At 36.7% G+C, this 121896-nt stretch overlaps 1 protein-coding gene across 1 annotated transcript; it reads right to left on the bottom strand.

The window, feature by feature from the left end:
- Positions 1-8734: 8734 nt before the first annotated feature.
- LOC106623219 (uncharacterized) lies at positions 8735-121260 on the bottom strand. The gene is made up of 14 exons (XM_014243039.3): positions 120502-121260; positions 69258-72367; positions 48078-48385; positions 39818-39992; positions 21435-21567; positions 21030-21173; positions 20375-20575; positions 19237-19305; positions 18183-18292; positions 17821-18035; positions 15529-15667; positions 14915-15020; positions 14432-14594; positions 8735-12163 (listed from the first exon to the last, which is right to left on the bottom strand). The coding sequence occupies exons 2-14, from the start codon at positions 71750-71752 to the stop codon at positions 10479-10481; spliced, it is 5943 nt and encodes a 1980-aa protein (XP_014098514.3). The 5' UTR covers positions 71753-72367; positions 120502-121260; the 3' UTR covers positions 8735-10478.
- Positions 121261-121896: the final 636 nt, after the last annotated feature.

A 121896-nucleotide genomic window follows, 5' to 3' on the forward strand; every position in this document is an offset into this window, starting at 1 on the left:
GTGACCACCAAGGCTGCGTGTGGCGGTGCAGCCGAGGAAGGGGAAGTGTGCCGAGTGCAATTGTCGCCATCTGCGCTTGCTAGACTTTTATGTTGTTGCGAAAATTTCAGCTGAAAATGACAAGCAGTTGCAATAAAAGTAACAAAGAGCCAACTGTGGAAATAATGGCAACAATAAAAAGTAAAAAATAAAAATAAAAAAATCAAGGAACTGTGGCAACGACAGTGACAGCGATGATATCCGCATTTACACAGTGTGTACAATAATAAACGCCACAACGTCTGTCGCCGCAGCAACAACATGTGCTTACAACAACCACATGTCCTGTTGTATATATGTCGATAAGCGTATAAGTATATATTTATATATATTACATCAGCGCGAGTGTTGCGAGTCTCTATTCTTCTGCGGCCTGTTACAATTCATCTGCTCACTTCAATTCGGCTTTCCCGCCTGTTCCTCAATCTCGCGTTAGGTTGCGCTTTAGTTCGCCTATTTTGTAGACAATGCCAGACGATTCGCCTTCACCTCTGGTAGCGTTGCAGTTATTTAACAGTTATAACGGCACAACGAGGTTCTTGGTTGGTGTGGAGGTTGCTTACAGCACATACACACATACATACGTCCATTTCATGTTTTTTTCGTTCATTCAATTTTACGATTTTATTCGCACGGATGGCAAGCATAGAGTTATGGGGCGCGACGTGGGGGTTGTCTGGTGGTAGGCGTTCCGGATAGGTGTGAGATGACTTGGCTTTATCGCTCGTTTCTCAAGTCATTGCCGTTAGCATCGATACTTTGGCTGCTTGCCGCACCCAAGCACTCACTTCTAACTAATATTGCTTTGTTTATTCACGATTTGTTTGCTTAGAATGGCAGTAAGCTATAGCGTTGAACAACGGTGTGTACCGCTATTATATGATGTGGCATGTGTGTGGAATCTGTTTGCCTATATCTTACTGCAAATCATCGTTTTCTGTGGAAGTTAATTTTTATAGCATTCGTCATTGCCGTGTTTTCTTTATTGCCAATTCTTTGTTTCTCCTATGTTTTTATTTGTTATTGTTCCCAAATGTACAAGTATACAACTGTAATTATCTCCTTTGTATTTCCAAAATCATTTTTTATTATGGTTGTGGCATGAAAGAGCTTTAAGAAAGCTTAAAATTTAGTGTAAACGCATTCAATTCATTTGACTTCAACCACTTACTCGATCTTGTGGTGCAACTTAGCTGGAAATGTAAAACTTGTGGTCGTATGAATAGCTAGTCTCGCTGACACTGCAGTAAAAAAGGTGTCCCTACCTTTGTGAAGATCTTAAAACAAATCTTGGCCTACTTTATATTTTATACGAGTAGTTACATCGTAAGACTTTTTTTCTGACTACAAGCTACGAGAGAGTTGTGCGGATGTTTTATTCATGATGCTGTTGGCGGAAACTTTAAAGTTCAGTGAGAAAAGGCAAGTCAAACTTCTCTAAAGAAGCTCAGGTAATCGATATCGAAGTTATAGGTAAGAGGAAAGTTAAAAGTAAGAAAAAAATAATACCCTTCCCAGATGCATTTCTTATACAATAAAATAATAAGAAATCTATATGATATAGTGATACTATCTGAATAATATGTTCGCTGTCTATAACATTGCCTTAAAATTAATCTAGAATATATCTTATCACATAAAAAAAATTTCCAGAGAAGAACTTCATATTGAGCGATCAGTTTCTATGACAGCTATATGCTGTAGTTGTCTGATATCGGCGATTTCAAGAAATGAACAGCTTTTTGAAACGAAAAGAACGTAAGCAAAATTTCAGATCGATATCTCAAAAACTGAGGGACCAGTTCGCGTACTCGTATATACAGACAGACAGACATGGTTAAATCGACTCCGCACGTCATGCTGGGGTATACCAATTATAAGTGATCGACAAATTTTTAATTTCAATTTATTTGAGAGTAGTGTCACCATAGCACCGTAAAAATTGTTGCACTTACTTAAAATCATGAAAACTCTCGACGATATTCATTTCGCTTAAAACTGTATTGCTTGGGAATTATTTTTGCCCGGAGCCACGCTTTATAAAGCGTTGTTCCCCTTACCAACATATTTATGTATACACCGAACAACCACTGGCTGTTCATTTCATGTTCATGTTTGTTTCAGTGATGGCGCTGCATGGCTTGTTCAAAGCAAACAACACTTCACACTTCTGCCACAAGTGCCCTGTCTAGTTGCCATTGTCGTATTTAATTGGTCCACACAATGAGGCGGGAAATGAAGTGCAGTGGACTCGATGTGCTCCATTGAAGGCCGTTAAAATTGCTTTCAAGTCGTTATCACACTGTTTAATAAATACTTGATGTTGTGTAACGATTGCCTTGGAATTTATGGCCGCAATTACAACAGCAACTCATGAGTGATGTCGTCGCTCGTTACGCATCGCAATCCCAGCAGACAGAGTTTCACAACACCTGCTACCAACAAATGCAGACGTTCATTCGCATATTGACACCCACGCACTTGCCTCACTAACACCCAGCCTACATTTACTTATTCACCAATGTGAAATGAATACTCCACCCCAACTCCGATATATGGTTGGCGCGCCACAAGCGACTCTCTTGTCGTTTCGGCAATTACCCGGAAAGCTGCGACGCCAAATTCGCCGCCTTCACATTGCCGGGACATCGCTGTTCGCAGTTTGGTGTCTTTTATGGCTTTGTCTAATGCAATTTTGATGGATTTAATTGTTGTTGGCTGTTTTTGTGCGCGTTTGCAGTTGTAAATCGGTAGGCGCTGTCGTAAAGCACCATTGCGTATACGTAACATATTTTCCACGCCAGGCCACGCCTATCGTAAGCGCGGTTGTGCCGTTAGCTATCTTGTGTGTTGACTTCTGCTTTGTTTGGGTATTGGATTTGCTCCTCAACGGCTCCGAGACTCCTTGGCGCAATTGTGTGCTGCTTCATAACTTTTCGATTAGGTTAATAGACTTGCCGGAAAGTGTTCGTCGGTCGGTGAATTATTGCATTACAAATGTACTCGTACATACATACATATGCGAGGTATGTACATTAAATTCTGACATGAATTCGAAGAACTAATTTAGTAAGGAATGAAGAAGATTTTGTGAGTGCTGTGACACTTTTATATTTATTTTGAAAGATCAGAAATATATCAAATTTGTTAACATTTTGAGTTTTATGTATATAAGGAAAGCGTGTAAAACTATTCTCGAATCGTTGAATTTTTTTTTATTGAGGCTTGTGCATTTGTTTTATAAAAGAAATTATTCGAGTTTCAAACGCTATGTGAAGATTTGTGCCACAAAAGCTTTACTCTGATCCTCTTTCTTCGCCGGTCTAGTGAAAATATCGGAAGTGGAAATGATATATACGAGTGTATAGACAAATAGATAATGGCCGGAACAAGCAGGTTCATCTTGCGGGCTTGTAAAGTATATTATTTAACGTTATTTAAACGTTAGTTGAAAGAGTGCTAAATTTGGTTAGTTTTGTGTAGGATATAGACTATTTCAGAATCATTTAAATCTCTGCTTCGTATATATATATCATACATTTTTTATAAGTCTCAACTGCTATGACCTTCAGTGCCTTCATCGAATTTTGGTTTTTCCAGTTTCGGTTCAGTTTCGAATCGGCATTCGCTAGATTATAAAACCACGTCTCATATGCGTTTGATGAATGTAGGGTTGTCAGGTCTTTTAGTACGCATCTACCATTCACACGCTGCATACCCAAACCATTAACCAAAGTAGTTGAGTCTACCATGTCCATGTGACAAACACATACTAACTTACCTAGAAAAAAATTTTTAGCGATTCGTTTTGCCGCATAGTTTAAATGGATTAGCCCGAATCAAATTTGCTCGGATGGTACTGCCCCCTAACATTATTACAAATTGACAAAAGTTCTTACAGCCTCTGCCAATAACTTTCCAGCTTGAGATAGTTAATATTCTTGCAAGTGCATAGAATGTACCGTTGTTTACCCAACTGAAGTAATTTATGTCGTACCGTCAACTACCACCATGTAAGTCATATTTCTGAATTAATTTGACAAGAATGCATCATTTTTTATTTCTCTCAAACGAGATAGATCATGATATTTCGCAAACTATTTTCTACTCGATTTGAAGCGTTCTTTTTGTTTGTGAAGACAATTTCGCCTTACGGACTTGTGTGAAAACGGCTTCCATTTCTTTATGCATTTTTCACGAGTGTGAATGCAAACATAAACTCAAAGCTCCGTTGGGTTTGAGGGCAGTTGCATTTTTGCAGTTTTGTTGTTGCTTGCCGAGCTCAGTTTCAAAACTGTTGATGTATTAAATTCGAGCAGTAAAGAATGTGAAAGTTCATAAAATGTAGGTTGCCTCGTGCTGGCGCACACACACACTTACGTTCGTATGTGTATGTTAGTGTGTGTTTAGGTTGTGTGCGCATATATTGTATGGCAAATTTGCACATCGCTCACAACCACTCATGCACTCCATCCATCTGTGTCAGTTAACACATTTAGCTCGTTTAGAGCTTTGTTTGTTCGTTATTCATAAATTCACAAACCGTCTGGCAGACAAGGATATCTCCGTGCACTTTACGTGACACCGAAGCTTCCAACTGCAATTGTGCATACTGCGAGAGCGTTCCCGGCACGTGTATGTGTGTGTGGCTTTGCTTAGCGCACTGAGTTTGGTTAACAAGACGATCTTGAGAAGTGAGAGTGGGTGTGTATGTGAGCGTGTGGCATAGTGTCTACAAAATATAGTGCAAACTGGCACTACAACTACAAAAAACCGTTTCACACACCTTTGTATGGGTGTTTGCGCGTTCGGAGGCAGGGCAAGTGCATGCATGAGGCTGGCTGTGCGCCGCTGTTAAATTATCGCACAATGCAACATTTATTTTAGTGTCACTACCATCCAACTGGGCAAAGTTAAGTACAAAAAGCGACAGCGGCGACACAGTCAGGAGGTCTAGTCAAAGGACACTTTATTTTGAGGGCACACAACTTTGCTCACGACAAAAAGTCGTACACAACCACCAGCAATTCGCAAATATTTATTTTAATGCTCATTACTCTAATACCTATCTATTCTTAATCCATTTTATATAACCTTTATGAAATAAGGTCTTGTTTAAGTTATTGTGTACTACTGAATGACCCTGTGATTTATTTTATGATGATTATCCTGGCATCGTCAATATTGCCTTCCCCTCCAGAGAGGAGTGGGAAAGGGACGTAGTGGACAACGAAGCAGGAATAAGCTTCTATACGGATGGTTCCAAACTGGATAACCGAGTAGGCGGCGGTGTCTTCTCGGCTAAACTAGACACCAAAATCGGCTTCCGGTTACCAGACCACTCCAGTGTCTTCCAAGCGGAGGTCACTGCAATTAAAGAAAGCCTTCTTGTACTAACAAAAAGTGTAATCACAACAAGAAGTGTATTTATATATACAGACAGCCAGGCGGCTTTGAAAATTCAAGAGGAATGATATAAGAACTCTCGTAGGAGTACTAACAGGCCACTGTCTAATAGGCAGACATGCAAGTAGACTTGGCACGCTATATAACGACTATTGTAGAAGCTGTCAGGAAGTAGAAGAGGAGGAGACCATTAAACATCTTCTATGCGATTGCGCAGCACTATGTAGGAAAAGAATCGCAACCATCGGTCGTGGGTTTCTTGACGACGTCTCGGAGGTTGCACAGATAAAACTTGTCTCACTGATGAAGTTCAGAGAGGAGCCAATAGAGTGAGGGGATCACAGTCCCAGTGGTATCACAATGGGACTTCTAAAGGCCTAAGTGTGTCGAATGACAGCCACTTTACCTACCTACCTACCTATCCTGGCATATTCCAGTATTTTTGACATATAGCACTCACTTTTCAGCAGACTACGAAGCATATAATTACATATTTTACAATCTTCTGGTCGTTAGCCAAAATTTTATTTTTGATCTGTTTGGCAACAATTTAGAGAGTGTAACTAAAAACTAATTGGTATATGGATTTAAAATTTTAGAATGTCAATTTCGAGAGTATATCTTAACGAAAAATGAAATAAAAACAAACATCCACACTTAATTATTAAGTAAAACTATTAAAAAATTAAAATTATTAAGCAAAACTTTTTTTTTCATTTTCGGATAGATCGATGTGCCACAGCAGTGGTATTATCATCTCTATGTTAAAGTTACACATTTCTATCAGTTATATTGAAAGTCGAATTTCTTCTATAAATGATCAATTGAGTTCACACAAATGGCCTTTAGCAATGGACGGAATATCTAGTTTAATTTATGCACATACTTGATTATATAATTCACAGATGTGTAAGAAGCCAATACAGTTTTTAAATTACTCGGTCTAGTAACGCGCACGTAATTTAGTTATGTTGCTTCATTAGTAAAAAATAATTTGGATCGTTGCATATCCAGCTGCATGTGCACTATTCAAATAACAATCGTGCATGCTTAGAAACGTAATCTTCGAAATCATACGCACGCATATTTGTATGGGTGTATTCGTAACAAATTTATGAATGTATGGGTGTTTGTGCAGATAAATTAAACGGGTACACATGTTTCAATAAATTCTCCAATTCATTCAAATCAGCATGCCTTGCAAGCACGGCAGGCGCTTGAGCTTACGTTGCTATTATACTACAGTGCGTATGCGTAACCTTGTATTGCACATGGGTGTAAGTACTAAATACATAAGTAAGTGGCATATCAATGTGCGAATGCAATATGAATTATGACCGAATAATTTGTTTACCTTCGATGCCTAATTGAGGGTTAGCCTAATTTACATTATTTTACTCATAAATACATAGTTTACATTCTATAAGGCGATGGACAATGTAACACAGCTGGTAGGAGCAACGTACAGAGCTATAAGTAAATGCGAGGATGGTTGTACGAAACATGTTGAGTATTTATTACTTACTTACGTTCAACGCAAATAATAGCATAGCTAAAACTGGTAACCATAATGTGGGAAACGAAAAAAGCTAACAAAGAAAATTTAAGTTCGGGCACTTTTGTAACATATTAGATACTTTCGCAATTTGTGTGAGATAATAGCCTGTAAATTTTGAAATATTGTTTGTAAATGTATCGAAAGAAATATTGCCACAACTCACTAAATGACTAAAAATTACTGTAGGACTGGCTGGTAAAATTATATATATACTATCAATGAAGTTATCATAATAAAACTGTGCGCAAAATGTGCCTTTAAAGTATTCCTCGCGTCTAAAAATTCGAAATCTAAAAATAAGTCCTCGATACTGAATCTGTGTATTTCGGTGCTTAGTTTGTACCGAAAATATCTCTCGATCTGTGAATCTGAAATTCAGAAAGAAATTTTGTATTTAGCTCTGTGTTAAAAATGGGGAAAATCGAGTATATAAAACTATATGGTATATACGCAAGATAAAAAATTCGGAAGATCCGTTAGCATTACACCGTGTATATATTGAACTCACCTAACGGTTGTTTGTAGCACCTTAAACTAATCGAAATATATTATAAATAGGGTTATATATATATATAAATGATCAGGATGACGAGACGAGTTAAAATCCGGCTGACTGTCTGTCCGTCTGTCCGTGCAAGCAGTAATTTCAGTAAAAATTAAAATATTTTGATGAAACTTGGTACACATGTTCCTTGGTAAAATAGTAAGGCCGAGTTCGTAGATGGGCATAATCGAGATGATGATGATGATTACCGCACCCAATCCCCATATAACAGTACCGACATAAATTTTACATCCGACATGGTACGGGAGGACTTTATAGGAGCCGGAGTCAAAATTAGACGACCGGCCTCGCACCGCCTACATTTAGATGGAAACCCATATCTCAGTATCCACGAGATTTCAGTATTTTAAAACATCCGGTTGACTTTATTCCGCATACATTTCTGATGGTATGTGAAGTACCTTAGTGAAACTCAGAGATCTTCTATTTCTGTGGTAATGGCAAAAATGGATAAAAACGGTTTAATACTTTCCCCATCTCTCATATACCAAATATAAGATTTTCAAACTTCTGATTGATTTTATACCGTATATATCGCTCAATATGTTATATAAGATATCTTAACAAAATTAACTGACCGAATATTGGACAGACTATATGTATTTGAATGCCGAAAATATGTGATATTGGTCTACGAATTACCCAAACTCTCATATACCACATAAAACGATTTTCGTTATTCTAACATACCCAATGCTCAATATGTCGGTCAGTGTATAATTTATATATTTATAAAATTTATAAATTGAAGAAATTTTCCTGGATTTGATCCTTGCAAGTTGCAAAAGTATGAAATGTTGGGTTACACTCGAACTTAGCCCTTCTTTTTTTGTTCGTAGTTCACTTTATTTTATTTGTTATAAATAAAAAAAATATTTTGTAATTCTTGGAATTTTCGTTAAAAAGGTAAGAACTTAATTGGCAAGAGGCTGTTTATTACGTAAGCCGAGTGTGTAAAAGATTTTGTTTTCTGATTTATTAAATTTCTTTCCAAAGTACTTTTGATTGCTGTTGCCAGCTTATTAAAAGTGCCAACGTTAAAGCCAAAAGGAGTGAGTAAATGCAGCGGCAGAGGGAGAATGTTTCCTTTGCATGTTGTTGTAGTTGCAGCAGTACAAATACTTACCTAATTACCTTTTGCCAAGTTGAGTACCACAAAGTAAACATTTGTGCGAATGCGCTTTACATAAGGATTTATTTGTCTATATACAGTTAGTTTTAATGACCAACAAACTTGCTTTACATAATAAATACTTAAGGTCTATATTTATGAATTATGTATGATAATTACAAATTTTAATAATACTTTTCATTACTTTTGCTATTTTATCGTAACTTCTTTGGCAGAGATATGTGAATTTTTAATAATTAAGAGTAAAAAATATTTCTTCTATATTTTCAGTAATTGTAAACACACTTCCTTTGTACATGTGTACGTTTTTAGGAAAAAATTACGGTTGTAAATTATTTACAAACAGCTAAAAGTCATTTCATTAGTTGACTTGTTTGCGATAGTTTAGCGCTAAGAGTATCTCAATTGTGAATGATACTAACTAAGTTACTAGAAACACTGTAATTCCAATGGATTCCACAACTGTGCGCTTAGCATTAATGCATGGCAAAATGATTGTGCAACTCAGGGCTCATTTCAGTTGCAGAATCAGTTGCCATAGTTAGGGGCCGGCAGAGCGAGAGAATCTCTTTGAGAGTGAGTGTTTCAAGCTAGATATTTACATGCACTTACGATGAAAGCAAGAGAACGATGAATAAAATATACAATTTCTATTCAAAAATATTTATATAGTGACTTCAAAGTGATAAAAGGCTTATTATATGAAGTAATGAAGGGCAGAAAGAGAGAGTAACCATTATAGAAAGAAAAAATATCTATATATTATTTGTTTTTGCTTTAAAACTACCTAAACTTTTTAGCTATCTTAAAATTACTAGTTTTATACACAAATCACAGTGCTCTAAGAGCCTTGAGTTCATTGAAGAGCTTCTTCATAAACGCATACAACGGCTGACGGCCTATATCGAAAAAGGAACTTAGATGCCAGGTTAATGACACTGCAGTTATTGAAGGACAAGAGAAATGAAGAGCGTTTTCAAATGGCTGTTACTTATATTCTGAAAAGCTTCTTACAACCAGGTATCAACTTTCAAGAATAATCCGTTTTGTTTTTTTCTTGGTATTTAAGGAAAAATGTATTAAAGATCAACTACGCTTGGTCTTTTACAGACACAAATGACACGAAACTAAAGTGTCAAAGTCTATAAGATGACCAAACAGGACATATTGATGTTTATGGTATAAAGGGTAATTGTTAATCCATCAAACTAGTTCTTCAATTTACCACAAGGTCTTACATTAAAACAGCTTTTTCATGAATTCATTGACCGTCACAAGAGCGAACTTTGCTACGTGTAAATGATGAAGCTCAGCTGATAACAACTTAAGGTTTAAGCATCGTACTTACCTTTAAGTAGTCCCTAATTAGTAAATATAAATAATCTCACTACAATATCACCTATGAGTTAGTAATATTTTAGAAATTAACAAACCTTATAATATACTGCAAATAGAGCCATCAAATGGCCGACAATATAGGTACACATTCCTACTTAGTCGCATAACCTAACTTATATTTAGTTAGTCTACTGAGTATTCATCATGCTTTCTCTTTAGCAGCACGTCGTTATTATAGATATAGTTGCTCTTTTCAAATCCTCAGAGTGCATATGAATTTATGCAGGCCCATTTCAAGTTTTTATTTCCACTAAGTTCCTTAGTAAAATTTTAACTTACTACTTTTTAATATACCTATGTATGTACATACAAAACCTGACTTGCTAAACGCTCTCTAAAGTAATTTACATGAGAGTACCTACATTGCTAACGAAAATAACCTAAACAGAAACCTCTTTAGTGTACTTGGAGCGATCATTCAGATCAAGTATCAGTTTGTCGGGCCGCTTTGCGCGTCCAGCACCATTAGATGGCGCGCTGTTGTCTTCACCAACTGCAGAGCTTGGCTTGGGTTCTTCATTTGTGGCAGTGCCTTTTGAATTATGCGACACATCACCCGACGATTGAACATTGTTAGCGACTTCTCCACTCGTAGCTCCAATATTTGCCGCTGCCGCGATACACGCTGCCGCCATAGAGTCTTCTGAAGTTGCAACAGTGTCTTTGTGTAATGCACCACAATCGCCGCTTACGGTGCTAAGTGCAGACGTCGACTGAAAAGTCAGTTCGCGCTGTCGACTACGCAGCCGAATACACGCGCCCTCGCAATCTGAAGTATCATCACTGTTGGTGCTGCTCTCATCGGTGGTTGTGTAGAAGATGATGTCGTCCGTGGAGTGTGTCTTTTGTCTGTGGCTCGCGAACGCTTGGGTACTGGTTAGGTCAGTCGCAGGTTGCCGGTCAAGCAGGTCATTGCTACGCGTCTGAGTTACGCCAGTTCGTGCTGCTAAACTGTTCTTTTGCGCTAGGCGTTCATCGCCGGCTCTTATTATTGTAGCTGCTGCAGTTGTTGCGGACGACAGTTGTCGTAAATTTCGTTCATTCGTGATACTCTTTCGGAACTTTCTACCACCACACCTATTGCTATTACGATACTTATTTTTACAATTATCACATATACGATAGCTGATGTTTGCTCCTAAGCTCTCACTGCCGATATCCTGCAAGCTGGGGCTGCACGTTTTCGTACGGCCACTTCGTCGCTTGCTGCTGCCTCTCGTGGAAGGTGGTGTATTGGTAGCAGCGCTGCGTACATTGATGCGTCTCCTCAATGACACATCCGCCTCTGCATCGATGTCCAAGTCAGGCTGCGAGCACATACATTCCAGTTTTATATTCGCAAAGCTGATGCTGCCTTCCGGCTGTGGCGAACCGAGCTGTTGACAAGTGGCACCACTATATATACAAAGATCACTATTGCCACCACATTGTCTTTTTCCACTGCCATCATCTCGAACCGCTAAGCCATGTGGCGGGGTAAACGGCCGGCAGCTGAAATAGTGTTCTTTGGAAATAACCAAACAGCGCGTGCAAATGATGTGCCCCTGCGCACAGCCCAGTGCTTGTTGATGGAAATCCTCGCTCCGCGTTAAGTCAGTATTAATGGCGCGGTCTTCACGCAGCGCCAATAGAGACTCTTCGATTGTGGTTGTGCTGGTCTCCACCTCCAGCATTAGTGTTTTCGGTTGCGTCGGCTTAGCAGCATTGCCCGCAGGAGCAGCCGTGACATTGTTGTTGTGAGTCGTCTGCATCTGTTGATTGTACTTCTCCATTTCGGTATTGAGTGAGAGCAATGGCAAAGCACCACCGCCGGCACTGCTTACAGATACGCCACCAGCACCGCCAGGCGTATATGGGCGTACAGTTAGTTGGTTGTTCGATGTGGCTGCCTGAGATGCCGCGGCGGCGACCATTATCATACCTCCTGGCGTTTTAAGTCCGTCTAAGAGACTGGAGATTGTCATAACGGCAACACCTTTCGGTGGCGCCATCTCTTGAATGCGCTGTAGCTGCACACTTAGTTGTCGGATTTCTTCAAGTGCTTCCTGGTCCGAAAGTTTGGTGTCTGCGGAGAAAGAGAAAAGTTTACCACTGTTTATTTTTTATTGGGGCTCAGTTTGGTCTATGTTAATAAGATGTGAAAATAATTGCTAATCGAATCATTAAATGTTTTGAATAAGTAAATAGTGAATAAGTCTAGATTAATTAATCAAATTGTACAGTGCTCAGTCGAAAGCCTAATAATCATACTAAAATTTTACGTTATCGAAATGTGACAGAGACTTGAAGCAATTTTGAAATCACATATCAGATTTCTACACTGGGTGTAGCCACAGATTTGCTGTCTGCTCAGTGTGTTCCCTGTCGCAGCCAATACTAATGATGACAAATGAGCCACAATGACACCACTCAGCAAAAAGTTTTTATTTACTCCTAACGGCCTGCGGCTGATAACAGAGAATTATAACGCCATTCTGATATTTTATTTATAAATAATGGCTGTAAAATCGAAAATGTAGCTGTTTTAAATGCAATAAGAAACGAATGTGTTCGCCTACCCTGTAGGGAAACGAAAACTGGTCAGATAAAGTTCTAGTTCAGAACTGAACAGAATAGAATTCGACATTATGCTACTACGAGGATTTTGTAAACGAATAAATTACTAAAGTTTTTTTTAAAAATATTTATAAAACTAAGAGATTGTAGCAGTTTTATATCTTAAATAAAGTTGGAGCCGCTTTCGGGCATATAGGGTCAGCTATATGAGTTAGTTTATTGTATTTTTGGTGAAATAAGTCGAGTGAGCTAGCCACTCTTATAAGCTGGTTCTTAAGGACAAAAAATTATTCAATTTTTGCGCGTTATCTAAATGAAATAGAGCAAGAACGTAAACAACTAATGATACCAAGTGCACTAGATTCTGAACTAGTGCTGTTTCCTACAGGGTATGTAGATATAAACGTCTGTGTGCGTGATTGAGTTCAATAAAATACATTGCCTTTTGAGTTATAACCACAAACAACAAAGTGTGGTCAGACTAAGCACACACATACATTCATTTATCTTTTCACGCAACTATAAAATTAATTGTATTGGTTGACAAAGCGGGAAATTTTTGATAGTTGTGCTGGCAATTTTCGTAAAAAAATATTTACTCCCACAAAAAGGAAATATTTGAATTACTTTATAAGTCAGAGTACTGTATAAAGATGTATCAAAGTATTTCATTTAACGACTTGTCGTCAAATTTGTCGACTACAAAGTAAGTGACATGAAGCGTCCCAGTTATAGAGCAAATGTGAAAGATTCAAGCAAAAATTACTGAACATTAATGACGAAACGAGTCTTCTCTGTCAATGGAAAGTGGAAATTCGAGCAGCGGCGGCGGAGAGCCAAGTGCCACGATGAGAGTGCTTCGTGCTCGAGCACTTTGACAAATGATGCAATTCGCCTGACATGACAGTGCCAAAGCATTGATAACTGTCAGTGCCAAAGTATAGCAGATAGTGACATTACGAACTTATTTGAGTAATGGCGAAGGATGGCAGGTAAGCAGTTAAGCAGTTAAGCAACGGAGTAGCGGAACTATTTGAAGCAAAGCCTTTAATGGATATTTCAAGTGCATTAGATGCTGGTCGATTTGATAGGAGCTGATAAAAAACTGTGTACAAAGATAGTAATTTTTTATTATCTTTGTGTTTCTAATGATTTTACAGATTGTAATTGTTGAAATTATTTAAGCAATAAGCGAATTTCGAAAGAACGCTGCAATTCTATTAAAATTTCATTTTAGTTGTTTGTGAAGTTAATTGTTGTTTTGAAAACTTATTTGAGGTTTATTTACAAAAAAGTGGTTCAAGTATTGTAACGCTCTTTAATTTAGGAGATATTTCCACTTGCTTCGCGAACACTAAAATTAATTACCTAACCCTTTTTTGCAATTATAGAACTAACTAGAATTAAAAAAAATCAATTGATGGACTTCCGTATTCATTTTATTCATTTATAAACAGAGTTATAAAAATCGTATATTCTCAATAGTCCCTGGACATTTTATGTGTCACATAATTCCAAATCATGACGTGATGAACGTTTTTGTGAAGGCCCTCATTCAAGAGATTATTGCGGCTCGTTAACACTTAATTAGAATGAGAACTTATTGTTTTTTTTTTGATTATATCGAATCTCTAAAATGCCCAACTACAAAGACACAATGCTCGAGTAAATAACTTCGAGTATGCATGCTGAGTAGATAAGCGAAATCCCTTTCAAACTGAGGAAAAGCCAAACGATTAGTGATAAAGTTCATGAGGCATGTGAATTTGCAACTTACCGCCTGAAGTAGTGCCCGCCACGGGAACGGTGGAGGTGGTAACCGAACTGGGATTAGCAAAGGTGCGCACCTGTGGACGAAAATTGAATTTGGCGCCAGAGGATTTGGCGCCCATGCCAATGGTCTCCTGATGCGATTTACCGCTGCGCAACACAATATAAACCTGTTGAGTCATAAAAATATAAAATAAGCAACAATAGCAACAAAAGCAACAATAACAAAGTCGTATAAGTAGCCATAATGAAATAGGCGAAAACGAATTGTCATTTAGGAATTTGAATGTAATCGAGGATTAAAAAATAATATTACCACAAATGGAATTTATATACGCTCGAGTGAATAATAGGCATTCGCCTAAGTTTAGCATTCGCGTTAACTTCTATTTTTTTCAGTTTTTTTCATATTTTCTTGTCAACATAAGTTTATAAATGTCCGGATGAAACACAATGGGAGTCGATGGAGTGGGAGAGCTGCGACACTTACCTTGCTACCGAATATTAAACACAATAAAAGTGTCACCGTCAATTGTGTGTGACAGAAGAAAATGATGTAGAGCAGGTCAGGATTAGCCGGCGATTGCAGGAAGAGCCTACAAGAATTGAAGAAGCGTAAAGTGAAAAGAAATGCAAAATAAGTAGGATTTCGTTTGTGTTTTCTACAGTCACTATGCTCTATTGTATTGTTTTTTGTTTGTTTCTGTTTTTGCTGAGTTAACTCTAAATTTTTGTGTTCCAGTTAGCAGACGTCATAGTGTAATATTCCGTTGTAGAGCTCGTCTCTACCAGAGAATCAATATAATTTGAAATTTATCTGTTGGTTTTTTACTCCTTCATTTCAATCGTGTTTTATTTTAATGTAATTACTAGTTTTATTTAAGGGTTTAGAACGAGTTAATTTAAAATTTAGATAAGATCTCACGTCGATTAATCAGCGCACCTCAATTGCTAGTTCTATTTCACTGCCCACCAACTGTATTTATGATCATAAAATCGTGTAAATACTTCTAAGTATTTCTTTTATTTGTGTGTGTTAGTGTGTTGATGCTTTTCAATAATTTATTTTAAGACATTTACTTAACCTGTGAGCACATTACTTACATCGAAACGTTGAGGAAGCAAGTCAGCAGGAATTCATTGTAGATGGCCATGGAGATGAAGCGACTCTCATTGAATTCGGAAGGCGCCTTACGCACCATAATACAAAGGCGCACACCCCAGGCGAGAAATAGCACCTCCACTATGGAATTGTGGAAGAAAACGTAAAAATATAGTGAAAATTTAAAGTAAATATTATTTCAGCAAAAATCTAAAAGCAGAAATAGTAATTTTATCAGTCTATTTTTCCATTTTACTTCTGAGCTTTTATAATACTTCCGACGCTTTGGACTTTTGCAATTACATAATATTTCGTAATGCTCTTAAATGATTTGTATGCATGCCGCATTTGTGAATTATGTAATTTCTATTTTCTTCAAAATCACGAAATTTTTTAAGCTACTTTAAAATTTATGCGAATATTGATTTGATGACGTTTAAATGACACACATACTTGCACACGCAAGTGAGCGAACGCAAGCGAAGTTGAGAAGAGAAAAAACGTTCTTTAAAAATTTGTAAGTTTTCTGCATTATTCATGGCGCAGCACAACAATTTTTCACGCTCGAGTGCTATGCTTTCTGCACCAGCACTAACAACGACAACAGCAACAGCAACGGCATACAGCTTTCACTTTGCAACAGCCTTTGCTATGATTTGCTTCACCTTTTTTTTTTGCTTTTTTTTTTTGCTTTTCTGTGCGCTCCCTTTGGTTTCGGTAATTTTGTAATCTTTTTCTCGGAATTTCGCCTGTCGCACTTGTGTTTCGCATATTTGATGAAGTGGTTCCCTTCAAATCTTTTTTGTTTGTATAATTTAATGTGACACACATTTCATGCTAACATAACTTCCTGCTTGTGAATAAGTGACTTCATACGGTTAAGCACTATTGGCTTATGTGTGTGTGGGTATATTTAAGGCCATGTACGTGCACTCACTCTCACTTGCGGAAATTGCCCTCTATTTGGAGGCAAGCGAGTGTGGAGAGGAAAAACTTTAATTCGTTTATAGTTCTGTTTGCGGGAACTAACAGATTTAGGTACAATTTAGCAGCTTAGTTGGCTTTGTGCACTTACTTCAAGTTCCTTATTTGAATGCTTAAAGTAATTTTATATTTAATTTAATGCAATACATCATCTTGGCTTGGATTCTGCCAACTGCGTGGTATGAGGAGAGTAAACGTCGATGTTGGATGAGCAGCGCTTGATAAAAGCTGAATCATTCCTGTCTACCTATTGATATCACTAACAACTGGCTTAAGTCGAAACAGCGATATTAAGACAGTAACCTTTTGAAAGACAACTTTATTATTTGCCCCATAATTTATTTTTTTGTAAGAAAGATGCCTTTTGAAATTAGCAAAAGTAATATATGCCAACGTTATCATTCGGTTTTCATTGTTAAGGTCTGTTGTCTAGTATCTATCTTTTTCGTTTCACTGTATTCATAGCCTAAACTTTTCATAGAAAATGTTATACCGCTATTTGCTCTCACATATGAAGAATTATTTCTAGCTTAATTTTTATAATATTATTTCGGCATTACTTTCTAATTATTAATTCTCTAAAGCTTGCTTAGTTGCTTTGCAGAGGATCCTTAAATGAGTGCAGCTTAAATTCTGAAATTTTCTCCCTTTAAGTAGTCGACGTCGTTGGCATTAAGGAACATCGTATTCCGCAAATATGCAAATAGCTTTTTATGTATATAAGTATGCCCCTTAGTTCGACCGTATGTCCGTATGGATGTAAACAGCCGAGTGAGTTTAATATCCACCTACGAGAGCAGTGGGTGTGCGGGCATGCTCCACGAAACCGGCTATCGTGTGTGCCAAACAGTGCTGGGTCAGCGTATTTGCGGTACCAAAAGTGTGACTGCATGCTCAAGCAATACTTTAAGTTTACACATCATGTCGTTAGCCATGGACCTTGGCATGCTTGGCGTACATACGTGTAAATCGCATATGAACTCGAAGCACGAGTACGTGTCTGTCTATGTGTGTGTAGCAAGCGCACGTGTATGACATTTTTATCCCTTTATTTAAAGCAAAACTATTACGGCGTCGAGGAATGCAAAAGCTGTTAAGCCACTTAAGTCGGCGATGCCTAAGTGTTCGACACAAACTTATTTCTAGCCTGAGCTCTCTTGTAAGTCGTAGATCTAATCAATAATATTTATAAAAAAAACAATATGCTTTCCACTACAAACAGTATGAGAATATGTGCTTGTGTATGTATATAGTTTTTGCATTATTTTTCGGACGACTTCAGCTCCTTTGTATTGCGAACGAGTACTTACTCGATGTGAAAGTGTAATCCCAGTAATCCGTTTTGCATAAAAATGCTTTCAGATCATCAGCAGTGCGGCCAACCACAACATCGGGCGGTGCAACCAATGTACGCACCAGCAGGCACGTTCCAATGACACCGCAAATAATGCCGAGCCGCTTCAGTAGTGCTGCGTCTGTGATTTTCACCGCTTTTGCTGAGCGAACACGAAATATCACCGAAATGCTGCATTTTTAGGGGAAGAGAGAGCCAAAGAGACGAAGGTGTCAGTCGAGCATACATACTGTTATAAATGTTCATATGAGTATGTGTTGCATGTGATTAAAGTGCTGAGAATTTAAGTTCCATTTTGCAATTAGAAACTTGACTCACCGCCACGTTTTAAGCATCAAAGCTCCATATGTTAGTGAAAATCCAATTTCGCGTAGCCATATTCGCGCCGTGCAGGTGTACAGATTCGGATTGGGATACATCACAATGTTCTGTAAAAACAGTAAAAAGAACGGTACTTGCATTTTGTATAGTTTTCTGAATGCATTAGCAATTCATTCATTGCATTGATACAAAAAAAAAATTAAACAAAGAATATATATTTACTTCAGCCCCGACAAATGAGCAGGTTTTTGGCGAGAACAGGAGGTGTGCAAATTAGCAGATCAATATCTCAAAATCTGATTAGTTTGTGTATATACAGACAGACAGACATGCTAAATGTACTCAGCTCGTCACGGCAATCGTTTATATCTACACTTTATTGGCTCTCCAACGTTTTCTTCTGGATGTTACAATGCAAACTCCATAACAAACTTAGCATACCCTGTTCAGGGTGTAGAAATTAGGGTTAATTCATAGTCCAAAAAAGGTGTTTTAGGGTTAATGCAATAGTTTGTGCGAGAAATAAAATTTACGACTGATTTATATTAAGCATTACTTTTAACCGGATTTGAATGAAAACAACTTTTATGCGAATATTATTGCATCGATTCTTAAACTGACCGATTTGACCTTGTTAATATCGAAGTATAATATTTGATGTCACTATATAATTGTAACTGCGTTATAAAAGTCGTCGTAATTGTTGGGAAAACTAATGCCATTTTAGAACTACTAGGCGGGAACTTAAACTTTCCTAAATTTTTAAGAATTTATGTGCCTTTAAGGGGTGTTTGTCAGCAATAATCTTTTTCTCTTGTGCAATTCCTTAAAGATATCCAGTTTTTATTAATTGAATTGACATCATGACTCATGTGCTCATGCATCATGGAATTTGACATAATGGAAGCCCTGCCTAAGTTTGTAAGTCTATTTATTATTTAAGTTATATATAATATTTATCAGTATCGCATCTGTATGGTCCTAAAAATTTGTAGAAGTATAAAGCTGTCCAATAGAAATTGTTTTTAAGAATTGGGCAGCATTTACTTACTGTGCAGTAGATGAAGAAAGCGCCCAGGGCAATGACGCGCAACAGAGCCGGGCTGGCGGCACGAACAACCTGTAAATAAAAAGGAGAATATGACATTCGACGTGTTGTGTGGATATTGGCATACGTTACAATTCAATAAAAATAAATAAATCATATTTGTGAAAGCACATTGGTAAGCTTGCCACACTCCAAAAACTACGCGGCGTATATTTATGTATGTGACACTTCAGTAATGATATTTTTAACAACCTCGACTGTTGCTGGTCAGCCGGAAATCTATAAAGTTTTATGTTATTTGGTTTACGATCGTGTCTGGCGTATCCATCCGCTCCAACAGCGACTCATCGAACATGCACGAATACAAAGTGAAAATACGCGAACCTGACGCTGGTCTTACATAAAAATTCACTATGGCAGTGTTGCTGCAACATTCGTTCGACGCATTTAGATGAAAACAAACCACAACGCCTTAGCGTCGCCAGCGCCGTTGGAGATACGCAAAAAATTAGCACTGAAAACATACTTGTATAGTAAAAGCTAGACTTGGTTTTGGAAACGGCAGCATGTTTCATTTTTGTGTCTGAGCGCGCACTTAATGACGTAATAAAGAACAAAGCGAGGGGATTGGTTAATGCAATAACACATATGCCGCAGGGCGATGTGCACCCACATTCTAGCCGTAAAACTAAGTGCAGGAGTTGCTATAAACTCGGAGTTTTAGAGGGCCCAGCCACCGCGGCAAATGACGCCACGTTTTCCGCCACAGACACCACATGTCAACAGCAAACATGGAAAAGTAATAAAAATTGTTAAATTTTATTATGACGTCGCAACTGTCGCGCCACACACTCGCTCTTTTCTGGTCAGTCTTTACAGGTCGCACCGACCGAAGTCCGGGTCGTCAAGGTTAATGCGTTCAATGTTAACCTGCCGGCATAAGTGCCTTTGTGGTTGGCGGCGGACAGCCAAGTTGGCGACTGGGCTCTGCTGTCGCGCTGCGTGTGGCCGGACAATATGTGTACCGTTACTGTTTTATGTTGGCGGAGCAAAGAAATTTACTTTTTTACGTGCAAATAATGCTTTTGCTATTGCCGTTGTTCTACACATGGCATGCAAGTGTATAGTGCGAGGTACTTACCTTCACTTGTTGATAGCGGAATGTGAACCATGCGGCCGGCGGTAGTAAACCGATAACGGTGCAAGCCAGAACCAAAATACTCGTTCGCATCGGCCAATTAAGCGCTGCAATACAAGGCGAGCCGTCCTCGCAGTAATCGCAGCCCTCGGCGCACGGCAGGCACTCGTACTCATTGATTATATTGTATGTGGAGTTTCTGCCCTGAAAAGTATGTATGTGTGAAACTCTCATAAATGAATTGAAATTTTATGTTTTAGTATTAATTTGTACATATGAAAATTTCTAATCACTTTGTGGTTAAGGAGTCTAATTACTATAGGTTAAGCGTTAGAAACCTTTGTGAATCTGTAAATGGAAGTCACTCAACAACTTAACACTGAACACTCCAATCAGCTTAGACAAATATTTATCGCTCTGCGACGAAGCTTTTCCGTTTCCTTTTGTTTCATATATTTGGAATTTTTTGAGTGATTTGTTTAAACGTCCATCATCGATTAATGCATGTCATTTGACTACAGTTAAATCACATCAGCAAGTAGGAGTTTTCTATATTTCGGGCTGATCACATTATGTAATCCGATATTTTTTTTAGGGGTTAAGGCGATTTTTTCGGATTAAATTATTTCCATGAAAATTTCATAATTGTTGCACTTACCAGCATTAGCTTCTCGTACTCTTCCTCCAACAGGCTGCCATTGAAGAACTTTTGCGAAGACATGGTGTCTGGAAAGTAGTAGCCCTTGCGGCAAACACATTTATAAGAGCCACGGCGAAAGCCCAATCCTTTTAACGCCTCACACTGAAAATTTAAAAAATTTGAATAAGAATTGGAAAACTTTTCAACGTCTGTTGAGAAAACAGTTTTCGAACAAAAAAAGCAATATAGGGGATGTAGTGATTATGTGGAAAATTTGTGATCTAAAAGCGAAACCCAGAATTAGATGATTTCTACCTTACTGTATGCTGCGTAATTTCGCTTGCTCTCGTTTCTATTTATTTACAGATTTTCGGCAACGAAAGTAAAATTCAACTGTCAGTAATTGTTTATGTATGTACATACCATTGTTGTGCGTTGTTTGCACTTGTCGGTGCCGGCGAATATGTTCAGTGGTTGTGTGCTGCCCGGCGAGTTTCGCTGCGGACATTGATCGATATCCACACGCCTCAAGTCGATGTCGATGCCTGAAGTTCCTCTAGAGATTTTGCAGTTGTTTTACAAAAGTTGTTAATATTTCATTTGTTTTCATTTTAGTGGTTTGTGTATTCCAGTTTGCCAATCGTGGTTTGTGTTTGCAGTTTCGAATTTCAAATTTGCATGGTTTTTGTAGTTTAGTATTTTGTTTCGTTTGTGAGTTTATATATTGACATAGTTTATTTGTTTTATTTTTCCAAAAGTTTTGAACATATTGACCATTTTGTTGTGGCAGAAGGAGACATGAAAAAATAGAATGAGTAAAGTACACTTGATTAGCTTTTAATGAAGATTTATTTAAATTCAATTTTGTATCCAAATTTAAAGAAAAGTTTTAAATATTTTAAACTTCTCTCACTGAGTGATCTTGTTGAAATGAAGCACAGTTTTTGAAAATATTTTTTGTATTTATTATCACATTTGTCATGGAACTAGAGCTGGCGAAGAGCGGACATGTCTTAAAAAGACGGTACTATATCCAGGAGTATAGAAGTTGAGACTGACACTTCAGCTCTCCGAGATTTCAGTACCGGATGTAATGTTAAAGAAGCAGAAATTTTGACAAGGCGTGCAGCGGATGAAGCTTTTCGTGAGGGTGTGCTTCACATTCACTATCAACAAGTCGTAAGGTCAGACACTTTTGCTCACCTTTGGTAGAAATTATTAAAAATTTTGCGATACCAAGAGAAGAAAACCACGAGTCCAAAAATTTACTATAGGTTTATAAAAATAGAATATGGTACACAGTTTTAAGTGAAGAGTTAAGTCTGTCTGTAAATACGCGAACTTCTCCTTCAGTTTTCGAGACATCAACCTGAATTTTTGGCACATGTTTTTTTTTCGCAAAAAACTTCTCATTCATCGGAACCGCGGATATCGGATAACTATGGTCTATAACTGCTATCCAACTGGCCGAATAAACTCTGGTTCTTCTATGGCAAAATTAACACTTTCTTGTCTTAAATCAATGTAATGAACTCCACTGACGTTGGCATACAACCAAACAACTATCAAGCCATCATCATCAGGACCGCTCGTCTTACGAAATGATGACGTGATAAGTAACTCTGTAACTCCCCTTTATTTTAGCAAACGTAGAAATAAACTTTAACGACTCATTACTTAAATGCTCTCGTAAATCCTTTATGGGCGTGTAATGCTATAAAAAATACAGTAATCCAATCGCCACATCCAAATAAGATCACTCCAACAAGGTCAGCGCTTTGATTTTCACTCTCGCATAATTTCCAAGTTCGTTAAGCAAATCCTTCGTACATTAATTCCGGTCTGCAATTTTGGCGAATTAACTACATATCCTCTGCCTCGACGCTGATCCTTACTTAGCATACTATTGCTTTTACTCAAATGGGGCAGCACAATGAGGAAATAAATCAATAAAAGGAACTCAACGTCAGCCACAAGGCACAAATGCACTTTGTTTATATATGTTGGTGTGTGTATGTTGGCATTAGCATAAAGCCGTGTGAGGCCTGACGCGCTGAAACAGAGCAAATCTAAAAGAGATATTTCATGTTCGACAGGCCAGTGAAAGGCCAAAAGGAAATAAAAGCCTACAATAAAACAAAATATCATAGTGTCAACAAAGCGAAGGCAGCGCCAAAACAAAGATGGCGAAGAATCGAAGCGGTGAAAAGGTTCGACGGAGAAAGAAAATAAATAAAGCTATGAATTCCGATAGCAAAGCCTCCAAAATAAAAAAGAAAAGAAGATACTGCAAATAAACAAACCATATATTGTACGTATATTAAATAAATAAATAAAAATAAGGGGAAATAATATCCATGAAAATATAAGAATGAATCAAGGAATGCAAACAAAGGAAAACAACAATATTAACAACAACGCTAAGGGTAAATAAGTCAATAGACTTGCCAATTTCACACGCTCTCAGCACATACTCGCACACAATCTCACACACATACATTTATTTACGCTAATGGTGGCACATATGAGTATTATCATCGCACAAATAACGGTGGGTGTGGCAGTGAGACGCTCAGCCGTACATTCGCTCGAGGTTTTGTGTCTGTCAGCCATTTGTGATTACACTACGGTTACGTATACGTCACGTATGACACTATGTAAAGAAACAAGCGCCACAAATGCCATGACAAAAATGCCGTCGCTCATGCCACACTATTAGTGACAGCTGCGAATGGATGAACGGCATTGTTCGTACACTTTTGTTACACACTGTCGGCAGAGCATAGCTCTGTGCCGAAATTGCGAACTTCATTGCTTGCATATATCTGTATATATCAGCCGAAACTGTTTTGATTGAGTCATGCAAATGTTCACACATATTTACTGTGTGTTTTTTGTATACATATATTTGCTTTACTTTTATATATTATATATAATACGTACGAATATTGTCATGGCTGACAGTGAATACTGCTGTATCAGTTATTTTTTGGTTTCACTCGAATATGTTGGATCATTTACTGATAACGAATCAGCAGTATATGTAATATATGTATAAATATTGGCTGCACAACAACGGTAGGCATATGAGTAAGCCAATCTGCATACTTTATAATATTGTATAGTACACCATACTAGTAACTCACATAAGGCGCATCCTTTGCTGGTACAAAAATTTTGAATAATTCCAATTAAATCGACAATAGTTTAGACTTAAAAAAAAATTTCTAAAACTTAAGTCAATAAAAAAGTTTAGCGAACATTACCCTTCTTATTTCTATGCCTAAGCACATACATCATGAACTTCAAAGATTTTGCTGATCTTTCGCATTACGGCTGGTATGCTTAAGTTATATGGAGATCTTTAAAACAGTAATTCCGTGGTTTTGATTTTAAGAAGGCGTCTAACCCTTTTCAATGTGTCGAATGTGAATGCATCCGATTAATTCTTAGAGCAACCCACCTACTGTGAAATTTTAAAAAAAATCTATTTTCAAATTCCATATTCCTCCTCAAAAATTTTACCACATTATATCATATAACTTTAAAAAGTTTAAAACAATTGATATAGAATTTTTTTTTAATTTTTGTCGCACCAAGTGTGTCCTTCGAATAAAAAAAAAATATACATGTAGCACTCGAGGACTGCCGGGGTAAAGCTATTGCATAGCATTTTTATCAACTTGTGCAATTATAACTATTCATTTATTTTTTATGCAGTATTTTTAATTTTCTCACAATACATGTAGGTTATTCAGGAATTTCCATCATTGAAACCAAAGATTTATGGTAACTGAAATAAGAAACATAAGTTTGAGACTTGATGTCCTCTAAATATCTTGAAAATACCGCGTCAATGGTGGTGCCATATTTTGTTGTGGATTCTTGTGGATGATTATTTATTTTCAAATTAAATTTTTCCGAAAGAAAATACGCTAAAATTCAACCGTTCCTCTTTTATCAGCGAAGTTGATGTTGAAATCGCCAGCCAAGATAATTGGAAATGTATTACCATTGATAATCCGAATGAAATACCTAATTTTAATTGTATTGTTCAATTTAAACGAGAAACTGTTCCAAAAGGTGAGATAGCTATTTACTACTAAAATAATTATAAAGTCTCTAATATTATGATTCCGAATATTAAATCATTTATTTTTTATTAAATATATTTTTATTAAATTTCATATTTTAATTTTCCATTAAAAAAAATTGTATCGTAAATCTTATTATTTTTGAATCACACTGCTGTGTGGCGTCAATTGATTTGTTCTGCTTGAGATATGCGAAAACAGGCCTTAAAGTATGCAAACATTTTACGCATACTTTGTGATCTTTAGGTTTATTTCCGTTACGGTATTTCTTGATTAAGTCCCCGCGCTCAAAGCCCTCGATAGAAGCTATGCAATAGCTTAAAAAAGTTTTTTGGGACTTACGGTGTCTTAACGTCACCTCACCCTTTAAATTTCTTTAAGTCTATTCTTTTAAACCTCTTTAAGTCCATACCTAAAGCAATTTAAGTAAAACTTATTTGTTTGTTTAGTTTAAATGCAAATTGCGATTTTTAGCCGCATGAAATCCCACATAGATATGATAAGTTAGTAAGTTGAGGTTTTTCACCGATTCAACGAATTTCGCCAAGCCAACTCAACTAATTCTGCAAACTGTGGAAAATCCCTACCAACAGCCGCGATGCTTATTTAGTGAATTTGTTGCCAGGCATTTTATTTGTTTCCCTCCGGCATTAGCTCATACTTCTGCTTTTGCTGCTAATTTTTGTTTATTTATTTTCCTGCTCGAAATAAGCCGCGCAGTCGACAACAAGCCAACCACTGCCACGTTTATAATTCGCTGGAAAGACCTGTAACTGCCTACTGGCACATGTTAGAGGCCGTAAGGGTGTGCATGTGTGTGTAGGTAAAATAGTGTTTTTGAATGGAAAACGAAATATAAATTCACCTATGTGGGCACATCGGTGGCACCATTTGCACACGTATACCCACACAAACGTATTTAAATCCCGCACAAAATTCACTCAATCCTATTTTCAGCAGGAGAGCGTATTATGTGTTGCTGTGTAGGTAGGCGGTAGGTGACATGTAACTCCATGCGATCGCAGAATGGTATTTTACAATATTACAAGTATTTATTTTTTGTAAATTCTTAGCCATACGCTAAGGATTTTAAATGCCACGAGGCAAAGTCTAATTCGAGCGCAAGCCGTTAGCGACTGTTGTCATATTCCGGTACGTGCTGTATTTAATTGTAATATTGCTTGAGTGAATATAATTTTAGGCGAATCTGCTCGCTGGCGCAGTGTGAACTTCAATATTTGCTTCTCATCGAATATGAGACAAAGCAGACTACAAATACAATTGCTGGTAACAATTTGAGATTAGCGCCATCTAGTGGAACTAATTTACTTAACTCTCGGACTTTTGCAAAGAGTTGTCTTAAAAATTGCAGCAAAATCGATTGAGTGTTTTCTCTGTCTTTAAAAGATTTGTATCTGTGACTGTTTGTACTCATCCCATGTGTATAGCTCTACCTTCGAACAGCTATTTCAATTCCTGATTTCTCAGTTTTACAGTATGGTACAGTCATAGCCTTCAAAGCTCTCTTATTGACAAGGGAATTTGGATAAGTAGGTACATATTTATATATATACTTGTATAACAATTATATGTATGAAAGCACTATATGATTTGTACATGCCTACTATTTGAATGGTTTTCTAAAGATGACAGTTATATTTGTCCAGTTTTCTTTATCTCGTTAATGTCAATGATTCGGTTAAATGAACGAATGCTTCCACGTAAATTAAATAAATATTAGATGCTGTAATACTTGTACAGAGACTATACGTATATAGTAAATTTATGCACATAAACTTGATTAAATGCACAAGACTTTGTTACCTCCTCATGCATATCAATCTCTTCTTAATGTTCTTATTGCTTAGTTATGTCCGTTCGAAAAGTCTCTTGAATAACTCATAGCAGCACTAGGATAAATAATTAAATATAAATATTGCATAACATTTGTTGAGAATGCCAGCAATGGGCGGTGTCATAATATGTCAAAGTAATGTCGCAATGTTTGCAAGTATTTATGTATGTATATATGTATGTAATTGAATTGAATATTCCAGTTAGTAGATAAATAAGGATTGTGTTTGTGTTCTATTAGTGTCTCAGGGATTCTGCTTTTTTCATTAAGACAATGGGCGAATTTAATATTGTGTTGTCCTGGAAAGTGTATCTCTCTGAAAACCCATCTACAAAATAATGTTATGTTGAGACGTAAGTCTAAATGGCTAATAAAAGACTCTGTAAATAATATTATGTAATATTATCATGGCACGGTAGTCCGGATGGATTTTTTATTGCCTTAGATAAAACAAGTGCCGAAGAGGTCCTTAATAAATTTTATGATTCCATGGACACTTAGTCAGTAAACATATAAGCATAAATTTTTATATTAAGAAGGAGTTGATATACAAATACAAGAGGGGAATTATACATACATTTGGAATCTTAATGTACACAAATATACTGTAATTTTCCTGAGTAAGGAAAACCAGCATTTTTGATGAATGCTTAGGATGTAATAATATGGATATCAAACAGAAAGAAATAAAGTTGCCACATTACGAAAAATCTCACACTATTATGAGTTTTCGAATTGGATTTGTCACCTATTGAATAAAAATAATTGGATTACAGCAAAATATAAATATAAAATTAAGAATGAAGAGTTATTTTTGAACTGTATACCAAAGGGTTTAAAAATTAAAAAAAAAAAAATTTATGAAATTATTACAAAGTGTGTCCGAACCGACCTGTGGCGATCGACACAACATTAACTGCTTACATAAGAGATATATAATTAAATACTTATTACCATCTAAGAAAGGCTATCCCAGTATGAGCCCTTAAATGTAATGAGCATGTCCTCCGCCTTACAGTTATTTTTTTTTTCTTATTATCAGATAAAAACTTTATAACTCACTTCCAACTACTTGAACACAAAATGGTCTCTTACGGGTTTTCGTAAACCTAACCGTTTAAAAGATATTAACGGTTAAAGTTTGATTATTTTAAGACAAATTTGTTTTCATACTCTTGCAACAGTTGCTGCAATACAATACTTGTATAATAGTTTTTTACATCTTACGGTTGTTTGTATCCCCTAAAACTAATCGAGGTAGATATCGAGTAATATACATATAAATGATCACGACGACGAGACGAGTTGAAATCCGGGTGAATTTTTGGTTCTTTTAAATTTTATAGCTCAATGATAAAAAATCATTATAAATCGAAAGCTTAAAGTTTTGAAAGAAATTTGCTGCACTTCTACAAAATGGTATCGTTTTTTCGTAATTTTTTGATTGAGTTAAGCATTTACGAGATATTCATTATCAACAGTAAGTCTTGTAGAGTCATCCGTAAACAACTGTTGAGTAGCCACTGTATTTTATTTGCAGTCAAGTTAGGTACTCCTACATCATTGGTGCTTTGAAGTAAGGGTTTGTCGCCTGGTAACAATGAAAAGGATTTATTCAAGCTTAAGCCCTATTATTGCCACGTGCTAGTAATTGTCTTTACATACACACGCATCTGTAACAAATATATGCTTTATAGAAATAAATAGCATGTACTCCATATTTTATGTACCGCAGCGAACGCTCATACCTTAAGCTGCTGCTCGCAATACCTATTAAGTGGCAGCACAATGAGAAAGTGTGTACCAGTTGGTGTGTTAGCACGTTCTGGAACCTTAGGTAGTTATGTAAGTACAACGAATTCTAAATAATGATAAGAATCAAGTAAAGTTATAAGATACTAACAAGAAGTCTCAATTGCTGTTAGCCGGTGTGGCCTTCGCATTTAATAAGTTAGCAGAAAATTTATTGGTTGCTTATAAAGCCTACAATCTTATTTATTTAAAAAAAACTCACTCTTTATATGATTAAACTTAAATCACTTCTAATTTGTAACTCTTGTATTATACCCTAATCACTTAAATGTGAAAATGCAGTTTCTAGTTATTTGTAATCGCATAATTCCAACCCGTTGAACAGAGAAAATTCCGTTTTATTTGGCACATATACAAGTACAGGTATGTGACATTAACACATTTTAATCTCCAAACAACTGCTACTAGCTAGCCAAATTTCTGCTTGAAAACCGTTTCCTAAACCAAAGTACTAACTAGCAGAAGAAAACACATGTTTAGAGCGCAAGATGCCAGTGAGGATCCCCATTAGTTCTCTATTATTTGAACTGATCCCTTATTTCTTTGAACATATGAATTTTCTGCCATTTGGCAGCATTTATTTGCAACGAATGTAAGCTAAATACTTCTTAAAAGTTGGATATGTCAGCACCAACGATAAGATGAGACTGCCGTAAGCAAATCCTCTGAAGTGAATAGTTTAGAATTGACAATTTTCAAAAAATATACTGCAATGCTCAGTAAGACAATTCCTATACTTGACTCCATTCATAATTGTCTGCTGTGTAACTGATTATTAAAATTTATTACAGTTTGGCTTATTAGCTGACCTTGACGACTATCAAAATACAACCCTGCGACATAAAAACTGTCAAATGAAAGATCATATTATATAAAATTTGTTTTAAAATGTATGTAATCGCAGAATTGAATACTAGGTCTTGTCTAAATGGCGGGTCTCAACTATCAGAAACATGCCTTGCGCGTATATGTGAATGTCTCTGTTTCTTAGATAATTCTCAAATGCCTACATTATTGCTGTATGTGCGGAGTGCGGTGTGTTTCCTAGCAGAAAGCAACTTAAACTGCTAATGAGCTCGAACTGATTTTCATTAACACAAATGGCCTGCAACTTCATCTTAATCAATACAAATCCCGAGCCAAATAACAATCAGCACTGCAAAAAAAAGTAAAACAAAACAACAGCAGATTTTCCAATTTGCGAGACAATAAAAAAGAACAATTGCACAACAATACAAACAGACAGAACGCAATCAGCTTGTCAAGCTGTGATCAGCCTGCGAGCAACAGCAATTGATTCTGCCGCGACGTGAGTCCCCGAAAGCGCCGCTGCAGTTCAGGCGAGCGCCCTCTACTGTAGCCTTCGCTTGTGCGCTGATGTGAGTGCAGCGGGAAGTGGGAAAGTGAAACAACGTGATCAGTGGAAAATCAGTGCGTTTTATTGCATTAATGTAAGTAGTCGCTAAATCTCATTTATTTATTATGCTCTGCTGCTGGGGAGCCACTGTGCGCTGGGCGCCCGCCTCATAGAAGAAAACTGCCTGTCAATAAACAAACAATACGCCAAAGGAGGGCGAGAAACGTAGCGAAAAGAAAGCGACAGAATTGGAAGGAGGGCGACGAAATGCAATGAGACATTCTTCTGAATGGAAATTGCGAAATCCGTGCGAAAGTTTACACAAATACGTGCGACAACACACACAGGCACACACGCACATACGAGGCCACGTTCATGGGCAGGCTTAACATTTGATAAAGTATGCATGTATGTACATAGGGATGTAATGGCATGCTTATTGTGAAAATTAAATTTCGCAGAAGTAAACGCAACATATTGGATTCACAATGTGAACACATAGCAGTACGTTTTTACACATACATATGCAAATGAGGCATAAACTGTTGCAAAGAAGTTGGTGATTGAAAGTAAAGTCGAATACGTAAGCAACATGGATATGAAATCCACAACACAAATTTGGAAAAATATCGGAAAAGCGGCCAAACCGATTGACTCGGCGAATGTCGCTGTGACGCAGTAAATTTCTCTGCATGAGGTGTGTGAGGCGACGACAACTGTGCGAATTTTAGCAAATGAGGCAATAAGCAGGACATTGCATAACGCCGCCACAACCCACATGCCATGTCGCGTGTGTGAACTGATATAATTTCATTGCATTAAAACCGAATAACGTTTTTTTCGTACGTATATGAGTAGGACAAAATAAAAAAGCACAAAAATGCAAGGAACACGTTTTTCAACTTGCGTAATTTACACAAAATAACACAGACACACACACAGCACGAGGAGTGAAAATATTCTATTTAGTCTATTTATATTTACTTAGTCTCTGGCAATTTGACAGCCAATAACATCGTCCTGGCGCAATACGCAAATTGTGATTCTGATTCAAATTTACAGACCTGAACTACCGTTAAATGCTGCTGAATATTCGAATTGATTGTAAAAGCTCGCAATTGTCTGTCACCACTAAATACGGAGAACTTAAAAATTCCACAGATACTAATTGTGCATTCGTTATGAATGAATTAATATGAGTGAAAAATTATTTGGAAAGCCTTTAGATTTGAAAATAGAAAGATAGAAATAGTTTTATAAATTTACAGACAAGAATGACCTAATTACTGGCCTAGCCGAGAGCCTGGTGAGTATTCTGGAGTCATTATTAGTGGCAAGGCAAATCACATTCTTGCTTCTTTAAATCATATCATCTTTCAGCTCAGCTATCCATAAGTTCTATCCATTTATATAAAGGAAACGAGAAAAAAGTTAGCTTTGGCTGCATCGAAGCTATAATACGTAACCGGCCAATGGTTTCCATCTAACCGAAAATTATATAAACAACCTGCAAGTGGTATTAAGTTTACTTAATAAGAAGAAAAGATATCATGCAAATCTGTATGTTGATTTTGATTGGTCAGCATTGCAGCTATATGCTATAGTCGTCCGTTGTGAAGTATTTATTCAAAGATCATAGCGTTGTCTTGGACAGTTATATTTAAGTGTGGTCCGATATCGGTAAAAGGCGTTTGCAAAATTTCAGATCGGTATCTCAAAAACTTAAATCCAAATAAGTTAAGACGTGGTTGTTGCCTGATTTGCTGATTTTGATTGCACAGCTGCAATATTTTTTGAAGTTTGTACCGTTAACCGTTTATAAGTTTAGACTATAGCAATTTTGCCACATATATACCACCTCCCTTACAAAACGTTTTGCATTTGTATTGTCAAATAATAATGGTTTGATTTCACAAAACATCGGTATCGTTTTGAAAAAATTATAATGAACAAGAAGGAAGGTCAAATCGACGGCTGTGGGCCAACGGATTGAGGAACGGAGGTATGAATTGAAGAGGATGGCCGATTGGAAGTAGAAACGATAGCACGGCCAGATGATAAGAGGGACGGATGGATGAAAGCACGGCCAAATGGTTGCAAGGTTGAGCATTCATCCGGAAATCAATTCATCTCTTCATCCCGATTACTTTATGGTGTACAAATAACCTTTGCGCGATATATAGAACTTATCTAACGTTGTGCAGGTTGCCAGACAACCACAAAACATTTAGAAAAACTAAATTAGTTTGCTAATTAAAAGCTAAAATAGCTGAGCATAAACCAAATTAAGCAAAAAGTTAAATTGCATGTGCACACGAAATCCATTACGCAATAGAAAGCGACAAATTCAGTAGTAAATATTGACCTTGCTACCGCCTTTATATAACTGCTAATTGAAGCAACTACTAAAAGCGCATTTAGCTTGCGCTTTTATTTCTACTAATACAAGTACCTTATGTCACTCCACGGTAAACTGAACCATTATTTAGGTGTTTGCTTGACTTCCGTTGGCAGTGGAAAACAAACTCAGTTGCCGTGAAAAGCAACTCTGCTGGAAAATGAAAGTACAAACAAAATTTAATGCCAACTGCGCACTTAGTAGCGCGTTAAGGATGTGGCGTATTGAGAGTTGTAATGCTTTAACGCGCCACTACTGCACGAATTCGGGATTAAGACAACGGGATTCCAATATTGTATCTATAGCAAATTTGGTGGCATTTGCTCTTGAGTGTTTAATATAAAGAAAATATTTTCTGCGTCTGTAAGTGGTACATGAAAAACTAAAAAAAAAAAAAACACAATTTTTCAAAGAGAAGCAGTCGAGTCATTATCTGTTATAAACCCGAAAATCGGTAATCTCAATTTTTATAAAAATTGAGTGCTCTAATGCGCCTAAGCATGTACATGCTGTGTACATTTACTTTGCTAAAGTTAGCAGTAGTCAATAACAACGCAGACCGGCGGATAGTTAGTAGCAGTACATACAAGCACAGCAACTTATGGACGCAGTTAAACAGCTCAAAAGCTGAACAGTCCCCTAAACTGACGGACATCCAGGTGGACAGGCAGACTAATTAAGTTAGGTTAGTGTGGTGAGCGTTTCGCTTCTTTGAGTAGCGCTTTTTCTCCCCGGTATTTATGCTTTAGCTTGTGCACTTGTCACAGGAGCCAGTCTCATCGCCGCAACTCGCTGTTGTTATTGACATTTGTATCATGTACTTCTCGCATGACAGCGCTGCGAGCTTTAGATTCCTAAGCGCATTAGCTGTGTCTTACACTTTTTTTGCTTCAGTACATATACTTGCGTGATTGTATACACACATACTTACTGGCAGCTGGCAGTCGCCGCATGGTTGGCATGACATCAAATTCTTTACTCGCTGTAAGTTTACAGAGTTTTCTTCAACCCTTGCAGTTGGCGGAAAATGAAATTAATGCTGGACATTATTTGCTTAGTGAGCTTACACTTGCGATACACATACAAACAGAATAAAACGTGCACCTGTAGGCTAAAGTCACAGACATACATAGGTATATACAAGTATATAAATTTTCATGTATTTTCAGGAAAAAGAAAAAGGTGTTCAATTCAATTAATTTGGCGCCAGCGCTGCGGTTTAACTTGCCAACTTGTTTTTCTAAGCACTCACACGTGCTTGAGGGAATGTTTATTTACGGTATTATTTTTTGAGCGCTCAGCAGCTGCCTATTTCGAACCATTGTGACTGTTTATTTGAGAGTAACTGTTTCTGCTGAGAAGAGTTTAATTTTGAATTTAATTAGTTTAAACTCTTTTAATCTTGACTATTTTCCTCCGTTTTATTAAAAGTATTGGCTTCAATTAAAAAAGTTGCGTAATAACTGAATGGTTCGCTCTAGAATATACACAAAAAAGAAAAGAGCAAAAAAATAAAATATCTGACTAATTGCACCCATTTTTGTAGGAGTTCTCAGTCAAGGCGAGAAACAACTATTTATAAGCAAGTTTTGAATAGAGTAATAAGTTATCACGATTCTAGATACGAGTACAATAAAATGTCGAGGAATATGAACTATTAGTAATTAGGTAGATAGCTATGGAACTAAATTGATGGTATAATGGAAAACAGTAAATGGTATGAAATATCAAGCTTCTTCGTTTATTTATCAGCTAGAGAGATCATAAGCCCTTTTTAACAGCCATTTAACATATTATAGATAATAATATGAGCTTAAAAAAACAGTCTACCATTTGATTAAATTTGAGCTGGACTGACAAAAATACTATCCATAACAGATCCTCTGCTATCTCTATAATGCCAACACGATGATTTTTAAGCACAGCTTTTCGTGTCGTAAACTGACAGCTGCCAAACGCGCACTAACCCTTCCAACCATTTGTTGTCGAGCAAAGTTTTTTTAATTTTTCATTACCAGTTTTAAGGTCATAATGTCTCCGCACCATAATTATCGAATAGCAATACTCGATATACGAGTATGTGGGTTGGAGAAGAAATATTTCCAATTTAAAAATGTGTATATTCTAAAAGTTTGTCTGAAAGGAATTTAATTTAATCTAGTACCAGTCGCATACATAACGCACAAATGCCAATAATATTGCAGTATTCCCAGGACGCTTGAGCAGCAATCTTGCTACTTGCTAACCCACCACTGCTACCAGGGCGTATGAGTAATGTAACTATGCGCACGCAACCGTTCGCCTTTTCCTTTAGTAATTAATTGGAATTTGCTTTCGTACCGAAGCACCAGCATATGTACAATTAGAGTTACAAAGCCGTGTATGTGTATGTGTGTGTATGCTTGGCTTACCTTCTGGCAAGGATATGTCGTTGTTGCGTACACTCACGCGACAATCATGCTCTCTAGCTTTTATAATTGCTTTTATCGCAACATTATTTTGTACGAAAGTCGTAATTTTTTGTGCAGCATGTCTTCACTAAATTAAAATCAGTTTATACAGTTAATATTATGCTTTAATTAAAATTCAAAATTGAAGAAAGAGAGCAAACGAGACGAGAACCGAAAACGGCTTATAGCGCAGAGCTCCGGCTCATTAAAGCCTAGTGCACGACGCTACTACATGCTTCTATTCCAGCACGACAACAACAACAATTGTAAACGTTTACAAATATTTACTTGCTTTGTAGCTGAAAACATATTGAATTGCACACAGCAACACAACAACAGATGCAACAACAAGCGTTGACAATCGTAAAACCCCATTCCCTCTTTTGATGTTCCCTGCCGCTTGCCGCTTGCCTCTCGCTGAAATTAAGTTTCGCGTGTTGCGCATAAATGCGCTCCTGTGCCGCGTGACGCTGATACAGCGACGCCAACAAATGAAATTATGCACAGCTGGAGCTTGTGAAATTCACGTACCGTTGCTGTTGCTTCTGCGGACCAACAACAAAGAAGGTTACAAAAGATATCGGTAATGGAAACCAATGCAAAGCACAAATAAAGGTGCGCACACAGGCCTACACATAAACACACACACGCACACATGCGGTCTGAGTGAACTGAAAATCGCGGCGTTCGTTTATTTTTTCCAAACGATTGGTGTGTACACAGTTATTGTACACACTCTTTATTCATATGTACAAAACAGTAAATGGTTGTAGGTGTGTGCGTTCTTATGAACGCTCATTGCTTAACGCACACGCAACCTGCTAATGCAATACTAAACATGAAAGCACACACCAGTGACAATTAAATATTCCACTTTGTCTCGTTTGTGAAACCAGGAAGCTCCAATATTTCTCTTATTATTTGCTTAATGAGCTTGCACGCTAATGGCTGCAGTTTTTGCTTATTTCTGCATCAGTTCTCTTTGACGTAATCAGTATGTACTATGGATAATTAATGACATCGAAGGCTAACTGCTTGGTAACCATGTTAAGGTGCCTCAAATGCTTTATGGGAGCCTTCAAGCACTGATTTGTTGGTTTGTGCTTTCACTGTTCCAAGCTTGAGTTTAAAAACTAAAATTTACCTAAAGAAAAGCTTTTATGTGTTGGGCAAAACCCTGTTTTTTCAGTAAGGTATCCACAACTCACAGCTAATTAACTGAATATTGGTTCCATTTCTATGAGTGCCAGGTAGTGGTTGCCGTACTGAGAAATCTAAAGAAATTTCAATTCGAAATGTTCATAAATGAGTAAAAGTAAATTGTTTCTTCATTGCCCTTTTTATGCAGATCAGTGTAGTGTAATGCCTCTGAAAAATGGAGATATAAGCATTTTAGGCATTTATCTATGTACAGCTAACTTTTAGAGAAACGCTCAACTTTTATGAATACGCAAAGCTTGGTATTTAATTGGTGTTAATTCGCCAGTTGGCTCTTCTCTCCCTCACTCTTTGCAATAACATTTCCAGCAAAGTCATATTACTGCCTTATTATTAAAAAATTTTACCGCAGACAAATGAACTTTGTGATATGCCACATAACGGAATAATTACGACAAACAGCTGGATAAAGTTGAATGAGTATCACACCACTGACAGAAGGTGAGGGAAAATCAAGTAAATGTCTTTTAAATTCACATTCATCGAAAGTTGCGCTTGATTATATAGAGAGAGATTACATTTTTTAATATTAATTAACGTGAAAGTTTTTAGAAAATTAAATTCCAGACATCAATTTGTGAAAGTATGTTAACTTTATCATTTCAACATTTGCTCATCAACGTGGTCAGCCACTGTTTAAAACCCCTTAACCAAACTAAATTTGACAATTTTCGTTCTTTAAAATATATAATATTTATTGGATTTTAGTATGCAAAACAACAACAGTGAAATAATCAAAACTTCTTCGTATGAAATTTGATCACATAGAGTAGCCCATATACGAGTAGTAACCAAATATATTATACACCATTGGAGAAAGAAAAAAAGGAGGAAAACGTAGATGATGCACATCCTTTTCATTTATTACTAATAACTACTTATTATATTTAATAACAATAAAAAACCGAGAAATTACTTTTTTTTACTTATGACTCAAAAAAATAGTTTTTGCTGTTGATATATGGTAGTCTTATTGATGTCGGTGCTGAAGCTTTCTATCATTAATTAAACGTTGCCGATTAGCTTTCCGAAGAAAATATATACAATGAGGCGACTAACGTTAAATTTACGTGGAATTTGCATTTGTTTCTGCATCGAAAAATTCAGGTTCAGCGGAGTTATTCAAGGTCTGCTATTAAATTGAATACTTGGAATACTGTCTTCGACACTATCACGAGCAACTATAATAACATTTGTATAAGTATGTATAAATATAATACATATGGTAAGCCTACACACACTGAAAATGAATTTCTAGTAAAACCAATTCAATGCGCCAGTTCCGACTCGACACTATCGTATGCATAGGAGTTAGCACACACAGTGTGGCAAGTTCCTAGAATCTGCGGCGAAAAATATAATTTATTAGTGGAAAGGTTTGTCTGTTTTCTTTCTACGACAAAACTAACATATAAGCTAAGTTTCATTAAATTCACTACTTCACACCCCCCTGCCGGACATAAAATTAAACGCTAAACTAAAAGATTTTGTAGTGAATTTTTTAACACGATGTTAAATTGGTCAGAAATTTCTTAAGATCTTCTCTGACAATCGAACATAATTGTACTTCTATCATCGCTTTCCAACAATCGGGTCTATGTAATTGATACAGACCCAGAATATCCAGCTAAGAGCGGAATATCCGTTCCCACGACAGTCGGCACCATTTCTCGAAATTATTTCAGAAATGTTTTCAGCCGCTACAACAACAACATCCAGCGAAAATCTCTCAGCTCGCAAAAAGTTCACACATAACAACAACATGTTCTGCTTGCAGTTTAGCATCAATTATTTTTAATACAGGTCTCCTATTGATGTGGTGGTAAATTCTTGTTCTTTTAATAAATTTGTGAGTGAACACCAGAGCTTCTTCGAATAGACTATTCGTTAGTGAGGCAGCCTATTCCAGCAAATCATTCATAGATGGCTTCTGATGTCTTATGAGAACATTTTAAAATTTCGTTCCCTTTAAACTAAGTTTTTTCCGGTCTTGCAACACTGTACGGCGGCTGAACCTTTTGCATTACTGTGTTCCTGCGGGATCCGACAAATATACTGATGTGCTAGATAAATGAACAAGGCAGCCAGAGAGCGTGAAACACTGAGATGGAACACAGCATCAGTAAGATGGAATACGCAGGGGGGGCTGCACACAACACCGTCAGCAACATGGCAACTTTCAGCAAAATGCCAAACTGTTGCGGCAACCGCAGCAGTGGCAAGCCGACGACAGACGATGGATGAAGAAGGAGCATATGCAACAGAGGAGCGGTCATAAGCAGATGGCAAGGGAAAATTGCAGCAATAATCATTAAGAGAACAAGGGAGTTCAGCGTAGTCAAGTGTCATCGTCAGTTGCAGCAGCAAGTACAATATAACTAGAGAAATACTTTTAATAAGCAATAAATGCAGCCAGCGTTTTCAAGGGGCGCCAAGCAGCAACACTAAACAAGTTTATGTCAATCTAAACAAATGTGAATAATATAGCAGACAAAGTGGAAACGGCAGCGAGATCGGTGCAATGGAAGCGGTCCACTCAGCGAGATATCATTTCGAAGCGCAGCGGGTTTGGGTGGCTTAGACAAATGCGAATATAGGGCATATCCACTTTGTGGCATTGCCAATGCTGGTACGAGTCGGAACTTGCGCTGAGAGGCTTTTCAAACAGACAGCAACGGGGCGCAAAGCGTGACGGGTGGCAGTTGGCAGTGCCGTTGACAGTTGCGCGCGGCGCGACGGATTGCACGTTTGCCTGCCTGCCGGCGAGGACGAGCTGACGCGTACTACAAATGGGTGAAAGTTTCCACTTTCCAACATTTTTCATTTTTGTTTCAGCTTTCGCCATTTGATTTGTGATTATGTTGTTGCTTCGGAATTCTATGCCATTTTCCCTCTCTTTTGATATCATTTGCTGCTTGCTGTTCCTGGACCTGGTAGTAGTTCTGCCAGTTAGTTTGTTTCGGATGAGTTTTATTGTGGATGATAGCACATTTGGTATGCGCACAGCGAGCGACTGGTGACCCACAATGACAGCAGCCGGTCTAAACTTGGTCATTGTAGCACGACCCACACACACAGACACACTACTCATAAATCAACTCAAATGCGAGTATGCTGGCGGAATGAAATGCATTTTATTTGCCTTCGTGTAAGTGGTGCATGATTGGTTGCTTGCTTAGCGCAATTGCAACAACAATTTGCTAAGTCCATGAAACAGTGTTCCAACGAAACGGATTGTTGTGCACGGAATTTATTAAAAAAAAAACATATTCGCAATCAACCGCAACGCAACCGAAACACCATAACAGCTAAGTTAGCTTAATTAAAATTAATAAGAGGAATGGAATTTGCGAAAGTTCGCTGCTAGCTGATGCAAAACACAAACTAAATTAACGCCTTTTAGACGACTCTGGCAGGTGGGATCAACTGAGATTTGCGTGAGAATTGAACAATGCTTCTGCATTGTTGAGTCAAATGATGTTGATAAAAGATTTGTGTGTGGAAGTAATATTTGATTACAGTTATTTATACACTTTCTGCTACATTTGGATTTTCTAGGATTCAGAAATCTTTTTTTAATGGTTAACCATATTGAGACGTTGAATTTGATTCAGATACTCACTTAAAATGATATGTTCCATTTTCGTAGCCGAAAAACGGTACCGTATACGTCAGCATCCAAATGTTGCCACCACCGCAGTCATAGTAAGGTTTGGACCAGCGCCCGTCCTCGTATTTTACAGCCAGCGTGTCGTCCTCAACGCGCTCTTCGGTTTTGTTAGAGTAAAGATGGAAAGCTTAAAGAAACAAAGAGTAAAACATAGAGGAGTTTAGTATAAAAGAGAGATAGAGAGAGAGAGCAAATGCCAAGATCAGTTAAAAAGGCTTTTTTTGATTTTGAAAAAAATTCTGTGTTAAAGAATAGGCTGGGTAAAATTGCCAAGCGCAAGCTCATAATAATTAAAAGTCACTCTCGTATTGTCTTACATTAAAATAATAAGTGAGTTGAGGTAAATAATCCTAGTCCGCAATGGAAAAGTATTCGAAATAGAAAATTACTAGTTTAAACGCCTTTAGTTCCTAGTGAACCGGGCGTGTGCTACAGTTACGTCACATAAAAGGAAAGTTTGTTCCGTTCAAAATTGCCTCATCGTGGTTAAAGATGAAACTTCAAAAACATCTTGGGCTATGTTTAGCCGTAGTTTAACTCTACTTATTTTTGTGTGTTATGCCCTGTAAGAGCTTTCCTCGAAGCTTTCCTAAGCGCCGATAGGCTTTTACAACGAGGAATGCTTACCAATAAACTCACTTTGATCTCTTGCCCCACATTGTTCGAATAATTTAATATTCATTACAACAATTTTCTTACGCCTTTAAGCTTTTATGAAATGCGTAAGATTTCCGGCAATCAACTACGTCAATGTGGTGCGTAAAAGCGGCGCTGTTATATTCACCACAAGAGCATGTGCGTACGAACCGCTGGAAATAAATGAAAATATTTACTTTGTCCGTTCGGCTAAGTCATTGCGTAGAAGTAATATTTTTGTTGTGTCCGTATGTGGTATATCCATTAGAACGCGCGTAATGCGATTAGTCGCGCATCGGTGTCTCCCCTCTGATATCTGTATGTGTGTGTATGTGTACATTAAAGTCTTGTCCTTTTGTATTTTACAAATAAAGAGCCAAAGTTCAACTGAAAGTTCAGTCCAATTTGTCAACAACTTTAGGCAAAACTTTAACTTGAATTCTGAAATAAATTTTTGAGTTCCCTTCACACTCGCCGCTCCATTAACGCACCTACATACAATCTCAGAGACAATTTCTCTTCTCATAGAAAGAGCACACGCTCTCACCAGCCTCAGTTCAGTTACCATGGGCTATTGGCAGTAAGTCAATGTCGGTGTTGCCGTCTGCTGTCACTGTAAGTTGTTTGCGAGTTTGTTCGGCTCTCTGTGCCCCACAGCTCTCTTTTGCTGCTGCTATTGTTGTGTTGATGACATTTTTCATTACGAGATTTCAAGTTGTTGCTCTTTGATGTCAATAAATGACAACAGTCATTGCCATAACTCAAACTTAGCACACACGAACACACGATGCGTAACTTTTTCAGAGGGAAAAAGGGGAAAGGAAAACACTTGTGACTGCACACATGTCTGCAATTGGGGGGTATGTGGGGGTGCAATGGTACTTATCAACCCAGTCCTCAGCGTTTGCATTCATACACACACACACATACGCGCATGAAGACGCGTACTCAGTTCAATGGTGGACGGCTGACGGGAAAACTTTTATCATTTTCTGCACACTTTCTTCGATTTTGCAAACAACAACAAATATTGATTGCTCGAACTGGGCGACTTTTGAGGTATTGCAATGTATGTGAGCGCGTCTCAACGTTTATGTTGACTCTCACGTATAAATATTTGTGACTGTTAATTCAAAGGGATGTGCACGCAGTTTGGTCTGGCATGAAATTTAGCTGGCAATAGTTTAACATTAGCTGGGTGGAGTTTAATAGTTGCTCTTCTCGACACAAAAAGTTATCGAAATGCTGTTTCTAAACGCTTTTCGAATCGAAAAGGAGGTAGCCCTTAACATTTAACGACGGCTTCTTTGACGTCATGAAAGCCAAAATGCCTAGTGATGTCTAGGAAGTCTTATTTCAGTTGCCTCACACTCGCGAGTATTTGTTTACTATTTCGAGTGCTATGAAAGCGTATTTACTTTTGCCCTGATTTTTAAACACATTTGTTGTTGTTTGCCAAAACTTATTTTGCTTCCGCTTTTCGCAACAATTTTGTCTCTCTTTGCCTTTCTTTCCATGTAATTTACCGATATAACTCAGATCTATTCGCTGGGGAATATTAGTTTTAGTTAAAGTTTCATAGCAAACTTTTGCAAAACATTAGCTATGTATTTGCATGTATGTTCGTGGAAATGTGGACAACAAGGCGAAATTTTTACAACTTCAGTGGCATCACTTGTCACGCGATTTTTGCTTTCACCATCGTAATTTACACGTGTACTCGTCTAACATGTTTATCTATTGTTCACGTCGACCATTTTTATTAATTAAGAGAATATTAAAGAAGTTTTCTAAATAACGTTATTTGCTATGAACTTAAATTTCAAACGTGCGTTTCATTTTAAGGTACATTTACTTTTATTTTGAAGATAAAGGTAAATCGAATGAAGAATACTGCAATATAACTACTGCACAGTGGGAAGATGTTCTCGCCAAACGCAAACGGAACCGACCAAAGCAAACCCTTTAAGAGCTTATATCCACGAGCAAGTCAGAAAAAACGTGTTTTTGTGATTTTTTTTTTGTTGTTAAATAGGTAAATAGGCATTTCATTTAATAAATATTGTAAATAAAAATTAAGTACATTTACAAATTCTAATTACTCCGCTAAAAGATGTCTGGCAGAGAGGAAAATACTTTATTATCTCAAATTAAAGTTAATGATATAAAAACTAGGTAAAATATAAATTTTTGACAAAATAGGAACTTCCCAAAAAAAGTTGTTTTTTGCGAAAAACATTGCACTTCAAAGCGACTTAGCAAATCCAAATTATTCTTAAAAATCTTATTTATTCGATCATTATCGATTCTGCAATTATTTACAAATATATGAACATTCGATATCTATGCAAAAATAATCAATTTTTTAAGTTCACTAGTGCATATAACCTTTTAATCGAACCCAGCAGCAGTTGTCAACATTAACATCCTAAAATTCAGCTAGGAAATGAAACAGTGAGTATAAAAACATATCAAAGATCCATAACTAAACGGGTGACCACTTACCTTTGCAGCAAACTTTTATATTTTATAAATTTAACTATATAACCTTTAGAAACTTCAACGCAAGAAAAAACAAGTACTTAAAATGCTTAATTTTTTATAAAAATTTTACATGAAAAACTCAAACGCTTTTTCGAGCAAATTGTAATTATGTACGAGTACATGCACACACAAGGGTATACAATGTTAACTAAAGTAATTCCAGCGGACGCTAATTAGTCAAAATATAATCACTTGCATTTTTGGCGAGGCTTACAGTTGTTGTTTCGCTCGCTTCACCATGGAAGCCAATCGAATGTTCGCGCAAAAAAAATGTATTTGTATTCATTTGTATTTTTGTTTGAATCTGTTAGACATACTAATTAAAAGAGGCGGCTTTTCAAAGCAAAAACGTTGCGATGTATATTAGGGTGCGCCAAAAAAAAATTCGAGTTTTTTACCTTAGATACCGTGAAAGTATCGTCCGAAATGGAGAAAAACAAGAAAACAAGTCGGCATGAGCAGACTGGCTCGTGTATATGGTATACATACCTTATTTCGGGTATAAAAATTCTGAGAAAGTTTGAGTTGAGGCATTATGATTTTTGATTTCCCGTATAAATAATATTTTTAACTGTTAAATGAAAATTAAAGCCTATTCTTGTAGGGTATTTAACGGTCTACAAAAAATATCTGAAATTATTTCAAAGACAAAATCTAACTTTAATCGTAAAAGATAATTTTTACAATTTTTTATGTTCTTTCAAAACATCACGCCTCGAAATCATAAAATCTTACTCGTAGATCTTTGCATTCCCTACAAAAAGGTTTGCATTTTCATTGTACAATAATTTGTTCAAATGCATTAAACATCCAAACAAAATAAGATTCCTGTGTTGTTATATTTATATGGGAAATCGAACATCACAAATTTAATATTAAAATCTCAAACTTTATTTTGTTTCGTATGTTCAGACGATGTTTTCATGGTGTATAAGAAAAAAGACTAACAGTTTTTTGGCCCACCTTAATGTAGCAAACAAATGATATTGACTTTCATAGAATATTTAATAATTGCAACTGACTGAATACCTGCAATAGACAAATCTACATTTAAACTCAACTGCGTTACTATTTTTGTCTGACATGAATAATACAAATCTCCTAAAGATAACAATTTCATTTAATTAAAAACTACAATTAATTTATTGCATCTCATGTCCTTTGTGAGCTTTGTGATTCGGCAATGTAATTAACCAGCAATTAATTAATGCCTTTAAAACAGTTATATATTTAATGAACTAATTTTTAACAAGTAAGGAAGTACTAAGTTCGGGTGTAACCGAACATTTTATACTCTCGCAGCTTGCAAGGATCAAAGTCCGGTAAAGTACTTCAGGTGTTGGCAAAATTTCATATTAAAGGAAGTATTGATCCGATTCAACCCATTTTTGACACAAAAACATACTATTATCGAGAGTTAAATTTAATTATTTTATTATATGAATTCTAATTATTTATCTTACACATTGACCGATATTTTCGGTAAAAAATCAACTATAGACACTGGGGTCCATATATAATTAGTATTTAGGGGCTTGAACAGTTTTGGTACAATTCGACAATTTTTGGTCACAAGATGGCACACTTTAAACGCATTATTCACGCAAAGAACCCCCGAAACAATCATTGTTGCTTAATTTGTGGAAAGTGGAGGAATAAAATGGAATTTAAAATGGTGTTATATGGGAAATAGGCGTGGTTGTAATTCGATTTCGCCCATTTTCGCACTATAACATAGATATATAAGAATAATGTTATATACCGATTATATATGGTTGAAATCGGTTAAGCAGATCCCAAGATATGGGGTTTCACCTAAAAGTGGGCGGTGCCACGCCCACTGTCTAATTTTGAACGCGGTTCCTACAAAGTCGCTCTCAGTAGTTTTTAACAGTACCGTTATATGAGGAGTGGGTGGAGTTGCCACCCGATTTCGTCCATTTTCACACTGTCGATAGAGGTGCTAAAAATACTTGTTCTCAGTCAATTTTGTTATTATAGATTTAGCGGTTTAGGAGATATGCACATTAAACCCCCCACTTTTTTAAAAATTTTAAACTACAGATACTTGAAAACTATTATATTCTGTAGCAACATGATACTCTGTAGCGAGAGTATAAAAATGCAGTATATTAATAAATAATTAATATAATTAACCCCTGGATAATATTGGATAATTTCGTACTAGTTCATATCTAAGGAAAAGGTATGCAGTATCACCAATCGCCAGCTGTTCTTCTAAAACTGAACTTGAACGCATACTAGTAATCAAACTAGTTCTGAACTAGTCCAATATAATAAAGAATTGTTGAGCTCTCTTCTTAAGACGGACGCGGCAAAGCACATAAGTCGCCTCTAAATGTAAAACATACAGACAGAAAATAGTTGAACAAATGCTCTTAATGCCGTTATGTAGGCGCAAGTATTCGGTGGAAGCTCAAAACGAATATCCATGTATAACATATGTATACAGTTATGCAGGGTTATAACCGCAAACTCTGTTTCTCTTGTTTGTGCAGCAAATTGTTTGCGGTTTTGAGGATAGAAATGCTCTTCATGCAATAGTTTGCTGTCGAATTCACCAGTGTTACTGCATTGTTGTGGTCAATATCTTCATTAAAATGCGAGTTCATGGAATAGATAAATGTGAGAACATATACAAACTTTTACCCAAATATCATTTTAGCAGTATATAAATATTTACCGACTAAAGTCAAATTTAGTGATTTCTTCGGAAAAAGGAAAACTTAGGGGTATGAGTACTTGTATGGTACAATATTTAATTTGAAATTTTTGATGTATATTTAACAAGTTTAAGAGTGGAAGAAAAATCACCACAGAAACCATATAATCAGGATCTCATTCTACAAAACATAACTCTGAAAAACTGAGAGTGCAGTTAATTTTTTATTTTTATTCAATATTTTTAGGCGGTACTAGAATTTCAGAGATATATTTTGTTCCCCGTCCATTTCATCTCTTAGTAACCATTCTATATTCGAGGGCATAAACCGAATAAAAAGAAGTCTCCAATTTAAGAAATTTCCAGACTCTTGCCGAAGTACTAAAAATGGTCATCATTTTTTTGATTTAAAAAAAACGGGATGTTTCCGCGACCCTAGCACTTTCTAGTAGATAGTTAGAAACTACGCATTTTAGACTTTGGTACGGGTTAGTTACCTCCCCTCGATCAAGAGTTGCTTCCATGCCTGAATGTAAGCGAAGATTATTCCTCATATCAATTCGTAGTACTACAACTCTGTTAATATATTTATATAAATGTTACTTAAGCTCCTCCCTGCCTGTATATTGGCTCTAATAAAAGTATAAAAATATAGTTCTGCACACCGAAGTCGAGTAGAAGTTTTTAAAAATTTTGATATTCAAAGTTCTGTAATTGAAAGTTTTTTTTAATAATTTTCGTGCACATGCACATTGTATTCGCACACGTTGCTCTGATGTTTGCTGTTGGAAGTTTACACGATGCACAGACATTTTTAAATAATCTTAAGGGCCAGTTTACTTCGTGTATGCACATGAGAAAACTTTCGAGTTTTAATAAAGCGCTATTGAAAAGATTTTTAATCAAACAACGTACAACCGCCGTAACTTCTGTGAGCGAAATGTCCAGAAAATAGCAAAACATATCCCTTTAAAATACATAAGTAACTTGTGGAAGCAACGTCTTCATACGTACCAGCCGGAACTTGGCAATTGCTGCTGCTCGTTTGGTTGTAAGACTTGCAAGAGCCAATTTATCGAGGTTAGGTTCAATGGCTTATTCTCAAGATGGGGAACTTGCACTACTACGTATAGTCCTTTGTGAATCCATAAAATAGAATTTGTGTAATCATATCTTATAAGTCTAAAAAGCGCTTTGAGGCCAATACAAATTCTGCTTAGCCATTTTATTTCTATTCCCACTAGCTCAAAGAGATGTCTGAAAGTGTATGGTACACTCCCAAGCGTTAAGTCGTAGGAAGTATTAAGATGTTTCTACTTTCGAATAGCTTCCACAACTGGCTTTCGGGAAGATTATCAACCTTACCGCATGCACAGCGATAGAGCAATGACCAGTAAGAAAGCCTACAGCTAGGGTCCAAAAGGATCTTGCAACAGCGTAGATCTACCGTAACCTTAATGACAGCAACCACCAATCTTTTCCCAAAGTTTTGTCCCATCCCACTCACATTTCCCTCGCAGGCAGCATATGGGCAGTGAAAATACTACCCACATTTTAGTGTGCGTGGATTCCTGAGTGTTTAGGCACACATTCAATTAGAAAACCCACCTTTTGTTTAACATCCACTAACTGCATACTTAACAGCAGTTTGGCACTCCCCAAGATATTTTATTCCCACAGGCAACACACGTGCCCCCAACAAACTTGTAAGTGCAAATCTTCTCCGCTTACACGTGGTTCTTGTACACCTTTAATCTGTTCGCATCTGTAAGCAGTTGCATGAATTTTTAAATTAAATATCGTTCTCCGCTCTACACTTTTCGCTTACGCTCTGTGTGTCTCTTTATATTTATTTTATTTTTGGTTTTTTTTTTTATTTTCAGTTTACCTTTTCCTTCGCTTTATTTACTTTGTGCATGGACAGTGCTGTCCATGCTATTGCTGCGGCTTGTTGTTGCTGTTGGTCACGGTTTTTGCTAGCGAGCACAAAGTGGCTCAAGTGTTATGCATGTATGCACATAAACGCTGAAAAAGCGGCAGGGAAGCCTTTCGTAAAATTTTTTACCCGTAAGCAGTAGTTTTTTCCAATTGGCCTTACCAATTTTTGGGTTTTTAATTGTCAGTCAGGGCAGAGTTTCTGGAAATCTTGGTTATTCAATTAATAGCTTTTTCTACGGCGTAAATATAATGAACTAGTGGACAAACGGATAACGTCTGATTGGGGCATAATAGCAAAATAAACCGTTTTTTTGCCTTTTCTAGCTGAAAGATATCTCTGATAGTGGGATTGCTCTGCCATAAAGACAGCACATTTTGTGCAAGTCACAAATCACATTTTGTTTTACTTACATTTTAGATATTGTTCGTTGCGAATAATCACTTTTTCGGCGTTTTTGCGCGCTTGAAAGAACCATTCGGACGTGTTGCCGAGATAATGATATTCCATGGAGAGGTCCTTGGCCAGGATTGCGCCGAGGTGTGGGGCTGGCAGACGATAGGCGAATGGGCAGAAAAGTCCCAACTGCGAAGGATGTTCATTCCAATCGAAGCAATTTCCAGCGGCAAAGATGTCGTCGTCAAATTCAACCATCGAAAGTACGGAAGCATGCAGCAGATTAACGTCGGCCTGCGCGGCCGGTGCAGTCATCTTGAAAATTCTGCAAAAATGCAAATAGAATAAATAAATTACTAAGCGAAATTTCGCCAAATATATATCATATGTGCATCATCTACATATGCATTAGTATGTGTATATAATAGAAATAATTTATGTTACGTATACGCCCCTGCAAACAGAGAAAGCTGGCTATCTAGCTAGGAGGCGCGGTATCCAATTCGCCTTATTCGAATCATGCGAAAATTGCGACATTTACAAGATTTTACCGTTATACAACTTTCGACGTAAACGGAAGCAACGCATACGTAACTGGCATAGCAATGAAATAGTAGGAAATACATATACTCAATGAAAAAGCAGAATATTTATGAAAACAAATTGACAATTTGCCACGCAATGTGGCAGATGAGAAACAATTCCGTTATAAGAAGCAGAGCAACTGTGCTTATTTACATTTAATTATGCTAATTTGCAATACTCATAAGTTATGAACGAGCTGCAACACTCGTCGCGTCGGAAGCTGTAAACAAATGCAAGAGAAAAAAAAAATTAACCAAAAACGCAAGTGAAGCCAAGTATAAAAATGGAAAGGAAAAAATTTAACACTAAAAACCGCCAGCATAATGAAAAGTAAACCGCGACATAACCCCGACAATCAAGCAATCGAGAACAATAATTCGAAAGCAATGCGAACGAATTCACAAGTAAAAGGGAGGGGATGAAAGTCATTACAATTAATGCAGATTAAAAATAAACTGTGTCGCTGGACAGAAGCAATTAGATTGATTGAAATGCAAGTAAAGCCTGCGCTAACGTACCAGTGTAATGGAGGCTCTCAACTGCCAGACCTGAGGAAATTGTTACCATGAAAGAAATATGTAGGTGTATGGATTATTTACTTAGAAGGTAGGTTGCGGTGCTTGCATTCAATATAAATACCTTCACTGAGCTCACCGGCTGATTATCGTGCTACACGCCAGTGTTGTTACTATTTACTTGCGGAATTAATGTTTGCGAAAGATGTAAACATATATAATTTGCACCGCTTCTCATTCTCACAGTAAAATTCAGTGCTCAAACCACATTGTTGCATTCAATTTTGTTTTATTTTTTATTGGTTCAGAATCAAATAAATAAGAATTCATATTTATGTACATACAATGATCTCCGAGCAACTGACTCGGCCGTCATCGGGGACATCTCGACCGACTTGAGAATGTCAGCCCTTAACACAAAAAGTTATTCAAATTCCGAGTTAATTCACATTCCGTTATGTGCGATGCTAATTAGCAGCATTCATTTATAACAAAAAAAATGTTCGGCACTCAAGCTATAATACCCTTCACAAGTGCATTTTGTTCATGTCTGCAATGGTTGTATGTTCAAAGCAAGCAATTATTCTAAAAATAATCGAAATCTTTGTCTCCACTTGGTTAGATATTACTTGTACATAAATCTTTTCTCAGTTTCTCCAACCACAGTGCAAAGCCATCAACATAAATATTAGTCCGCACATAATTAAATGAATTTAACGCGTATTTACAGCTACCGCAAAAGCCAGTGAAATATGGAAGCTTATCCTTCTACAACGCGTGCCGATTCTATGCCAAAAGTTCACACAATTTACTCAGATATTTCATGCAATTATTATGCGGAAATAAAATAAAATTAATGGTTTCAGCTCAACGGGAAAATGTTGGCAGTTCACAAGAAATTAAAAGTTCTACGAGCGTACAGCGTACGTATGTGTATGTAATCTGTAACAGAAGTTTTTTGTCTCCGCGCCATACGTCATAAATCTGCCGGAGCTGTAAATTATACGTTTTTTGTTGTGGACGCCGGTTAAATAAGCGTTGCAAAGGAGGAAAGCAATATTTCACACGCTCCACACTATGGGCCCTCGCCTTCAATGCTTTTTACCCGTGCACTACTTGTCTTGTTAATGCTTTCTTTTTGTTTGGTATTTGTTGCTGCTTAAATTATGATAATTAACTGCGCTTGCCAGCAACATAATTTTAAAATGAAAGCGAACTCTTCCTTTGTCGAGTTACTTGTAGTTACCATCGGTTAACCGCATGTAACCGCCGGGGGTATTTTTTTTATTGCTTTTTTTGTAAAACTAATTTTTATGCCTGCAGTGTCTTCGCTGATCAATTTTATACAGTTTTTAGTTAGTTCGGGGAAAAAATTTAATGAAGTTGGCAACAATTGAAAACCTTCTCGCTGCGAAAGATGCGCTGCAACTGACAGCTGGCTGTGCTGTTTCTGGTAATTGACTATTAGAGCACACCATTTAACGTTACAATTCAGTGAATTGAATTTAAAGCACATACAGCAGCTGAAGTTCTACGCCAAGTGCTGGCAAACACTCTTTAAGACACTCTTGCCTTCGACATTAACACTTAAGCCCACCCCGGGAAGCTGCTCGGAAGCGTGCATTTGTGCGCAATTGAGCTTTTCTGAAACAAAACCTCGAGTGACGTTACTAAGACACTTCACTTGCAGTCACTTCAGCGTACTTGCCAAGAAAAAACAAACTGGAAAAAGATTAAAGCTGCGAAACAAGAAAGGAAATGGCGCGTGGGCGTTTGACTGGCTTGCACGTTCGCAGTTGCAAGTGTAGAGTCTGTCGCTCTGGTCCGTGATTCTACTTTAGATTGATGCAAATGCGCACCGTTATTTGCGAAGAACTCACATCAAAGCAGGTGTGTAAAGGCACCTACTAGGAAAACTTTGGTTTACTTTACCAAAGGCAAACATTTTAATTAATTTTTTATTAACAGTTAGTATTTGAAATTAAAACATCAAATCAGTTAAATAAAGTGTCTACTGATTTTGTTATTACCATTTGATACCGAAACGATATCAAAAGCATACAAATTTATTTTTGTACTGAACATGTACGCAAATGATCAGCGCCTCGAGCAGTAAACTAGTGACAAACTGGTTACCAACTAGTTTCAAAGCTTATATAAATTCGTTCAGTTGTGCGTACCTAAAATATGACAGCAAAAAACAACAGATATGCTACAAATAGTTGCAGAAGCTAGACAGAACTTTCTCTTCTGGGTTCATAGACGTGGTACATATTATACATGAGTATTCGCTATACATATAATATAATATATCAACTTTCGCGTAAACAATATACATATTTATAGCATTGTATTAAGCGTCTACATAGTCAATAGCTGCATGAGAAGCTCTTAGGAAAACAAAGTAACTGTTTTGCAATTCGCAGGCACACTTTAATCCTCTTTAAGCGATTTAACTGCAAATAGAGGGAAATTAAGCTATTTAGGATTCAGGTACTTCTTACCGGAAAAAAATGTGTTCGTTATGCATGCAATCTGAATTGTATAACGCATTTGGTCAGTGAGGTTCAGCAATGCAAAAACATGACATATACTATACTTATGTTTTAAGGGATTTAAACAATTTCAGAGTTCGCTGAAACTGATAAAATTTAAACTGCATCGATGAACATTGTTTTCTAGATTTCTACAACCACGAAAACTTTGTCTGGCGATTTTTGCCATGGTAAAAAATTTAACAACGATTTTACTTGACACTTTTGGTTTACAATGAAATCACGGCTGCAGAATCGTTGAAAATGTTGCAGACACAGTTTGCGGAATCTACTTTAACACTCACGAGCACAGGTATTTGAGTGGCAGAAAGCATTCAGTGAAGGTCATGAAAACTTGCATCATGCGAGTCGTCCTTTGTTCATGACGATAACGTTGAAAAAGTTAAATAAGCAGTATTTTAAAATCGTTGCGTTGGCATCAAATTGATAAAAGATGAACTCAGCTTTGGGAGAGATTTTAAAACAAAGTAATCCATATGACGATATAGTGATGGTATTATGGCCTGGATTTGAAGATATGATTTTAAACTCTCTACGCGCTCAGCTAGATGAAACGATTTGCCGCAAGTGTTTTTATTTTTGGACTCCAGACGAGTGGACGTACAAGAGGCCACCAAGCTCTTAAATTAATGTGCTGACTGAAGCAACAACCAATGAGTTAATCAAATAAATTATTCATTGTTGAAAAAAAATATAAATTTCCTTTAACTTTTTGGAATGTTGGATAACACACTGCGCTATGGACCACCCTGTGTGTACTTTAAAAAAATTCTACTATGAATTTGTCGTAAATACTAGAGTGCTTCTTATATGCAGCAGAAGGGCGACAACAGGCGAAAAATACACAAATTTGTAAGGAGAAAGAGCTAACAACAGCAAATTTAAATATCTGCGAATATAACAAGTTTTGAGATTCGCGCCCACACACATCCACACACAACCACACATAAACACGCTGTTAACTCGCACAAGCTAAATGCAATTACTTCTTGGCAATTGCGATGATGCCCGACACAAACGCGCACGCACACGCATACTAACGCGCTCAAGCGTATTTCGGCATATGTCTGTGTCGTTAAGCATGGCTGGTGCTGTGTGTGTGTGTGGGTGTGTGAGTGCGCTCACATAAAGTTGCACGCAATTTCCAACGCCATAAGCTGTCGTCTGTCTTTCTGTTGCAGCAGCTGTCACTGCAGTTGCCCTCTGCTCTCTGCCCCCGGCCAGCCACGATCCGCACAAACACCTGACCGTGGTGTAGGTGCCGCAGCAACATGCAAGTACATCTACCACACATAAATTCGTGGCGCCACATTGTGGCAAATGGCAAGTACATGGCTGCAGCAGCTATTGTTGTTGTTGTGTTGTTTTAATCTCATGCCAGCGTTAGTGTGTAAAGCCACTATTATCTAACATCAAGTTGGATTATATTCTTGGCAAGGCACTCAGCAAAGCTATTCGCGCTGACTGCAGCTGGAAACAGGCTTGCGGCACGGGGCTGAGGCTTCAGCTGCAGTCGTGGCGCGTGGCGGAAAGGTGTCGCCTTCGTGAAATGTTGAGGCACATTCATGGCAGGTGCTTCCATTATATGTGCTTACATACATATATGCTTCCATCTGTTGTTGCTCGCTAGTTTGTGTGTAATTCAACAGCGCATCTTATATATATTGTATATATTTTGTATATATTATATACCTATTATACAAGTATAAGCGGTCACAAAAACATAGACAGATGCGCTGTTGAATTACACAAAACAGATGGAAGTATATATGTATGGAGATGGAAATATATATATATACTATATTACTAGCGGACCCGACATTTACGGATTTTACGCAAAAACCTCTTTAATTGAGATGTGTTCCAGCTAATAACGTTTTCAAAGGCTCTAGTGGCGGATTTAGTGATGGCAATGAAATTTAACCGGCCGATTCACCATTGTATTTGAAAGCATAACAATATTGACATTTTTTGTCCATACTACCAATCGTTATTAGCGAATGTGATGAATAGTCTAATTCAGGGTCACATTCAAACGCAAAGCGATTAAACGATACTCGTGCGATACTCGATGATTTGCACCCGCTTTCGTTCATTTACTCTGTGAGCATCGGTCACTCGTTGACGCGCCTCTCGTTGCCTTAATGCATTAGCACGAAGATGTTGATTGCGTTAGTCTGAATTCTAATTTGCAAAAAATTCATTGTTAAAACATTATCTAGTTGAACGAATTGTGAATGTAAACCTTCTCAAGGCCCATTGAATACAGACATACAAAAAATTTCATCAGAATCGGTCCAGTCGTTTATTAGGAATTCAATTACAAACACACGTACAGAAGATTTATATATATAACGAATACTTGTATACCACCTATGTATGCTTGTACGTGTACAGTATATACCCATGATAAGCGACAGAACCGTGGAAATGACAGCAATTCTAATTGCGTGCTTTATATTGACGTAATCCGACGCTTTCTGACAGGTGTCTGCTTACTGTCATTATTATCAAAGCCGCAACTGTTGCGAAGCAACGTTGAACAGAGTCTGGCTTTGTATTGAATACTTTCATAAAAAAATACGTTCTAAAATTATGAAGAAATGAGGAATTGCTTATTGCATTCAGAGTGCAATAAAACTACAAATCAAATTCCATCTAAACGGTTATGCGGCAGTTGCAATGCCTTACACACGGAAGAGTACTAAATCTCTAAATCGTCATGTAATCCGCTTAGAAAATATTTCGATCACTTCTTCTACTTTTTTCCATTGCTTGCATCGATTCAGTGCACTGAGGAGCTTGCGAAATTATATAGAATTCTAAAATTGACTGATAAGTCACTTCATACATTAACTATTTCGAAAGTTAATCACATCAATACAAAACTTAATTCACTTCTTCAGTTACCTAAAGTACACCGTAATTTCAAAGATTTTCTTGAAAACCAAACATAATAATATACCGAGTCGCTCATTTCAGTTCAAGTGATTTATTTATTCGACAATAGCAACTAAGCAATTCACGTAAATGGCCCAAGTACATTTATTGGTTAGTTGGCCACCCTTGGAAATAAAGTCAGATGAGTTCCCTTGTATGTATGTATTTAAGTACAAACAGATCTTCAATAAATAATGGCATATACGGCGTGTAGACTTTCCCCTTTTTGCATATGTAGAATCTTATGCCAACATACCTCACTCGTAACCGCATACATACAGTATCTTTATATGTATGTATGGGTATCTTATTACTGTTTTTGCGAATCATATATTTTAAGTAAATTTTAGTTATACTTGCAACCCCTTTACACAGCAGCTTTGCTCCTTTACTTGTTGCAACAACCTGATTTTTTCCTATTCTTCCCCTCATCGGTTTGCTCTATGCGTATGTTTGTAAATTATGCAAATTTGAGTACACATTTTGCATAATTCAATGGAAAATGACTTGTCGCTTATCTCGACGCCGCACAATTCCCGTAATGCGGGAGGGAGGATAAGTTTTTCATCGAAGTTTACTTTTTTCATTACTTATGTGTACATAAATTTGAATTTTAAATAATTTACTTTATGTAAGTGAATAAAAGAACTGCTCAAGTACACTAGTAAAGGCCGTAAGTAAATGAAAAGGGCGCGGCTTAAAATGACAAGGGTTCTACATCGGCCTTTAAAAGTGCATGGGCCTTATATACAAAAGTATGCGTTGGTGCAAGAAATTGCGATGTGAGTTCAGACTGTTACACATATGAGCAATGAAATTAAAGTTCGCGAAATTATTGAACTATACTTGATATTTGATTGTAAAATTATATCGGAAATCAAAATGACTGTATATTTCTTACTTATAGGCGAGTCTTGAGGTAAATAATGAACTGTCGTTGACTGCCTTTTTGGCTTTTAGCACTGGATTTCAATTTGTCTTAATTTAGGAAAAGTTTTGTTGTGGATTGGCTATGAAAAGCAGAGAGGTCTTCATAAAAAGCATCTTAACTCTGCTTCATGCTGCTTTGTTTTCAACAACTCGCAGAAACTCTCACCAAATGTTGAAAGATGCGAAAATATTGTTAATTGTAATTTCATTCCTTCTGTACCTAAAATAAAATTAAATTAAAAAAGTTCCAATATTAAAAAATATATTTCGATGACCTCGACTTGATTTTAAATTCATCAAAAATCCATTGACCTCTTTGAACGATGCTTGTGCTCGCAAGTAGACCCGCAGACGTACCTTTAAGATAAATTTTGCTTATACGCACCGTAAGCCACAACGAAAATCCATCTAAATGCAGAAAAAGAACATTCACGTAAATATATTATTGCGCCACGCCTACTATTCTTTGTGTTTGCTTTCTGCTCGCCTTTTTTCAAATAAAATTATCGGATTATATTTGTATTGAAAGGTGCGAATATGATTCCCAATTTCGGCATTTGCGCATTTGATGATCCCAACCGTCCTGCAAACCTCTGCAGCCTAACCCATTTACACAAAGCGTAAGTACGCCTTTTTTCACTTAATTCAATGCCTTAATTTCGAATTTTACAATTTCTAAATTGTTTATGCCCGAATCGACGACGTTAAAGCAAACCGAATCGAGTGCGGTTTCAAGAAATGTGCAGCAGCAGACGACCATGCTTCCAGCCGGTGGCTCGCTTTAATTATTCACGCTACGCCTCCCCACAGTGTTGGCTCTTTGCTTTTTCACTACCGTTTCATCTGCGTTTTGTATAGCTTTCGCTTTTCTCTACTTTGCATCGAGTGAAAGGATTTACCGACAAGCTACTGCTGGTGGCTGCGCTGCAGACAGCCTCGCTTTATTCGCATGCCTTACAGCCTTCGCAATGCCGCACAAAAAGCGTCTGGAATCGTTTGGTAGAGATAGGCGAGTGGAGGCCGAGGAGAGCGCGGCGGGCGGTGTCAGTGTGGTAACATAGTTGCAGATAGTCCGTGCTCAAGAGCCGCCGCCGGCGAAGGGTCGCTTGCCGGCTGAGTTTTCAGCTATCTCGCATTATTGCTGTTGTTGTTCCGTAGGTGTTAGAACTCAAGTGCTCCCAGGCGCCGTCACTCATTCTGCATTCTACGACGATTATACGATGCTTTAGCAATACTTATGCATGTGTGTGTGTGCGAGTTTTGGTCTCAAAATACAGATATTTGACGCATTTGTTGTTGGGGTTTCGCTGTTGCGTTGCAAACAAAGGCGTGCAGCTGGAAACCTTTCAGCCGTGAGTTGAACCAATAAATCTCTGTTTGAAAAGATTCGCATACACTAAGATTTGGAGTGACAATCAAAGAAATATTGCCTTTTTCAAACTTCAATTCTAACACTTACACATCCGTTGAAAAGTGGTTTTTATTGAGGATGTTAAGAGGCATTTAATTCATTCGGAAAAGTTTGGGTATATTCTAACAGAAAATTTGAGAAACGACGTTTTTATGCCAGTGACTTAAGTGCTTGGGATCAACTCGACTAAATATAAATATTTTGTAGCTGTGAACCTGCTGTTATGTCATTAGTTTGAAATTCTTTTTTAGAATTCTCAAACTTGTAAATTTTTTCTTTCGGACTTAGAGAACAGTTAGCAACCCTCTAACTTTCCTTAAATATTAATATAAGTATTACACTTGAAGTCGGTACAGCCTTTGTTATTATACGTAGTAGGCTACGTAGTTTCCTTGCCGTCGATAGCTTGTATTTAATAAACTATTTTATATATGTTTGCATATTATAGAGAATTATAGGTAGACACGATCTGAAGCTTTTTTCCACCAGGTTTAGCTTTTTCGCCTTTGGCTTTGCAATTACTGTTTGTGTTCTGTATGCTTGTCGATATGTTGTGAGCTGTTAACGATACGATGATGCCACGAAGACGAAGAGTTTCGTTCGCAGTTAAGTATAGAACAACATCTTTCGAGAAAGAACACTTTAGTATAAAGGCAGCCACTTTCTTTTTTAATCATAGCAGATCTAAATTTTTCTTCAATCCTCGAAAATGCTGCTATAGTCATTATATTATTCAGTGAAATATCGAATTCCATCTACTTTCTACCTTTGAATATTTATTTCATATTTATATTTTTCTGCAATTTTAAGTTACCCAATTTATTTTTACGATTTACAACTCATAACAAGCATACTCAAATCTGTACTAAGTGCAGCCTTTAGATAGTTAAGTTAAAATAAGTTGCTGTATCTGGCGCAGCTTTCCCCACCATATTCTTCAGTAGACACGCTCGAGCACTTTAATATCGACTGCTTGCAGCAATTGAGGTTGCAATTATTTTGAGATCAGCAGCGAGAGATCCACTCGCACATAAGCAGACGTCCGTGAGGTCAAATCAAATCGAAGCACATTGGAGTATCTGTCTTAGCTGCGAAAGCGTTTGCTTGAATCATTGCATTCCAAACAGATTCCTTTGCTTGTCTACTTTTACGTACCGTTAGAGAAGTTACGAGATAGTTTCTGCGGCCGCATAGCTTTGCTGTTGTTATATTTGTTGTGGCTTTCCACAACGGCGCGAAGTTGGCCAAGTTGTGCGTCTGAATTACAATCTCAAGCAGTACCGTTACAGCGAACGTTGTCAGTGTCGCTAACGCTGTTCTTGTGGCGTTGTAATCCGAAAGTATTTACAGTATTTTCATTTTGGCTTCGGTCACAGCGGTTGCGTGGGTGCCAGTCAAGACAGTAATGCCCGTGCGGTGCCATTGGTGTGGTTGGCGGCAATGGAAGCCAAAATGATGGCGGTGACCGCGTAGCGTGTGCGAGTATTTATAAATTCCTGCACACAAACAATCGCACGCCGGCACACACAAACGCAGATAAACAGGCGGGCTAACAACGAGCGTTTTTGTTTTCGAATCTTCATTTGCTGAAATTCAATTACACTTCTCCGGCGCTAATGCCAAGTGCAACAAATGAATGGCGTTTATTGTTACTCGTGCTCGATACTTTTTCATTTCGTTTGCACAATAGTTTGCACGGCACCGCCTTCGATTTCCCCAACAGATATTTCTACAAATTTTCCATTTCGCTTTCGGTTCTTTTATTTTTCGTTCGCTTGCGATTATTTTTCTTGCGTCACTCGAATGCACTTTTGTAATTGAACACTGAACTCACATCCTCCCGCGCCGGGAGCGCATAAGCGTAGTAGAAACGGAAATCGATGTGCAATCGCAGTTTGTAAAACTGTTATGATAAAAGGGTTTATACTCGGATGGACCAATGAAAATAAACCGAATGGCCACTCAATATATGCGCTTTCATATTAAGTGCTCTGCAAGGACACGTCTTCTGTAGCCGTGCCTTAATTAATTGCTTTTTGTCGGCGAAAGCATTCTAACGGTTATTATTCTATGGTAGTTTTAAGATAAGTGAACTAGAAGTTGTATTTTTCTATTTAGATGGAATTTTTTACCAATAGCTTATCTCGCATAATTTGGCTCCCAAAGCTGCAAACAGCTGTCTCACCAGATATTCGCAAAGTCAAGAAATATATTAGTATACCCTGAACAGGGAATATTAAGTAACGTCAATATATCTATTTCCATCTGCCCGTCTCTCCGTATATAAGTGAACTAGTCCTTCAGTTTTAGAAATATCGGTCTGAAATTGAGCCTCTCAAGAAGCTGCCTATTTGTCGAAACCGCTTTTATCGGACCACTATAGCAAATACATAGCTGCTATACAAACTGATCGGTTAAACTCAAGATAAAGATATTTGTGTACTCTTTTATGTTATAAGAAATTCATTTGTGGAGGGTATTATAAAGGTTTTTCTTGTTATACCCTGAACAGGGTGTATTAAGTTCGCCACCAAGTTTGTAACACCCAGAAGGACACATCGGAGGCCGTAAAAAATATATACATAAATGATCGGCATGATGAGCAAAGTTGATTTAGACCTGTGTGTCTGTCTGTTTATATACGAACTAGTCCTGAGAATTTACTTAATGGCATAAGGAAGTGAAAGAAGCACTCACATCGCATTTCTACTCACTGACGTTAACTACATACAATAACAGTTTTTATAGATATAAAATATTGCATCTGATCATCATTCCGCATGTCTTCTCCAAAATTGGTGGACATATGCTTCCACTTTATTGATATCTCATAAATAAATGTCACAGCCAAACTCAGTAGAAACGTTGTCTACATTAGGTGAACAGAGCTTTGTGGCATAGAAATTAACAAAATTGCTTCACAATCAGTAACTAATAGATAAGTGGATATATCAAACAAATGTATACAAATGCAATACTAATTGAGATCTTAGTGTAAAGTTGCTTAATTATTTGCACTTCTCAATACAACAATTGCTACCAAAAATAATTGGAAAATATTCTTTATAGCGAAAAAGAAAGGTCGGTAAATGAGTAAGTGAGGGCTCTTAGCTCTGGGCCAATTTAGTGTACAAAAAACTTCACTGAGGAAACTGGTGGTCATACCGACTCGATACATACGTGGAGAATAATAAATGCGATTGTCGTGTCGTACATATTCCATTTTGTTTGCTACACTCACAATAAAATTCGATTGTTAGAAGAGTATTTAAATTGATATTTAATTTAAATAAGAAGCTTAGCGGAAAATATAATTTTAAAATGTGGAAAAAATAAGTCGCACTTTCCTTGCGTTTCAAGCCACAATTTAGCATATTAAACTTACGTTTTAAGTTTGCACATTTTTTATTCAATATCTTCCCTGAATTTATTCCCCTAATATTGTAGGTCTGGGAGGCAGCGGCACTTCCCCATTGATTTAGCAAATTGGCCCGCTCCGTCTTTTTCATGTCTTCCACTTTATCGCCTCTTAAAATGACATTTTCTTTTAATGAAAGAAAATGTAAGTTAATGCAAATGTATGGGGAAAGCTATGGAACAAAATTCAGCGACCGTAAAGAATGTGCTAAAAGAAACTGGCGAATTGACAAAATTGGCAAATTGAAAAAATTAGCAGAAATTTGAAAAATGATCAAAGACTGACTCCGCGAAAAGTTGGCCAAATTGCGCATTTGTATCGTTTTATGCGCAACATGCAGACATACCAACATATGTATGTATGGAGAACGCAGCCAGACTTGTGCTCCGCAAGTCTTTGCCAGACCACACACCACTCAGAACTCTGCTGAGGCAAGAAGAAGCACGAATGAAAAGCGAAAAGTGTCGCAGTGACAGCGACCGTCGGCGTGTGTCAGTGTGTCACTGTTGCTTGTTGAAGTCGCTTTGTTGTCTTGTGGTTTTTGCCGCTGCCACCGCGCTAATAATTTCCTTTCGCCGGAAACACTCGAGTTGCACCATCTGCTCCGGCCACCTTAAAGGCAACGCGCTGTCGATTTGGCTCCTGCAAACCGTCCTCAAAAAATATCATACAATTTTTACTTGTGGTTCTATTTGCAATCGCCTTGTCTGCATCTGAAGTCCTGAAGTCGCGGAGCCCCAGCCAAATATATATATAAATATAGCTGCATATATTCAATTTCTGAATTTGCTAAAGTTGTTGTAATAATGTTTTTCAAGACGTGACTTGACATGCACCGGTCCTCTGACTGCATTCAAACTTTCTTGCTGAAAGACAAAATCGAATGTCATGTTGCAAATAAGACAAGATAGAACGCATTTCAACCGAAAGAAGTCAATTCAAAGGCTTGCAGCTGCTTTCAAAGCAAGTTTAAGGAATCAGACAGTAAAATTGTCGTCAAACTTCACGAGAAACTGAAAGTGAGTGCTATTGGGTATATCGGAAAAATAATGTCAATACTCTGTCTGAATAATGACTTATGATAATGATGACACGCCTTATAGGAAAGATGAAATTATCATTCAATTCAGTTTTTTTTCCATGACTGCGGAATCCAACGATTCAAGAAAGAATCAGCATGCAAGCCAAGTAAACAGTAATGACGAATTTTGAAGAGTAAATTTGTAACCTCAAACCACAACCATCACTCAAACAGCGATTCTGAAGTCTTAATTTCGGATTCGAGATAAGACAGAACTTCAAATTAACTCATGAATTTTGGCGCTTGAAATTAGCGCTGTTATAATTCTCTAAAACCTATGTCGCCTATTTTAAGAGGCATTTCGCTTCATCAAATCCATTAAGTCAGAAATTATTTCATTTTGGAACTCACAAATATTCGTATCCAAGTACACCCAGCTCTATTCATTACCAGCCGTCTGTGTTAGAAACGTTTTGAACTCTTTATTATGCTATTAATCACCAAAAATTGCTGAATACAAAAACTGAAATTTCGACACACCGACTATTTGTGTTTCGCATTAGTATTGTTTGCCATTGTCGCTGGTGATTGTGTTGGGGAATTCGAAAGTTCACTATTTACTGTTGGAGTGCTGCGGTCTTTGTCTATTCCATGTGGGCAAGTGCAAATGGCAATGATGTAACAATATTATTTGTTGCCTCCAAGCCATTGCAATTGCAAATGTTTACTTACGCTAACAAAAACACAAACACAAACAGAAACGCAGACTCAGACAAGTAGACGAGGTGCAATTACAATTGAAACGACCCTGTGGGAATAAAATCAATCCTGAAGGCCACTAAGGCTTGGAAAACCTGTTCTCTTACTCATATTCTTTTAAATTGTGTTGAGTTGATATTAACTGTGAACTTATTGCTTTCGTATCGGAAGTAGAATTATCCTGAAAGACTTCACCAGTGTGATATTTGCACTTGCCCTTCGAACAGCTGTTTTTTGTTCTGTCATTAAACGGGAAAAATTTAATTTTGTCGAATATTTATTTATATATTTTCGAGAGAATCACTCTTTCAAATCCTAAAATTTAATCAACTTAATCAATACTGAAGAGTAACCAAACGTACGTAGCCACGCACTTTTCTACAGGGTGACGCAGAGTTGCAAAATGTAATTGCGATTCGTGATGGGCTTCGTTATTGTTGTTTGACTATTGTCGTACATTTTTATTGCCTGCGCTGGCATCACTATTATCAGAGTTTTGTAAAACACATATAACGAACAAATAAACAAAAATAGAATGCGAAATAAATGAACAATTGAAATTTGTGTGCAGCTGCAGTTGCACAATTGTTGCCACAATGGTCCATAGTAGAATGCTTATGTTGTTAGTGTCTTTTGGCACTAAAGCAGTTAATGTAAAATGCTCTGCGCTTGTGGGGATGCGCTTGTATGGAGAGTTCTATGTTGGTGCAATTGTCGCCACAGAAGAGTAAACAAGCACATTTGCATGGCTTCTCAATCACATTTCGCCTCGTTTCCTGTTCCCATGCCGTATTCACCGCAACGAGCTGTTATGCAAGAAGCTTACTTATATGAGATATACATTCGTATCTATCGGAGAGTGTGTATGAGAGCATTTATTAGAGTGTGAATGTATGGAAAGTGGGCGCTGAGAATTAGAAACACTCGGCATTGGCTGTAAGAATCCAGTCTCGGAAGTTGACACCACTTCCGACTCAAGCATTTGTTTAGATGCTTTTGGTCGGTAGTTAGGAGAATGACGTTAAAAGGACAATGACTAAGAAAATAGCGATTCACATTATCCTTTCGTTTAGAGTAAATAGTACTATTCGAAGAAGCTGTTTAGCATGCCTTGAAGCAGTTTCTTGTTTTGAGAAATTGAAATCGAATTAAATAAAGCGGACATACTTGGCATATTGAACTAAAAAAACAAAAGCAACAATAAGAAACGTCAACTTCGGTTGCACCAAAGCTATAACATCCTTTCAAATACAAAAGAGTCCTTAAAAAACTTTGATTGGTCAGTTTGTATGGCAACTTCGATCTGAACCATTTCTTCGGAGATGGCACTGTTGTCTTGGACAATAACACACGCTAAATTTTGTGAAGATATCTCGTCAAATAAAAAAGCTTTCCATACAAGCACTTTGTTCCGATCGTTCAGTTTGTATGTCAGCTATATGTTATTTATATAAACGTCAGAGACGGACAGATAGACGGTGGACGGATATGGCGAAATTGACTCAGCTCGTCACTCTGATCATTTATGAATATATATATTATGAGACCTCCGGCGTTTTTTTCTTGGTGTTACAAATTTGATGACAAATTTAGTATACCCTGTTCAGGGTAGAACCATGCCCCAAAAGCTTAAAACGCATTGCAGACATCTATGTTCAAAACACATCGCTAGACTTGCAAAAGTAGCGAATCGAATAAGCATCGGTATAAGTGATATTTACTGGCATATTTACACAGCTATGAGATATTCACATATCCTCTGAAATTAATAAATTTAATTAGTATCCAAAAATAATTGTTCGGTGCAATTCATGTACTTCGGTGATCTAACATCTGACCGTACACAGAACAAACCTCAAATAAATATATAAGTATATCCTTTCGTGTTTTTAATTGAGTGCCGCAATGAGCACATTACAAACTCAGCTGAGTACATGTACAGAGAGGGACGTAGGCAAATTAAAGTGGAAATCATATTTGCAGCATCATTTGTAGTAAATTGAGAAATTTGTTAAACATAAGTTGAGTGTTTCAGCAAATTTAGGCAATTTCGAGTAGAAGAGGCGCACCGCATTGCTGCAATCGAAGCAGGTACTAGAGCAAGGAAGGTAAAAAGTAACCATATGATGAATGGTAATATGAGCGCAGCGCAAAGCAGTGGCGGAGGAATGCGGGCACGGTGGCAAGGCGGCAAATGAAAGGAAGCAAGAAATTCAATTTGCCAAAGACACAAGTGACAACAGTTGTTCAAACTTTCCAAACGCTTCACAAAGTCAGCAGTTCACAGTGTCAGCACTTTGTACCGCACCTCTGCTCTGCATCCGTACATACTCACTGATACGCCTATCAATTTTTCAGCAACGCAGCAGTAGAACTTTTATACTTTTGCTGCACTCTGAACTTTTGCTGGAACCCAAACGCATAAAAGAAAGCAGAAAGAAAAACAAGTTGAAGGATTCATGCAGGGGGGCGGATGCAAATGCTCGCATAAAACTGGGTATGCTGCAGCTTGTTGCTTGGAAATGACTGTAGGCCACAAAGTATGCTAACAAATGGCTTAGTTTAGCTGTAAAGTTTGCGAAGAGTAGTGAAATTGTCTTGTTTGAACACACTTTCCATGTTCATCGAGACAATACAAGGCAGGCATGTAAATTTTCAAGCTGCAGTTAAACACGAAAGTTACCGGCGAATATATATGCCGAGTAACTTGCTGACTGCCTCGTTTAAGTAACAGTAAATTTTCGCAAAATTAATGCCGTTATAACATTCAAAGCCGTGCGAGTGTTTAACAAGAGTGTACATTTAGAGTTGCATGTAAAGAGGGGGGATAAACCGTTTGGAATTCTGTAGCTCGCACTCACTCCGGCCTAATTGGGCATATGTACTCATATAACGGTTGTTATGGTTTTAATTTGAGAAATACAGTTTGACATTACCAACCAAGGGTTGACCACTTTAAAACCCACCAACTAGGGATCGGCAGCGGGGAGCGGTGAAACAATTTGGAAAAAATCTACACAACGCACGAAATGCGGTGCTAACACACTTCTTGTTTTCGTTTTTGTTGTGATCACTCCTCTTCAATATCCATACACCCACATATTTCCTGTTCCGTTTTCATTGATGACAAGCTATTCTTAGATGCGTATGCATGTTTGTTTGTATGTATGATATGCCCTTGGGACATGGTTGAGAAATATTTGTTGATGAATTTTTATTTGCAAATTTTCGGTACCCTGGCAAGATGCCTCCGTCAACTGTGCATGAAATTGGGGTAACAAAACAAAATCGCTTCTATTGATGTGGTTTCATTGCAAGGAATTGCATTATAATAATGGGCTGCCCTTTGATGTTGCCGCACGAACGGGGAACTAAAACGGAGAGTAATAAAATGGAAACAAAATATCAAATTGCAAATCTGAATTCGAATGTTTGGTACAATAAACATAAAAGCGTACGAATCGCATTATCTTTCGGACAAATAACGGAGAATGACAAATTCCACATTCCTGTTGTTGTTGTTTTTGTGGTTGTGTTCTTGTCTTTGCTGCTGAGCTTAGCATAGTTCTGATTTTTACGCCGTTTATCGCAAGACACGCTCAAGTGCCCACAAAAGCCTTTAAATTGCAAAGCAACGCAACAAAAAACAATAAATAAAAATAGATTTTGAGCAAATATGCGCAGATTGTGGGGCAGCTTTAAGCTGTTGAACTTCGCTTTCACTTGGTTTCATTCGAGTCTATTTATTTTTTCGAGCTGAGTTTTTAATATTTTTCTTTATCTGTATAGAATTTGGTATCAAAACAGTTATTAGCATGCCAAAAATTAAAATTTTTCTTTATTTAACACAATGCTAAAAGCCTACCGTTGTCCCGGCACCAATTAAGAAAACTTGATTTTAGTTAATCGATTAACATTTTATCTCACTAATTATACAAATTTGAGAAACTAAACTTTCTTAAACTCGAGATATCATCTGCATGAAACCCATAGCCGTCGGATAATGCATAAATATTTTATCCCCAGTAAGCGTCAGCTATTTCAGAAGTACATAATATATAAATAAAGCCTGGTCTATTTGGAGTTATTTCCAAAGTGATATTTTAAGTTTATCACAACTTTTAAAATATGTCTCAATTAGCTCTGAACGATGGTGACATCAGATAGAACTCAACGAATGCGATCCTCTTATAATATATGATAGAAGTCAGAAGCTTTGAACTCACTGTCAAAAGGATCCACAAACTCGTTTTTTTCATTTTAAAAGAGAAAATATATCGACTGATGATTCGCTTCCAAGGCGTACAACTTTGGACCTTTAGCAAAAATTTCTAAACTTGTATTTTCAGAAAGAAATTCTGCAAAGATGTTCGTTATAACGGGTGATCCAAGTAGAAGTACTTTTTTGAATAGCTTTTTCTTTTTGACAGCTCTCATGTTGTTTTTGTTCTAAATTTTAATTTTCTGTGTTTTTTTATTTAAAAAATTAAGGAACCTCGAAATGGCTCACCCTATACATATATTAATAATTTACAAAGTTGGGCAACAACAATCATTTTCCTAAATGAAACTAATAGGAATAGAAAAAAAAAGCCGTAAAGGTGTTTGGCATTGTTCTCTTTAGGGTTATACCAGATAATATCTACAAATAAATAATTTGTATTTTCATGTTCTTTGTGCCGTCCGAAGCTGTTGCCCCACTCCTTGGTTAAATTTCATATTCTATTGCAACATACAAAGTTAGGATATAGGTACACTAACCATTTTGTACCTCGAATATCTAATAATAAATAAGAGATGATAAGGAGCATTGATAAATTATATATATACATATAACAGCTATTAATTTCTCAAAACTCGTTGCGTTGTAAATATTTTTTTAAACTGTGTATTCTATAATCGTAGATGTATTCGAAACCCATATTCGAACGGCCATCAATCATGTTTTTTGTAAGTTTGTCAGATTTGTAAAGATGCGGAGAGCACAAATTGCCGAAAGCTGATACAAAATTGCTAAAGACGCACTCACACATACATGCGGACTTGTTGTGCAACTTGCTAAAACAGATTTCAAATATTTTAGAGTTATCACATCTCCTACAAAATATCCCTCTTTTTTTTAAACTTTCTATAACTTTGCTTTAACTTTTCTGGTGGCTTGTCTTTTTCTACGAAAGTGTGCGGTTTAACCAAAAATAAAATCAAAACTTTACTTGAACTTCGCACGCACACACAACCATACACATATTATCCGCTGGTTTGCTGCATTGGCGGGGAAGCTGATAACACCAAATTGGATAACGACTGGCGATGGGATAACTTTCGCATGCTGCTGCGGTGTTGCGCATTTATTGACAGGGTTATCACTGATGTTGTAGTTTTCTTTATGTGTATATATGCATTTATAAGAGTATGCTGTGACAACAATTACTTAATACATACATGTATATACACAGATGTATTGTCAGCTAAGGCTAAGCGCAGCGTATTTGACAACTCAGAACTATTTTTATGGGGTTATAAAGATATTTCGTTTTTGTATGTACACAAGTACTTATATATATATATCCATATGAGAACTTGTAAATAACTGTACAATACAAACCACGCACACATGTCTTAAGTTTGCAACTTTTTGCCCTTAGATAGCGAACACGAGTTGCTTTAAAGTTGCCTCAAATATCCTTGAAATGTCAAATATCACCGGACAGCTACCGACATGTGCACACATACATTTAGGTACGCCCTGACGCTTCTTCTCTTACTAACTATCTACGTTCACGCGCTTCGCCGGGCAACCACGGTGCTGTGGCAAGTCCTGCGTGCCAACTTAGCGGTCAGTGGGCAGAATATCACTGCTTTTCACTCCCTTAATTCGACGTTTTTATTTTCTCATATCATCAGATAAGCTTCCAAGGATTGGCAGTCAGCTTGCCTGCAATTTTCTTTTCTCCATTTTTGTTTAAGGTCATGCTCGCAGCAAGAACTACTTATGTACATAATTACAAAAATTTGCAGAAATCAATTTTTGTTTTTGTTTTTTTTTTATTGTAGTTATCACTTGTTATACTGCCTAGCATTTGAGTTTGTTCAAAAATTCTGTTTGAGTAATAGAAAAAGCGCAAATCTTAAAGTTTATGTTTTCTAGGTGAGATTTGATTTTCAAAAATTTGCCCAAGCAGATCATGACAAAAATACTCTTTTCAACCTTACTCATTTGCTCATAAAATAAAACCTATGTCTTTTCAAAGACCTGCCTAACATAAGTATATCACAAGTCCATGCTCAGTTTCCCCAGAACAATTCGTACTATAACACTAGAAATATAGAATAATACTTCTTCGAAAGATTCGAATAGTTTATTGATGCGAAAGCATTCAAAATGATTTTCATCAATTACTGAAGTATTCTAACAGGTGATGACTCTCTTGATATCTTTAGTAGTTCTGCTTTTTATTCACAGACAATGTTTTCACATTAGATGTCCGTTAGAGCGTATTTGTGTATTTGTGTACTCCTATATCCCTCAATAGCTGATTTTTGAGTGTTTTATTTTCAACAGCTTGTTTGCTCTTCATTTCCCATTATTTACTTTTCATTCTTCTTCGTTTACACTTCGCATTGCGTTGGGCTATTTCGGAATTTTTAATTTTCTTTCTCAATGCTTATTGATTGGTTTACAGTTGTTATTTCAAATGAGCAGGATGTTATTCCTTTGTGATTTCATTTTTTGGGTTGCTCTTTGAAGCACTCGAAATTAATTCTTAAAAGCGCAAGTAATTTAAGGAATTATTTAGGGAACAAAAGAAATAAATAAAGCAACTAAGATTGGAGGTTATACCTTCACGTACTTAACTTTCCTATTTTTGAGGAAAAGTCATTGTATTACTGGTACCAAATTATAGTACCAATTATAACTGAAAACCCGGCATTTATTACAAAACGCCTACATTTGGACGTAAAAACCAAAGAGCTGCAATATCTCTTTCAGCATATATTCGCAAATTGCACAACTATTTAATATATCGTCACACAAATATGAACCCTTTTCCTTTGCACTCACCTGGTCAACATGTTCGCCCGATTCACCGCCACTTCGGCTTCAACACGAAAGCGATCCTGCGCGTAACGATCCACCACGCCTTCGCCTAAATTTAATGACGTACCCGCCTCACAATTGGCACCAAGCAAATGTTGGGTTTCAACGATTTGCAAGAACTTCGTTACGACATCACGACCGCGCATCAAGTTTCGCCGATTATTACGCGATATCTCGTCCCAATCGTAAATCTCATCTTCGTTTGCCGCATCAACTACACCGGCCAAAAACCGATTCGTCTCGTCGTCTTCACCGTTATCGGTTTCGTTACCGTCCTCTTCACTACCATTTACGTCTGCACTCACATCACCCGAACTACTCACTGGAAAACCGTGTGCATTGCGATTATCCATATGGCCATCGTCCATTGTTATGTCGTCAGTATTATCTAGTACAACATTCTCGAAATTAATCTCTTCAATCTCGAAAGACTGCTGTCGATCTAAGCCAATACCACCGACACTCGTGCTTGGCAACTGATTGGGCTCTTGCGAAAAGTTACTGGTTAACCAAATGGAATCTTGGTAATCAGCTCCACTTTTAATGGGTTCCAAAGTGTTCAAAGTTGCATTGTTTTCTTCAGCAAGTGATGCCGTATCGTTACTGAACTCAGCGCTTTGGAACTGCGACACCTCAGTTGTGTCATGCATCTCATTCGAGTAAACGAGGTCTTTGGGTTTCGAAGCTATCTTCGTGTTAACGAAGCCATGCTCACTTAAACTGCCGCTCCATGCCGTGTTACTGCCAGTATCATGCCACGTGCTTCGCTCGTTTGTGGCAATTTCATTTTGGTGCGCCACAGACTGCGTCTGATTTTTCCACTTCATTATGGTTGCGAGTTTCGGTTGCACAACTTCTGCCTTCGTTGAAGTTGTCGGCAACAATGTCAATTTAGTTGGTGCTACTGTTTTTGGTATAAGTTGCAATTTTGTTGTTGCCTTTTTTGGCAACTGCTGCGTGGGAGCGTTTGTGGTGATTTCAACAAAAGCGCCGTCGTTAAGAATTTCGGTGACTGATGCATTTGCTGCACCACCCAAAAGTGTAGCCGATGTTGTAACTTGCTCAGACTCAGCACTTTCTGCGGCTCTTGTGGTTATATAGCTTGAGCTTGTCGTCATGTATTCGTCGTTTTGGTAAACATCCTCCATGGAGTTGACGGAGATATCTAATTCGTCTGCTAATTGCAAAACCTCATTCAATGCTCTGTCGCTTTTGCTGGTGCCAACCATGTCGGACAATAATGTGTTATCGCTTGCATCTTCACTTCCACCGACACTCTTATTGGTCATGTCATGGTCATTATTTTCATCACTATCGTCCTCATTACCCCCCGCACCGTTATCGATATCCGCGTCTTGATCATCACTGCGGCTGTTGAAATCTCTACCTCCATCTGCGTCTTCATCATCGGTGACAGTTTCATCTGCGCTGAGGTTAACACCTTCACTGTCGGTATTGTCCTCCACACTGCTATCATCCTGCATGTCTGTGCCGTCCGCTGCACTGCCTTCGTCATTTTGTATTTCCACATCCATTGGCCTACCTTGCAGCTGTTCAGCGGTCATCAGGCTGCGGTGATGGCTCTTCGATGTCTTCACACCAATACCCTTGTTCGCATTGTTGCGTATGCTCTCCATTATCTTCTTCATATGCAGTTTGCGTATGCGATGTGTAACTGGCGCTTCGGTGGTGGCGAGCCCACTAGGACCAGCATCTGGTGTGTCGGTTGTTTTCGCTGCTTGGTGGGAATGATCCAGCGATTTGTGTGATTTGTCAGTGTATTTTCGTTTAATAGCTGAATGTGACCGCCTTTCTGGTATTGCGTATGCGGCAGGATTTAATCGCTCCGCCGGGTTAATTTCCGAGCTTACCAAAGAGCCATTCGCATCCGAGTTTTGCCAATAATCGCTGCCGAATAAATGTCCATTCCCCGTTTGTATGTTGCTGTCCGCATCGACGCTCCAAAGTTCACCTAACCGGATTTGCTTCTCGTTGAGTTGTTGAGCTTTCATCCTGCTCTGGTGCACAGTTAGGTTGTACGCAACGCTTTCTGCAGCACCGGACATCAACTCATTATCATAGTCGCTTGCCATCATATCACTGCTCGCTAAGTCCGCGGCGTTTTGTGAAATATTTGCGGTGATACTCCTTTCGCCCTCACCTTGTCCTCGGGTGTTTGCGGCTGCTTTAGCATTATCGTTTCCTGCTGGCGTGTTTTGTGGTCGCATGGCCCAAAGGAGATGCTCCTTCTCATTGGAGTGTCGCACCTTAGAGCGTCCGTGACGGATATTATATAGGTCAGTGTGCTCGGAGCTCATTTCCGCCACGACAATGGCGGACTGCAACACTGCGGTGGATGCGGCAACACCAGCATCCGAATGCAAGTTGAAGTTAGAGCATGTTTGCAACAACAACATCAGCAATACCAACGGTCGGTGGTAAGCTGTGTGAGCCCACATCGTTTTACTGCTTGATATTTGGAATATATCCACTAATTATTTATTGTTACAGCTTGTATATTCGACTTGTGCGTTTGTGATGGTGATCATCAATTGATTATAGCGTTAGGTTTCTAGCGTTCAACTCGCTTGTAGCTCGCTTTAAATCTGCGTTACTTGCAACAGTAGCTGTTGCTGCTCTTCTACTCCTCTGCCTTTCTGCTTTGACTTATGTGCCTCAGACGGATTTGCGGTTGGCTTTACTTGCGCTATTTCCACTATCTCTTCAGCTCGCGTTTAATGCGCACTTTCTTCTTTAATACTTTTAATGGCGAACTTAATTGGTGCAATAACAAAGCCAATGAGTGTTTAATTGCTCTTATCGCGGTCTCATCTGCTTCTGGCGTCATCATTTCGCAAGCGAGCCAGAAGTGGCATCATCGTTGCCTGATGTGTTGACACTATGTGGTCAGGGTTCATGGGTCCCCCGTTCATGGCACATCACTAGCGTAAATTAAATTCTGTATAATCGGCTATTAAATGCCAATCGTTTGCCAGCAGCCGAGCAAATGCGTTAGCGAAAAAAGGAGTGGCGAAGAGAGTAGTGGCAATATTGGCCGGAAGTCAGCTACGGATCTGCAAAATAAAATAAAATTGTTGTAATTTAATGTTAATTCGTATATAATATCTGAAATGCGGCTTTGCATAAAATTAAATGGCCGTACTTATTTCACACGATATTAAATGGGCTTTATTGATAATTAAACCAAAAACTATTGGTTAAGATATACAAATTTAAATGCATTTTATTGTTGATAACTATTCAGCGTAAAGTCGGTTCAGATTCGTTCAAGTTAGTACCAAACACCTCCGTGCATTTCATATTCTAATTTTATATCGAGCATATTCTGGTTCATTATTTAAGTAATGAATTACTATTAGCTGTCTTCGATTAGTCATTTCTCTGTTCGCTTCTGCTTTCTTGTCAAAAAATGTACATGTGAAAGCAAAAACAAAGTTATCGAGTTGAATTGAAGCAAGAGGGAATGCGGCTACTTCATTAAAGTGGTATAACTTCTATCTTAAATGCTGCCAAGTTTTGTTTTGAATATTTTAGCTCACTTTTACTCTTGTGAATGGTTCAAATGATAAACGAACATATTAATTTGGTATTTTTCTTGTATTTTTAAAATGTCAACTATAATAAACCATAGAAAACCAAAATACAGGGTTACAGCAACGTTTTTAATACAAAAAAAGAAGAATTTTTCCACTAAAAAAGAATCATAACGCTATTGTCCATGCGCAGGTTTGCACCACAAGTAATGCCTCTTTTTTTGAACCTATGATATAGTTTGTTCGATTCGCTGGAGAGTAACGTTTGACGAATCGAAGATAGCATTTATTTATAAGACTTTTTGGATATTTAATACATACTTTACATTCAAGTTATCGAAACGGAAAGAAAAATGTCAATGTTTAAGGAAATTCCGACACAACTTTCAGAAAGAAAATCAGAATTATAATAATAAAACAATTAAGGCTGTTGCTTAACTACTTGCAACTAATGAAAATCAAATTTTGCCCATGAACACACGGAAGAAAGAAATATGGATTATTCATAATTTTTGTAGTTAAGGCTTCGCATATAATACATTCTTTTATCGTCTGTCACACTATATCACTTATATATAGTTTCGGTAATTTAAAACGGGGTGATATCTGGGACGTTCTATTTATTCTAAGCCTTTTGGATCACACCATAAACCCTTCCATTCTTTAGTCCAATTTTCAAATAAAATCCAATCACTAGTAATGATTAAAAGGTAGGGTACTTATTACTCTGCCTCAAATGTTTAAGCCAACATCTCATCCATGCTAAATGACCTAAATAATCCAGTTAGTTGTAGCATACGCTATAGAGTTCTATCTCCGCAGAAAAAGATAATTAACCTTATTCAGTACCCTTCTTTTATGTTGAGTAAAGATTTTTTGCTTCGCAAAAATTGTAAATTGTTTGTTGTATTGAAATTTTAAATGGTGAAATATTTAGTTAGTGACAGGCGTTAATTAATTGATTAAACACCAAACTTAATTCATAAATCAATTTATCCTGTCTAACCGAAATACTCAAATTCCTAAATCATAAAATAAAGCGTAAGCGAAAAGGTTCAAAACTGGCTAACTTTGGTTCTGTTGTCTCTTAAAAAGGATACTACACCTTTCCGCCAGACCTATCAAAGCACACGACTAATCACTGCGGTCTCTCTGCTTTATTTGAATAAACTTTGAAACACCCGCTGTGTCGATATAATATTTCTCAATTACAATTACGCCACTCATAAAATTTCGACACACTTGAGATTTGGTTAATCCGAAATGCGGCAAAGTTGTTTTTTGTTCAAGCGGCACAATTAAGGCGCCATAAAGCAAAGTAGGCATTCACTAAATGCTTGTTTCCCAAAAGTTTGTAGAAAACAAGGCGGGTTTCTATAGAAATGGGATACAGCAACAAACAAACAAGAAACAGCGAGGAAAGTTACGCGCGCAACACACAAGAGCACGCGCACGCTTGAGCGCTTATGAGCGTTTTCGGTTCCTTGGGTATTTATGAATACTTGTGAATGTATGAAGCCCCAACACCCACATAAGCACGAACATGCCCGTATCGAGTGCATACCAGAGGCTTATGTAAATATGCTAAAATGTGTGGTAAAGCGGAAATTTTTAATTGCTGCTTAAAGGCAATGGGCAAGAAAAGTGCGCACGCCCGCTGCTGAAGAAAAGCACGACATGAATGACGAGCAAAAGTGACTGGCAAAGTGGCAGGCATCGTTGTATGCAAATGTGAGCTTAATACAACAATCGCTAAGTGATGAGGGAGGGAGCGAGTGAGCATAAGCATGCGAACGTTAAGTTTTGTGGGCGTGCGACTACAAGGTCGGCGGTGTCGCGACGGTTGTTGCAATTGCGGCGCTCCAATATTAACTTTCCCACTTCGGAACTACAACAATAGCGCTCGTGTACTGATTGTACAGGCGTGTAATTACCAAACGGTATGCGGTGTTGGCTCACACACGTGCGCAATTATTTGAGGATACGTACCCGATTTATTTGAGGGCATACTTGCCAGGTTGCCACTTTCTGTTTAAGCATCTTATGAGAACTGATGTCAGAACACTTAACACCAGCTTTCACGCTCAACAACAGAAATGTAAAGCCTTCAAAATCCGCATAATATAATAATATTAGTGTGCTAAGAGGTATCGGCGTCAGTCCAAACAGTGAGGAGGTAGCCCGCCTTGATTTACTAAGCGAAGCTGCACAGTTGTTGTATTGGCCCAGCGCACCATATGCCATGTTGCGCTGCTTTCCCCAGTATGAGAAAGTTTGTGAAGCAGCGCATGCATTATTTGACAGCGCGCCATCTGCCACTGATGCCAGTGTTACCACAATAATTACGCTCACATCAATTTTCGCCATGTCAAGCTGTTGCTGTCGTATCTCAACTCCCATTCACATAAATTTGACAAACCGCCACGGTTGTAACGCCGTTCAATCTGTTTGTGTGTCGAGCGCAGCTGCAGTGTAATGACGAAGGGTGGAGGAGCGGCATAGCGTTGCTTTTCTTACAAAATGGTTGCATTTATTCTGCCCTATGCCTCGGCTATCAAAGTTTCGGTTTATTCCTCAGAATTTTGTCTTCTAATCTGAAAAACGCGCAACATTTTCTGCTCATCTCAAAACGTAAGGGTGAGATTTTTTTTGATATACATTTTTTTTTTAAACAATTTTTTCTACTAATTATAAAGAATCGATTAGTTTTGTTAAGCTTAACAATAAATATTGCACATGAGTTGGCTGGCATTTTTTTTTCTTTTATCATGTAAAAAATGTAACATTTATATAATGTTTCCGTAAAATGAGGCAACATTTTTATCGAGAAAAAAAAAACGTTTGCATTTGTCGCACATCGTAGTAGATGGTGGTTAGTGCATAGCGGTGAAAATGAGACGCGAGTAGGGAAATTAGACAAAGATGCGCCGCGTAATGGCCTACCAACACAGTGGCAAGCACTAGTTGTATTGAAATACAAAACAAAAACAGAACATTGTGATGCGATTTTAAAGCATTTTAAGAATCGAAAATAAATTTTGAAAAATTTTTAAATTCCGTCCCGATTGAATGAATGCCACAACCAATCTCCAGGAGGACTGACTACTAAAAAAGTGTCTGGCGATGAGGAAGATTTTACTGTTTCAAACCAAAAAAAAAAAATAGCTTAACAAAAGACGAATACAAATATTGTAGTAATCGAAGTACTAATCAAAATTTTGATTTTCAATAAAATGTTGTAAAAGTACATCTGAAGTCTATGGATAAATCATGCAGTAACATGCAAGCAATTCTATTCAAACGTGCATTCACAATTTAGTCTAGCATTACAACTGAAAATAATTGACACAAAATAAATTAAAAACTGAACTATTTCATTTACATAACCCCAATTGGTCTGTGGTTTGGTACACTTCATTTAAATACAAAGCTTTCTGAAAATTCAACAAAATATTTGCATATCGATAACAGATGTATCCACATGTGCAGTCAGTTATGTAAAGTCAGTCAAGTCAGTCCTTAAAAGCTCTTCGATTTCCGACTATTTAATTCCGTAACAGGTGCGTCCGCATTCAGTTCGGTATTTTCAAGCATTTGTCATTGAGTGATGAGTACAATTTAAGTGTCACACCTCACGTGCTCAAACACGAGTGGCTGTGTGGTAGAATGACATTCAATTATTGTTGTTGCTGCAAAGCATTACCTTCTGTTTCATAACACAACTACACAAATGCAAACATAAGTGTACGTGTGTGTGTTCGAATTATTGCCTTAACCTCATAGTATGCACCCCGAATGGTCTTTGCCGTTAAATAAATGTTTATTTAAAACGAATTAAACATTCTGCTGTCACCCTGTGTGTGTGTGTGTGTGTGTTTGCGATTGTGTTTGCTGTCCACTCTGTGTACACAAATAAACGTCCGTCTACAGAAAGAATGGCATAAATGGAATTCTCATGTGTTATTGCTTTCAGAATTCATTTCGTTTAATATTACCTTTAGAGTCGATAATTTGAACTTGCCCCCACCCACCTCAACAACACCATCCACACCGCACCGAGCTACTAACGCAAGCACGCAGGCACACACACATTGCCAATGCCTGTCATCAATCGATGGCGGCCACTTTGCATTGCTTGGCACGCTCGTGCAGCCAAAAACATTTCCATTTTAATTTAGTTCAAGTCCTTCGGCTCCAGCACAGAGTAGGGCATTTCATTACTTTCACGTTCACTTTCGTGATATTTAGTTTCATTTTTAAAGCCTTGGTACTGCAGCTATTCCATGAAGTACTCAGCTTTATGTAAATTGCCATTAGTTGAGCTCAAATTGTATGTGTGGACTTCATTTGAAAAGCTGCCGTTGTCCTCTGCCCGAATTTACAATTAAGTCGCACATATTTAAACTCGCTTTATTTTGTGTGGGCAATGAATTTTAGTTGAGAAACGTTTTTGCTTTGAAAAAAAATCATTATAAACGAATTTTAGAGGTCAAATTAAAAGCGAACATTTCAAAATGAAAACCACTATTTTCAGTATATTCAAATCAAAGGTTTTTTAGCGGCAAAAACATCAGTACAATTATATTACAGCTTTCATTGAACCATTCTCTTCAGTTGAATGGCATAAAGACATCAATTTTTATTACTCATACGCCATGGCAGGCAAAATAGACACCACTTAGCTTGACTCACATCACTAGTACATGCTTACTAACCTTTTTCAACACTTTCTTTCATCACACAACTAAAGAGTAATTTAATAAATCATAGAAATAACGGTAAATAATATTTAAATGTTATAAATAAGTTATCTCTTCTTCATTTTTTATATTTTCATGAGCTGTAAATTTGTTAGTTTCACTTCCAATTCCTTTGACCCTCGTAAAAAATCGATCGGCTGAGCTATGGTTGTAAGTAAAGCAACCTTTGCATTTCGTGAGTACCGCAAACCTGTTGGCAAACAGTTGGAAATTTCATTAAAATTCCAGCAAAGTGCCACCGCATCTTTGTTTTACTTTCTGGGCTTTACTCGTATATAAATTAGGTGTACATGGATGTCTTTGATCGCTTAAAATATTGAACTTTGCACCAAGAAGTTATTTCACACGCATTAAATTTCCACAAATTCTCGAATAAATAAAGAACATTTATTTTAAGCACACAACTTTACTATTTATACGAAAAATCAGCAAAGTAATATGAATTGCTTAAGCATTTAAATGGCACGCACACACAGACAGCGCCGCAAAGCGATTGTCCATCAGTGTGCGAGGAATTTTACAAGCGCATCGTACAAGCACGTTTCTGTGCGAGCACTTCGGTGTAGGCGCGGTGAATGCGGACGTACGTCAAGTGGCAAGCGGGAAGTGGAATGATGACTTTTGCTTCCATGATGATATTTTTGATTAATGCCGCCACTGCGCGCCTGAATGAAGAATGACTCGTTGAGTTTTGAATACTATTTAAGCCCCAAGCGCAACGTTTGCATTAGCAGTGCGTACAATCTGAGCTATTTTTAACCTCTCTTGAGAAATTTAAGGAAGTTGATTCCGTTATTGACTACAAATGAACTTCGAAAATGTTTATGAATGCATGCGAACGCGGATTTGCTACAACATAATCGGATTCCATGGCATACAAAATAAGTACGTAAATGAAAAATAGCCAATCTAAAGAACTCAGTAATTATTTTAGTTAGAGGAGTACTGAGTTTAAGCGCACAATAACGAATCGCAATTAACACTTAAAGACATTAATAAAAGAACTTTTAAAGTGCACAAATTATATATGTTTAACATCGCTTAAGCGAAAAAATGCAAGGATATTTTGCTTTCATTAAACTAACAGATATAATTACCTCAAATATGTAGAAAACATTTCAAAGAATTCATTGGTATTATTAAGCCATATCTCCGACTAGAAAAGGAGAATATTTAATTTTTACATAACATGAAGAAAACGAAAAGCATTTAAAACTATTACAAATCAAAGCGATTTTAACATACGATTAATATAAGTCACAAATACACATCCAAGTGTATTCAAAACTAAAAATATAAGGAAACATAATGCTACTCCTGCTCAATAGAACAGGTAGTTTCTGATGTATATTTGTCATAAGCTTTGATATATTTTGTATTGCTCAGTGATTTGGACGAATCCGGTGCTACTTTGGCTTTTGTTCCTGCATATGATTGGGCCAATCAATGAGTACAAACGTAATGGTGAATGAATGAGAATAATCTAAATCAAATGTTCTTCAATTCTATGAAAATTTTTAGAGTTTCTTATATCTGCAGCGAGTATACTTGGGTTTTTCCAACTGAAATAAAAACTTGAGTAAAAGAAAGGCATCGGCGACTTTTATGCACAATAATAATTTACAAACATTTTTGAGTTTCTGAATGCCTAAAAACTTCGTCATCGATACGCTCACTTGCTGAAATTTGTAATTATTAGATGCAGACGCATAGCTAATAGCGACTACCTATATCGCTCTCTCCTGAAAAGCTCTTTAGAGAAATGCGTTGATTTTTTGATGGACGTTCGTCGCTAATGGCAATGGCTCATAAAAATGTCGCACAAAAGGATTTTGCAAGGACTGTGCAAAACAGTTTTTGCGCACACTTCCAAAGTAGTCTGCAGCTGTGCCTAATCTGGAAGCCGCCGGATTAACTACTACATTATAATTCACTTTCCGTTTCACTTCAGTTCCTTCGTAACCGTTATTAGATGCAGACGCATAACAAAAGCTTAGTTTAATGTGCAATTGTCTGGTCCACTTGTGCAAATTGGTTTAATGATATTGGCTGTTCTCACACTGCAACACACTGAGACACTTAGCAGCGTGATATTAGTCACTCATATGCCACGGCAGACGCATACCAAATAGTAAAGCTGCTTAGGAATTTCTTGCATCAAACTGGACTAAGTATAGAGTACAACTAATAGCATTGCGTGTTTAATCATATTGTGTTCGAAACTAGCTGATAATCATTCGCAAGCTTGAACATTTTCTTTAGCTATTTTATTTCCAAAAAATATTTTATGTTAAATATTTTGCGCTAACTATCCTTTGGAATTTACAATCTTATCATCAATTTCATTTTTCGAATTCATCAATCCAAATTTGAAATTATTGTAGTATCGGTGTTGCCGTACAATGTACACTGCCTTAATATTTGGATTATACTAGCACTATATACGAGTTACAAAATCTTCAATAAACTCCTGAAATTTCTAGGCATTCACAAACTCAAAAATGTTTGCAAATTATTATTGTGCATAAAAGTCGCCGATGCCTTTCTTTTCCTCAAGTTTTTATTTCAGTTGGAAAAACCCAAGTATACTCGCTGCAGATATAAGAAACTCTAAAAATTTTCATAGAATTGAAGAACATTTGATTTAGATTATTCTCATTCATTCACCATTACGTTTGTACTCATTGATTCGCCCAATCATATGCAGGAACAAAAGCCAAAGTAGCACCGGATTCGTCCAAATCACTGAGCAATACAAAATATATCAAAGCTTATGACAAATATACATCAGAAACTACCTGTTCTATTGAGCAGGAGTAGCATTATGTTTCCTTATATTTTTAGTTTTGAATACACTTGGATGTGTATTTGTGACTTATATTAATCGTATGTTAAAATCCCTATTCTACTTTTCTAGTCGGAGAATATTAAGTACCAATATATGGCTTAATAATACCAATGGATTCATAGAAATGTTTTCTATATATTTTAGGTAATTATATCTGTTAGTTTAATGAAAGCAAAATATCCTAGCATTTTTTCGCTTAAGCGATTCGTTTATTAATGTCTTTAAGTGTTAATAGCGATTCGTTATTGTGCGCTTAAACTCAGTACTTCCCTAGCATAAAATTTACTTTGAATCAAACACAATTAATGTTGGGTCTTTAGTCTTATGAGGCTTCAAAAATGTTATTAATGGTTGATGTAGCAAATAAATTGGCAGTTTTAAGGAACTGAATTCACGCACGCATCGAGCTAAGGCAAACACCTACTTCTGCTAAGCATACCTTCAGCTTTGGCGCGCACTATTTGCTTGTAGACGGAGCACGAAAGTAAAATAATGGCTTAGTAAACGCAGCACCACACAGTATTTAAGAAAATCAATTTCACTAATTTACGACCAGATATAAATAAAATTACACACCTGCTGGCGCAATTTGGTTAACAAATTGTAGTAATTCGACTAGCAACAACACCTGAAATGCACACGCGCACAGTTTTCGAATTTTTTCTGTGAGCTATTAAGTAAGCTTTTAGTTATAATATGCAAAGCTCGGCAAAAAAAACTCTTCCAATTGCTTCTGCCAGTTGTTTGGGTTGACTTACTGTGTTTGTAGTTGTTGTGAAGAAAGTATTTGAGCTTGCCGCTAGGTAAAATACTTGACAGCAAAGTAGGGCGGCGTCACAAATAAAGGCATGCATACATACGCGGGCACACAAACACATTTTTTAACGAAAGTTTATATATACGAACATAATATATATATACATATATACGCCGGCTTTAGTGTGATTGCTGTGGGTGGCTCCCTTGCACTACCTCGCCTATCCCCGAGTCTAACTATTGCATGTAAACTTACGTGTAGAAAATACTTTTGGAAATTGTGCTGCCAACGCCGAGCATAAGTATTTAAATAAACACATGCATAGCAAGCAGCTCAGCCTCTCACGACTGCACATAACGGGGCGTATGAGCAACTTTCTGAGATGGAAATATCCCTGAGCTTTTAACATGCTTAAATCGATTAAAGTAAGAACAAATAATGGCACAGCAAAATGGCGACTTGCGTTATCTTGAAATTAGTGCCATACTGTAGATGCGGAATTAAGGAAGATGCAATACAAACATTTTATTTTATTTGTTTTTATAAATCCACACCAACGGGTTTCACTGCTCCTGCATTCCAACGGTTTGGCAAATAACAATTATTCTTATTGACTTTGTAATGGCATTTTACGCTGCTATTGAAGCTTAAACTTTCAGAGAACCGGCGCCAATTTGGCTTCCAGCAGATAATATTTGAGAAGATGCCGCTTACGCACTTACTTATCGCTAAAGCGCCGCCTATTCACTCTTATCTGCAACTATTCAAGCATTCTGAGACTCATTTTGCCAAATTAGAATGACTTAAATAACAGTGTCCCAGTTGTTTCAAGCACCGTTAATCAGTGTGAAAACTTTTCAATCTCTCCAAATACTAACTGCAATTATCTAAGCAGCCGCCACAACAAGCGATATCGTTGAGCATAATGTTATGAAATTACTTAAATACGAAATGCCGCGCAACAGTGATTTCTGTTGAGAAATTATCCTCGCCGACTTGCCACCTCAGGCACTCGCATCAACAGCTGCAACGGCAAAATTTATTATAATCATTTCATTACGCTTATTAACCGCCGCACACTTAGCGCGCGCACTACTCGCCGCAAGCACAACAAATATGTACAACAACAATGTCTAAACGATTTGCTTCTTGCTTCAATGGCAGTCGCGCTGACTTACGCCGATACTCGTCTAAATAGTACAACAATAACAAACAGCTAAAAAAATTTGAGAATTGTTTGATTGAGTGATGCCTTGGCAACATTTATTCCACTAACGTGCTACATTAATTAATCATTTCACTTAAAGCTTCGACTTGGCAGCAGCGCCATAATGACTTTAGTGCGATAAGAAAAGGATTATGCGAAGAATAGCCGGCGCACCCTTTCTGTCCTTTATTAGCACGAATATAAATTTCCTGAAAATTCATGCCTGTTAGCAGCTGGGAATATCAGGACATCAATCACAAATAGCAAAGAAAACTAAAAACAAGGTAAAACGCTAACTTCGGCACCCTTCACAAATAAAAAAAGTTTCCGTACAATAACTTAATTTTGATCGATTAGTTTGTACGACAGCTATATGCTATATTGGTCCGATATAGGCGTTTCAGAGCAATGAGCAGCTTTTTGATGATATGAGCGAAATTTCAGCTCAATATCTCAAAAACTTAGATTGTCCTCACTATTTATGTTACCGAAAAACTTCATAATAACTTTAGACTGGGAGCGTGGCCACTATATCATCTCATATATCCTTCTTAATTGTCCAAGTTTTGCTACTAAAAGGGTCTAAGGCGTTTTGCCTACACTCTTACATAAGATCTTTCAAAATGTGATGCTTAACATTTGGATCAGCCGTAAAACTTAACTTAGTATATATACGGTATACTTGATACTAACTCTTTCTAGCTTATATGCATATACATATATAGGTATAGGGTTATATGAGGTATATGCAAAGTATGTTGCGCTTAGTCTAATGTGGTATATTATCAAAAATAGATAAAATCAGTCCACAGAAAAATCGGCTTTACACATTTGGTGATGAGAGAGCTCAAAGCGCACCAAAGTTTATGAATGTAAAAGTTTGTCAGTGTATTACACGCACACATCCACAGACATTTGGCTATTGTAATCCTAGGCAGTACTTCGCAAATAGTTAGCAGGGCATTTGCACAAATCATCAAATCAAATATCGCAAAACTTCTAATCCCATAAAACTGAAAGCTAGCAGCTAGTAAAGGACTTAGCCGCCTAGAAAAAGTGAAATAAAATGAGATTGTAAAATTTGGTGTAAAATAAAAAGTTTACTTGTCTCATAAAACGAAATAAAACCGAGTAAAATGCCACATATGTATCGAGCCTTAAACTCACAAACATTTATACTAATGCACACATTTAGTCTAAGTGTCTCACTTGTAATCCGTTATGATAAAACAAAGCAACAAATTTTCGGCTGCATCGGAAACAATAACGAACTGAAGTGCTTAAGTGGATCGTCACCATCAACCGCTCCCCCATTCGACTCCCCAGCCATTACACACAGCGCCAAATAGCACACAAAATGAAACGCATGTGTGTGTGCAGACGCATCTAAATCAATTGATGGCTCCACGCAGACAGAATGTAACGATAGTAAATTTGTACAAATGCCTGACATCCTTCATGCTGCCATGATGGCAAAATTGATTTATGTCATAAATTAGTAGACAGACTCGCCGAGCTCACAGGCCATTTGAGTGTGTCTGCGTGTGCGTGAGCGAGCAGCGGTAACTTTGGCAGACGGGTGGATAGACTTTCACAAAGTAATGTGGCCCTACGCCGCACAAAAGAGGCGAAGATAATGAGAAGGTGCACTCTCTCGATAATGGCTGAGCTGAGTAAAATGAGAAAGCTGAAAGCTCTAACATTATATGGGCTATAAATTTTCGAACTCACATAAATACTTGTAAGTATGTATGTATGGGTATATAATGTTTATTCTAACACGCTCTTACACACAGTTCAGTTATTTGTATCAAACATATATATATGTATATATTTGTTGTTTGTATTTCATGTCTATCGCATATATATGTATGTATGTGCGCTTATCTCGATTTAACCCAACAGCATTTATGTGTGCATGCGTGTGTTAGTGCAAACACATTCACAGGCGCATGTTTGATATGCGCTCATAACATTGAATTTGAAAGACCTTTTATGCCGAAATATAAACATTAGAACAATCAAATAAATTCGTTGATGTATTGGCAGCCATTGCATTTACATAAAACTCTCCTAATATTTATGGCACGTGTCCTAAAATTTATTTCGTACAAGTTTATCACTGTGCGGTGTCAAAGTCCTTCGGCACGATTCCATGGTCATCACTTTTCTATATGCGCATATATCTACATATATATTATAGGCGTATATGCCCATCTCTTTTGTTTTTATTACACCATTTTTACTTAACAAAAAGAAATAAGAGTATGACGTCAGAGATTGACATAACCTTGAACCCATGCTCTTAAAGGCTTTCACAGCCCCAAAGCTGCTACAAAACGTTTACGTGCGCACTCGTCGATTAACTAATGTCTTCCGAGTCGTTTGCTTTAATTTGTCTTCTTCCTCTTCCTAAATATATTTCTTCATTAGTAACATTTCTCTTTCAACACGCTTGTCAGCCCTCTTTAGCCTCTTGCTATTAAATGTTGAGTGTGCTGACCATTCTTGTGACTTGTTTAATCGAGTCGTCACTTGCCACAAATTTTAGGCTGTTATCAATTTTGAAGTTATATAACAAAGCATTTATTAAACAACGACAGACATGCAATTAAAGGTTGTTCAATATCTTATAATGTGATAGGACAATATTAATTAATTTCAAATGCTTATGACAGCAATATTTAAGTTTACTAAGCCTTTTACACGTAATTTCACTAAGGCCAAAAAGCAATGTTTATTTCATAAACAACCGAACAGCCAGCAATAATAATAATTATATTAATTTAGTTCCTGGTTAGTTCTAAGTATAAACAAGTCAATATAATATATGCATTAATATTTTGCGCAACACCCGAAATTAACCTAAAGTCAAAAATATGACAGGAAATCACTTAAGATCACTTATATTGAATAAATAATTTATTTTAAATATAGATATATTTTTAGAAATACTGGCATAATCAAAGATATAAAGAATAAGAAAAAATAACATCAGTTTATGGAGCACACCTTTAAAAACCAAGGATAGGATGACCTTTTGCCTTAGCGCCGTCGGAGTTCGCCGATCGATCGATTTTTGCTTCAAAAATTGCTGCAGTGATTCCGAACTTCACAGTGGATGAAACCTAAAGAAATTCTATACTTGAAGATATTGTCCATATATTACAATGATCTACAGTTGGAAAAAAACAAAAATTAGCAAAATGGCGGCTTTTGAAAAATAGTTTAATTTTACCCAGAATGTTTTGTCGTTTTTTGTCCGACAAATTCGATTTTCGATCACATGAAAAAACTGGTCAGTAATTTTACAGTCATCGCTTCATTTGTTTCAGAGCAATCACTCAATCACAATTCGAACAATGCTGTTTAGAAAAAAAGTTCTAAAGATAAACTGATGCAGCTGATTGAACTGAGCGAGTACCAATTGAGCGGTTACCAAACTAGCTGCGATATCGATTTAAAATTTTAGTATATTATTTGTTAAGATGTAACTTATCGAAACATGAGAAAAAACATTTTTTTGTAATTCTACACTGGGTACGCCCATTAATGGGATATCACGTACTCCCTTATATTAAAGTTATATATTGCAAGGGCGAGCAGAGTAATTTCAATTGTTATATAATATATCAGAGTAGTTTATAGTCGGTAAGTGTTATGGTTATGGTCCTTTTGACAGTTTGATCGCTTTATAAGACATATTTCACCTACGGATAATTTCCTGCTATGGTTTTACTTCAAAGATATTCGAATATTACACCTATGGCATTTTTTCACTTTCAATAGTTTTAAGGGCACGATTACTGTTTGAATGGTGGATTTTGGACGCCTAACTAGTTTCGGTATCTCTTTTAAAGGTTTCGTGTCTCATAAAACCAGTTAACAGGCTCCAATTTTCCTTGCTAGTCATATGCCAGTTAACGTGGAAACTCCCATCATGTGAGAAAAACCAGTATGAATTATTTACAAGCTTTAAATTAATATTCTCAAGGCACTCGCAGTCATGCTAGCCGTTCTTCCCCAAAACTAGCAGGCACACTAAAATTGGTTTTTATGCCAACGTTCGATTGCACAATCCCAGCAATCACAAAAACTAAAATATGGATGCTCATTCAGCTCAATTCAATAAAAACGTTCAGTGCTTGATTTATGCTCCTCGCTTGGCAATATTTATCCGTGTAACTTCACCTCGCCTTTAGACTTTGCTTTTCAATTTCATTACGTGCAATTTGTTGCGGATTCAAAAGCCATGACTTGCTCTCCACTGATTTATAAAAACAAATTCTACTAACGAATACACACATATGCTCTCATATGTGAAAGCGCCTGTATGTAAGTACATCCAGGGAGCAGAGACATTAAAAACTAGGTGAAAGAAACAAACAAAAGTTGTGCGCACTAAAGCAACAGAGAAGCGTCAAATTTATGGCACTTAGAAGCTGAACAGGCTGACAAAAAGCGTGAAAAGGAAAAGGCAAACCGTATAAAAGACAATGCAAATAAAAAACCGAACTATGCTCATGCTGACCTCTCTTTTCTTTTTGACTTTACTCTTAACGACTATTTCTTAATATTATTTCCATATTCCCATTCTGGTTTATCTTCCTGTTTTTGGTATCCTTACACTGCTTTCTACCAGTACGCAGCACAAAGAGATAACTATTTGCCTTAATATCCAACGAGAAATGCTAAATCATAAATACGAATAATAATAATAAAAAATATTTAACAGAGTTAGAAAATGGTATTCTTAAGACGGCTTACGCATATATAAAAAAGCAAAGAGTTTGCACTATGCGAAATTTTGTATCAACCCATGGTTGAGAATTCTTTAAAGTGGATGATGGATAAAGATGGTAATACTTGAGTGTATTATTTCATCAAAATACACATTTCCAAGATTCTCGAAATTGATAGCAATTCGAAGTATGAATTAAAATCACTGAAACTGAGGTAGACTTTTGAAAGAATTAATTCTTCTATGTGATCTATCATCCATTGCCCAGAACCAAAGACCATAACCCACGAGGAAAGGTTGTTTTCTTCTTCTAGCAATAATGCTTCGTATTCTAGCTACACTCGCGGTGTTTTCTACAAAAACACAAATGTGAACGGTATGCCTACCGTTATATGTCATTGATTGCGGCAACAGTTAACTTAACGATGTTAGTTTCAATTCGCCAAAGTTCTAGTGAGTTTTTATGTGTTTGGCTTGAGCAATAAAACTAAATAACGTGATCTTAGGCATAAACCATTCTCCATAGATTGCCTTAAAAAAATAATCAAATCTCTAACTGTATCGCCCACGTTGTGTGCTGAACGAAGGACACCTGCTAAACGACGGCCGGATCGCACACTTGGGAGTGGCATGCCACAAAAAGTGGAAGAAGACAAAAGCCACAAATAGCACTAAATAAAACATGTACTTGTACAAGTATGCATGTGTTTATGATTGCGTATACGTTAACGGCACAAAGCGGCCATGCATTTTAAAAAGTCTCTTTTGTGAATCAATTACTTAAATGCTCCCCACATTGTTGCCGAAATAAAGCGACGCAAATGGAATTTATTTGATTCTCACACACATACACGCATGTACATAGGTGTGTATGCGTGAAGCGTTGAGTTCGATAAAATATGTGAAGAAAAGCGTTTATAGCAGGATTGAAAAATTATTTCGAACCGAAATCACAACTGATAAGCAAAAGCTAAAATGACCAGCAGAACAGTACAAAAATATTAAAAAATTCAAATAAATATAAAAATACACAAATAATCCGCACAATGTGTCGTATGAAAAAAAATAATTCCCTTTGGTTTTTTTCATCGCGGCAAAAGGCCTGTAGCATTTTTTAAATAATGCAAAGCATGTTTTATTGCGAGCTGACACGTCAACTGCAGTCACTTATGTAGTGTAAATAAATTTAAATTTAATTTAAAAATTAATTTTTTTTGCTTTCGGTTCTGTAAAGTCTATGAATGTATATATTTAGTTTACGGTTGCTGCTGTTAAAATGTCATTAATTTCAGCCTGCACGTGTCAGTAAAACCTGTAGCTTTGACTTGTAAAGCGGTGCTCGATACAACTCATCAATTCAGTGATGTACCTTTAATTCAAACACTTCATACTTACAAAAATAAATTTCACAGCTCCCAAGCACACCATTAAAGAGGTAAAGGACTTAACCGAGAACTGTGCTCATATATTATAACTCCAATCACTTATTACAACTGATCCTCAAATTACATGTCGCACAAAATTAATTAACCACAACAAGCAGAAGAGATTATATCCACATTTCATTAAAAAAAGGCGTTTCTTTGTGAATTATTATTATTATTATTTTTTTCTTTGAAGAGGCATTTTTTTAATAAATACATAAGATAATCTACATATACAGAATTTAGTGTACTTTAAAAGTTGATAACTTATTTTACATTTTAGAGTGGCTTAAAAAATCGAAATCGTTATCAGAAATATCAAATCTACGATTATTACCTCAGAAATGTATGAAAGAAGGCTGAGCGAAATTTTCAAGTTGTTCGGTCCAGCCATTGTCCTCACCATTTTTTTTTTTTTTTTGAAATTTACAAGTAGATATAACTCTTTAATATTTTAAAACGTGAGTCCACCATTCTCAATCGTTGGTATTTTTAACCATTCTTAAAAATTTTACTCTTCTGCCCACTTACCTTCAGTGCCCGGACTTTATCATGCATAAATATCAATCATCCGCCGTGTAGTCATTAATTCTGATTATTATTTAAATATGCAAAATACAGTCAGTTGGCGTGACAGAAAATTTCATTAAATCTTTATTAATATTCGTATGTCATCTGCAAACGCTTTTCTTCCATCTTTCCCTCCATATCTATCTTTCCCTTACACGCTTCGTCTCTTGCGCTTCTGCACAGCATAAAATATTTTACTTACATATACATCGAGTACGCCAAGGTCACAACGAAGTACTCAACAAAATTGATCTTAACACGTCGCTTGCGTTTAACGCGCGCCGCGCGAAATCCTACACTACCACATCCACACACACGCATAAAGGCACATATATCCTCGGAGATATATATACGCACCAGCGAAAGGTATGCGGCATTAAAGAAATACCAACACAGCGACGCCGCAGTGCCTCTTGAACTCAGACGTGCGCACGCAACTTACCTTGCCACCGACAATGCTTACAATACCACGACAAGTGTTGCTTTTGTCGCAGTGACAATGACGGTGCAACATTTCAGCATCTCCTCAGCAAGCCGGCAGCCGACAGCAGCCAGGCAGCAAGTCATGCCAAGTAACAGCCCATCGGTGTATAAGTTTTTACCTCCTTGTGCCACGCTGTTGTCCGCGATAATGACATTTCATCGTCGGCGCTACAGAAGACGGGAACACGCGGAGGACAGCGACGCCGAAAAGGCGAAAGGACAGCTACCGCAGATGCCAGAAATTAAAATTTTAACACGCAGGCAAAGGTGAACGGTCTTTATGAACAGTAAATGCCCTCCATTTCACAAGGCGCTACTCTTCTACAAGCACATGTATGCATGTGTGTGAGTACACTCGAAACTGTGTTACATTAATTGCAGTCCTTCCATATATGTATATGACACATACATACACACACTAATGTAGTCAGTAATTCAGGAGCACCGGCGTGCTTCACATTCACTGAGCTTAATCTCATAGGCTTCTCTTTACGTCTATAATTTCATACGCACATATTCACAAGCGCATACACTTGAATAACTTAACACGCACAATGGATGTTATTGTGTTTCGTTGGCTTCGCTTTGTTGGTTTGGTTTGTGTATGACTTATTATTTTATTTATCTACGACACCTGTCAACTTGTCCTGCGGCGGCATGTTCGACGGAGCTGACGTAGAGTCGTGTATATGATGTTAAATCGAAATCTGTATGCAAAGCTTGTAAGTATTTGCTTTTACATATATGTGGGTGTGCGTGTATATGACATTGAAAGTGTTTGGATGCAAATTTCATTTTCTTTCAATAATGCTGACATACGACTTCGGGCTTAATCAGCGTCAACGCCATGCTTCTGTAATGACGCGACACTGATTTGGGAATTTCATACAATGATTGGCGGCGTTTTCCGGTAAACATACAGCAAATTGATGCAAATAGTGTTTTCTTTGATATTAAACTTCACCGGCTCCCTTGCCAATTATGGACCTAAGTTGCGATTTCGCCAAATCCACTTAATTCTGGGAAGAAGGGGGACTATCTTTGTTATTTGTGGCATCATACGTGAAGAATTGTACTTTTTGCCACTAGACGTGGATTATATGAATATTTTTTCTATGACATATAATCGTTAGATAAATATTAAATATTTTAAATAAATTGGAGGTGCATATTGAGTTCTAGAAAATGGTTTTCATAAAAACCTTGGAGTAAAGCATTTTCTCAGTCATCGTCTGCCAACATTCGCATACGGATTCATATTTTTACATACATGACCTTTTACTGTCACCGAAAACAGTGTGTCTATAATGAGTAAGCGAGCGTTAGTACTTAAAACAACAAAAAATATCACTGCAATGCGTAACTGAAATTGTGCATCACTCATACGCCATGTCCAATACAAGCACCTCACTGAAGCGACCGGAAAGAACGCATTTGATAAAACGAAATTACCAGCACAGTGGGCTGAATATCAAACAGCGCAATATAAGCGAATGTCACCGCTAGAGGGGTACAAAAAATAAAACTGGACTCATAAAAGCGCGAGTTTTCAGAAATTGCCAACAAAAGTCTATGCAGTCATTCAAGCCAAGAGGTGTTTGCCCCGAGCAGTTGAAATTCAATATCGTGCTTAACCTTTCATTCATGGCTGTCGGCGTCCAGCGTTGACATCCGATTAGCGCGAGTTGTCACTCACGCGTTTGCCCTACTGTCAGTTGGCGCGGGTGCATTCAGCTGTGGCGATGCGCTAATTTCCATGTCTGCTGTCCCCTATCACTTCTGTGTGTATGACATCTAATATCAGCTGTTGGTTTTGTTTTCGCTACGGCTGATATGTCTTCGAGCCCTTGCCGTCGTCGGCTTTGTTTCTGTGCACTGGATCGACGCTTTGGCACTCAATCAAGCGTGCAAATTTTAGTGTAGTCGAATGCCTTACAGCCGCTAATTTATCATAATGCCGTTCTTGCAAACGCATTCAATTGCAGAGAATACCGCGTTTATTAAAGGTCCTCTTTGTGTCAATTCGGACATTAAAGCTGAGCGTCGAAAGCACTTTAATGTTTTTTTGGTTGGTTGGTTGGTTGAAAAGGGAGGTGCATGCGTGTTACTGCTTTGAACTTAAGAAAGTTTTTTTACATTCACGATTCAAAAAAGAGATCATGCAATAAAATTAAGCTCACGATAATTTTTAAATTAAATTTAATCCCACCTTTTCATCGAATTTATACGTTAGCCAAATACTTACGACGGTTGCCATCGCGTATGTGTGACGCCAAGCACTTAATTGAATCTTATTCAAAACTGCTAGGATTCAGAATTGAAAGAACTCAATATATAGAAATCACAAATACAGATAATTTAAAGGCATAACACTAAAACGAGTATCTCGTTAAAGAAATTCTTTGACGACTAAAGGGTTATGTTCACTTGTGAATCTCACAAAATATATTTTTTGGCGTGTATATCGAATGCTCAAATTTGAGAATATTCGACAAAAATTACAAATTGATCCAGTAAATAATTTTGTAGTAATTGAAAAACGGCTTTCAAACAGCTGTACCGAAATTTAATATTTTCGCACGATCTTCTTAGATACATTTTTCAGGTATAAGATATTGATGAAAGGAATAAAACTCTAATAATAAGTTCGATATTGTAAACCACTCTAAAGTGTAAATTTTTTCAAAGAAATCCAAATCTTACAAAATGAATCGCCGATTATTGAAATAATTAAACTCAACGAATATACATTATTTTTATTTATTTAAATAATAAAATGCTTTCTAAAAAATTTCAAGAAAAAGACGAGTTTCTTTGGCTAGCTAGTGAATATAAAACCTTAAAGGCTGAATGAGTGATAAACCGCTTAGAATGATAACTAAACATATTTCGAATGCGAATAGGCTGAAAGTAAGCTTAAATTGAGTACCTAATCTGAATATGAGTCCTTTCGTGTTAGTTTAAAATTGCGATCTGTATACTTACAAAACCAAGTCTGTTCCGGCTTTTTATAGAAATGAATGCCGCCGCTGATGGTTATTAAAATTTACGACCTACCTCAAGGAGAGCTAGAGTGCCGACTGGCATAAAAACTTTTTACGACCGCAAAACCATGCAGATTTCCCACTTGGAATTTTTAACGGCATATAAAAACAAATGGCTAAGGTGTAATAAAAGCACTTTGGCAAAACTTATGTTTACCAAATGGAATTACCAAAGAGCTTCTTCTATTCACTTTGCTTCTTTTAACAAAACAATAAACCGCTGATTTTACAAGAACAACAGGAAATACAAAGCGGTTCATCAGCTGCAACCAAATACAGTGTCCATGTATATTTGTATGTATTGCTCGTGGAAAGTGGCTAACGGCTGTGAGGGATAATAAAACTTTGAAACAAAAGTTAGTACACATTTATTCTATTAAATTGTAGAGCAATAAGGATGCAAAAGGAAATGATGGAAACCGCAAACACAGCAAGATGAACTAAAAGGTTACACAGGCAACAAATGCAAAGGTGAAATTGAGACATTCACAGCACAAACACAGAAAGTTGGTCGCCAGTGCGTTAAGAGGTGTACAAGGCAAGGCAAGGCAAAACAGAAAGCCGTCAAAAACAGAATACGAATAACGAATGCAGTGCGCAGAAAGCGCCAAAAGCTCAATGACACTTCTTACTTCTACACTTCTACAGTTATAACTGTAAACTATACATCCCCTCCCACCAAATTGGACTTGTTTTTGTGTGCCTGGTTTATTAAGTTTTGGTCTTTGGCGCTGATTTTCTGACTTTTAATGTCGCTTTTCATTTTGAAGGAGCGCCTCCAGCACCGCTAAGGCTACCGCACTTTTTGCTCTTTCTCTCTCTCACTTTCGCACATGTGCAAGTGCTGACAGCCAAACAGTTTGGCAGTGAAATGCTAAAAGGCTAAAGATGTCAACAACGTGCAACAGCAAAAAACAGAGCTTAAACAAGCAACGAGTAACGGTGTACAGTTGCCAATTTAACCGAATTGAATGTTCGTTTACAAAAACAATAGCATGCAAATAACAAGCAGCTGTTACAAGTTTGAAGCACCCATGCAGCCAGAGGCTGACGAAAGGTCCACTACATAGACATAAGCCTCCCGTACGCACACCCACACAGACTTCTGTTTCCCATTGGCTTCATTTCCTACAACAAGCATTTCAGCTTTGCCGCATTTTGCTATGCATACTTAATCTTTAGGACAACCGAACTGGCGGCCGTTCACTTGACCCGCGCAGAAGTAAAGGACTTGACGTTATGGGCGTGAACTTAGATAATATCAATATAAAAGAAATAAAAACATCGTACGTCAGCCATTTGAACTTCAATCTCTATTGAAGCATACCTCACTGATTCTACACCGCGCATAGCTTTAGTGATTCCCTGGCTCAATGCAAGCGGCATGTCGCGTAATCGTCTTAGCTACTACGTCACTGCAGGGGACTTTGACGGCCCAGAAACTACTAAAACAAAAAAAAACACAAAACGCCGTCTTCATTTGTCCATTTCATTTGCATTATATTTGCGAGTCTCCTTTTTAATAGCCTCCTCCCTACTACTCTATTGCTTGTGCTTCATCTGCCATTAATTTATCCTCGCACTTTTTTCTACACTTGACTTGCTGTGCTCTGCTGTCTATCCTGTCGTGTAAGGATAATGAATGTCTGCAAATATTTTCCGTTTTGTTGTTGGTTGTTCACTTAAGCTGCGACAAACATAAATGGCAAATGACAGCTCCGCAATTACAAGTGCCCCGAGGCGGCTATTGGGCGCGCCATTTATTAATTAGGCCTGACTCTGGAAAGCTAATCTTTAACTTAATTGATGAATATGGAGATAACCTTGACAGACTCGCCAGGTCGAAAATGCAACATCAAATGTATATTTGCTTTCTGAAAACTAAATAAATTAGCGCCATGTCTCTGCTAATAATTGTAAGCGAGGCGAAACTTTTAGTGATTAATAAGAAGAAAACTGTAATTTACCTGAAAATTCGCATTTTACACGTCACTTAAGAATGATTAATAGTGGTGGTACTTTTTCGGGTATGTGCAAAGTGGTTGAGTTCTCCCAGAAAATAATATTTATTTGGGCAATCAAGTCTTCCTTACCACCCTTTTCATCCTTAATTTGAAGAAAGGGAGAAAACAGAAAAGACAACGTAAAAAGTCTCTTTCGGAGACTTGTTTTTGTAAAACAGTGTGGCCGGTGTAACTTTTCAGTAAAGCGGTACGAAACGACATAAATGAAACCATATTTATAGCAGTTCTATAACTGTTAGCTCAGCAAGTCACATTTTGCTAGGCAATTTATTGTTACAAAGTCTTCGTAATTCGTCACACGCATTGACCGATTTTCAAGGTCGCAGATCAATCAAAACGTAGAAAACGATTTTATTTGCATTTTACTTGGTATGTGATTAGTAACGGGGAAGATGAAAGCATTATAATAAGGTTTGTGCTTTTTAACATAAAATATTGAATAGATAAGATTACATACGAAAAAACTTCTCACCAGCTCAAACGGTGGTCAAGCCAGAATTGTCGTCAGGAAGGTTTTGCTATGTGTTTGGTTGGATTGGTAAGGAATTATCTATGAACCGCTCCTCTATAGCCAGCTCATAAATCGAGCTTGCACTGTCAATAAGTGAACCACCCAAATGTGGTCAGCTTTGATCAATAGGAGAGGAATTGTGTATTATAACAGACCAACACCAGACCCCACACATCGATAGTGACTCCTCAGAAGCTCCGGGAGTTAAGACTATCTTATGCATACACCTTATAGTCCGGATCTGGCACTAAATGATTACTAGATGCTCCTATCTACCGCGTGTTGATCTTGCCGGTGAAGAATTTGCCTCAAGATAAGCTTTAGAAAATCAAATGAAGGTTTTTATGAGAGTGACATTATGAAATAACCTTGAAAATGGTATCAACTTATCGAACAAAACAATTCATATCTGATCCAAATCGAAACATTCTAAGTTCGCAAAATAAAATTTTCAATTCAATGCATGACTAATGGATTGTTTTTCAACTAGTCCTTATATTCTAGATAAAGTAGCATTGGTTCTTTTTCAAGATGGCTTGGTTACATTTTGTATTAATTTTCATATTATTCATATATTCCGCTTGCGCCTTTTTGTAAAACCTGCCCCAAATAGTGCCGAGGAATATACACTATGTTACATATAAAAAGCTTCGAACATTTTTAAACAAAACACAAAGCTTTCATTATTGATCTACAAATATGCGTGAAATTTCCATAATTAGTGGGACAATTTCTAACCTATTTCTCATACATTCTCTAACTTACCCCAAACTGGCCTTGAGTGGACACAGACACATGCACACAATGTTCAATTAGGCTTACGCGTGGCAACGACACTTTAATTCGAACTTAATTAAATCAATAAAATTAAAACTAATATTTGTCAGAGCAGGGCACAAAGTTTGCGTGATTATCACTAATTCAATTAATGTAACATATAACTTTGCGGCTTTTAAACTTTCATACACATAAACGCACATTCATATACACACATGCCCGCTTTTTGGTGCACTTGTCATGAGGCAGCAATCAAAAAGCATTTTAAATGCGCTGAAATTTTATCAAAGCCACAACTTGTAATTTATTATGACATTTACAATTTGCACTTGGACCGCGGCAATGCCGGCAGCGACAGCCGAGTGCTATAAGCTACATGCCACATGAATTGCACGACCGCGCCAGCGCACCAGCACCCACGGCCCCGTCAGCACCCTCCATGCAGCGGAGCAAAAGTTCACATGTCCCACGGGTATAGCTCAAATGTTTACACCGTCATAAATTACATGCAACTACAACTACCACGCACACACGCAATCACTTGAATACCCCCGAAATGCGGGCCAGGCCACACGCGAAGCGACAAAATCTAAGAGAGCAGGAAATTGGTAGACCGAGCCCGAAAATGTCGGGAATGCTATTTTCACACACTCTCTGGCATAAATATCTGCTCAATTAGGCACGGTAATACACCGCATTTATCAAATACGGATAGGTTAACGACCGCTAATGCACGGGAGCAGACACGCTTGTGTAAGCGAGTTGGTAACTCTTATTCTTTCTATTTTTAACTTTTTGAAATTTCGCAACGAAAATTCACTACGCTCACAACATACAGAGTGCCCCGCTAGTGTGAGGTCCGAACTGATTTTAGTTTCTTTTTTTTTGACTTTTCCGTTTAATACTGGGTTGTTCCAAAGCAAATTAACGTTAGAATATTGCCAACTGTTAAAAAAATTCTAAAAAAAAAATTTATAAAATAAAGAAACACCGATAATTGTGAAGCAAGCTGAGGGGTTCTAAAAAAATCGACAGTACAAAATATTTCCGCACAGGGTTGCCACCTGTTTGCAATTTTGAAAATAATAAATTTCCACAAGACAAGCAAATTTTATCAATATGGGCATCAGTCCAAAGTGCCTTGGAGGATATTTGTTCTTTTTTTTAATAAAACTTTTATTGATTTAAAAAATATTTTAAAATATTTATGTACGTACTTGTATATAACCGTAAACTAAACAGACTTACGGCATGTTTCTTTTCAGAATATTTGTGAGCGGAGTTGCCACCTTTTTACAAGCTATAATCAAAAATGTATCAAATAAATTCAACATTATAACACTTGCATAAATAAAATTCATTTATTCACTAACGCATATACTCTTTCACAGTCATATCATGCCATTTCTAAAATAGGCAACCTTAAAAATGAATAAAATCTATATTTATGTTTAAAAATATGAACTGCAAAATATCTCTACCCTTATTAAATAAGACAATAAATATGATTAAATATCTCGGAACATGTGATTCATGACTAGAATGACCGCAATGACATTATTTATGAAGCAGAATGATAAACGGCAAGGCTTGAAAATTTAAACCGCAGGCAGGACATGCTCAAAAATGAAGCACATTCTTCGGCTTATTCAATAAAAAGCAAGTTTTTGAACCGAATTGAATCGAATTTAATTCACAATTGAATTATATTTTCTCAGAATATTTATTAACCGCTAAGACCGCACTCACCAACCAGAAAAACAAACTTTAATTGGCAGCTAAACCCAAAGTTAAAACACAAAAGCACAATAAGAATCAGTAGACAACAAAAAGCATACGAAAAGGCAAACAATCAACAAAGTGGAAATCAAAACGCCCACAGTAGATAAAATAGCCTTACTGCCCAGTGGCCAAACAGCGCCAGCAAATGTACACGGCTACTTCGGTTTGGTCGCACATACACAAACAGGCATAGATATGTGTATGTGTGTGTTCGTTGTTGTGTTTATACATCTGCAAAAGTAAATAAAATCGAATAAGTCAACAGAATGGTAATTTGTCACGCCAACAAAATACTGACGCTTCGGTTTAGTCCTGCTTAGCCACACAATTAGTTAACTCTGTGCAACTGCTACTGACACCACACGACAAGCACAGGGCGAGTGCTATGGGTGGTGCGGACGTATGAGCAACATTAATTGAAGTAAATTGATTTTAGTTTGGTTTTCACTCAATGCGTGTGTGTGTGTATTTGCAACTGCAAGTATAGGTGTGTTTATTCCGCATTTGATGAAGATATTAATCTAATTGCAAACAAAATATCGATGCCCTTGAAAACAAGCAACTTTAACGGAGTTTTGGGTTGGGAAGGAAAACTAAGTGGACATTAATAAGAATTGTTTGCTTATACAGCAATTAATAATAAATCAGATTGCGATTTGATAATTCCATCGGTGGGGTTTCGTAAACTGAATGCACCTATTTATTCGAGATTCCTTTCAGGTCTGCTTTACCTTTCTAACTACCGCACTTTGCCACAATATTCTAGGAAGCTAAAAATATGTATTCATTGAAAAATCTATTTTCCTCTCACCCAAGCATATTTTCTTTCACTTTCTTTAAAGAGTCTAAGCTGTTTCGGCCAACAATTCACTGAAAAAAAATATCCATTATATAATACTAAAAATTCGAATACTTGGAACAAAGTCAATTACTGTTACACCAATATTTTATTCTTCTGCAATATTTTTCGCACTTAATCAGCCTCCACCACGCCAACCTCCTGCTGATCAATATCAGTTTGCGTTCTATTTCAGCGCATTTGATACAAAATCCCATAACTAAATGTAGATAAACAATAAAAAGAACAACATAGCCAGTGGCAATAGTCAGCTTAATGAAAAGCACAATATTTTCGTATTTACCAGTAAACAAATGTGGTATTTGGCATGCGTAAGCGTGTGCAACATAATAAATAATAGTCTGAAACCGTCTGCCACATGCCCAGCCACCAATTGCTGGCACCAACGTGTTAATGCACTTCGGCTTCCATATTATACACGTGCCTGAGTGTGCGATTGTGTCTGTGTGTGTGGGTGTCACTTTGCCGGAGCATTATGGACGATGTGCTGCATTGCTTAAATTGTGTAACTCGGTCGGGCAACTGCCCCAAAATAAGCTGGTATTACTGCCAAATTGTATATTTGCAAATGTTTCGAACAAAGCAAACCAGACAGCAAATAAATAATTGGCCACAAATGACCCAAGTGGAGGATAAATGCACCGCTCACTCTTGTTTTTCTGATTTGATTTATTGTTATTTAATTTAAGACAAAGGCCGTAAACTCTGCACCACAATCGAACATATTTTCAAAGTGTATGAATTCTCAATAAGCCCTTGCTCACAATACGTTGGTTACATTTGTTCGAATGGAGATATCCATAAAATTATTGCGCATTATTTCCCATAGTAAATTTCTTTGTTTTATTTGAAATAATATGTATAATATTAAAAACGATTTCAATTCTTAAACCAGAATAGGATGGCTCATTTGAAGGTTAGTATTTTAGAATTCGAAAAACTGACGAAAATTTAATATCCGGTAAATTCTTATTTTGTGTTATTGAAGCGCAATTTCATAGATACTTCTGTCTCGTATGGCGTTACAGCCAGATATTGTATTATCCTAAACTTTCAACACAGTTTGTGGTATTATCTGTCTAGCGGCTTATGTTATAGTTGGTTAAAGATAGCAAATAGAGTTGGCTGACGGCTCGATTACTCACCATACTTAAGGACTATACTGACCAAACGAACGCTTACGGAATGAGTGAGGTTAAATGTTGAATACTATATCATTGATGTCTAATTTCTGGCAAAAAAAAATTTGTTCATACTTGCGGTTTCAACTATAACAATTTAAAAATCCGACAAAAAACCAGCAATAGAAAGTGGTGCCCGGCTTTGTGGGATAAATTAATTTCCCTTGTGTACTTCTCTGAATTGCTAGGGGATTACGGCATACATTTTTCTCAAATTAACTCGAAGTGATTCTATGTACGCTTACGGTTCCTCCACAGTCAGAATGATTTTCTAAAATCATGGCTCTCAAAAGTAAAACTGGTACGTAGAAGAGCCTATAGAAATACAACAATTGGAGCAAATGGAATCAAATTGAAATGGTCAGAGAAAGTTAAGACGCAGACATCTACTCTGTTCATGTTCAATGAAATTTTCGGTAATGCGCTCAAAATTAGAAAAATCATAGTATTTTAAATAAGCAATGGCAAACGTTTTCACCTACACTTACAATGTACCCCATAGTTATACAGCCGAAAAGTACTCAAAGCCAGCCAAAAGGTTTCGCTTCACCTTCAGTTTCTGAATTTGTAGTTGGACGCGTGGCATGACGACTACACAAAAGCCCTAAACCACACTTTGGCGACATTAAATTTTAATGAGAATACTTCGTAATTACTCATAACTTAGACCGCATGAATTGTTTGTGTCCACCATAAATCACAGCCGCTGTGACAAGGCTTTCGCAATGGTATTCCAATTACTCAACTAAAAGGTATTCATTAATTTACAAATACTATATTATTGGCGTTGTTGGCCTAGCTAAAGTGTCACCGTTATTATGCCAGTGAATATTTATAATTTACAACTGTGGTTACATACGTACATATATAAACTGTCTTACCCATGGCAAGTGGGGGCTAGATAGCACATGTGAAGGAGTTGGTAAAAGTTACTGGAGGTAAGTTGAAGATAATCAATATTTATGTGTGTTTTTGAAAAAATTTGCATATTATTTTTATTGGAATTTTCCTATATAATTTTCATCAAACGGTATCTTTGTACAGGTGTTCCACAGAATTTAATAATATATAACATTTTAATTATATTTTGCGCAGTTAGAGGTTACTTAGCAAAACTAATCCGACCTTTTAGTAAATAAAAGTTAAAAACAAGTTACAAAGAAATAAATAATTTGTTGAAGAGTGTAAATTTTATACTACTTACACACACTCACGAATAAGTGTATAGGGGTGAGTGTCGAAATTTGTCGCTTTTGTGTTCTCATTAATCATAAATGTAAAAATAATTATACCCATTACCCAATTAATCGTCCAAACCATTAACCTGCCAACTGAAATGTGAATCAATAAAGTGCCTTTAAGTGCTTAACTATAATTATCGTTAATGCTAGTAAGCCCTTCGATCTTTTACTGAAGTCTACAGCGTCTAAAAGATGTTTCTGACTTTTGGTGGTTCTGAAGGGTGATATTGGATATTATATATTACCAATGAAGTCTTCTCATATATCAAATATCATATTATTATGTTCCGATTAGTCCAACTGCTTTCCGAAAGCTATTTTATTCTTGCAATTTGTGGAAATCAATACTCCAACTAGCGCTCTGGTCATTTAATAATTGTAACATTTGACAGAATTCGCTGCTAACTCTCGCAAAGCTGCTCGTTTGACATTTCACTTTAATAAAGGCAAAGCCACTGACTTGACCGCGGTGCTTTACTCGAATTTCATTCGAATCAGTTATAAATACAAAAACATTCAATGTTATTTTCCATAGCGTCCTTCTGCTAATTCCGAGTGTAAAAGCTTGTTTGTTGCTGCTTTTGAAATTTCAACATAAGGTGTGTGTATATATGCGTACGACTCGTACGAGTGGTACTCGTATTTGGCTAATTCGTGTTACTCATTTTGCCATCTAAGACCAAACAATAACACAACTCTCACCAAAAGTTATTATCAAACTTTACACGTATGTTCGGTTCAATTTGTGCTCGTTCGGTTGTTGTTGGCAGCACATGGCAAAAGTTGAGCCGATTGAAACATTATCCACAACTCTGGCTTGCTTAAAACACGCTCCTCGCCATTCTTTCCCAACAAAATGTTAATAAAACTGTTTTAATTTCATTTACGAAATTTCTAATCTGTTTAATCTGAAAAGGAAATGATGAAAGTTTAAAATTGTATTTAAAAAGTACAATTATTTATTTAGCACTTGGCAAGCAAATTCGTGCAAAAATGGTCCGGCTGCTCGAGGAAGGTGTATGTATATATTTGGATAGGTGTATTTTACCACAGCAGATAAGTATTTAAGAGCTTTGGCAACTATGCAGTGTCGTTAACCAAAACAATAAAGTTAGATAATTGCCAAAAAGCTGGAAAAAGCTGGGATCATGGCTTGATGGCTAATAATATTTCTAGCACCCAAATACCTAATAAGAGCGCCTTTACCTAAAATATCGGTCAAAATATGAGTTTAAATTGAGCATGTGAATGTGGTTCGACAAACTTTCTTCAAGCTCCAATATGAATTTTCAAATAAATTACTATAGTAATCAATGATCGTTCTTTACGTATTTTTTAAAGTGGGACTTTTTTCTATCATCTTAAATTTCCATCCATCTGTCGCATCTCGCAATACAACTCTCTGTATTTACACATATACATATGTAAGTACATTTGTATGTACCCATTACCGTATAGGAAGTTACTAACACACATACTTGCGCGTATAACTAGCTGACAAACCTTATGCAAATGTACATTTGTATGTAAATAACAATCATCCAATTAAACTCTTCTTCTCACTGTAGGCGTCGCTGTGAACAAACTATTTCCTGGCGTCGACAAGTCTGCTGAGGTATGGGAATATTCATATTTGGAAGCGCCATCTTCTTCTAACAAATAGCTAATGGAACAACAATTAAGCAAACATAATTGTAGCACCTAATAAGAAAATATAGTAATACTCATCGGATCATTTTTCTTTAACTCTAATTCTATAAAAAAATTTATATCCAAATTTTATTTTAAAAAAATTCTAATGCAATCGATAGACGAGTTTTAATTCAATTTTGGTCAATAAAATATTTTTGCACAATTATTTAAAAACACTACAACAGTTTGAATTTTTTAAACAAGCTGCCTTACTATGTCATACTTTCAAAGTAAGTAAATAAAACTTATGCAAACCAGTTTTAATCGAATATTTATATTTTGAATTCAAAATGGACATTTGACGCTTTTTCACCTCGCTTACTATATCGATGAAAACATTTTTTTTAAGTTTTTGTCCAATTGCTTCTACGCAAATCACTTCAAAAGCGCTGAATTATGAAAAGCGAAATTCCCTAATAATATTTTTATCATTTCTAAACACGAAACAAAACGTTCGCAGACTTTTTTACATGTGTCAAATTAGCAAACTTTGAGAGTTTTACAAAATCTCTCAATTTTATTTTGCGAAACCGATAGAGCAACAGTTATCAAAATTATATGACTAAATTGAAGAAGTGAAAATTTGGTAAGAAAAAATTTGTTGTGTGAATTTTTATAATATTATTTAATTGATAATTGCTATGAAAGCAAAAAATATTTCATATTCTTGCTGCCTCATAACTCTGATTGTTGCTGACTACTTGTGAAGTTTTGTGCTGTTCGATTTTTGTTTGTGTTAACTAAATTACTAATTAATTTATTTTATACATACATAGTACATATACTATGACATGAAAAGAAATACTATGAATGCCAATTATTTATTTTAAAACTCGTCTTTTCAACTAATGTGCTTAATTTTTGCTACTTGGAAAACAAAAATGGATGGAGGTTATAAATAATTAACTAAACTTTTGAATTATATACTTTTTTGTTATACTTTGTAATGTTATTTGTATATAAGTAAGTTAATTAATGAGCCTAAATAGAGTAGCATAGGCTTATTAATTAATTCTACATTTAGGTATAACGGAATAAGTAAAACTGTCAACACATATGCATATAACGGTAAAAATTACACTCTTAGTATAAAAGTGAGTTCGATCCATTTTGTGCTAAAGAATTAAAAAAAGTCTTAGGTCCACACGGCGTTTAAAACTGTACTGTAAAAGCAATATATCTAAAGCTTAATAATGAGGGTCTAACTTAAAGCTAACGTTATATAAGCTTTTAAATTCATCGCATTAAAGGATTCCGATAATTAATTCTTCCTGAAAACCTCCCATCACTCTCGAGGTGATTATATTGACTTTCACGTACGCACACATGCGTATCCAATTTAGTATAATTAAATTTCAGTGAATGGCATGTCAAATAAATTGGTGTAATTAAAAGTAGCAAAGACTCTCGAATGCTCTGCCGACGTCCTCGTTGCAGTACCGTTGCAAGTTTCCTGGCAATCCGATTAGGCAAATGATAGAGAATGTATGTGGGAGTAAAAGCAAAAATACACAGCGATATAATTGTAAAGAAGCATTCTATTTTGAAATAGAATGGCAAATCTACTTTCGAGTTTTTCAGACATCCCGCGCCGCCCACACAAGTAAGCAGAAATACAGAAATGCGCTTACAAAATACTGATATTATAATTAGAATATCAGCAAACGACTTTGGCGATGTTATTACATTAATATTACTTTATTTTTTTTTCCCCTTCCTACAAAAGGTTTCGAGCCTCTCCGCAGTTCACCAGGCCTTGTGCAAAAACAAGTAGTTAGAGTGTTGTTGTTGTAGCGCGTAAATGCAATGATTGCCATAAAATCGGCTTAAAAGTTGAACAACCATCAGAAAACGCTCAAGCCACTGCAAAGATAATTTTAATTTTCTCTTTTTATTCGGTGAAGTCCAGTGAATAAAAGCCGCACACAAAGCGAGTGCCAACCAATCACCTTTAAAAATAAAAAAGGCAAAAAACTTCAAAACTTATAAAAATTGGCAACCGATCCAAACTAATTGCCACACAGCATCACCTGCTTTTGTCCTTTTTTTGTTATTGTTTTTTGCTCTCTTTTTGATCAGATCGCCTGAGCGGCTTTCAATTTATTTGATTATCGCACGAATTTTTCTTTTTTGCTACACCTTTGCGCTGCCACACATGCGGCTCACTCGAGCCCACCCCGAAAAATTTTTATAAGTTCTCCGAATTCGTTACATCGCCTGGATCACGTTGTTATTTAAGTGAATTTTTATTGCCTTTTTTTATCCACTTTTGCCATTGTTTGGTTATCGTATCGGACATGGCTGGTGACGGAACTGCACATTTACGTGTGTGGGTGTGTGCCTCCGTGTCGCCATGCGGACGCGCGTGACTGGGACACAATGTGACCGCAGTGCGTATGTTTAATCATCTGTTTATTTTCCGCCTCGCGCGTTTCTCTGCTGGTTCCCTTTTTGTTTTTTTTTGACAAGGCTTCCTTATCTTTATTTCTGCGCTGCCCGAATATTTCGACTTTATCTTAATAGCTATTATTTTGTTGATTATGTTTTTGTTGTGTGCACACATACAAACACCCACACTCACTCAAACTGCATCCACTCATTCACTCGTTCAATTATTTATGCTTGTTTACGACATTTCACAAGTTTATTTGGGTCACATACAAGGAGCATAATTTCCTCTTTTATTTGATGTTTGTGGGACCTTCCTTGATTTCCCCATTTCTATTTCACATTGCGGTTAATTGAAACAAATTATTATTTTTTTTTTTAAACCAACTTTAAAGTCATTGACAATATATATATATATATATAAAGTAAAGGCACAAAATCAGATGTCAACAACAACTAACACGTGCTTATTACAGAGGACTGTGAATGTGTTTTATAATTCGTTCTCATTATTTGTAAGACGTTTACAAATGAAATTTCCAGAATTTCTATTTCGAATTTCCACAGAATCCAAAACTAATTAAGAAAAAACTAAAGAAATGTACGTTTTGTGCAGTAAATGACTTCTTAGAATTCTTGACTTGATCTTGAACTTTAAACATTTCTGTGTCCCTTTAAGTTCTTTCTATTAATTTCGGAGTCAAAATTCTCTTTTGTTTACTGTCCACAACATTTTCTACAAGGAGTAAAGAGTTCATGGTGAACTAAAGCAAAATCGGACAACGGTAACTATATGTTCTCGCAGCTACAATATTATTATTATTGTTGTTGAAGCGGCATAGAATATCTATGAAGTAATTTAGATGAATGCTGCCGAGTTGACAGGCTTTAGCGCCTCAAAAATGCGGGTCCGTTTCGGATACGTTGGCCGAACTGTCGTGAGAACGGGAATATCACATTATGTAGCATGAAATATATAAAACAATTGATTTCTTACATTTTTATATAAATTTGAAAAAGAATTTTTAATTTACTGCAGTATTTAATTTAGCAAAGAGCAACAGAAAGGTGAGAGATGAGAATCTCATTTCATTTGGTTTCTAAACACAACATTTATATACCTTTTACCTATAAATTCATTAAAGGGGAACACCTATTGTGATAGCCTCGAAAAAAGCGATTTTTAGGAACTAAAAGAAAAAATGTCTGTGTTTTAACAGTACAATTAAAGAAATAAATTAAATATTCTTTTAAGTTACACACGACCTACTAGAAAATATAGTTCGTATGACCTACTGTCGAAAAAAAAAACAAATCAAAACTTGACACAATAATGACGTTTTAAGAAAAGTTGAATTTTACCCAAAATTTCGTAAATTTTGCGTAAAGCCTATCGAAATCCTTGTCCTTAAAGGTGCTAGAAACAGGCATAATGTTAGAGCTAGACATAAAAAATTAGTATACTTCTTAACTTCTTTCACTTCTTTAACATCTCCAAAAGTATTGTACCACCAAACTAAACTAACCTTAATGTTATATATGAAAATATCGATGTTTCAATTGCACAGGAGGTGGGCGTGGCAGAAATCTGATGCCAAACAAGTTTTCTATATTAATTAATTGACACAAAATTTGCTCATAAAGCGAGTTTAAATATCGCTTTAAACTTATTTTAAGAATTCGTTCGCAGTTTACGTTATTATTCGAATTAGATATCATTTGAACTTTCTTGAGGAATCAGATCACAACTACTCTTATTTGCCCAAATGTTAAAGATTTGAATACATTTTCTCCCTAGCTGAAGTTAAAGCCAATGGGTATTTTGTGTTTACAAAAATTTCTGCTAAATTCAGAATAAAATTTATGCACATTCGAACAATAAAATTGCAAATTCTGCTCCTACGCATATGCGCCCTGTCAGATATTTTACTGAAATCAATACAGACACAAGTCTTGAAAAAAGCATACTGTACAAATATAAAACCAATTTGCAGCACTGACACCGTTCTCCCCTACGATGGTATTGTCTTACAAAATACTATGTACATACAAAGGTATATGTATATTATACATAAATATTATGTAAGCTTGAACTGAGCAAATACTTGCAAAAGCTATTTAAATTTTTCTCCTGAACCGTAAAAATGTACACATGAATTAACAAAAATAAAATTGTAAGAGAAATATACTTTAGTTTGTAATTACGCAACTGCCAAGTGTAGTAAATATTCTTTTTATTTTATAACCACAAATAAAACATGTCTCGTTCAAAGATGCTGGGCCGAGTTTCTGTAAACTGAGAGCTCCACTCTTCAGAGTTCTCCGCAAACCAACTGCGGTGGGTTGTTGGAAGAAAGCACTTAGTAACAGCTAAATCGCCAGAGGTGAAAGAGTAAAGACCGATATACCAGAAACTATCGTAAATATATTTCGAACTGGCTAGTGCTCAGCAGTTAGCCACGCACTTTACGCACTTCGCTAGGCCACTCGCCTTATTAAGGCAATTCGCTCCTTTGCATAAACTTTTCGCAACTTAAGCGGAAGTAGTGCAGTCGATATTCAGCAGAAGTACTGAAGTGGAAAACCAATTACATAATGCATTATTGCTACAAGACACACACACCAGGACACAGCTGGTTACTGCACATTCAGTTCATAGTAAATTGAGCAAGTTGTATTTACAAATTAACAAGATTTCACAAAATCCAATAAAATGAAATAAAATGGTGTTGAAAGCTTATGTTTCCTTCAATTTCCTTTGTAGAATTGTTGGATTGTAGAGAGGCTTTCTCCTGAGAAGGTATAACTTGTAGCATGTATTAATGGCTTGTTGTAAACTTGAACAATATTAAAACAGATTTTCTATATGAAAATCAGCAACTGCAGTGCTTTGAAATGTGGGAATTCGGTTGTCGTAAAATACGATCGCAGAAAGCAAAAACCATTCACTAAAAGTTCTGGTAGAAGGATTTGAGTTGTGCAGGCTTAAATATCTATATTAACAGGCATAACTTCTTGGTAACCTACGCAGCAAATACAGGTTGGTTGAAAAATTTCTGCGCTCCAAATAAAATAATACTGTTTTTGATACAAAATATATCTTTTGATACCACATAATATCCCGTAACTTCAATGCACTTATTCCAATGATCCTCCAATAATTTTATGCCATCCCTATAATGACTTTCCAGAAGCCCTGCAAAATACCCGTCTACTGTAATAGCTTCTTCATTTGACGAAAAACGTTTTCCACGAAAGAATTGTTTCAGTTTTCTGCAGAGGTAGTAATCGCTGTGAGCCAAATCCGGTGAATACGGCGGATGCTTAAGCAATTCAACTTTCGTTGAATTTTTATATTGTTAAAACACTTTTGTGAGCAGGTGCAATTCTTCATAAATTTCCTTTTTTTATTTTTAAGCCTTTCAAAACAAAGAATCTAATCAATTTTTTCCATATTAAAAAAATACTCTGACACGTCAACTTCAAATGGCTTGTAAACAAAGAATTAATTGACAGATTGACTTGTAAGTTTGCATGCGTTCTCATGATAGATGTACCAACTTGAGAAAAAAAATTTGGAGGTAATGATGCTTTTCTTCCTGAGACCAAACAACTTTTCAAACAACATGCAGTAATTCGCTCTGATACAATATAGAACTTCGCAAATGCTAAAACAGTTCCAAGATAAAGCATTAGTTGAAGTTTCTTACTTTACTTATGAAATTAAAAAACAGTTCGGTAGTGTTTATTGATAAAATTGAGTTTTCGATAATGTATGGAGAATGTGTCTTTCTTGAACTTAAAAAAAAATGTCTTCTGGAACGCGATCAAAAATCTGCAGCAACCATTGACGTATCACAGAATTTTCAATGATTTCAATTTTGAGGTTGATACGTAAAGATCTTGCACTATCTATAGTAAATCTAAAATCAAGGATCGTCCAAACCCACTGGCCAGTGCTTTACAAAGCTCATTTAAACTATGCGACTTGTAAATAAAGTATCTTGTGGGCGATCGTAGTAGCCAATTTTACTTTAAAATTGGATGCCAATCAAAGCTGGATTAATTCAATTTTTATACCGAGACTGTGCGTAAGTTCGAATGAAGCTTTAAACACTGGCAGCTAATATGAAATGAGGACGAAGTTTTTGGAAAGTCTAAGCCATAAAATTATTACTTATTAACAATAAACTAACAATAGCAACAATAGAGACAAAAAAATTGTTTTAAGTTAGCTTCAATTCAGCTGCCCAACAACACCACTGGCTTTAACTTTACAAAAGGCCATAATTTTTTCATAGCAAAACTCTTAAAACTAAATTGCACATACTCTTACTGTCTGTTTATTTAAGAAAACTTTAAGACCATCGCTAAGAAACTGGCAATGTCTGAAGCATAACGTTGAAGTGCAGCTGCGGGCGGGGGAGGCGGAGAATGCACGGAATGGCATCGGATTTTGGCTGTTGCTCACCACAAAATTTCGTAGCTTTTGTGTATGCCTCGGCGTTCGCAAAAAATATGCGCAAATATATAACAACTAGGAGAAACTTGAAACAAAATAAATGCGCACACTTACTCATACACCATATTTTCGTAATATCCCTTCATTTATTCCGTTCGGTTTGGTTTCTTTTCTGCATTGCAAAGCACAATTTCTTACAGAGGAATGATGTTGTCTAAATTTTGCATATCTTTTGTATTTTTTTCAAACAGCTGAGAAATGAAAAAGTTTGGCGCTAATATTTTACTGCATATTTAGTTTTTATTCTTCAGCTCTTTATAAGCAACACTACTTCTTCAAATAGCAAGTATTTGGACCCGCTTCCATTCTCCTCCTTCCATCCCATTGTGTATTAAGCAAATATGTTTGTGATTTCATATTTCATTTTTTTTCACTCTACAAATCTGCGAAACAATGTGAATGAAGATAAGCGTAAATAAAATGACATGGCACAGTGGTGGCTCGTCAATTATAACTGTCCAAATTTAAGCAATTCACACAAACTAAAGTTGCAAGGTTAAGGAATTCTGGTAAAAGCTGTATACTTTGTTAATTATTTATTTTTTAATCAAATATTTATATATATTTTCTTGAACATCGAAAGTTTGCCAATTTACTAATTGAGTATAAATTGTCCGGGTTCCTTTCACCTAACGCATTAAAAGTTTTCCCCAGCAAGCCATAGATCAAATCTACGAGTATTTCTCATCTAAAGTTTATATTGTTAACCTAAGAATTTGTCACACAGTGTAGGACACAAAGGCACACCACATACAAGCGCACTCAATGACTGCCGAAGAAAGTCAACAATGGCGGTGAATACTCACATAATAAAAGAAAAGATGATTAAGCAGAAATGTATGAAGCCGAGTTGAATGTTAAAAACGAATTCTAGCACACACACAACCGCAGATATCTTTATACAATACCCACACGACTACATTAGAAAATGAGAAAGCAAATTTCGGGTAAGATAAACAAGTCTACGCATACACACACATACACGTCGATTTAAAAATCTTTTGCCACCAAATTGTTCTGGTTTGTTTGTTTTCGGTTACGCCGTTTCCACCCGCATTGTGACGTCGAAGGGATGACAATAACGGCAGCTATGTTGAGCGTTAAAAATGGTGAGTTGAAAAAGCACGCAAGTAATCGTTCATATACACAATGTTTTGGAATAACGGCTTAGTTTCCAAGAAAATCTCGCCTATCGACACTAAGAAAGTGGAGAGTGGAAAGGAAAAGAAAAAGGAAAATGAAATAAAAACCAGCAATTTCATTTGCAAATATGCCATCTCGCACGACTTTAAGATGAAAGCGAAGTTGGCCGGGTCGTATGCGCAACTTTTACTAATGAACAGCAGGACAGCGCTGAAACTGCTGTAGTGTGAGCGTCAGCGCCTAGGCAGCACAAAAAAAACAGCAATGAGCATATTAAAATGAATGAAGCGTAAAAAGTATTTGCGTTGGTCGCCAGCGCAGGATTAAAAGCTTAAGGAGCCGAATTAGTCAGCACACCCCGGGCGCTGGGCGCTGGCCGCCAAGCAGCTAAGACAATGATACGATTAGACAGTTGTTGCTTGCGGAGTGATTGACGATGCGACGACAGGCCATTGTGATGCTTTCGCACTATGTATTGTTGTTTTGGGGAATTTCCGATTTTCAGCGGCGCAAACAGAATGAATATCAATTAGTTGCTAATTATGCGCCAAATAGCTATTGAAGTGACTGAGTAATGAATTCAATTTGTATGACTTCTGAACAGCAAGACTAACAGCGCTCAGCAATTCTTTGCTTAAGCGAGTATTTGCGTAAACAAACGCGAACAGGAAAAATCCAATTAACGGCAACATTTTTGAGCATCTCCACGCACACAATTACACTTGATCTGACAATGCGTTGACTTGAGTCATACACATGTTTGTATATATCGATATAAGTACATACATACATCCCTCACCAAAACTGAATTTTATGAAGGGCGGTGGAAATGGGGGAATATTAGTCCAATTATCGAAGTGTTCGTATATGACTGGACGAAGGATGTATAGGGTATAAAGTATAGGGTAAAAAATGCAAATTAAAAAACCGGTTCTGCGATAGTAATAATAAATTATATATTTATATTTCAATAAAGCATATTTTAAGCATTTTCAGAGTAGAAGAGAAATGTGAAAATTGGTGGGTCATTTCCTGGGTCATAAAAAAGCTATTCTGGGGCACACTCGTAAAGCATCGACAACGATGAGTAAAGTTTTGGAAATATAAAAAACTCGTTCGTACACTTGTTAACTGTCGAAACGCATTGCGAAAAGTTTTTCACAGCAATTAACCAGTTAATTAAAGCTGTTGCCTGTCTTGTACTCGTTCGTGCTCTCCAACTGTTCGACTAGTTTTAGCTTTTGCGCAGCATTTTTATAGCGACCCGTATAGCAATACGTAGTGTAATTTCTTCAACGTTTCGCGGCTTTTATATGCTCGTTTACATTTTCATTTCAACTCTAAAAGGAGCTAGCTGCACGACAAGCTCCTTCGAATAGACGGTTGTGTTGGGGAATTCACTAACAAGTCCATAATTTCCTATATTGCAAATATTTTACAAAATCACACAGCGCTGTTTCTGGCTTACAAGTGATAGCAAATTTATACTCATGAAAATACTTTGTGAAAGAGCAAGAGCGGTTGTCATTACCACGTTACAACGCAACTGTATCACCGACTAAGCAAAATTAATTCAGATGTATAAGACATTTTCACTTGTATATTGTATGATGGGCAAATAAATTAATGAAATTAATTCGCATGTTCATTTAGCATAAATGCTTCCGTTGCATGTGCAAAATTGCATTTACCTAATTGACAAACTGCAACAAACAAGGGTCAAAGAGGCAAAACATAGTTTAATTATGAATACAATGAAACAGCCCGGAATGCGTCATAAACATGGAATTCTGTAAGGAGACTTGGAAATATTAGAAATTTTTCGACAATTAAAAGAAGTTATGTGCATCAATCATTAATCATCATCAAGAAATCTCATTTGTTTTTCAGTATTTTTTTAAATTTGAAATTATTCAATTTTTTCCTTACTTAATCATATTTTTTACTACTACTTAATACTTTTTTATATTTTTTAACCTTTCAATTATCATATCTTCACTTTAAATTTCAAACACTTGGCAACCGTCTGACTTTTTTGTGGTCACACCGAAAAATCTGAATAAAGCAAGTCGGTCTAACGAAATTAAACTTCACCTCAGCATCTAAAGACCAAGTATACTCAACCATCTCAGGTAACGAGTCGACTACATTGACAACATTGCAGATCATTCACGTGCATAAACCATTAGCTAAATAATAGCCAGTGCGTTTAACAAAAAAAATTAATATATGATATATTGACAAGTTCTCATTACTGGACGATTTTCGAAAATTTAGATATGTGACACAATGTCACCTTCCACTGTAGACCGACTGAACAACAATAATAAAATTTGAGGAATTTTAAAACATTTCTATGATAAATTAAATTTGAGACTATACACTAAGTGAGTGCACAAACTAAAAGGGCACAAACCCTAATTTTTATCCCTTTTATTCCTGAGTACATGGTTTACAGCTAATTAATAATCAAGAATAAATGTGTATGGGTAAGTATATGAATGTAATTCAATATTCGTGCCAACAATAGAATTTCCTAATATATTCACGCTTTTCTTATATAATAATTGTAATTTCTTTTATAATTTATAACAATTAGCTGACAGACAACAGCAGGATTTCACGAAATATTCACACTTCAGTTCCAGCTCACGACAGACCTTACAAAGTTGTAGTGCCAGCATCACAGAGCCCTTAAAAGCGTGTTAATATCAGAAACTGTTATTAAATTTCCAAATAGTCTTAATTTTCGAGCGCACAGACACAACTACAAATTTTGGGCGCAGACATCTTGCTGTAAACTTAAAAATGTCGATGTCGTACAAAGAACATAAATGTAACATTAAATGCAGCTGCCTCCTTAAAAACCTTAAGACACACATGCAAATTAACTTACAAGTATGAGCTAGCCTTGTGTAAATTGAATAATGTGCACACACATGTAGAGGCACATACACTTTAATGCATAATTAAATACATGTAAGCCTAGTAGCAGTAAGGTTTGTGGATGTCTTTCAGTATACACGAATTATTCAAATACACATACCAGTAAACCAAAAGAAGGCAACTGAAATACCTATAAGTCCTTCTCTTTTTCTTGTCAATACCTTAAATATGAGCTAAATCGGACCACAGAAACGACGCGCGGTTAAAGCTCGATTATAGCGACACCTGGCGAAAACTTTAGCATTGCCAAAGTGGTAACAATAAGTTAACAAATTTTCCCCGATGAGGCCTAATAGAAGGGAACACGATGGGCTGAAAGGGAACGAAGAAAATGTGCTACCGGCTGATAGAAGCTTAGCAAGTTCCCCGGCCTATATCCTACGGATAGTATGACCATTTTGGAAAGTTGTAGTGCAGGAGCCGTAATCACAGTAAGCCATTTCGACAATTATAACTGCAAAAAAGTGTTGAAAGGTAAGAAAATGAGGCATCTGCTGCTCCAAGGTACATAAGTGATCAGGTGCATTTAAACGTCTCAAAATGCAGCTTTCATAAAAATGTAGTATTCTTGATCTCAATGTTTTCTTACTCAGCACAGCTGTACGTAAAATGTTGGCAAATTAGCATGAATTAAATTATTAATTATTTCCATATTTCACCGGAAGGCAAATTAAGCAGCTTCAATTACGTCCCATTTGGTTTGCTGGTGTCTAATCTCTTTAGCACAAATATCCGGTCAATATCCGTTACAGCACATAATACAGGCGCGCGTGTGTGTGCTGATCATTTGTTTTAGAATGCTACCAGCGTTGTTGGGAAATATTAAATTACCACTTGGCGGCAATCAACAACAGCAAACATCAGCGGCACCAACATGCCAAGAACTCAGCCAGACTGACAGGCCGACAGACCCAAAAAAACACACACACACAAATTATGTGATAATGCTGCCAGAAGACCGAGCGAGCACGCAGAAAAGTAGCCAGGAGAGCACGACGCCCTGTTTGGCTTCCTGCTCGAATAACATCTTGAAATTCTATGACCTTGTGGAATTCAGTAGCAGCTCTAAAGCGTTTGCACAAAGAAATTACACTTTTATCAACACAACATATTTATTTGGTTTATATATATTATAATTTTTTGGTTTATATGCACACACACAAACATGCATGTGTATGTGTTGGTGCGTAAAATGCACAGATACTTTGCTCTGTAGTAAAACATAATTTTTTTTTATATCTCAGTGAAAATTATTACATGAGAATATCAAGTACATTCGCACGTGGGGTGAGCAGCTGCCGCACGCACACACACACATGCACACCAACTCACAGTTGCAGGCATTTTCACTTTCACTCATAGCGCTCGTGCAATTTCAAACAAAGCAAGGCATAGTTCAAGGCGCAAACGCCCTCAGCTGTGCTGCCACTGCTGAAAGAAACAAAAGAATAAATTATGGTAATTTAATAAAAGTTATTAATAAAATTAATATTTGAAGAAAGCGCGCTGTTAGTAAGCAAAGTCAGTCTGTCTGCCGCGTTGACGAGCGGATGTGTGTGTGTGTGGGTAAATGGCTGCTTGTGGATGTACTACATAAATTTCTTTTAACTATCCACATTCACGCAGGCGGCGCACAGCAAAAACGGAGCTTGTTTTTCGTTGTCCTGTCTTAATGTGTTTCTCCATTTGTTATATTGTATTACTGTTCTTTTCTCTTTTTTCCTTCTGCCTTTCGCCTTACCTTTGGCCTGTGGCACTGACGCGCGTCTGCTCTCATCAAATTAGCATCCAACCTGTCAAGCGCAACACCATCATATCGTCTTGCCTCCCGTTAGTGGTAAAATGCATCGCCGTTTCCCACCTTACAACCAGCTTTTCATATTTTCATAGTATTTTTACATTTATTTGCGCTCTTTTACAGAGGCTTTTAGGCGCAGCTTTTCGTCTGCACCTTCTTTTGTCTCGTAAAATGCGTATGTACCTTTAACTAATAACGGTAGAAAAGGAATATGCTGCACTTTAAAAATTATGGGAAGTAATGAAATTTTCACTTCGAATCGCCCCTTAAAATATGCAAATCAAGTAGAAATTGTGGCGCATTGCAACTGATAACAATTGAGCACAGCAATAACGGCAGTATAGTTGAGTGTTGTAAAGTCTCAATGGAATATTCAACCATAACAACTGGTGGCAAATATGTGGCATATAAAACTACTTAGATTTATACAATACACATAACTAATTAGAGCGCATATAGAGCAATTTCACTGGCTTTCATAAATCTCTCTAGGATTGCTCGCTGCTCAAGCGATGTTCTTATATTGTTAGAAAAATTATTTAATAATATTACAATCGAGATACCTTGTAACAGATATCGCAGCTGGACTATGTTGTCCACTCTCTGGTTGTCTTTTTCTACCAGAAGTTATAAGAGAAATGTTGGTGTTTCGAATTCTTAAAACCGTTTGGTGCTGTCTTTGGTAAAGAGCGTAACTCTACATCCCCTTTAGTTTATTTTCATTCTGATTCTACCAGAGTTAGATGTTAGATAATAAATCATCCGTTACCATTTATAATTGTTGACGCCTTGCCGAATGGAGTCATATTCAGGTATGACATACTAATAGCTTCTGCTCGTTTTTTTATTTTAAATAGCCGTTTCAAAAGCATCACAGCTCCTTAGTTATGTCAGAAAAAAAGATTAAGTCTTACTTAATCTACTGTATTTATTTAAGTTCTCTCTCTAGTGCGATGAAATTAACCAATGTTTGAAACTGTGTGTGACTCTAAGATAAACAAACTACTTAAACTACATACGTACCTAGTTTCTGTCATGGCCACGATTGGGGAGATCTTCGGAAATTTCTCCAAAATTGACATTACTTAACACGCTAATATAATTTGGTATATAGAAACCAGGGTCTCTACTTATCACATATCTTAATCTTAGAAAGGCAAAGAACACTTTTAGTTTAAAAATTATCTTCGATAAATTTATATATGTCTAAGAACCTAAACATTAGCCTAAACTTCAGCAAAAAAGCAAATGAATGATATGATGAATGAATATATATTTTTTGAATATACTTAGTTAAACGCTCAGAGGTACTTGGAATTCATTTTATTTTCTTCTGTGATAGATATCGGGACTCGGTGATACACTCGACTGAATGGGCAGGCAACGAACAACATTGCTAACAACAAAAATCGAAGAACTATATATGTACAGTAGCAGTTTCCAGAGCGAGCACAATTGTTAGTATATCACTAAATAACACTTTAGTGTGGGTGAACACTGGTGGATTAAACAATTGTTCTATAAATATGTTAACATATTTAAATTTATTGCCCATTCAATCAGAATTTCAATATTGTGTGAATAGTTTATTTAAATACATTACATACATGCAATGCATGAATATTTAATATCAAAACACACACACACACACACACACATTCAAAAAGGCAAATACACACCTACGCACATACAATGTTTATATAAGAGAAATCGGAAATTAAAAACAAACAAAATTTAAATTCCGGCTTTCAGGCAACATACAAAAACCAAGTAACAACAACAACAAGAACAGTATTACAGTTATTATCTTTACATTCAATTTAATCTTACTGAAAATGAAATAAATTAAAGGCTGGTTGGTCATAAAGTTGCCACGCTGCCGTTAAGAAATATAATAAATTCGGGAATCCTTTGCGTTGCCGATGAGATGGCATGAAGAATGGCGCACGCACACACTCACACACCGCCACAAAAGCACAGCGATTTTAAACATTTCATTTCAGGTGAAAACGATGGTCACCAGTTTCGCTTTCATTGCAACGTTCTTTTTTCGCTTCTTAGAACATAAATTCATGTGCACAACTTCATTACGCTGCCCCCACCACACGCTGCAGGCACGCGTTCCGCATCAAACCGGCCCGAAATTAACTTTCGACTTGTTCATATCGCCATGAAATGAGCGCTCAGGTATAATTTACGGCGTATTCAAGTAGAAGTAAAAGCCCCACCAAAGGTAACATCTTAACGCATTTGCTAACGGAGTCAAATGCCGCCATTCCTCCGTTGATATTGCCGCCGCTAATGGCTGTGAGATTTTCTACTCACAAAGTCATAAAATGTGGCAGAAAGCGAAATTTAAAGCGGAAGCTGGCATAGCGGAAATGATGTCGTAAGGCATGTTCGCCACCCCCGGGTGATGAGAGAGTTCATATATCAGCCGCAGCAGGCGGAGTACTCGTACTCCGATGCTATTTCAAGCAGTTCTTGTATGTGTGTTGGTATTTAGAAACATTTCTGCATACATAACAGTGGTATGATACACATATATTATGTAGTATATATTTCAATGTATTTGCTCTTCTCTGCAGAGACATGAACACACCAATATACATTTTGCAATCAACTCATAAATTTGCATAGCCAAACAGCGCCAATCATAAAAAGTGGTCGGAGAGTTGTATGCATGTGTCTCGTTTGCCTGTATTAGCTGTAGTAAATTCGTTACTAACCCACACTTCAACTTATAATTAATTCAAATGTAGTAAAAGTCAATATTTTACAATCTATTAAATGCATTCTGCAATAATTGATTCAAACTTTCCGATTCGCGTGTATTTCTTCTTATCATGCGAGACTGTAATACTTAATATTGTTTACACTCGAACAACTTTCCGAGAGTGAGTCAACACTGCTTGACAGACGAAGTGCTAATGGAAAAGAAGAGAACGCCAATGAAAAATTAACTATAAAGGCAAATCTTTTCAGCAGAAGAGAGAATACTGGCTGACTCCAATCTGAAATATGGACATTTTAATTTCTCAAAAAACGAGAAAAGCTTTTTTTCGTAATATTTTTAAAAATTGAAGAAAAATTAATTGAAGAATTCCCAACGTTTCTAGAAGACCTGGTCCTCAAAGCATATAGAACCTTAACTTATGGAATGAGCTGAAGTTTTAAGCTATTATGTAAAGGATGAAGTGTTTTATTCACCACGTAAAATGACTCACAAAGTAGAAGGCGTTTACACGTACATAGGGATGCAATGATCAATCTGCATTTAAAAGTGTGAAAATGTTTGAGAACAATTTTTCGAAAGTATGTCATGAAACAAAGAATTTAAATTTTTCCAAGATGATCCTACTCATTTCAGAGAAAAACAGAAAAATTTTTTTTTTGATAGTTTCCAACTTTTATTGGCATTGTTTGTATCAGAAATCTGTTGTTATTGGAAAGTTAAAAAGTTAAACATCTATTGTATATCTTGAAAAAATTATAAAACGAGTAGCATATTTTTAATTTAATGAATTTTAAATAAATAAGGTTTTTTATAGATATCATTTGTAAGTACCAGTATATGTATATATTCCTGAGGATGAAACAAAAAAAAAGTAATCCTAAAATTTATTTATATGTTGATCACTTTTGCCTAAATTCATTTCGAATGCAACCTTTCCCAGCTACTTTCTCTTACGTTACTGTTATTAAGTCGACATTTAAAGCCATGTCACCCTTCTAGTCTTTCTTCATATACTTAGGCAATTAATACAAAATCATTCTCTCTCTTTAAACAACAAACGGAATAATAAATTTAAATATTTTGCTAGCATTAATTAAACGAAAATTTTAAATATTAGTTTACTTGCTCATTTTGCATTAAAAAAAACAACAATTGCTCAGTTATATTACGCAGAGCAAGAAAATAATACAAGAATTCTAATGATTTCTAAACAAAGCTCAAAAATGCTACAATAATTGAATATTTTATGCAATCATTGTCCAATGTGAGTAATAGGTATTTTTTTTGCAAAAAAAATTAAAACGTGAACTAATTAGCAGTAGTGATTGAGAACCACTCTATTTCTCATAACAAATTGTTGTTTGTTAAATATTATTGCAAATGTGAAAAATGCTAGGGGCGCTACTGTACCACGTCCATAAATGTCCAGAACTCCGCAAGCTATATCACTCAAATTTGAAATAGTGCATCTCGCCAACTATTACTGTTATGTGAGCATAACTCATATCTCTAACAATGGTTATATTTAATACTGCTTAAAATACGAAAATTCTCTCACAAAAGAGGTCAGAAAAGTAAGATAACGATGCCATTTAAGCTATAAGAAAGAAATAGTGAAAACATAAAAAGTAAGGGTGAGAATATTGCTGAAATCTTTATTGCGAGTAAGGTAATATTTAGGTTACCCTTAATCCTAATTGTAAGTATCATTTGTACAGCTTTTGAACTAACAAAGTTTTACCACAACCACAACTTCTGCCATCATATAGCACAACACAAACTTCATGAAGGTACGGTTTCCAAACTCCGATCATATTAACTTCTCTCAGACAAAAGGGCCTAACTTTATATCGGCCACCAGGAGATCATTTTCAACAAACGTTATCAACAAAATATTCAGTTTGTTTGTTTTATTGCTGTTGTTTGAACCTTAAAATTTGAGGGACCTGGACACACTTTCGGCGGGAATTTTGGAAATTTGCACGAAATTTTCAGAGGAGCACTCAAACACCCCTACAGAACATATATAATAGATTCGTCGTCTTTCATCATGCATGGTGTGTTATAACATGACACTCGTCCGAGAATAAGTTAAATAAGGGCTTATTGCTAGATATTACATAATAGACAAATTCTCATTGTCATTGTACTTTGTTCAAAACTTTTTAAATACGATTTTGTAAGTAAAGATATTTTTTAAGCAATTTTGAGATACTCACTTATTTTAGAAAAGTTAGAATTTAAGTTTCTGAGTGACACACTGAAATATGGATTTCTTGTTTATAAATTCATTTTATTTTTATTGTTGTCACACTGATAAATTTTGTTTTGACGCCAGTGAAAATTTATACTATATTTTTAAACTACACTTTTTACCAAACTATTAATTATTATATTTTTAATAATTTTTTAAAATGAAATTTCGCTATAATTTTTTTGGTAATTTCTATTATTAACGCACAGAAGTATTGGTAAGCAAGCACACACTTCCAAGTTTGAAGCACTGCACTGACAGAATTTTACCCGGAATTTAAGTATTTAATTTAAATATATTTTATTTAACCATTTATTAAATTTTAATCCAAAATTTTGTAAGAAACGCCCAGCTCACTACAATTTAAATGTTAACTGTCTGACCCACACCAATGCACTGTTTGCTTATCATTTTGTTTGTTTGCTGAATGCCATTTTTGCGACTTTGGAACACAACTGCATCGCGACGCGCCTTTCAACGAACTAAATTCAAACGATTGACCGTCTTGACACCAGCAAAATACCACGCTTAACCACCACACATGCGTCTGCCATTGGCGGCATCCCGCTCGTCGCCCTCAACGCTCGACAATTCTACGTACGTGCGTGTGGTGAGTTTTAACATACCGGCTGCATACTCCATATACAAGGCAGTTCCACGAGCCCACTATACAAAAGTGAAAGTTAAGAAACGACGACGGCGATCGCCTCACGTGCGATGCATTCAACCTGGTGGGCACGTGTTAACTGGAGGATTGTGCACTTCTGCGACCGCAGTGGTCCAAGTACCAATTGGTGTGGTAAATGTCCAATATAAATAGCTTTCCAACATCGCACGGCTAAGAACCGCTGGTGGGCATGTGTGTGTTTGTGATGCGATGTATTGATAAGAAGTAAGTTCTTGGGGAATCACAGCGTAGGCAGCAGGATTAAATTGGGCTGCGCACTTGTCGGATGCAGAACATATTACTTTATAATGCTCAGAATTAAATATCTGACAAACCGATAAAATAACCTAAGATTTTCCAGCAGATTTTTTTCAAATCGTAATATTATTCTGCTAAACTAAAACCGATTCCATTAAGTTGCGTATGCTTATTACCTGCAAAACCCCAAAGCAGTTAACCAGCGGAACTAAAACCAAAAGACTTTTTTTGCCTTCAACACTATTAAAAGAAACTCATAGGATTCTTAAGACCGATACTGTTATTTAATGTCATAATATCACCCAAAAATTTGCTCGATAGGTGGCGCCGAGACCAATATCACTACTCTGCACAGAAATTATTATTTCTAGACTAAAATATTTCTATAAAATCGTGCATTGGAATGTAAAGGTTAGGTTAGGTCGTAGAGTTTAT

Source organism: Bactrocera oleae, chromosome 4 (genome assembly GCF_042242935.1).
Source record: "Bactrocera oleae isolate idBacOlea1 chromosome 4, idBacOlea1, whole genome shotgun sequence".
Lineage (NCBI taxonomy): Eukaryota > Metazoa > Arthropoda > Insecta > Diptera > Tephritidae > Bactrocera > Bactrocera oleae.

Excerpts from the sequence above, each read along its gene's own strand:
- LOC106623219 (XM_014243039.3), bottom strand. The coding sequence starts at position 71,752 with ATGTGGGCTCACACAGCTTACCACCGACCGTTGGTATTGCTGATGTTG. Across the intron at positions 21,174-21,434 it reads GCAAACAACGCACAACAATG|TGTGAGGCGTTAAAAGGATT; the intron begins GTATGTACATAC and ends TTAAATTTTCAG. Across the intron at positions 19,306-20,374 it reads TCCGCTATCAACAAGTGAAG|GTTGTTCGTGCCGCCAGCCC; the intron begins GTAAGTACCTCG and ends TTTTATTTACAG.